This window comes from Heloderma suspectum, chromosome 8, assembly GCF_057233095.1.
Source record: "Heloderma suspectum isolate Gila_16-S chromosome 8, 16-S_ref, whole genome shotgun sequence".
In the NCBI taxonomy this organism is placed as follows: domain Eukaryota; kingdom Metazoa; phylum Chordata; class Lepidosauria; order Squamata; family Helodermatidae; genus Heloderma; species Heloderma suspectum.
In genome coordinates this window covers 20262697-20406581 of record NC_139465.1, presented here as the reverse complement: position 1 = coordinate 20406581, position 143885 = coordinate 20262697, and the positions used below count along the sequence as shown (strand labels likewise).

At 44.1% G+C, this 143885-nt stretch overlaps 4 protein-coding genes across 11 annotated transcripts; 3 read left to right on the top strand and 1 right to left on the bottom strand.

Moving 5' to 3' along the window:
- Nucleotides 1-22553: 22553 nt before the first annotated feature.
- On the bottom strand, nucleotides 22554-40968 carry CCNE1 (cyclin E1). Its single transcript, XM_084813058.1, has 12 exons — nucleotides 40682-40968; nucleotides 39831-39882; nucleotides 39457-39547; nucleotides 37902-37970; nucleotides 28809-28954; nucleotides 28576-28711; nucleotides 27136-27282; nucleotides 25619-25714; nucleotides 24515-24649; nucleotides 24321-24432; nucleotides 24077-24234; nucleotides 22554-23169 (listed from the first exon to the last, which is right to left on the bottom strand). The coding sequence occupies exons 2-12, from the start codon at nucleotides 39842-39844 to the stop codon at nucleotides 23047-23049; spliced, it is 1227 nt and encodes a 408-aa protein (XP_084669184.1). The 5' UTR covers nucleotides 39845-39882; nucleotides 40682-40968; the 3' UTR covers nucleotides 22554-23046.
- LOC146338905 (uncharacterized protein F13E9.13, mitochondrial-like) lies at nucleotides 40755-81386 on the top strand. Of its 2 annotated transcripts, none has more exons than XM_084813059.1 (7): nucleotides 40755-41014; nucleotides 43271-43438; nucleotides 43909-43991; nucleotides 55570-55750; nucleotides 67445-67595; nucleotides 68185-68312; nucleotides 80236-81386. In XM_084813059.1, the coding sequence occupies exons 2-7, from the start codon at nucleotides 43366-43368 to the stop codon at nucleotides 80424-80426; spliced, it is 807 nt and encodes a 268-aa protein (XP_084669185.1). In that variant the 5' UTR covers nucleotides 40755-41014; nucleotides 43271-43365; the 3' UTR covers nucleotides 80427-81386. The 2 variants fall into 2 exon arrangements, with proteins under 2 accessions (XP_084669185.1, XP_084669186.1); XM_084813060.1 differs by lacking the exon at nucleotides 40755-41014 and adding an exon at nucleotides 41093-41389.
- LOC146338904 (protein C19orf12 homolog) lies at nucleotides 68239-132525 on the top strand. 2 transcript variants are annotated; one of them, XM_084813069.1, is made up of 3 exons: nucleotides 68239-68312; nucleotides 126228-126403; nucleotides 126799-128721. In XM_084813069.1, exons 2-3 carry the CDS (start codon nucleotides 126244-126246, stop codon nucleotides 127062-127064), a joined length of 426 nt encoding a protein of 141 aa, XP_084669195.1. In that variant the 5' UTR covers nucleotides 68239-68312; nucleotides 126228-126243; the 3' UTR covers nucleotides 127065-128721. The 2 variants fall into 2 exon arrangements, with proteins under 2 accessions (XP_084669195.1, XP_084669194.1); XM_084813068.1 differs by lacking the exon at nucleotides 68239-68312 and adding an exon at nucleotides 118354-118542 and having other exon boundaries at nucleotides 126799-132525.
- Nucleotides 132526-132574: 49 nt separating this feature from the next.
- LOC146338903 (protein C19orf12 homolog) lies at nucleotides 132575-140514 on the top strand. 6 transcript variants are annotated; one of them, XM_084813065.1, is made up of 4 exons: nucleotides 132575-133064; nucleotides 135427-135508; nucleotides 137597-137786; nucleotides 139970-140514. In XM_084813065.1, the coding sequence occupies exons 3-4, from the start codon at nucleotides 137621-137623 to the stop codon at nucleotides 140242-140244; spliced, it is 441 nt and encodes a 146-aa protein (XP_084669191.1). In that variant the 5' UTR covers nucleotides 132575-133064; nucleotides 135427-135508; nucleotides 137597-137620; the 3' UTR covers nucleotides 140245-140514. The 6 variants fall into 6 exon arrangements, with proteins under 6 accessions (XP_084669191.1, XP_084669190.1, XP_084669189.1 ...); XM_084813064.1 differs by lacking the exon at nucleotides 132575-133064 and adding an exon at nucleotides 135126-135222; XM_084813063.1 differs by lacking the exons at nucleotides 132575-133064; nucleotides 135427-135508 and adding an exon at nucleotides 135236-135370.
- The last annotated feature ends 3371 nt before the right edge of the window (nucleotides 140515-143885 follow it).

Sequence of the window (143885 nt, the reverse complement as noted above, 5' to 3'; positions counted from 1 at the left end):
AAAAAGGCTTTCTTTTATATCCCTATGTGCAGTATGGGGCAGGGACAGGAAAGGTTGGTGGTGCAGAATTTCAGGAAACAAATGTGCATGGGGAGGCTTAATCCTCCCCTCCTGGTGTGTGCTGGTCTCAGTCCAAACCAGGGCCATGCACACTTACTCCTGAGGTTAAAAAAAAGGCTCAACTACACACTGCTAACTAATGTAACGTGTGGCTTGACCCTGAGTGCAGTGCCAGCTCTAGAGTTCTGAGGGCCCTTGGGCAGGACCCCCTCCCTCAGTGATCTGCCTTCTCACCACCATTCTCACCAGCTGCTATTACCCCTCATCCTCTTTCTCATCATAGCTACCACTTGCTTGCATGGCAGGCAGAGAGCCAATGGGCCAACCTACTAAAACCTGGCACACACACCCCAGATGTATTGGACTGCAATTCCCATAATCCCCCTATGCTGGCTAGTCCAGCACATCTGGAGGGCACAAGATGTGGGGAAGGCTGCAATCAGCAAATAGATAGCGGCACCCACGGCTGCTCCTTCTCACCAACACCATCGTCTAGGCCAGAGTGACAGGCAGGCGAACAAGCAGGGTGCAACGCTGAAGAGGAGGGTCAGCTCCCAGGGGCAATTGTCAGTGGGCCCCTGCAGGGTGTGGGCCCTAGGCAGGCGCCCATGCTTACCTTTGACACCAGCCCAGCCTGAGTGTTCAAACCCCTCGGTGGAATGGAGCACAAGGGATGGCTTGTACTAGCAAATGAGCACCATTGTGAATATGACATCAGGGAGGAAGCTTTCATTTTGTCCTCCTGGTCCAGAAACACCATGGTTTTCCTTAGAGGCCATTCCCACATTCAGCGGCTAGTCATCAAGGCTTGATTAGATGAGAAAAAAATAGTCACAGACATGCCTGTGCGAACCTGTCCTCTCTTCCTGACATGTCCAATCCACACCTTCTGATGCCCTAAGAGTCCTGTCTCTCCGCTCTTCCACTGTCTAGCCCCAAGCCCTGCAAACAAACCAAAGCCTGCCCATTTATACACAGGTCCTAATTTGTTCATAACGCATCATGTGCAGTGTGGGGGGTGGGTTGCCTTCTTCACGGAATTTACCTCATTGCACAATTATTTGAGCTGCCCACCTGGAACAACAACAACAACAACAACAAAATGAACACGCTGTTAAGGAAGGAGAAGGGGAGGGCAGGGCACCCCCTCCTTTCCTCCTCCACCCCACATTTCCTCCCTCTCTCTCTCTCTTTGCATTATGCAGAGTGGAAGTGTCAGGATGGCTTTGATGGCATTTAATTAAATATTTGGCAGTGTTTAATTAATTAAATATTTAAACATTAAATACTAAATAGGATGTGATATCTGCTGCGAGGACATTATGTCTCAATAGCCATTAGTCATTTAATAGAAGTCAAATTGGTGCTCGAAGGCTCCCCCCAGCTAAGTGAAGTCTAAAGTGTAGGCACTTTGCGGCTTCATTAATAAGTAACCAAAGCTGGATTCAGACTCCACAGCGGCATAGCTGGTCCTATTAACTGAAATGTTAATGTATCTCTGGCCGAGGCGAGTTTCTCTCTTACCCAGACAGCAGATAGGATATTGTACGCAAGATGAATTGATGTAGCCTGTCACTGGAAGTTATGTGGAAAACTTTTATCCCCTGTTCGGGTGGCCATGTGGCCTGCTTTACAGAGGTCACTCCTCATTTGAAGAGGTCCAAGTCCGGTTTAAAGATCAAGGATCCTAAGAGGGGAGAGCAAGGGCCAGGGAGTTCCCCATCAGCAGTGAGAACCCGGACAGCAGACTGAGCAGGGGGAACAGAGGTGACCTGGTCAGAGTCATCTAAGGCCATATTATCCAAAACATGCCTGATATCTGGGAAGCTAAGCAGGGTCAGGCCTGGTTAGTGTTTGGATGGGAGACCATTTGGGAATACCAGGTGCTGTACACTTTTTCAGAAAGAAAGGGTTGTAGTTCAGTGGTGGAGCACATGCTTGGCATGCAGAAGATCTCAGGTTCAATCCCTGGCATCTCCAGCTAAGGCTGGAAAAAAATCTGTTTGAAAGGCAAGCCTGGAGAGCCACAGCAGATCAGTGCATTGCTAGATGTATTAATGGTCTGACTCTGACCTGGTTTGCATGCAATGACAATCCAGAGTAGGGGCTGAGTATAGTTTGTTGTTGAATCATGGGTTGTTGTTGAATCATGGGTTGTTATGTGAAAACCCTGCACTATAGTTTAACTATGGGTTGATAACCATGAAGAACCCAGGAATAGAACCCATGGTTTGTTATTGGGTTGTGAACTCTGGGTTGTTTGTGGTTGCCAAGCCATAGTTAAACAATAGTGTCAATAATACTGGGCTAGGTGGCCAGCGCTCTAAGTCGGTATAAAGTCTAAGTCACTAGGGTGAGTTGGAACTTATTTCTATTTAAAGTATAATCATTATTTATAAATGTGCATAGATCCATATCAATCCATATCAAATGTGCATATGCACATTTTATGCAAAGACATGTCCTCTTTTTTTGGCAATGTATAAGTGGTCACTCTGTAGTGTTACATAACAATATTTTAAAACAAAAATAGCATTTCCAAACTGCATGCCACAAGAAATAAATCATTAAAAGCTTTAGCTAAAAAACACTTGACTCACCAAGTATGCCCAGCCTGACCATGTCCCTTACCACCAGGGGTGGGCAGAAGGTAGATCGCCAGATGTTTGGGACTTCAGCTCCCAGAAGTCCCTGCCAACATGGCTAATGGTCAGGAATGCCGGGAGCTGAAGTCCAAAACATGTGGACATCTATCTTCTGCCCCGCCTTACACAGCAGAAGTGGGCAGACTTTAGGCTTGTGGGATCTGCTTTGTTTTTCACTGGGACTCTGAGGTTCACCAACTGGAGTCAGGTGAAAAATAGTGGCTCAGGAAGGTGGACACAGAGGAAGGTGGCTCTGAGCATATGCGAAGTCCAGGAATTCATTTCAGAACCAGATCTGGAGTGCAGACACAAATCCTTTCACACACAATCTACTCCCATTTTCCCTCCAAACTTCTTTGATGTCGGCAGCTGAATTTAGGAAGCCTATTTAACAACTGTGAGTCAAAAACACATGCTGAAAAAATTGGAAAAAGCACAAATGCCTTAGCCTTGAAAATATGGTATGAAAACTTGATGAAAAAGTTTAGCTGAAAAAGTGACCCACCAAATACATCTAACCAAGAGACAATGAAAAATAGAAGCCTTTTTCAAAGAGTTTGGCATCTCAAAGAATCATAGGGTTGGAAGGGGCCTACAAGACCATCAAGTCCAACCCCCTGCTCAGTGCAGGAAGCCTGATTCCCAGGCAGTCTCCCATCCAAGTACTAACCAGGGGTGACCCTGCTTAGCTTACGAGATCATTGAACAGGTGCATCCAGCCCTTTGCTTGTCTATTCATTGTACTTTCTATACAAAGAGGACTCAGAAAGACTACCACCAACATCCAATGCTTTTTTTTATGATAACTAGACCAATAAATCTCATATGATGCATTTTTTGCAAGACAAATTTAAGAGGAGCAACAATTGATGAGCATAATGCAATCTCACTACGGATCTTGTGCAAAAGGAATTGCACATTGGTTATAAGATTCTAAAAGTTCATTGTTAATGTTTACGAAATGAAAATAAAAATATATTTGAAATGTTATATTTCTCATGAACTGTTAATTAAATATTTGATAGTTTGGTGCTGAGGTTATTTACATATTTATTGTACTGTGCATTGCCTTGATTATTGAATTGCTTATTGTTCTCTTTCGGCTTGTTGTGTGAGCTGCCTTGGGCACAGTCCTGTGGAAAGGCAGCGTACAAATAGCTTGATTGATTGAGTCAGTCACCGTCACATTTCTGGGCATACCTCTATCCAGTCAGGGTCTTTTGGCAATGAATAATCCTGTGTATCTTTGCATTTAGAATGACTGAATAAGCCAATCACATGCAGTGATAAATTTTGAAGTGCAAACACCGATCATGACAGTCTCCACAGAGAGCCCCCAAATCGCAGGGAGCTGTGTTGATCCATATCAACAAACTAGTTCTAGCAGTTTGCACCTTCGCAAGAAGCGAGTCATGTACAAAAAGGCCTGTTCGGACATCACACTAAGCCCCCATGGTTCATGTTTTTGAGTGAACCATGGTGGCTTAGCATGTCATGTGTGGGGTCAAAATCCCGAGTACGCTGGCTAGGAAACCATGCTGGCTAACCACCCCTCTGCAATGGGATTAAGGGAGCCCGGGATGGCTTCCTGTGTCATGTGGCCGGGTCTCTGCTGTTAAAAATAGCCACTCTGCGCAAAAATGTGGTGACCACAGAGATGGCGGCCTAGAGCATCCACCACTTCCAGTGACACTCTACACTGCGTGGCTCTATGGTCACTGTTGCATAGCAATGAATGCAGCGGCCGGTGCACACCACTTCCCAGCATGACGACTGTTGGGACAACTGGCAGCGGCGAGAGGACGATGCAGTAATCACAGAGTGAAGATGGGTAAGTATGTAAACCATGGTGCGCCACGTGGTTCCCAATCGTGAGATGGGTGTGTGTACTCTGGTTGGCCTAACCCTCCCACTTCCATAGCTACCCTAACCACCCTTCCCCCTTTCACATGTAAATAGGGCCAATGGGTCTTCATTGCCATTCAAGACCAACCCACCCCAAAATACTTTGCATTACAACAGGAAACAATCTATGGTTGCTGGGAACATTCCTGCCCCCCATCCCTCAGTTGCTATGAGCATCACAGCTAAGCTCAGAGGCAACAAAGAAGCCCGAGGGTGGGGTGGGGTGTGGGGTGGCAGATGCTGTCAGCATCCCTGCTAATCAAAAAGTGCTGGAGCTGGATCCCTGCAAACCCCGGCTCCACCACACCACTGATCACACAGATGTGATCACTGCAGAGGAAACACACAGCTTGGTAGGCAGAGAGCCAAAGCAAAGAGAAACATAACAAATTCTTATATTAGCAAAGCTGGAGATTCATTTTGGGTAGTGCAGTAGGTTAAAAAAAGGAAATAAAAAGCCAAATTAGGTAGTATTATCTAGGGGCTGGAGAGAAAAGTAATCTTCCTCCTGTTGTAGGACCTGAATGTGAATTTAGGTGTTTTAAGGAAGATTCCAGGGCATAGTCTGAAGGCGCATGAAGCAGCCACCGTGCTGAAGCGAAGCAGGTTTGGGTCTGGAGAGTGCTTGGAGGGGAGACCACCTGTGAACCACATGTAGCCACCTTGAGTTCCACAATAGAAGAAAGGTGGGATATAAGTGTAATAAACAAACAAACAAACAAACAAACGGGTGGGTGGATGGATGGATGGATGGATGGATAGATAGATAGATAGATAGATAGACAGACAGACAGACAGACAGACAGACAGACATATAGGTGGTGTTAGAGGGAAAGTTTATTGTTTGAATTTGAGCATCACTTTGCTGGGGTATTTTAAGTTGACAAACCCGAGCATATGGTCTCTCAAGAACAGAGTACTGTGCATATGTATTCCTTCACAGAGAGAGCATCGAAGGAAGAGTGTAAGTATTTTACTGAGCCTGCATAATTGTGCATATGTGTGTATGTGTGGGAGAAATAAGCGGAAATTAACTTCACACATAGGGGAGGGGAAGGGAGAACTAAAATGACACAGATTTATTTTCATCTCTCAGGCATTCTGCCTCATAGCAACCGTGAATGCTCGGGAGATGTAAACTTGAGAAAACAAGAAATATTTTCATGAAATGTATGGCAAGAAGCTAAAGTTCATGGTAGCTTTTGGATTCAGGGGGAGGAAGAAGAGGAACCTCAGGCCAGTGGCCAGGGACTGCATCAAAGGTAGGCCTGGTTGGGCATTTGCCAAGGGCCCACATCCCAGCAGGAGCCCAGACAAAAGTCTCCCTAGAGCTGCTCCTCCTTTCCCCCTTTGCAACCTGCTTGTTCGCCTGCCTCTCATTCTGGCCCAGACAATGGTAGTGGTGAGAAGGAGGAGCAATAGATGCCACGGTCTCCTTGCTCACTGCCCCCTGCCTATCACGCACGCCAACAGTATGGGAGAGAGGCAAGGAAGACCCAGCCATGGGGATGTAAGCCAAGGTTAGCTTTCCTTGCGGCTTAGCCCAGCACAGGTCCCCAAAGCAGGGACAAAGGCTATCTGATGGATAAGGAGTGGGATTTTAGAACGTCCATGTTCAAGTTCAAGTTCTTACCTTTACAAGGAGGACCCTTAGTGTGGCCTTACAGATTTTTCTGTCATCCTCAGCTCCTCATTTACCAAATGGGAGCAATTGTTTCCTTATACTACAGGGATGCTTCAAGAGTTGCCATGGCACTGTTATCCCCTAACTAAGAACTGCTATCCAACTTGGTTTTTTTCCTCCTTCCTCCAAATCCCTTTTCCTTTTGTGTCGTGTCTTTTAGATTGTACCCCTGAGGGAAGAGGCTGTTTCATTGTTGATCTTGGTAAGCTGCTCTGGGAGCCTTTGTCTGGCAGAAGAATGAGGTAAAAATCCTTTAAATTAACAAATAAAAAAGCAAGAGGCTGGAGTGCAAAATGCTACACAAGTTAGAAGGGCTTCATGAATAAGTAATAATTACGGGAGGGCAGGCCAAAATATGTGGCCACATTGATCAAAGGCTGGGAAACAGAAGTCCTATTTTAAATAATATTTCACTAAGAGTGCAATCCTATGTAAGTTTAGACAGGAAAAAGGCCTACAGCACCCAGCATGCCCCAGCCAGCTATTCTGGGGCATGCTGGGAGTTGCAGGATTTTTTCCCTGTCTAAACTTGCATAGGATTGCACCCTAAGGGTATCAAGAAACCAAAAGCCACTCCACCCCATCTATTTATTTAATGTATGTATTTATTATATTTTTATACCACCCAATAGCCGAAGCTCTCTGGCCGGTTCACAATAATTAAAACCTTAAAATATAAGATGATAAAATACAACACAAAAATGAAAAAGTTTAAAACCACAGTATAAAAATAGAAATAATAACCAAATAGAACCTAGTTGCAGTGCAAAGTTGTAAAATGCAATAGCAGATTTAAAACAGAAACTGGGAAAACGGAAAACGAAAATGCCTGGGAAAATAAAAAGGTCTTCACCTGGCTCCAAAAAGAGCACAGATGGGGACAGAAAATTATATGATCCTGGCCACAAAATCAAGAGATATTCTCACCACAATCTGAAGTAAGCAAGGATATGTGCTATCCTTTTCTCCCATCCAGCCACTTTGCCACTGCTATCGTTCAGGAACTACATATTTTATTATATTAAACTTTGCTTGTATCAGGAATTTATTCCTGAGTTATGTAAAAACATAGAATGGGCTACACAGGGGCTGATCTGTGTTGAATTTACATGCGGCGACTTTTATTTGGGGTTAAGAATGGTTTACCTGGGATTAGATTAGCTCAGAAACAGGGTTAGGGTGAACTAATCCATATTAACTAACTCTGTTTAATTAACCCCGACCATCACCTGTGTGCAGAAATATGCCAAGGTGAGGGCACGTCTGCATCACATGACCCACCTGGTGCGAGCGAGATTTATTTATTCATGTTAGAATCATCCTAAAGACAACCAAGCATTGTCCACAAATGATGAAGCACCTGGTCCACACCCAAGATGAACAACTCAGCATTACCAAAACGAGGGCAAGATACCCCCAAGGTCCCCCTTCTCACTGCCATGGTCACCAGCTGCTCTTGCTCTTCATCCTCTTTCTCCTCATTGCTACCACTTGCTTGCCTGATGGACAGAAAGCCATAGAGCAAGGAGGCCACAGCATCTGGTCCTCCTTCTCACTGCTTGTTATCTGGGCCAGAGCGAGAAGCAAAAGAACAAGTAGGGTGCAGGGGCGAAGAAGAGGAGTAGCTCCAGGGGAGTCTTGTCAACATTAATAATGCAGTCCACAAATATATAGTGCTATTTGCTCTGCAGGAAACATCTGTGTATGACGTTTGCATCCCCTTCTTTCTCCAAATTGCTCAGGGGGGGTATACATCAGGCTAAGTCAGCCTTTCCCTACCTAATGCCCTCCAGACTCCGACTCCTCCTATCATCCCTGACCATTGGCCATGCTGGCTGGGGCTGATGGGAGTTGTAGTCCAGAACATCTGGCAGACACCAGGTTGAGGAAGGCTGTGTTAGCAGCCTAATTCTTCTCTCAGTCTTCTTTTGTAGACAAAAAGAGATGAGACACAGAAACCAGGTCAGGTTGCCTCATGGCTGATCAGGGATTCCAACCCAGATCTTTTGGATCCCCTGAGATCTTTTGGATTCACAATATCCACTGAAATACACACCACAACTTACAGGGGGATGAAACTTGCTATATTGTCTATGCCCAGGTCTACTTTTCAGCAGCACAAGAACAGGAGTTAGAGAGGGGAGAGGAGTCTCAGTATGGTGGCAATGGCGCCATCAGGGTGGGTCTTTGGGTCAGAAGCCAGGGGCCCCGGTCAGCGGAACAAGCAGCAGGGCCTCCAAATGCAGCAGGGCTCATTTATCATTTCTTAAAGTGAAAGTGAAGTAATACACATTGCCATCTAAGGCAGGGTTGGGGAGCCTGTAGCCATCCTGAGGTTGATAAACTATTACTCCCACCACCTCTCACCATTGGCCATGCTGGCTTGGACCGAGTCCAGCAATATCTAGAGGTCCACAGGATCTCAAGCTCTGATCTAAGGTAAGTGAAGAAATGCACATATACCAACTAAAAAGGGGCTCCCTCACCCCTGAAGACCAGAGTCTAAAAATGACTGGACTGTGATACTGTACGGTGGTAGTTAACATTGTGACTATGCATCAAATGAAGGGAATCATACTGTTCCCAAGATTAAGGCAACCTCTACCTACCCTGTATCTGGCTGGATGCTCCCTGTACTTAGGATCCCAAAATGGTGCAGGTTAAAAATAAGCATTCTAATGCTACTTTAATAATAAAAGATTGCTATGAAAGAGGTTGTTTCTACTCAGGCCTTGGCAGATGGCCAAGTACTAATCCTCCGAGATGCAGCAAGAAGGGATGTTGGAGACATCCTCAATGGATTCAAATGAATTTGGATTTCTATCAGTCTGACCTGTGGATTCTGCAACGGACTAGCTTTTTCCATGTCACATGGATTCCACAGAGTCACAGACCCATTTTTCACCTTGGGGAGGGATTTGCGCTTATACGCTTGTGTGCTGATGTGCATTTGTGCATTGTGCTCCTTTGCATTAACTAATGTGCATTTGTGCAAAGTGTGCATAACACTAATGCAAATTAGTGCAAGCTTGAAATACTGGTAAAAATATTCCAATTCCATCAATGAGTGGATGGAACGAAAGGCGCTGAACAATCTGCAAAACACAGATGGAACAGATTTAACAAAATCCATTCATTCCTAGTGCACTATGCGGGGCTGCGGTGGCTTAGTGGTTAAGACGCTGAACTGCAGACTGGAAGGTCAGCAGGACAGCAGTTCGAGACCCGAGTGCTGCGTGATGGAGTGAGCTCCCGTCTTCAGTCCCAGCTTCTGCCAACCTAGCAGTTCGAAAGCAAGAAATTGCAAGTAGATAAATAGGTACCGCTTCAGAGGGAAAGGTAACAGTATTCCGTGCACCTCGGTGTTCAGTCATGCCGGCCACATGACCACGGAAGCCTCTTCGGACAGCGCTGGCTCTTCGCCTTAGAAACGGGGATGAGCACCGCACCCTAGAGTCGGGTGCTCCTTTGTGCTCCTTTGCATTAACTACTGTGCATTTGTGCAAAGTGTGCATAGCACTAATGCAAATTAGTGCAAGCTTGAAATACTGGTAAAAATATTCCAATTCTATCAATGAGTGGATGGAACGAAAGGCGCTGGACAATCTGCAAAACACAGATGGAACGGATCTAACAAAATCCATTCATTCCTAGTGCAGTATGCACTCTGCCTCTTATTGGCCTGCCAAGTTCATATAAAACAATAAAAGGAAACTGTAATAGTTAAGTCTGAGACCCCATCTTTCACAGTACTACAGATTGTTGTTCAGTCATTAAGTCGTGTCCGACTCTTCGTGACCCCATGGACCATAGCACGCCAGGCCTTCCTGTCCTCCACTCTCTCCCGGAGCGTGCTCAAGTCCATATTCATTGCATCACTGATGCTATCTAGCCATCTCATCCTCTGCCGTCCCCTTCTCCTTTTGCCTTCAGTCTTTCCCAGCATCAGGGTCTTTTCCAGTGAGTTTTCTCTTCACATTAGGGGGCCAGAATATTTGAGCTTCAGCTTCAGTATCTGTCCTTCCAATGAGCACTCAGGGTTGATTTCCTTTAGGATTAAGTAGTACAGATAGGTAATTTTAAATTCTGGACTTAATGGTCTTACGGCAGACCCCCTCTTTAGATTGTAAATTGTATTGCTTTGCCTACTTCAAAATGTGGTAAGTTGGCACTGCTGCTTATTTACTTATTTGATTGATTTATTTAAAATATTTCTTGGCTGCCTTTCAGGGCAGAAGCTCTCCCAAAGTGGCTTGCAGCAATAAAATACATAAAAACAGTTAAAATATTAAAACCGATAAAAACATAAAATAGCAATAAAAACAACAATAAAAGCCAACAATAAAACCAGCAACAACCACAATGGTGATATCAGCAACAGTGGCCATCCTGCTCATGCTGCTGAATCGGGGGGCCTGGACATCTGCCCTGGACATCTGCCCATGATGACTCTACTGGCCATTCAATCAAACGATTCTCAAGGTGGTTTACAGCAGGTTGTAATAATACAACCCCTTCCCAAACTCACACACATACATATATATAAACACACACCTTAGCAGCCCCCTGTCTGACAGAAGAAGCCAGACTGTGCTTCCCCTCAATTTTGTGGTCTGAGGGCAACCAGCAAGTTGAGCCAGGTGTTCTTTCTGGGAAGGAAGGAAGCTCCTTGCAAGCTGCCCCTTCTCTGGCCGATGGATGGGGCCATGTTGATCTTCCCCTTGCCAAGATTTTCTTCCTGGGAGAACATCATGGCATTCTGCTCATTCAGTGGAGTGGGGCCCTGGACATTTGTTCCAAAGACCTGTCCTGATGGCACCGCTGGCCTTTCAATCCAATGATTCTCAAGGCGGCCTCCCAGCATAGCCTCCCATTGGCCCTAAGTCCTTTGGCCCATGGCAGAGGCCAGAATGTGCTTCCCTTTAGCATTTCCATTCCTCCAGAGCAGTTTGCAACAATGAAGAACAAAACAATCCCATAAAAGAAATACAACAACAACAACAGCAACATGGAAGCAGGCTCAGCAGATAAAAAGAATTCTGAAATAAGCGTCTAAAGTGAGGATTTCCAGAGGGGTAGCCGTTGCTGCAGAAACAACAAAGAAGCTTTGGCACCTTCAAGACTAACCAATTTATTCTATTCTGGCACAAGCATTCACAGACACAGATGCATTAAGTGTTAACCACAAATTGGCAGATCTAAATACCAAGAGAGCCAGTGTGGTGTAGTGATTAAAGTGTTGGACTGGGGAGTCCCGGGTTCTAGTCCCCCCTCGGCCATGAAGCTCACTGGGTGACTTTGGGCCAGTCACTGACTCTCAGCCTAGCCCACCTCACAGGGCTGTTGTGAGAATAAAATGGAAAGGAGGACCATGCATGCCGCCTTGGGCTCCTTGGAGGAAAGGTGGGATATAAATGCAATAAATGAATAATTAATTGATTAAATATGCCGGAATAAATTTGTCCATCTTCAAGGTGCCACAAGACTCTTTGTTAAAATGAGGATTTATACAACACCAGCTGCTTGGAGTGGGATAAGTTGATGACTGATTTTGGTGGAATAAACATGAAGTTGACTGCTGCCTGCTCTCTTATCATAAATGCTGTATTGACTGAATGTTTACCATCATGAGATGGAATGGAAGGCCAGGGCAACCCAGAGCCAGTTTAGAGATATAGGGGATGTTCTCACAACATGGTAACCCACACTCAGTGATTGAGTGTGGGTTGTTTTGAACAGTGAGGTGCTTGTGAACTGTGGGTTATCATGTTGTCTGAACACAGCCAAGGTGGCTTGCTAACCATACAGTGTGGTTTATTTTTCTCGAACAAACCACTTTGAGAGCCCATGGTTGGGTTGTTCAAGGTGGTTAAGAAGCCACACTGAGTGGTTAACAAGTCACCCTGGCTGCATTCAGACAACACAATAACCCACCCTGCAGAAAACTTGCTGTGTTCAGACAACACACTAACCCACTGTTCAACAAACAACCCACAGTTCAAAACAACCCCCACATAACTACTGAGTGTGGGTTAATGTGTTGTGTGAATAGCTCCATAGGGAGCTATTCCTATCCCTTCAGTTTTTGCATTTTTGACCAGATATTGAACATCTAATGTTTCTAATAGGGTAGCTGGGTTTCAGCCATTATATAACAAAAGATTCTACAAATGGGAACTTGTGTGGATTATTTTGCATGTTTTGCCCCAATTGGGATCCTTTGGGATCCCTGCCCAACACAAATCAATTGTTAAAGAATAGGGGTCAAAGGTTGGTCATTGAAGAACATTCAGGGACGTCAGGTAGGGGCACTGGAAAAAGCTGGGGCACAAGGGAAACAATAGGGCACATTCTTCATTTCCTTAAAATGTTTTACTTCATCTGAAAAACCATTGAATGCCCAGGAAAACACCATAGTCCTTGTCTGAAATCTAATAGTTATATTTGTTGCCAGGGAAAATCATTCCATAGATAAGGAAAAACTCTCAAGAAAATCTTATTTCTGGTAGCCACCCAACTTATCTCAGAAGGTGGAGACAGCCAGAGACAGAACTTCCTAGAAGATTTCAACAATTGGGTCCCCATAGGAATACTCCATTCCTACAGTTCCCTTTTCAACCTTTACAGTGATTAAGACCCATTCCTCAACTAAGGACTGATGCACCAGTGCCTCACTGTGTGAACCGCCTTCCTGGAAAAGAACAGAATATTTGCAATGTCACTAACTGGTATGAAAGCTTTGTTTGATTGGTGGGCTGGTTCTTTCACACGTGCAACTGATCTCTTGGTGCTGCAGTCATCGAATGGCAAATGCTTGAGAACTGGTTCAGCATTTCAAGAATGAGCCTAACATCCTCCCCGCCCCCTAGGTTCACACCATCTCCTCCTCCTGATGAGGAGCTTCTGCTTCCATTGTAGATTAACCACAGTTTAGTGTGTCATCCAAACCCTGAACTGTGGTTAGTGAAAACGAGCCAGCTTCACAAACTATGGTTTGAAGTTGGCTTGTTTCTACTAACCAGAGTTAAGATTAACCACAGTTTGTTTGGGTTTGGTTGACACAGGAAGCTGCTGTTAATGAAAAACAGAAGTAAAAGCCACAGCACAGAAGGGAGAGGCTAGGCTCATTCTCATCACACTCAACTGTGGTTTAGCGCTATATCCAAACACAATCAGAGTTGTCAGAGTGCTTTTACCACTAGATGACTGCAGCAGCACATGATCTTGCAAATGGTCGGCCCACAAATCAAACAAAGCTTTTGAACCAGCCTACTGTAAGAGTTCTTGTAGTTATCTAAATGTTAAGGACATAAGGCATGCATCTCCACAAGTAGGCGCACAACAAAGCAGGTGTCAGCATAGTCTTCCTAAGAATGCCCTATCTAGATAATTACCCCTTTTCCTCCCAGTACTAATTATGCCAATGTTGCATTTGTGTGGTATATTCCTGTTCGGACAACTCTAGCCTAGCAACGTCTTGATTTAGCACTAACCGCAGTTTAGCGTGTCATCCAAACCTTGAACCAAGGTTAGTGAAAATGAGCCAGCTTCACAAACTACGGTTTCAAGTTGGCTTGTAGCTGCTAACCACAGTTAAGATTAACCAGTTTGTCAACTGTGCCAACTTCGGATTTCATTCTTGCAGTATCTGGAAATCACTGATAAGGAAAATAAAATGCCTATAGAATTCCCTCCCCTCCCCTCCCCTCCCCTCCCCCTGGTCCCAAATTGCTACAAAGTTTACTCATTCAGTGGTATTATATAAAGAGGATTAAAACACCTACTGTTGTTGTTCAGTCGTTCAGTCGTGTCCGACTCTTCGTGACCCCATGGACCATAGCACGCCAGGCCTTCCTGTCCTGCGCTCTCTCCCGGAGTGTGCTCAAGTCCATATTCATTGCATCGGTGATGCTATTTAGCCATCTCATCCTCTGCCGTCCCCTTCTCCTTTTGCCTTCAGTCTTTCCCAGCATCAGGGTCTTTTCCAGGGAGTTTTCTCTTCGCATTAGGTGGCCAAAATATTTGAGCTTCAGCTTCAGTATCTGTCCTTCCAATGAGCACTCAGGGTTGATTTCCTTTAGGACTGACTGATTTGACCTCCTTGCAGTCCAGGGCACTCGTAAGAGTCTTCTCCAGCACCACAGTTTGAAAGCATCGATTCTTCGGCGCTCAGCCTTCCTTATAGTCCAGCTCTCACAGCCATACGTTGCTACTGGGAAAACCATAGCTTTGATTAGACGGACCTTTGTTGGCAAGGTGACGTCCCTAGGGATGTACGAAAGTCACTTACCTGAACCTGAAAGTTGATTTGCGGTGGGGGGGAGGCGCTCTGTCCCTCCCCCCAAAATTCTGGCCGGGGGGGAGGCACCCCGTCCCTCCCCCCCGAAATTCTGGCCAGGGGGGAGGTGCCCCGTCCCTCCGGCCACAAATCCTGTCCTGCCGAGACGCAAATGGCGGTGGCTGTAGCCGCCGCCGTTTGCGTCCCTGCAGTCAGCCGTGATAGGCTACGTAAATGTTTACGTAGCCTATCACAGCTGAGTGAAAAAAAACAAAAAACCCGCGCGTACGCAAATGGGCGCCGCCATTTGCGTTCCTTATTTTGGCACGTGTAGTCTACGTAAACATTTACGTAGACTACGGCGAAAATAAGGGGAACGCTACTTGCGTTCCCCTAATTTTCGCCATAGTCTACATAAATGTTTACGTAGACTACACGTGCCAAAATAAGGAATGCAAATGGTGGTGCCCATGGTTTTTTTTTACCTTGGAAATGGCAGCGGTGGCAGCCGGTCAGAAGACCGGCCGCCACAGCCGCTGCCACCGAACCGCCGCCGAACCGCCGCTGAACTGCCGCCACCGCCAGGGACATTCGCACAAATTAAGTCCTGTCCCGGGGGGGCGGGAGGGGAGGCCATTTCTCCACCAATTTCGGGGGGCCGAATGCGCTGGCATTCGGCCTCCCCGAGATTCGTGGAGAAATTCTCTGAGATCCCTAGATGTCTCTGCTTCTTACTGTGCTGTCTAGGTTTGCCATAGCTTTCCTCCCAAGGAGCAAGCGTCTTTTAATTTCATGGCTACAGTCACCATCTGTGGTGATCTTGGAGACCAAGAAAATAAAATCTGTCACTGCTTCCAGTTCTTCCCCTTCTATACGCTAGGAAGTGATGGGGCCAGATGCCATGATCTTCGTTTTTTTAATGTTGAGTTTCAAACCAGCTTTTGCACTCTCCACTTTCACCCTCAACAAGAGGCTCTTTAGATCCTCTTCGCTTTCTGCCATTAGGGTGGTATCGTCTGCGTATCTGAGGTTGTTGATAATTCTTCTGGCAATCTTAATTCCGACCTGTGATTCATCCAACCTGGCGTTTCTCATGATGTACTCTGCATATAAATTAAATAAGCAGGGCGACAATATACAGCCTTGTCGTACTCCTTTCCCAATTTTGAACCAATCGGTTGTTCCATGTCTGGTTCTTACTGTTGCTTCTTGTCCCTTGTACAGGTTTCTCAGGAGACAGGTAAGGTGGTCTGGTACCCCCATCTCTTTAAGAATTTGCCACAGTTTGTTGTGATCCACACAATCAAAGGCTTTAGCGTAGTCAATGAAGCAGAAATAGACATTTTTCCAGTGAATGTTGGCGATTTGATATCTAGTTCCTCTGCCTCTTCAAAACCCAGCTTGTACTTCCGGTAAGTTCTCGGTTCACATACTGCTGAAGCCTAGCTTGTAGGATTTTGAGCATCACCTTGCTGGCATGTGAATTGAGCGCAATTGTACGGTAGTTTGAACACTCTTTGGCATTGCCCTTCTTTGGAATTGGAATGTAAACTGACCTTTTCCAGTCTTGTGGCCATTGTTGAGTGTTCCAAATTTGTTGGCATATTGAGTGCAGCACTTTAACAGCAACATCTTTTAGGATTTTAAATAGCTCAGCTGGAAGACTGTCATCTCCGCTAGCTTTGTAGTTACTAATGCTTCCTAAGGTCCACTTGACTTCACTCTCTAGGATGTCCAGCTCAAGTTCAGTGACCGCACTATCATGGCTATCAGGGACATTCAGATCTTTCCTGTATAGTTCTTCTGCATATTCTTCCACCTTAATCTCATCTGCTTCTGTTAGGTCCCTGCCTTCTTTGTCCTATATCATGCCCATCTTTTGCACAAAACGTTCCCTTGAGATCTCCGATTTTCTTGACGAGATATCTAGTCTTTCCCATTCTATCGTTTTCTTCGATTTCTTTGCATAGTTCATTTAAGAAGGCCTTCTTGTCTCTCCTTGCTATTCTCTGGAACTCTGCATTCAATTGGGTATATCTTCCCCTTTCTCCCTTGCTTTTCGCTTCCCTTCTTTCCTCAGCTACTTCTAAAGCCTCATCAGACAGCCACTTTGCTTCCTTGCATTTCTTTTTCTTTGGGATGGATTTAGTTGCTGCCTCCTGAACAATGTTACAGACCTCCGTCCATAGTTCCTCAGGCACTCCGTCTATCAGGTCTAATCCCTTAAATCTATTCCTCACCTCCACTGTATATTCATCAGGGATATGATTTAGGTCATACCTGAATGGTTTAGTAGTTTTCCCTATGTTCTTCAATTTAAGCCGAAATTTTGCGATAAGAAGCTCATGATCTGAGCCACAGTCAGCTCCAGGTCTTGTTTTTACTGACTGTATGGAGCTTCTCCATCTTTGGCTGCAAAGGACATAATCAATCTGATTTCAGTATTGACCATCTAGTGATGTCCATGTGTAGAGTCGCCTCTTGTGCTGTTAGAAAAGAGTGTTTGCTATGATCAGTGTGTTCTCTTGGCAAAACTCTATTAGCCTTTGTCCTGCTTCATTTTGTACACCAAGGCCATGCTTGCCTCTTATCCCGGTGATTTCTTGACTTCTACTTTAGCATTCCAATCCCCTATGATGAAGAGGACATATTTTTTTGGAGTTCATTCTAGAAGGTGTTGTAGGTCTTCATAGAACCGATCAACCTCAGCTTCTTCGGCCTCAGTGGTTGGGGCATAGACTTGAATTACTGTGATGTTGAATGGTGTGCCTTGGATTCGTACTGAGATCATTCTATCGTTTTTGAGATTGTACCCCAGTACTGCTTTTCCCACCCTTTTGTTGACTATGAGTGCTACTCCATTTCTTCTAAGGGATTCTTGCCCACAGTAGTAGATATAATGGTCACCTAAATTATTCGCCCATGCTTGTCCATTTTAGTTCGCTGATTCCCAAGATGTCGATGTTCAATCTTGCCATCTCATGTTTGACCACCTCCAGCTTACCTTGATTCATTGATCTGACATTCCAGGTTCCTAAACAATATTGTTCTTTACAGCATCGGACTTTCTTTTCACCACCAGACACATCCACAGCTGAGTGTCCTTTCGGCTTTGGCCCAGCTGCTTCACTCTTTCTGGCGCTACTTGGAAATTCCCTCTGCTCTTCCCCAGTAGTATATTGGACACCTTCCAACCTGAGGGGCTCATCTTTCGGAGTCATCTCTTTTAGTGTTATGATACATTCCATGGGGTTTTTTTGGCAAGAATACTGGAGTGGGTTGCCATTTCCTTCTCCAGTGGACCACATTTTGTCAGAACTCTCCACCATGACCTGTCCATCTTGGGTGGCCCTGCACGGCATAGCTTATGGCTTCACTGAGTTATGCAAGCCCCTTCGCCACAACAAGGCAGTGATCTATGAAGGGGTAAAACAGTTATGCTTTCTACTAAACCCATAAGATACATGAAATGTCCGTATTACCTACACTTGTTCAACTGGGGGGAAATCATTCTGCAGACCTTGCAGGCAGCAGCTGTAACTGCCTCTCAATTTCTGAAGACATGAGAACACTTTGGCTTCCTGGCATCGTGGCGGCAAGTGAATATTTAAATTCCCAGCCAAGGCTATACTTAGTTCTGCGCCAGTCTTCTTCTTCACATTTCAGAGGCTCCAGCTGCTTTGCTTCAGAAAAAGCAACAAATCCCAAGCCTATAAACCTCACAGCTTGCCATATGGAAGAAGAGAAATGTAGGGACAGGAGGGTACCACCACGAAGATACCTCTTAGAGGCAGCAAAAGAGCCCGGGCAAAATGCACATTAAGGATGCAATCCTATGCATATTTAGACAGAAAAAAGTCCTATAACTCCCATGGCTGGGGAATGCTGGCTGGGGAATGCTGGCAGTTGTAGGACTTCTTTCTGTCTAAATATGTATAAAACTGCTCCCTAAGCATATGCAGCCTTAAAATGGTTTGTCTAGGAACCATACAGCAAAAAGCCCTTCAGAGGAAAGCTGGGAAGGGATACACCTGTAATAAAGAAAGATGCAACATATGAATGGGGCAGATACGTTTCCAGAGTTTTTAAAGGTACAATCGCAAGAGAGCTGGGTTAGGACGTGCTTTCTTCATACATGGCAGAGCTGATGGCAGGCATATATTGGTTGCCATGTAATACATAGATCCACTACACTTGCTTTGTACATTTCTCCTGAAGGTAAAAGACATATCCAGAAAAGACTCCTAGAAGTTATCTTTTCCACAGCCTCCTGTCAGAGTCAATTTACATTACATTAAGGCAAGACGTTATTCCTGGACTGCAAGCAGACCATTATCAAGCCAAGGGTGCTTCTAGGACAGGCATTTATTGTGCAATCACCCTGCCTCATTCAAGGAATTTTGCAGGGATCCAGACTAGGGGTGTCGGAGAAATCCACAACGGAACCAAATGAGTTCGGATTTTCATGAATCTGACCCATGGATTCCTCAGCAGCCCAGCTTTTCCCCCTGTTGGGCGGATTCTGCAGACTTGTAACTGGTTTTCTAACTTTGCCAAATTTTGCCCAAATTTTGTCATAGAAAAATATACAAAATAAAAAAAAACCCAGCCCAAATTGCACATTTCCCCCATGGGCTAAAGTGTGAAAATGTGCATTTTGGGGAAATGTGCACATTTTTGCATACATGAATTTGCGCAAATGCACATGTGCAAATTCAGAAACAAAAAAAATCGATTCCATCAATCAGAAGACAATGGAGTGAAAGGTGGAACACGAAACACAAAAGGATTTTACACAATCTATACATCCCTAGTCCAGACGTAGTCTTCCACTTGTAATTCTCCCATATTTTTCCACCGCCTATTTCATCTTCTTTCTTTCTACAAAAAAATATTAAGGAGAAAAAGATGGAATAGCTACACAATGTCTTTTGACTGCTAGCGCTAAGAGCTGTCAGTCTGGAAGCACCCCAAAGCTAAACAAAAACACCCTTGTCATCACCCTTTCCCCACCAATGCTGATACAGATTGCTCTTTCCTCCCTGCTAGCAATCTGTATGAGGAAACTGGCAGGAAGGAGCAGGGCAGGGGAGGAGGCAGACGGAGAAATTTGGCGGCGAAGTCAAGGACCACAGCTATGCAGGCCATGGGTTAATGTACCCCTGACTTAGATGAAGGGGTAGAGGGTATCCTTATCAAATTTGCTGATGACACAAAATTGGGAGGGATAGATAACACTTCAGAACTCGAACAAAATTCAAAATGACCTTGTTAGACTGGAAAACTAGGCCGAAACTAACAAAATGAAATCTAATGAAGATGAATGTGAAAGTTCTGGATTTAAGGAAAAACAAAACAAAAAATTGAACACATACGCAGGTGGAGAAAGGAAGGGGGAGATTCTGGCTTGGCAGCAGTACATGTGAAGAGGGTCTTGGCTGGTAGTTAATCAGAAACTGAACATGAGGCAGCAGCTTGGTGCAGCTGCAAAAAAGGCTAGTGCAAATTTAGGCTGCATTAATACACCCATTGTTTCTAGGTCACAGGAGGCAATAGTGCCACCTTATTCTGCCCTAGCCAAACCTCATCTGGAACATTGTGTCCAGTTCTGGCTATTGCACTTTTAAGACAGACATAACAGAAAGGGTTCAGAGGAAGGCAACTCAAACGGTCAATGCTATGGAAAACAAGTCTTATGAGGAAAGATTGAAGAAACTAGGTACGTTTAGCCTGGCAAACTTTAAATACCTGAAGGCTTCTGCTCAGCTGCCCCAGATAGCTTGTTACAGGAGGGTAAGATTCCAAATGAACATTAGATGAAACTTGACAGCAAGAGTTCAAAAATGGAACTAATTTCCTAGAGGGGTGGTGGGCTCTCCCTAGTTGGAGATCTTCAAGCAGAGATGGGTTGGGGATGCTTTAGCTCTGAATTTCCTGCACAGAGCAGGAAGTTGGACTAAATGCCTTACAAGGCCTTTTCCAGCTCTGTGATTCTATCCTTGACAGAAACTGATTGGAAGCCATCAGGGCATGAGCAGTGAATTGGGCAGCAGGCAGCCACTTTGGGGTTCACAGACTTTATTGAATTCATCTAATTCTCATGGCGCACTGTGTGTCTCAGACTGCATTTGGGAACTGCTGCAATAAGAGGTTAAAAAGCCATCCACTCAAAATGCATACTGCATGGTAGACTATCTACCATAGGAATCTCCCTTCAAACATTACCAAATCAAAACAGCCTATCTATGTGCATGGAGAAAATATAGAGATGCTTCTCTCACATCTATCCAGTGGGAGTTTTATTCTTGAATAGTGTTATGGAATAGTAGTTATTTCGTCTAGACAAGGTTGCTGGTTAGGGCAGGGATGCTACCCTCTGAGCAGGAGATACCAAATCAACTCTATTACCCCCATAAAGTCTAAGAGGCAATTCAAAGAAGTGGGGAGTACCCCTTGCTCAAGCACTGACTGTTAATTTAATGCAGAGGACATTCAAGAAAAAAAAATCACATTTAAACCTCCCCACCCCCCACCCCAAAAAACGAAGTCCAAAAAGAGGCCACCAGCTATTATGGCAACAATCGTTTGCATTATAACCCAATAGGGTTTTATGAGAATTTGAAGATAGAGCATGCACTATCTCCTGCATTCATAGCTGCTACTAATCAGATTGTCAGCTTTGCACTGACAGTTGACATTTACACTCATTCCATTCCTGTCCAACGTCACAGCTTCCTTTTGGAAATCTGTTATTTGCAAGACATTTCACTGTTTAAGAGAACTGCTTGTACTGGAAAAACATATGCAATTCTTACTTCATGCTGGGAGAAAACAGCCTATCCAGAACATTGCTTGCCATGTACCATCCATCTTGCATGGAAAACCATATTCCCCATTACTGTTGATCTGTTCAGGTCAGGCAGACCTTGCTTCAGTTATCTAGTGACGTTACAGTTGGATTACCATGATGTGCTCTATGTGGAGCTGCCATTAAAGATGGTTTGGAAACTTCCACTGATATGAAATGTGGTTGCTTTAATACCACTAGGTGCTAGGCAGTTGGATCATGCAACACCTCTGTTGTACCAGTTGCACTGGTTGCAGGTGTGTTTCAGGCCATTTAAAGTGCTGATATTGGCCTTTAATTAAGTTGGCATACATGAGGGACAGGGCCTTCTAGGGCATAGCCCCCTCCCTTGCGGAACTGTCACAATTGATGTCCAGTCAGATTCTGAAAGCCCTAGCTAAGCCAGGCTGCTCATGGCCCAATCGGAGCATGCGTAGCATGAGAAGGGACTTGGCTGGTGCTTCCACAAACCAACTTCTGTAAGCCCCAACCGAGCCAGGCTCCTGCTTCCTGTGATACTCACATCCCCATCAGGGCACCAGCAGCACAGGAAGAGATTCAGATGATGCTTGCAGATGCTGGCTCCTACAGGCGCCAGCCCGAGTGGTATGGGGGAAATTCCCCTTTGTGCTGCTCAGCCTCTGATGGGGATTCCTCTCCCCCAAGGGAATGAGGGTTCATAGAATTATAGGGTTGGCCTACAAGGGTTGGCGAGGGGGCAAGGCCTGCAGAGGGTTCTCAATCGTCCGCAGACTGGATTGGGCCCTAGTTTGGGCCAGATTAGGCCTTCAGGATTGAGGTTGCCCTCCCTGGCCTATGTATTACAGTCACTGAGTGGATGTTCATACAAAATTTTCTAAAAGCAGCTGTGTGGGCTGATACTCAATATGGGTCTGAACAACAACAAATGGGTGTAGTCTAATCCAAATCATCTCCTTCCCCAAGAGCCACTCTTAGTTGTGAATGGGGGAAACATGCAGTCCTCTTGTTTGTACCCTGTGCAGCACCATGCACGCTGATGACACTGCATAAATTAATAAAAACAAGTAGCATTTCTCTTCACTGTTCTTGGAGGTCAAAAATAACTGCCACTCTGTCCTCCACCATCCAGTTATTACATATGAACACAAGAATGCAAAACACACAGCTGACAGCATTTTATTTAAAAATTAGACACATAAGAGCATTTATACAAAGTGTTGGATGTTTTTTTTTAAAAAAGAATCAAGTTGTAAACTAAAAGGTCTGAGAAGAGGCTTGCCTTCCACAGCTAGCTCCAACTAGAGCGTGCTTAGTGCCCCAGAAAAGCAGAGGGCACAGCCCCTTCTCTCTCTGCACCCTCCCCGAGTCAGCATATCAAGTATCACCCTCCTTAGCAGCAATCCAAGCAAATGCCTGTTGTTTAGGGTGGCTGGTGTACTCGATCAGTTCATTTAAAAACAAGTGTACAATAAAAATAGTTTTCATAATGCAAGTTTCTTCCATTACAAAAGTGTAAAGACTTTCTGTTGTAGAATTCCTAAGACTTTCAGTCAGTCACTGGCAGCATCACACCAAGAAGGAGAATCACAAATCATAAAAAGGCACTTGAAGCCAAGAGGTCTTCAGAGTTGGGCAGCCGGCAGAATTATAGGTGTTTGGATGTCTGAGACAATTTCTTATCACTCTGGGGTGGAGTAAGGACACCTGTGGGTAAAGGAGAACTTCTGTTCTTCTCAGCCAACATGGCCTGTTTTGCTTGAGCTTTGTCCTACAATAGATGAACAAACAGTTGATCGTTCCCTTTTGGCATTCAAGCATACAGAAAGCTCGTGTTGCTTTTAGATTTCAGAAGCAACCCCATCTCACATACCTGAATGCAAAAAAAATATACAAGAGCCACTGCAGAGGTGAAGTGCACACATTTTGGTGCTGTTTGGGATTTGCCCTTCTAATATGTGGGCAAGCAAGAAAGAATCACTCTCCCCTTATTTATTTTAAAGGGACAAGTGCCAAGAACATACATGTATGTTTCATATTACAAGCACAAAACAAAGTGAGAATCAGTTCTGTGAAATCAGTATGTATGTAAAGAGGCAGAGGGTGCAATCCTACGTGGAGAGGCAGCCACCTCCGAACTTGAAGGCAACTGCCTATCCAATGCAGGGCAGGAGAAGCACGGACAGGATCGTCTCCTCTGTGCTCCAGCCACCCTGCATTCATGGCTAGATGGCCGATTCTGGCTATCTAACAATGGGAAGTCAGAGCAGAGGGTAGGTAGGCCAAACAATGCATAGGAAGTATCATACCAGCACTTACGCACTCCCTGCTCCTCCCTGCTCCTGGGAACATCCGCCTTTGCCCCAGTCCATGCTGCTCTTCTGAGCACAGAGCCTGGGGACGATCTGCGCCACTATGAGGCAGAGAGTGTGGGGGGGGGGGGGCAGTTCTCCAGGAACTGACCTCAAAGCACGGGCTCCGAGGTTGGTTCCCAGAAACGAACCAATCCTATAGCCCTCTAGTGGCTGACTAGAGACCGTAGGATTGCACCCTTAAGGATTAAAACATTACAACTGGGATCACATTCTTTTAAGAAATCAGTAACATTTTTCGCATCAGAAATATGATTTATTCAATGCCACATTTTCCATTGAGATACCACTCAGGGTGATGCTTACCAGCAAATCAAAAGTGTTTATGTGCGTTTGTATATTGTGCAAATCTTCTGAAGGAATTCCCCTGAAGTGTTTGAGCGCTGAGCTCCCTACCTCCCTGATAGACATAGCAAAGGGAACCATCCATTTCACACAGTCCTCTATGTCACATAATTCATAACCTAGAAGAGTAAGAAATTTTTTTTTTTGGTAAATCATGTTTTTACTTAGCAGTTCTAGGTTAAGTTTCTTTTTTAAAGCAGCTTACCTGAAACCCTCTGCATCAGCTCGCAAGAGGAGAAGTGATATAAAGCAGAAGCAGCTAGAACGCCGTATGTATATTCCAAACAGCCAACATCCAGCACACAGAGATCCAAAAGCTACAGAGAGAAGACAGAAAGCTTAACAGGAGACAACTCCTAAGGTAACAAGGGAAACATTTAAAGGCAGAAGCCATCTTACCTCAGCTATCTGCACAAATATCTGTTGGGGATACTGGGGCAGTAGCATCTCATAGATCTCATTTAGATATGCAACTTGCATGTATATATTTAGCCAGGACACAACTGTGAGGGGACTCAAATTCCAGTTGAGTGCCTAGAAAAGAAAATGCATGTCAGGGGACAAAGTGGGTTTCTTTAGCACCCAAGTTAGCACACTGCACTTGCCTGCCCTAACTGTAGCATAGTTAAGAATTTACAACAAACCTGTCGACTAGTTGCACTGCACATTCATATGCTCGCATATGAACGTTTAAGTATGAACAGAAAGTCACAGCAGTGTAGTGAAACTGGGGAGACTCAAGATTGAAAGCCCCACTCAGTCACGAAGGGTAAGATAATAATTTCCCTAGATTCTAGGTTCTGGAATACACAAATGTCATTTATACTTCTGCTTTACCAAGTACTAACGAGAACACACCGTAATTGATGGAATTAGTATATGAGAAGAATGTGCGACTTTTCACCATGAACTTATGAAATATACTACGGTATGTCTCAAGATGCATCAAACCCCAGTGTCTTGGGTGCTGAACTAAGCTGTTCAAGAGATCTCAGGACAGACAGAAGACACAGGATGGACATGGCTATTATAAAGATAAAAGATAGGCATGGATTCACATGGCACAGGCTAACTCACATGCTTCTGGCAACAAAAAGTGCTGACTTCTCACCATACCTTGACTGGATTGAGAAGCTTGGGAAAGGCTTTGCCTATGGTCTTAAGAGCAGCGATGGGGACCTGCAGGCCAGTGGCCTCTCTTCTCCTTGGCCCTGCTGTTTCTGTGCTGACCGGGGAGGAAGAGCAGCTAGCACAGAGACCAAGCAAGTGGCTGGGGGAGGAACAAACCGATCCCTCTTTTCAAGCTGGAGAGAGAAGAGTGTGGCTCTGCCCACCACCAGCCTGGGGTCCCTGAGAGTTACTCCCAAGGGAATGCAGCCTTTGGCAGAAAAAACATTCTCCATCTTTATCTTAGGGAATCAAGCTTTTAAAAAGCAAAATGCTGCTGTCCATGCAGCTGCTTCCTTTTTGGTTCTTGCAAAACACATATGGAGCCATACCTACCTTCATAATGATGAGCTCCATACTAAGAATTTCTTCTTCTGTACAGGCTCCATCTGTAACATATGCAAACTGTTGCAACTTTGGAGGATAGATTTCCTGAAACACGGAAGACAGACATCAATACGCTTGTCAACTATGGCGCGTACAATCATAGTAAATGGCAAAGCCAGATGGTTTCAGACACTGACAGTTATCAATGTCTACATTTTGGGTAACAGAACAACTCTGATATAGACAGATTTTCAGAGCTCTGATCAATTAGGGCAAGCAGTAACTGCAAATATAACGTGATAGCAACTTCCCGTATTGCAGCTATTTTCAGTAACACAAGATCTGTCAAGGATCATAGCCTCTAATGTCAAAATTTCCAAGGCAGGCAAACAACAGGGCCTTTCACTTACAATTTGTGAAAACACACACAGTCTTGCTCTTTTCCTGCACAGTTTTCCAACCCGTTATCTGTTCATTTCAGACTATTAGCAGCGAGTGGGTAAGGCAAGAGAAAGGAGGAAATTATGACTACCAGGCCTTGTACATACTCTTATCAAACTTTTTATTAAAAAAGGATCCAATATCCATACAAGATTATACAAAGATGAATTTTACCAAAACATTTATCACACATCTGCCAATGTGCCAGCTGTGTCGCTGTGTGTCTTTCTCTTCGATTCAGCTAAAAATGTCTGATTGCTGGGATAAAGCAAGGAGGATAGCAACTTATGTTAGGTTTTATTGAATTTTAATGATTCTCTCTCTCTCTCTCTCTCTCACACACACACACACACACACACACACACCCACACACACCATTTTAGATGTTAATGCTGTGCACTGCCTCAGGTCCTTTCAGAGAGGGGCAACTTCTAAATACCCTAAAATATAAACAATTCCTGGAAGAGTAAGAATATTTAGCTATTCAAATGTGGCATATCTAAAGCATTTTCACTGTTCGTTTTAAGCAAGAGATTTGGAGTGTAAATATTACTGCCTCCTTTAACCTACTGGAAGGAGGCAGAATGCATTTTTGATACCATGGACTGTTACTAAAAGTTGCGTGCATAGTTCAGTTGCATCCATTTAACCCCTGCAGGGGCTATAATCTAAAGATGTTTCCTTAATGCAGCTCTATTGAAAGTGAGGGCTGCCTTGCCACGCAACTGTGAGCGCTTTGCTAGTTTTGAACAACCAACCTCTGCTACTGGTGTTTCCACCAAGGTTCTCTTTCATATACAAGGGTTACTGTAGCAACTGATTAGGGAAGTAATTTTGTGTCACATTACCATGAAAATATCTGCAAGAGCAGTCCAAAGAAGAGATTTTCTTAGATTCCAAATTGCATTTCACCATGTTTAAAGAAAGGTGACCCACATGAAAATAGCCACTAAGCGTTTTTCAGCTTCTTTTATTCTGAAGTGTGCAATCCAATGCATATTTACTTGGAAGTTAAGTTCCTCTGTGTTCAGAGAGTTTACTCCCTAGAAAGTGGGGGTAGCATTGTGGGGTAATGCTCATTTTACCTCAAGCTTTGCAGCTATGAATAAAGATGAAATCCCAATAAGTTGCAGAAGTGTCTTTACAATGTTCTGTTGTGTTGCCATGAACCGATCAAAGAAATCTTGTGCCAAATAAAACGTCTCTCTGTGAAGCTTGTAGACTTCACAAACCTGCAACAGACAGAAGAAGGTAACTCTGCTTCTTAGCATTGTTCCGTGAGCATTGGAATTTCACAGGAATGCATTTTTAGGAAACAGACTAGATCTGGATTCATCTGGTGTGAGACACAACTACGTTTTTCTCTAGAGTGCAATTCTATAGCTTCCTAACAGCTCCAGGACTGAGGCTTGATTGACAGAATCAGCTTCCACCTAAATGCCCATGCTAAGCCAATCTTCCCCCACACCCAAATGCAATCAGGCTAATACCATGCCACACATTTATTGACAACACCGAGAGCCCCGTGCCCCTTTGTGACCATCCAGGCTACCATCTGCTCCCCCTTTATCTATGACCACCTTTTCTAGAGTTAGCCCTAGCACCTCCACCCCTTTTGTTTCCCATGAAACTTCTTTTGCAGTAGACATCTAGTATTTTTGTTTTCTAAAAATGTAATTGCCCTTGGTTTCCTATGCCTAGTGTCATTTTGAGAGCAGTCTTGCTGGCAGCCACTATGCCCGAGTCTGTCTTGAAGCTCTTTGTGCCCAAACACCTGCCCAGCGGAAGCCCTACCAGGAATACCCGATCTAACCCACTGTTGAAGATTACTCCTCCATCTAAACTCTCAGCAGATTAATGGTAGGTTACAACCTCTGCCTTTTTATCTCCCTCTCCTTTTTTGGAGATAGCCTTCACATTTGTACAGTCTTCTTTTGCCTCCCTCTTAATCAGCTCTCTCTGTTGGTTAAGTCCTGTGAGCTCAGCTTTGCTTCCTTCTAGAAAACCTCGCAGTAAGGCTTTACGATCTAGACCGAGGCCCCTAAATTACACGCACTACCTCTTGTTAATATGGCTAATGTGCTATTCTAAGCCAACTCTACTGAACACATAGCTCCGATCGCGCCAGAGTACAGACTGAGTGGTGCTGAGAGGAGTGGGTCCTCTAGTACCAGCCTAATTCCCCAATCATCCATTGCTCCTAAGCAAAGAAATCTCAGGACATGGGCACAAGTCACATATACATGTGTCCATATATGGTAACTATATACAAGGAGTCACAGAAGAACACTGGGTACCCCTACAGGATTTTGCCAAACTAGGTTTCCCCCATCCTTCCAGCAAAGCACGGATGTACTTCTGCATGCTTTGAGAGTAAATGAAAGGTATCTAGAGCCACGGATTTAATTTTTTAAAATCTAGGAATTTGCCATAAACCATGGAATGCTCCAAGACGGTTAACTGGATCAAAATCCTACCCTCATGCATAACTTGCTTGAAATGTCAGCTAAACAAGAAAATCTTACCTCCATTAGCCAGTCTAGGAGGATTACCCGCATTTTAGGTTGCAAGAGTGGGTGCCTTTGCATATATAGTTTATCCCTCAAATATGTCTGTTCTTTGTTGAGCATGTTTTTCCATACTTCATCCCTATTTGCCCAGCTACAGAAAAAAAAAAAAAGGCTACGTTAAAGCCAAGTCAAACAGACAAGAACAAAACAGTATAATGTGAAACAGGAGCGGGGTGGGTGGGAATTACCCCAAAACAGGCAGTGGTGAATCTCTAGCTGAAGTAAGGCTTTGGTGTATGGAAGGAGAGATGCTTGGACTCCCCAGCTCATCCTCTTTGTCTGGTGTGGGGATCAGCATATGCGGATGTATGCACGCATCATAATTTGAAGATGGCTGTTGAAGGAAAACCAAAAAAAGAAAGAAAGGACATGAGGGTTCACAGTTATAAAGACGTTTATTCAACAGCTGATAAATCCTCCACAACACAGATTTAAAGAGTTAGAATAATTATTTTCTTATACAAGGCAACTGCTTTAGTCATTGCGAAAGGTAAACTGCCATACAGCTGAGCACATGTTTCTTTCTTAAAAGCCATTGCTGCTTCAAGGGAAGAGACAAATGGTCACCAACGCAGCAAGCAGTCTTCTTGAAAGAGCGCTTGCAACACCGCATTTGCTCTGCCACACAAAAAGGCATTCTGCATGAGGGAAGACAGGCCTTCAGTTTCAGAATTCCATCTGTTTATTTTCCACCTGAAGATGATATCCTTGACAGTGAAAATCAAGAAACAGAGAGATAAGGATTTCAGGTGGGGAAGAAGCAGATGCAAGTCCCAAACAGTTATCCTGTTTTCTCAGATTTCCTGTGGTAATGAACACAAAAAGGGAAAAAATGCTGGCTGCCTTTTTTTTTAGGTTTGTTACCACTCAAAGCATACACAAGACATACATAAAATGTATGAATTTGGCAGTCTCAGGATTACAGTACAGCTAGTCTACACAAAAAAACTAGACATGCCAAATTTAAATTGGCACCCATGCTATTCCTTACATTGTGGAATGATATGGTCTGGAAAATTATACTCATGTGAAGCTAGCATGTTAAAAAGAAACCAAAGTACTTTAGCTTAGCTACTATTTGCAAGGAAAGGACTAAAAGCCACTAACACAATCAACCTCAAGCTGATAACTGAAGCTGCGTATATTTTGCAGCAGGATATAAAATACAGTGTAAGCACCAACGCACTTCAGCAATACACACGTACCCCCTCCAAAGCTTCAGAGTTGCTTTAAAAAAATAAATAAATTGTACACACATAAATATACTGTAGCCAGACAGAACTTTTTCCAGAACAGTGGCCTCTTCCAGAATTAAGTTCCGAGCTTCTAGTAACTAAATCTCAGTGCTTAATCATAGTGAAAACTGCATCTGCTATTTGTTCCACCAGACTGAAAAAACATGTTAACAAGGATTTATGTGGGAAACAGTTCGAAAACGTGCATGCCCGTTACAACTACACCACTGAAAGTTGCCGGGGCGGGGGAGGGATGAGTGAATGATGACTCAATGTGAAACCAAAACCTTTTCCAGACCATCTTTCTGGAGGGGCAGAGAGAGAGAGAGAGAGAGAGAGAGAGAGAGAGAGGAAGGGAGAGAGAAAGAAGGATCAGTTTGTTTTCTAGCAAAGCTTGGAAGATGTTGCATTAGTTAGAAAGGTACTTAAAAGTAACATCCAGGAAAGGACCTGTTAGTATTTTGTCTTGGGTCAACAAGCTTTGCTCCTGAAAAGCTGTGCTCCCTTCCCTTTTGCTTCCTTGTCCTCTGCTTGTCTGTTCTATGCCCCTGAATTATCCATTTTGATGTCATACTGGACCTGTGCCTGCAGGAAGCTACAATCTCTTTAGCTGGCCGGAAGGCATTTAGCCTTCTTCCAAGCAGCGGGGGGCTTAGGAAGAATGAGCACCTTAGAAACTGCAAGCATCCAAAACCACCTCTGCTATAGAAGTACGCTGCAAGCTTTCCAGTGACACCTTATGGGTACAGATCAGCTAAGTTGTCTCAGAGCCTTTTGACAGAAAGGGACAGATAATATGTGCCACTTGTAAGGCAGGGTAGTTTTATTGGCAGCATATTAAATTAGCAGGGATTTCCGTTCAGGCTAGCCCACTTTCCTCAGCGACATCCAATAGTGTCCATTTCCTTGAAAAACATCTGAATTATTCATCATCATAGTTGGCCTGGACAACATAATCCTTAGTTCCCCCCTGTGACAGTACAAGGCCTCATACTACAACCAACACCAAACAAATGTTAGCGCAGCACTGAACTAACCCCCAGTGCTGCTCTTTGGTCTTCCAAACTTTGGCAAGCTGGAAAAAGCACAAGAAGAGTTTCTTGATTAAAGTGCAGCTCAATCCCCTGCCTTTCTGGTATCAACTAAATTGCTACTAAGGCAAAGATAACATCTGCTATAGGCACCATTAACAAAGAAGTGGATGGGGGCAAAACCACAATGTGCCAATTCCAAATAGACAAGTTATTTTCAATACATTATAGCAGCACTGAAAAGTGCTTCTTCTACAGACAACTACCTGCCTCAGATTTTCAGCAAAGGTTAAGTCTAAACTTAAGCCCTACTCCATATGAATAAGCAATGTTACAGATAAGAGGCAAGTTGACATGAATTTCATGTCAGAGCATTGGGTTAGATGCTGGTCAGGCAACACCTAGATCGCAGGCTCATGCATTCTTATTCAGACTCCTGTGTAATTTCAGGCACATAAGAAAACCTTGGCACTCACTGAACAGCTTCTAGGCCACATGGTTTTTAAAATATGATAGGATTATATGCAAAAATGCTACAGAACTAGAGTCATGAAGAAATAACCAATATGATAAATATCTCATGAATCTTAACCCACAAGTCAACTTGCGAGTTCCACGTTTGGGGTTGAGAATCTGCCTGAAGTATACTCTGTGTGACTGAAATTTATATATAAATCAGATACACACACAAAATGTGTGTGCGTGCGCGCGTGCACACAGGCATATGTATAACATACAGGTACCAACTGCCTGTTGGTACCTGTATGTACCAACTGCAGCCTTCCATGTTAAAGGTTTACGGTGCTGGAGGAGTTATCCACCCCAAACGAAACATCGTTGAACTCGCTCATTTTGTGAACATTTATCATTTGAATAACACGGGCTTGACTTTTATGCTTAGTTTAAGATCTCCTAGGCAGGGAAGGAGAGACACAGATTTTTACAAGCAAGTGTAAAACAGGACTGAAGGAAACACAATTATTGATCATTTTCTGGCTCAGCTTATCTACATAGTTTTTATGAGAGGATATGCTGATTTCCCCCTTCATGGATCACTGCCTTGTTGTGGCGAAGGGGCTTGCATAACTCAGTGAAGCCATAAGTTATGCCATGCAGGGCCACCCAAGACGGACAGGTCATGGTGGAGAGTTCTGACAAAATGTGGTCCACTGGAAAAGGAAATGGCAACCCACTCCAGTATTCTTGCCAAGAAAACCCCATGGAACGTATCACAAGGCTAAAAGATATGACGCTGGAAGATAAGCCCCTCAGGTTGGAAAGTGTCCTATATACTACTGGGGAAGAGCAAAGGGAATTTCCAAGTAGCGCCAGAAAGAGTGAAGCGGCTGGGCCAAAGCCGACAGGACACTCAGCTGTGGATGTGTCTGGTGGTGAAAAGAAAGTCCGATGCTGTAAAGAACAATATTGTTTAGGAACCTGGAATGTAAGATCAATGAATCAAGGTAAGCCGGAGGTGGTCAAATAGGAGATGGCAAGATTGAATATCAACATCTTGGGAATCAGCGAACTAAAATGGACAGGCATAGGCGAATTTAATTCAGATGACCATCATATCTACTACTGTGGGCAAGAATACCTTAGAAGAAATGGAGTAGCACTCATAGTCAACAAAAGGGTGGGAAAAGCAGTACTGGGGTACAATCTCAAAAACGATAGAATGATCTCAGTATGAATCCAAGGCAAACCATTCAACATCACAGTAATTCAAGTCTATGCCCCAACCACTGAGGCTGAAGAAGCTGAGGTTGATCGGTTCTATGAAGACCTACAACACCTTCTAGAATGAACACCAAAAAAAGATGTCCTCTTCATCATAGGGGATTGGAATGCTAAAGTAGGAAGTCAAGAAATCACCGGGATAACAGGCAGGCATGGCCTTGGTGTACAAAATGAAGCAGGACAAAGGCTAATAGAGTTTTGCCAAGAGAACACACTGATCATAGCAAACACTCTTTTCTAACAGCACAAGAGGCGACTCTACACATGGACATCACCAGATGGTCAATATCGAAATCAGACTGATTATGTCCTTTGCAGCCAAAGATGGAGAAGCTCTATTCAGTCAGTCAAAACAAGACCTGGAGCTGACTGTGGCTCAGATCATGAGCTTCTTATCGCAAAATTTCGGCTTAAATTGAAGAATGTAGGGAAAACCACTAAAGCATTCAGGTATGACCTAAATCATATCCCTTATGAATATACAGTGGAGGTGAGGAATAGATTTAAGCCATTAGTCCTGATAGACAGAGTGCCTGAGGAACTATGGATGGAGGTCCATAACATTGTTCAGGAGGCAGCAACGAAATCCATCCCAAAGAAAAAGATATGCAAGAAAGCAAAGTGGCTGTCTGATGAGGCTTTCCAAGTAGCTGAAGAAAGAAGGGAAGCAAAAAGCACGGGAGAAAGGGGAAGATATATCCAACTGAATGCAGAGTTCCAGAGAATAGCAAGGAGAGACAAGAAGGCCTTCTTAAATGAACAATGCAAAGAAATTGAGGAAAACAACAGAATGGGAAAGACTAGAGATCTCGTCAAGAAAATCGGAGATCTCAAGGGAACGTTTTGTGCAAAGACGGGCATGATAAAGGACAAAGGCAGGGACCTAATAGAAGCAGAGGAGATTAAGAAGAGGTGGAAGAATATGCAGAAGAACTATACAGGAAAGATCGGAATGTCCCCGATAGCGATGACAGCGTGGTCACTGAACTTGAGCCGGCATCCTAGAGAGTGAAGTCAAGTGGGCCTTAGGAAGCATTAGTAACAACAAAGCTAGCGGAGATGACAGTCTTCCAGCTGAGCTATTTAAAATCCTAAAAGATGATGCTGTTAAAGTGCTGCACTCAATATGCCAACAAATTTGGAATACTCCACAGTGGCCACAAGACTGGAAAAGGTCAGTTTACATTCCAATTCCAAAGAAGGGCAATGCCAAAGAGTGTTCAAACTACCGTACAATTGCGCTCATTTCACATGCCAGGAAGGTGATGCTCAAAATCCTACAATCTACACTTCAGCAGTATGTGAACCGAGAACTACCAGAAGTACAAGCTGGGTTTTGAAGAGGCAGAGGAACTAGAGATCAAATCGCCAACATTCGCTGGATCATGGAGAAAGCAAGAGAATTCCAGAAAAACATCTATTTCTGCTTCACTGACTACGCTAAAGCCTTTGATTGTGTGGATCACAACAAACTGTGGCAAATTCTGAAAGAGATGGGAGTACCAGACCACCTTACCTGTCTCCTGAGAAACCTGTACGAGGGACAAGAAGCAACAGTAAGAACCAGACATGGAACAACCGATTGGTTCAAAATTGGGAAAGGAGTTCAACAAGGCTGTATATTGTCCCCCTGCTTATTTAATTTATATGCAGAGTACATCATGAGAAACGCTGGGTTGGATGAATCACAGGTCGGAATTAAGATTGCCAGGAGAATTATCAACAACCTCAGATACGCAGACGATACCACCCTAATGGCAGAAAGCGAAGAGGATCTCAAGAGCCTCTTGTTGAGGGTGAAAGAGGAGAGTGCAAAAGCTGGTTTGAAACTCAACATTAAAAAAATGAAGATCATGGCATCTGGCCTCATCACTTCCTGGCATATGGAAGGGGAAGAAATGGAAGCAGGGACAGATTTTATTTTCTTGGTCTCCAAGATCACCGCAGACGGTGACTGTAGCCATGAAATTAAAAGATGCTTGCTCCTTGGGATGAAAGCTATGGCAAACTTAGACAGCATAGTAAGAAGCAGAGACATCACTTTGCCGACAAAGATTCATCTAATCAAAGCTATGGTTTTCCCAGTAGTAACGTATGGCTGTGAGAGCTGAACTATAAGTAAGGCTGAGAGCCAAAGAATTGATGCCTTTGAACTGTGGTGCTGGAGAAGACTCTTACGAGTCCCCTGGACTGCAAGGAGGTCAAATCGGTCAATCCTAAAGGAAATCAACCCTCAGTGCTCATTGGAAGGACAGATCCTGAAGCTGAAGCTCAAATATTTTGGCCACCTAATGCAAAGAGAAAACTCCCTGGAAAAGACCCTGATGCTGGGAAAGACTGAAGGCAAAAGGAGAAGGGGACGGCAGAGGATGAGATGGCTAGATAGCATCACCGATGCAATGAATATGAATTTGAGCACACTCCGGGAGAGAACGGAGGTCAGGAAGGCCCGGCGTGCTATGGTCCATGGGGTCACGAAGAGTCGGACACAACTTAATGACTGAACAACAACAACAATGTTGATTTCAAGTAATCTACTCCAATTTAGTAACAGCTGTATTCTATCATGTTAAGAATCAACAGAGCTACTTTCTGAAATTTTTAAGAGTTTTTAGCTCTCACACAATTGCCGAGAGCCAGATAAGACAGTTACTGAAACACTTTTGCCAGCTCGGTCATATGACCACCCTTTTATTGTATAAAAGGGTAACTACACTGCACTTAAAAGTTCTGGCCTGATGTTAGACTGACGGTACCAATGAACAGCAGCTCTTCTCAACACCTGGAGTAGACAGTGAAAAATATGGTAGTCCATTCAATGGGAGCATTGTGTGCATTTTAGTTTAGAATATATCTGTGCTATTCTAATACCGCTCTTGCTTTTCAAATAGCTGGGTACACTCTTTTTAGTGGCTGAAGGCAATTCATAGAGAAATTCTAAAATCTGTAATAGCGTTAATACCAAAAGGGTCTCTTCATCAGGCAAAATATTACAAAAAGCAGGTACGGCAGGTGGGGTGGGGGAAGAATGGAGAGGAAAAACCTGACTTGATGGTGAAGTCACAGTGTCTGCATGTTCAGAGTCCCAAGTGAAGTGGGGGAGGAGGCGTCTATCCCCCTCCTCCCCCACATTTTGGGACTCTGAACATGAAAATACTATGACTTCACCATCAAGTCAGGGTTTTACCCTCTCCATTCTCCCCTCACTCCATCTGCCAAACTTGCTTTTTGTAACATTTTGCCTGATGAACATGGCACATTTTTCATGATCTTTTGGTTGACCTAATAGAGGTATTATACTAATATGGGTTTTGGTTTTTTTAATGGTTAACATGGCTACCTTCGTTGTTGTTTTTTCATACCAGAGAGTAGCTTATGCGATGCTACACCTTAGACTACAGAGCTGCTGATGAGCTATCAAAATGCTGGATTCATAAGCATCCAAAATAACCAGCACAATACACGGTTACAGCAAGGTTCTTTCTATATATGGCAACAGACACTGTCATATCAGCTTTATTTGAGAAATGCAAAGCTAATACATTTTATGCAAACTTCTGCTTCGTACAACTTGTACTTTGGAAATCTATACTGTAACCATGTAGCTATTTGAGCTTATGTCCATACTGTATGGAAAAAGAATAGGGCGGGTGTAACAGCTATGCAAATCATTCTTATAATCCCCTCACTATCTAAGATACTCTGCAAGGGTAGACAGAAAATTGTAATTCTACCCGATAACATCAATACGCATCTGAAACTAATTGCACACACTACATGGGCAAATATGGGTTTGCCATTACGAGTGTACACTCACGAGAGTGCTGCAAACTAGCTCTGAGTAGCAGATCCGTCCGACAGACATGTTTGTAAAAGACACATTCCCTCACTCATACTTTTACATACTTCTAGAAGTACGCAGAGATGTTTTATGTATACACCTTGACATGTAATATTTAAGGACCCCTAAGAAACAAGCAAGTCATTCATTTCGATTGAAACTTAGTGAGGTGGGTTGATGGATGACTCACAACTTGCAAAATGGGTCAGATGGAGGAAAAGAACAGATATTGTGATGAACGCTAACTAGCCCTCCCTTGTCAGACCTGAATCATTAATTCTGTATCTCGCCTATGAGGCCAGAAGGGAAGGAAATTCCTTCCCCATGGGGAAGGGTCCAGAAAGTGAACATTTAAACAGGTTGACTGACAACTGGAATAGGCAATTGTAGCAAACAGAGTCCACAGCAAACAAAGGCCATCTGCTATGGTAGCATTAGCCCCCAGCCCTCCAGCTGCCATAATTGGTGAGATGTACCACATTTTGGATTAGCCCCTACACTAACCCCCCGCTGCAAAAGCTACGTTTCCTGATCACTATTTCTGCAGTTTTAACTACCACCCTGAACGTTGCCACAGTAGACAAAGAAAGCCAACACATTATTTTCAGCTTATGCCAAATTTTGTCTTTGAATTCAGATATCGTTTTTAAAAAATAAAAATGGCATTCTACACAGTCCTACATATTTGTGCATAGCAAAAATATGAAAATGCAAAGACGGCATTTCTTAAAGCTAAACCAAAATATTTTTTATGTTTCTTCAGAGGAGCATTAGTATCGTCAAATACAGGTTTAAGAAAACAAGGTTGCCTAGCAGAGCTGCGGAACCTCTTTAAGCCTGAGGGCTGCATTCCATTTTAGAGATGCTTTTCGGGGAGCACAAAATACCAGTACATTGTAGCTTAAAGCTCTGCTAGTAACCAAGTCTTAGGAGAGGCACTTCGGCCTTTTAGAAATGGAGCAAAAATACACAAAAGCCAAGAAACCACCCAACAATCAGTGGCCAGGGAAAAGGGACCCCAGGAGGACTGCATTTGGCCCTTGAGCCTGAGTCGCTATACCCGTTAGCTAGGATGTTGCAAAAGGGCACATGATCTGACTTGAGCCTCCTGATTTAGCAAAGAGATAGCTTTACTGAGATCATCTAGTACAGCCTTCCCTATCCTGCTGCCCTCCAGATGTGTTGGATTGCAACTTCCATCATTCCCAGCCAGCGTGTTTTAGGAATCTATAAAACTATATAGATGGTTAAAAAATTACTCTTTATAATCCCCACGCCACCCCTGGCAATAACTGTGTGTAAAACACTGTAACTCAGGATAATCCTTCATGCATCTAATGAAGCAGACTCTACTCCACAAAAGCTTATGCCATAATAGATGTGTTTGTATTTAAGGTGCCCAAGACTGTTGTTGGAGAAGACTGTCCAAATTACCTGACTTTCATTCTGCTTCTTCTTAGTCATTTCTATTTTGGCAATGTCTTCATCTGGATCCTGTAAAAACTACATGGAAAAGAATGAATCCAGGATTGAAATTTGCAGTCAAGTAAGCATAGAAAAACAACGGCTCTGGAATTATACCCCTCCCTCAATTGATTCTAAGCACCCAAGGCAGTCAATGAACATTTGTTAATATAATAGGGCAGTTAAAATGTGACATTTACACAGACAGGCTTACTGAGGGTTCACTACTCTGTATTAGCAGCTTCATTTCGGGTGTGGTCACTTAAGTACAGATTAATTACCACCCATTCTGGGAAGGAGACCTGTCCAGTTAACTATGACTAAAATCCACAATCACATTTAGCTCATTGACTTTACCAAGATTAAACTGCAAATGTAACAGCTGAAAGAGTTTATAATTTCCATGGTGATCACTGGGGTTTCTTTTTAATGTGGAGTGCAAGATGGGGAAGAATCTAATTCCTGAATTTACTGGAATAATCTCAATTGTCTACTGCAAATTAGAATTGTTATAACAACTGAATACCTATAGGTAGGAATGGGCATTTAACCAGTCAAAAAAATAGTTGGTCAATTGATCGGTCAAATAATTTCCCTTTTAACAGAGAGAGATACCTCTATCACCAACAGGTCTTATACTTACACTAGCTACAAAAACAAATTAATCACTATTGTGAAACAATGAAGTCAACTTTAGAGGAGTTAATAAGTTTCTAGACCCAAGTCCAATCCTTCACAAAGCAGACAACCAGCACAAGGAAGGAGTACTCCCTGGTTCCTGCAGCAAGCAAGATGGGTGATCTTGGACAGGACTGCTTGTGTTCCTCTTTGGAGATCCCTGCAGGTATAGCAGGTGACCACTATGAGCTTTGTTCAGCTGAGGAAGAAGGACCATCAGGGATTTGCTGAAAGGAGTTCTAGTGGTAGAGCACATGCTTTGCATACAAGAGTTCCCAGGTACAATCCCTGGCATCTCCAGGTAGAATTCAGTGTAGAGCTAAATGAGTTAATGGTCTGACTCTGTATAAAGCAGCTTCCAGTGTTCCTAGATTTGCCCCTAACTGGTTGAGGGACAGGCAGCTGTCACTACTGCCCTTTTTAATAAACAGCACCATAATGAAATAAAACAAAGGTAAGCTGCTACCTACACAGAGGCATTCTTGACTTCATGGAATATTTGACCGCTGTGAAATAACCAACAATAAACTGATCAAAAAATGAGTACTCCTGTCTTTAGGAGTAGTTAATTTCATTGAACAGCCTTTCAGGGTGGGGCTGTTCCTTCAAATGGAGGCCACTCCTTCAAAAAGAGATGGTTTACATTTACTCCAACATGACTTGATTTTGGTAGTGCCCTTTAGGGCACAATCCTATGCATGTTTATAGAGAAAAAAGTTCTACACCTCCCAGCATTCCCCAGTCAGCAATGCTGGCTGGGGAATGCTGGGAGATGGAGGATTTTTTTCTTTCTAAACACACATAGGATTTAATGAATCCTGTCCCATCCGTACAACTGTGCACTTACTCTTATGACATCAGCTTTTCTCTTGCGGGTTCGAACAGCAAAGTCAGCAGCACCCTCTTCCTGAATGGGCACTTTCTTGTCCTTGCAATCACTGCAAAGAGACCAAGACCAGGGCCTATCATCTCATGCCAAGCATATACATTCATGTTTGCAATTAAGGAAACATTTATAAAGCTGGGAGAAGAGGAAGAAATCTACCTTTTTGTCACCCCAGTTGTCAATGTGATGAAGTGGCTAAATTTGTTTAATCAATGTTATGTGCTCTTGAATGCTCAACATGAGATTTCTTACGGATTTGCTGAAGGGAGTTCCAGGCCTACAAACTCTCTCTGCAAAAGGCTTTGCAAAGGAGTGGAGAGAGATATGCAACTCACCTCTCACTGGGCATAGTGGCCTGGAGAGGTCAAGACAAGGCTGACTTGGAACCTGAAAGAAAAGAATGGCAGTAATGAATCATTACATGCTTCCTGTTCAAGCAAGTATCTAAGTTGTGAGGGTGCCTGATTAAAAAAAAAGGCAGAGTAAGAATAGTCATGCATAAGAAGAGAGGGTGCAAATTTATGATAAGGACTTTTAAAAAGAAAGAAATATTGAGATGCATCTCAACAAGCAAGAGGATGAGAACATCTCACAGAAAAGCCTGCATAAAGGCTGCAGGCCCAAATGAACCTTGTGCAGCAACAGCAATAGACGGGAGATACATGGGTTGTGCAGTTGGGGGTGGGAAACAGGCAGGAAGTACTGACAAAACAGTATGCAAACCCACATTGAGATTGTAATTTTTTGCACACTCATGAAGAGGCACCATATTAGGAGACAGAATATCATCCTCCTTCCCATTATTTGCATCCATCCAAAATATTCCATGTGAAAACCATCATAAGAAACCTTTACTTACCCTCTCCTCTGGACCAGGAAACCCCCCCCCCCAGACAAAACACTACCCCAACAGGGGCCCCTATAACCCCTCAGTATGGGGTTGACCTACAACAACCCCCTCCAAAACGAGAGGAAAATGCAAAATGCATGCCCGGGGTGGGGGGAGAAGACCACCGACCTCTTTTGCTAACTGCAAAGCCCCCCCACCAAACACCCAGGAGTGGGGGAGGCCGTGTCACCACAACTCCCCCCCCCCTTGGAATACCCCTGGAAAACTCCCTGGGAAGCCCCTCGCAATCCCCTTCCCAAACAAGAGGCGAGGCGAGGCGAGCGGGATTCTTCTTACCCGAGTCGGCGGCAGCGGAGGGCGACCGGCGCTCGCGTGTGTGTGTGTGTGTGTGCGCGCGTGTGGCGTCGGCGGGCGGGCGGGACGCAGGAAGGCGGGCTCGTCTCGCCTGGCTCGGGCGCCTCCTCGCCGCGCGGCGGATCCCGAGTCGGGCCAGCGCGGCCTTCCCGCGCACAGGGCAGGGCCAGCGCCCGCGCGGGGGCATTTAAGCCTCGGGGCGTGGGGGGGCGGCGGCGGCGGCGCCCGCCTCGTGGCTGCCCCGCCGCCCCGCGGCCGCCGCCCCGCCCTCAGGCCGGCCCCCGGGCAGGCGCAGGCCGCGGGGCCCCCGTCCAGGTGAGCGCGGGGACCCGGCCCGGGCGAGGTCCGGGGGGGGGGGGCGGTGATGGGGGCGTGGCCTGCGCAGGGCGTGGCGAATGAGGGGACGCCGTTGCCGCTGAGCGGGAAGAAGCGGCCGCTTCCCTCCTCGCTGAGGGGGAAAGGCGGGGTGGGGGAGGGGCGGAAGGGGGGAAACCCGGCGGGGGGGGGAAACCGGGGGGGGCGCCCGCCGTAGGGAACTGCGGTGGGGTGGTGGCTAGAGCGCTGGGCGCGAGTCCCCGCTCGGCCGAGAAGCTCCCCGGGTGACTTGCGTCCAGGCACTGACTCTCGGCCTGCCCTACCTCACAGGGTTGTTGTGAGGATGAAAACGGAGACGCGGAGTTGGAGGACAGTGTGAGCCGCCTTGGGCTCCTTACAAGGGGGGGGAGGGAGGGAGGGAGGGGGAGGGGAGGCGGGATATAAATGTCATCATAAATATTTATGTTTACCAATACAAATGTTCTAATATTATTGCCTTTATATTTATTTATGGTATTACTGCCTTCGTATCCTGCCGTTACATGGAAGCCAAGGCGGCTTACATGGTCCTCCCCTCTCCGTTTTATCCTCGCAACAACCCTGTGAGGGAGGTTAGGCGGAGCGTTAGTGACTGGCCGCAAGGCACCCAGTGAGCTTCATGGCTGAGTGTGGACTAGATCCCGGATCTCCCCAGTCCCACTCTTTAGCCGCTTTGCCACAACAGTCAAATAATTTTTGTAGGGTTGCTAGTTTGGCGATTTTTGGTTATTTTCCCCAAATTAGAAAAAAAATCTGTCTCTTTCAGGCTCTCGGTGCCTTTGAGTATGTGCAGAGTGTGACTGATATGGAATGGGAATTGGGAGAGGGCTCTTGTAGGATTGATGGTTTTCATCCTCCCCCCCCCCCAATGTTTGTTGGTGCCTCTGCAGGTGGAGAAGGCTTTCCCCTCACAGACACACATGCATCCACATGCTTGCGCAGAACAAGGTGTGTCTCTGAACTTATCCTTGCAAACACAGAAAGCAACGACCATTCTGCTCAGGTGGAAGACACTCTGCTGAAAGACACATTCTGTCCTTAGACTTTCTTTTAAAAGTTGCTATTAGAAAGGAAATGTGTGTTTTACAATCTCAAAAGCACTTGAGAACAGCCCTTGCCCAGCAAACTTTTTTTTAGAGCACAGTCCTATTGATTGTGTCCTCAGTGACCAGAAGCCCCCAGACTTGGAAGCTTCCACTCATTCAGTGCAAGGCAGAGAAGCGATGGAGGTGATCTTTGCCCGTCTAGCAACAGTGCTTCAGACAGGTGGGAAGGAGACTGGAAGAGGCTCAGGATAGCTTGTATCTTGGCCTCTCCTGTCTTCTCCCCTCCCACCCTTTCCTCCCTCTCTGAGGTCACTTTTCAGGGCAGCTAGTGTGGTTCTCTGACTCCCTCTTCTTAGGTCAGAGCACTGTCTCTGACTTCAGAGGGGAGAATCCCCACTGTCCTGTGGCCCGTTAGATGCTGAGTAGGGGCCATAGGATTGCTCCCTCCAAAGCTTTAAAAAGGTTTATATAAGGATAGAGCTTTACTGTGCATATTTACTTACTTAAAGCAATGTTTTTCAATATGGCATTGGGCGTATCTAGAGTGCCATCTCCACCTTTGAAAGCATGGCATCTTTAAAAAAAAAATTAGTAGGGAATAGCCAAGTCTGAATACAATCTTTCTGTTGTTTCTTTAAACGTACTTTCCTAAGTAACTGAACTTCTCAGGCCAGTAACTCCAGTCTTTTTGATTGATGGGCATAGGATGAGGCAGACAGGATTAAGATGGTCACCACTGTGGGTGGTGAAGATACCCGTAAATGGGACTTAATTTATAGTAAAGCTCAGTCCTGGACCTTCCTCTAAAGGACAAGAATAGGTACTGAAGCATCTAGAACTTTTTTTTTAAGGCTTCTGAGCATGTGCACAGTGCCTTCTGCTGCCAGCCATGATTAAAACAAAACATATCTCTAGGATTAAGGAATGAGATTTTTCAGAGGATTCAATTGAGTACTGGTGCGTGTGTGTGAGTGTGGGGGCTTACTTATGTGTGAAGTAGTTCAAATGTATTCGAGTTTAATATTTGATGCTGAACCTGGGTGAGGAAACCGGCCAAGTGACAAAAACTAGCCAGGCAGGAATTCTATGTAAAATGATTGCCCCCAGAGGACTGTGAGATTTTCTTGAAAGAAAACAAACCCAAATAAACCCTGACCATTCTCTTTTGTAGATGTTCATATTTGGCCCCTTACCTGGTTAAAGAAATCTTAGTTGATTCATCAGCTGCTTATTAGAGAGAGTTCATCTGAAATCTTCTGCCCAATTATGAAGTTTTTGCGGCTTTTTGGGCAACTGAAATCTGTCGTGATTGGGATGGTCCATGTGAAAGCACTGCCAGGTAAATGTCCCATTCGTTACTGTTGCATATGAATGAGATCTATATCGTATTCTAAGTCTAGACACTTGCATGTATGTCTAGTCCGTATGAAGAAATGTCATATGCCCAGATATGTGCCTTAGGGAGCAATCCTATCTAGATAGGTGGCCGCCTCCGAACTTGGAGGCAACTGCTTATCTAAAGCAGGGCAGGTGAACGATAGAGGGGATTGTTCCTGCTGCGCTTCTCCTGCCCTACTTTTTTGGCTAGACAGCCAATTGTGGCTGTCTAGCCACAGGAGCACAGAGCAGGGAAGGAGGTCGCTGTACGACACATAGGATGAGTTGTACAGGCAATTATGCTCTCACGGCCCCAGAATGCCCCCAGCCACGCCCCTTTCCAACCTCTCCAATATCCATAACCCTGATAGGTTCCAAAAGTTGATGTGTGTTTGTGTGTCCTGACCTAGAGTGGCATCCTTGTGTTTGCAGGAACACCAGGGAGTATGTTGCCATTGACTCAGATCACTGAAGAAGCCTGCCGGGAAGCTGAAATGTATAGGGCTGCAGGAATTGTAAGTTTTGTCTTTCTCACGTTTTCAAAACTTCACAGTTGTTAATACTGTATGTGGCTGAACTTTCTGCAAAACACCAGTTTTAAATAAAACATGGTGATGGAACATTAGACATTAAAACTTTTAAGTTTATGTTTTGTAAATAATAGTGTGAAATAGCCTCGGTCAACTTCGTTCTGAACAGAAGGACATATTGGAAATTTGACATGCTTGGTGACTTAGTTGTCCGCCTGTCTTCTGATACAACTTCAATCATTTGCATGGATAATATAGTATGTAATGTAGTAAGTGCGAAGTCATGGCCTGTGGGGTTATTGCATGAATTCTCTAATGGCCTTCATCTGGAATTGTCACCTCACTGTGAAATATCTTAGATTGGCCTCTATGAAACTCATGAAGCAAGTTTATAAGTTCTGTTATTAGTAATTGGAGTGCATATGGGGTTCTTTTTACTTGGCTTTCATTTTCTGAGTTTGTTGACCATCATAGCTATATTTTCAAGATGATTTAGCATATCACAGTTGTACTCAGAACTAAAATACCTATTTCTGATTCCTAGAAGATTGTCTCAGATTCCTAGAAGTCCAGGCAAACAGGTACTGGGGTATTCTCAGCATTATTTTGATACAGCGCGATTTTAAAAACAAATGTATTATGCTTCGTGTTATCCTCATGAAGAGTGTTTCCTCATGGGAGTGTTCTGTATGGGAGCTTTCATAATCCTAAAACTCGTAGGAACATATAATCTGGAAGCTGGAAAATATGTGAAGATACCTGTTCGTGCTTCCTACCATGTATTAAAGCAGTCTTCCCTAACTTGTTGCCCTCTAGGTGTGCTGAGCTGCAACTCCCATAATCCCGAGCCAGCATAGGCAATAGCTGATCATGGGAGTTGTAGTCCAACACATGTGGAGGGCGCTAGGTTGGGGAAGGCTCCACCCAGATAAAAAGAAAATACTTAGTAACCCATTCGATTATAGTATGCCTAATGCAGAATGAGTGAACGTGGCTCTCTCTATCAAAGGTATCTATGCAATTTAAAGAATAATGTAATAAAACAGTTTATATGTCTCAATGTGATCCAAGGTGTGTCTTATGGGGAAAGGCAGTTTCACTCCTCTCCCCCCCCCCCCATAGCTTTTTCTCATAGGGTCAATAAAGTTGAGTACTATGTTTTTAAAGATGGGTTCACCAAAGTGTGGACCAAACACAACAAGAGGGCTCATAACTCAGTGTTAGAGCTCATCTTTTGCATGTGTAATGCTTCAGATTCATCTCTACTTAAAGGATCTCAGGTAATGGGTGGGAGAGACCTCTGCCTGAGACCTTGGAGATCTGCTGCCAGTCAGTCAACAAACTGAGCTAGGTGGGCAATGGTCTGACTCTCCCTATTAAGCATTTCATGCAGCTATTTAAGCTCATACAATGTTTGTTTTAGCCATCTTCCTGTTATACTGGTGCTCATGCCTTGGCTGTTTGCAGGGCAGTGTAGCATATCGTATTAAAAGTCAGTGCACCCGAGTGCAACTTGCAGTTGTCTGTACTGTTGCCGAACCACAACTTTCCTGTGGTAGATCTTTCGATGGCAAGCAGTCTTCTGCTGTATGTATTTAGAAGGCAAGACCTCAAAGGCCACTTTGAGCCAGAGGCAACAACAGTCAGGTACTAGTGACTTGAATTTCCATTGGTCCTCAGGTGTCGCAGTAATTTCCATAGGTTGGCAGATTTTTAACGGGGTGCATGTCCTTTTAAAAGGTCAGGATATGCTTTACACATTCCATTGCACCCTGTATCCCTGCATTGCTACACGCTACCTCAACCTGCCTGTAGTGTAAAAATAAATTGCTAGCATAGCAGTGGTGTGATGCCCTAGTAACTAGCTTTCATGTAGGACTGAAACAGACCAATAGTTTCTGCTTCTGGTGTTCTTTCCTGGCTGTTTTTTTTTTTTGCAGCGGATTATTTTTGTCAGTAGGCACTCTGTATAGGTTCATGAATTCACACCACTTTACAACTGGAGTCAGGCAAGGGGTCTAAATTTAAGTTGGCAAAAGATGGCACCAAATTCACCTAAAGGAATGTATGAAAAGAACTGAAGAGCTGAAGTAGGAAAGATGTTTGGAGGGATGGGTGAGAAAAGGCATGTGGTGAAGTGTGAGGAAAGTAAAGGATAAGCCCCCAAATAGAAATGCTATAGATTTACATGTGGTCTTGAAGTACAGCTGAAGAAAGAGTTATATGTTGAGGTATTTAGTTCTGCAAATATATGTGGTTACTTAGTATTATTTGTTTATAATTATGTCCCACTCTGTCTCCAAGGAGCTTAGAGCAGCTTACATATGCTTCCCATCCAAGCACTGCTTGGGGCTACATCCCTTTAACTTGTGCAGCTGAATCATATCAGACTATACTCCTGTATCTTCTATAAGGATTTTATAGAACTGTCATCTTGTGGTTTAAACTTGTTTTGGTCTTTTCTTCTTCTTTGTGCATGTGTATATTTAACGAAGATTAGCTCAGATTACTGTGAATTTCAAACTGTTATCAAAATTAAGGGGCCAATGGTCTCAGAGCTGCAGTTCCAAATAGTGCCAAAAACAACACAACCTTTCAGAGAAAAGTCTTTTAGTGCGCATTCTTATGCACATCTAGACAGAATGTTTCTGTCTAAACATCCATAGGATTGTGCCTTTAATGGACTAATGGCCGGTTACAAAGAGCACATGACTCCCTTGTTAAAAAAGCTTCACTGGGTACTGGTGTGTTTCTAGGCAGAATTCAAAGTGCTGGTTATGACCCATAAAGTCCTATACAGCTTGGGACCAGGCTGTATAAAAGATTGCCTTCTCCCATATGGGTCTGCCCAAGTCTAAGGATCTTTGGGAAAGGCTCTTCTTTTAAGGCCACTACCTTCAGAGTGACGTGCGATGGCAACATGAAACAGGGCCTTCTTGGTGGCTGCTCCCAAGCTGTGGAACTCACTGCCAAGGGAGGCTAGGGTCACTCCCTCTCCGCTGTCCTTCTGCCAGCAGGCAAATACTTTTTTATTCAAGCAGGCCTTTGGTGCGTAAGCAGGTCTGTTGGCGTGAATGTTGTTTTTATTCTGTTGTTCTGTGTTTTTAATTGTATTTTAATGCATTTCTTTTATTATTTTAATCAAGTTTTATTTATGATTGTAAGCTGCCTTGCCATTTTTCTTGGTAGAAAGGTGGGTACAAATCAAATAAATAAATGAATGATTAACATAAGTGCCTGATCCTAAAATATAGGCTGTGGCATATCTGCCTGCAACACCAAAATAATGTTTGGATAACACTGCAATAATGTCATGGTTTGTGATGTTGTGATGCTACAGTTAGAAAGTACAGCCCTTCAAGTTTTGTTGGTGGGAAACAGGCTGCAAAGCAGTGAATGGAACAAGCTAATAAAATCTGAAACATTTTCATGATTTGCTTACGCCTCTAAATATTGTTTGTGTGCAATTTAAAACTAGTTGTTGGATGATCGAGGGACACAGTTAGATTTAGGGGTGCAGGATTTGTGTAAAGAAAAGAGACCAAAGACCAAACTTGATATATCATGGGAGATCTGTGATAAGGATTCCCTGTGGGGTGTTTTGTTTTTTGTTTTTGGGTTTTTTTTAGTATTTAGCATCCTTGCATGATTGCTTTGGAAGTCGGGGTGCTTTCCCCAGACCCCAAACCCAAAGTTGCTATTAGCTCCGTGGAGGAAAACTCCACTATTGGCAGCTTCAGGGGTTGTAGATCAGTGAAATAATCCCCTCCTACCACTAGATACATGGTATTCCAAGTTGGCTTTATTTATTTTACCTACCAATTAATTTCCAGCTCTGTTAATATAAAGACTTGCTCTTTATTTTTGTTCACTGCCTCCCAGGAGCACTGAGCAACTACTAGATTTTATAGGCCCTGACAGGAAAACACCTGTTCTTCCTTTTTTCTCCCAGTAGCCCAAGATGCATGTTAAAATCTGTCTTGCACCTTGAGATGCTAATCCAACTAGGTCTGCAAAACATCTCCTGCATCTTGTTTAAGGGTGCAGTCCTATGCATGTTGAGACAGAAAAAGGCCTACAATTCCCAGCATTCCCCAGCCAGCATTTTAGTTTTGTCATATTTTAGTTGGTTCCATTAAAAATATAGCCCTACAGTAGATTTTCAATTTCATCTAATTTTGTCACGAACATTCTTTCAGACAACTGACATACCATTTAACACTGGTGTGTTTCTACTGATTTGAGGGAGTCTAAATTAATGTGATTGGTCTATCAGTCGCTGCTTTTTTGTAGCTATAACTTTTCCCTAGCCCCTTTAAATTTTTAGCTGAAACTGTGAAGTGGAGAAAGGATTACAAGTACATCTTGCTGTTTCAAAGTGGTATGCACACATGACTGATGAAAGCAAATCCTCAGTTATTGGTTTTTTTTTTTTTTTTAAGAAGGTGGCTTGTTTGATGCATTAGTGATTCTTTTTTAAAAGAACATAATAAATATGGAAGATTTATAACGTTGGAGCATATTAATGAAAACAAGTGAATGCTCAGACATGATGCCATCTGTGCTGAAAAATTGTAGCTGCTATATGCTTGTTTTGCCAAACACAGTCAAAATTGCCATGACAAGATTATATGCAGTGACTGATTCAGAGGAGTTTAGAACCCCCTCAATTTTTCTGGGTTCTGCTTTTTTATAAAGGGGGGAAATATACCAACATTATTGCTTTTATGGAATCACTAAACAACATTTTGGCATAAGATATCTGTAGCTAAACATCAATGTCACCGGAGGAGCTGCACCCCCAGATTGTGGTGCTGCCTTATCCCATAAACATCTTCATTGTTTTCTAAAATTTTCATTCAGAAATTATGAATGGTGTGGACAGAAGGAGTCTTTTCCTCTTGCCTCCAAATACTAAAACTCTGGGTCATGACCAGTGAAACTAACAGGCACTTCAGGAGCGAAAAAAGGTAGCCCTGGTACACACAACACATAATTAACTTGTTAGAATTAATTACACAAGATGGGATGGCTACCGACATCAGAAACTAGAGGCAACTTGCTGGCTTTTATGGCTAGAATGCTGGACAAGGTAGACCTGGTCTGGCCCAGCAGAGCTATTCTTAAGTATTCCCATAGAAATATAGAGAACAAATCTTATTGTTAGTACTTGCACTAGCCCTAATCCAGTTCCAGTAGTGTGATACCCCATACATATGTAATGGAAGGGGGATAGCCATGCCGCTATTCTCAGGTTTTTCTTTTTTGGTAATTGGATTAAAGAAATGTTCCAGTGCTGGCTTTGCACAGTGGAAAAATGCATAGCTATTCAGGAAATTAAAATTTTAAAACAAAACTAGTAAAGCTTTCTAAAATGGCATGACAGTATTGGAGGATCATGGTGACTGCAGTTCCTTGCTGATTTTTGAACTTAATCCATTTTAAAAGTAGCATTTAGCAATTAATGAACCCTGCAGTAGCACATTGGGGGGGCGCGGGGAATCAACTATCAAGGACATAATTTTTAAAAGTCCTTTTCTAAACTTGCCCCCATATCTTAAGTTGAACTATTCGATCAAATAGTTCAACTCAGAGAAGATGACTCGTGATTTTATTACTAAAGTACTAGTTTTGGTAAAAGCTCACTTTTGAGCATTTAAAATTCATACATCAATTAACAGTATAGGATTGTGGCATAAGTATTTGGGCTATAGTTTTATCCTATTAATAATAATAAAGGGGATATTTAGTTTAATTTTATGAAAGCAACAACTAGGAATTTCTAACAGTCCACTTGAAAAGTTAAGGGTGCTTCCATGCATATGAGTAACAGTAGCCAGCAAACAGGATTTCCTTAAAGACATGTTTGTTCTTGTGTGGAGTTGTGATCAGTGATTTGGCACAGGCCAAATTTGGCACAGTGATCTTGGTTCTATCTCCTAATGCAGCTAGTTCATGTGTGGTTTGTGTCTGATTGGTCCTCGGATTCAGAGTTCTGATTGTTGTAAGACTATTTATGTGGAAAAAGAAAAATGTTCCTTTTGCCTCTCACACTTCTCTGATGTAGTTCTTTTCAGTTTCTTGTCATATTTAATAAATATGATTATAATAGTAAAGTGCTTTGAACATTGAAAAGTGATATAGTCTATTTTTAACAATGGCTATGTAGGGAGCTTCTGAGCACCTGTTGGGGCTTGTAAGACCCCCTTTCCCTACCATAGGCTGGAAAGTTCTCAGCTGTGGTAGGTTGCTGATTTGAATCTTTTGGGCAGAACAAGTTTCTTGCCACATTGAAAGAGGGTGCAAATGCAAGCATTCAACTTAAAAGTGTTATTGTTTTTGCTCTGTTTTGCACTAATACAGCATAAACAAACACATTAATGAAAACAGAAATATAGCCACTCCAGAGAAGTAAGTATAAATTTTCTGCACAAAGTGAAATATAAATCACGTTCAGATTCAGTAAAAGATTTCAAGAACTCTGTCTGCTATTAACTGACTAAATTATGCCATGAAGTGTGCTGTGTTGTGTTATGGGTTTCAGCTCAAACTTCCAAATCTTCTGTTTTCTTTCTGCTCCTTTCATCGACTACCTGATATAGATATATATTGTGGCATAACATAGGATATCCATGCACATTGAGTAAACATAAAAATGTGTAGAAAGCATTGTATCTTTGGTATAAAAATATAAAGTCAAAGTCTTGAGATATTTGTCTGTATGCCAGCTAGCATACGTTATTCATTGATCTGGTTCGTACAACGTGACAGCCCACCTGGTTTACATGAGATGACAGCCCACCATGGGTTAATATACCCGTCCGTGTCGTATGAACCATGCCTTGTTTTAGGGTTATTTGAGGATTGTCTAACCTTCAAACAACCCTTGCTGCCTGGGTTTGCATGACGTGACAACCTACAGCAAGCTGGGCACTATGCAAAAATGACGCCCCAAGGGTACCTGGCATGGCACAACAGTCCCCACAGGTAAATTAACCCATGGTGGGCTATCATGACGTGTGAACCAGCTCAGTCTCTAATTTAAAATATCCTACAAATCAAATGAGTATGAACTTATTTGATAGAACCAAAATATCTTTTAAAAAAATTGGTGTAATACCCAGAGTTGTATTGAGAGCTGCTGTGGTGTAGTGGTTAGAGTACTGGACTGGGGACTCGGGTGATCTGGGTTCTAGTCCCCACTCTGCCATGGAAGCTCACTGGGTGACTTTGGGCCAGTCACAGACTCTCAGCCCAACCCACCTCACAGGGTTGTTGTTGTGAGGATAAAATGGAGAGGAGGAGGATAATGTAAGCCGCCTTGGGTTCCTTGCAAGAGGAAAAAAGGCGGGGTATAAATGCAATAAATAAAATAATAAATAATAAATAATTGTTAAAGGTTGGTGTGGAGTGGCATCATGTACTGTAATACTGAAAACATACAATTAAATATCTGGGAAAAGGGGGTTGATTCTTGCGGGCAGATTTGCATTCATCTTTTAATTAGACCTGTGTGGTTTAGGTTCTTTCCATTGATGGAAGATGCTGCTATAGCACTAAAATGTAAAATTGTATTGATTTTCTAATGGCTCTATAAATAGTATACACAATTGGCTGTACTCAAAGGAATAATGTTTGAGGCTTTCGTTTTAAATTTTTTAATAAGAGGCATTCTTATATTTTCGCCTAAGTGCTGTCAGAAGAATTTAAAGACATTTTGAAAATAATGATGGTCTAGAGTTTTATCTGTAAAAGGTGTAGCTGTGTCCTCTAAATCATGAAGGATGCAGTGTTGATTTATAGGAGTCAATAAAGAAGAAAATTATCCATTAAGCAATTCTGAATACAGATATGAATGATTCTGGTTCCTTGTGTTACTTGCTAATGTGTGGAAGTGGAGAGCCCAGTTGACAGTATTGAACTTCTACCTAGGAGATGTGTGATGACATAGCCACTCAGCCACGGACTGGAGATGATCAGGGAAAAAAGTGAATGTGATCAGGAAAAAAGGGGCACCACCCAAAATATAAAAGGGAGGCAAAGCCACAAAACGATGCTTTATCATTCAACTATAGCTTGCCCAAGTGAACAGCTGCAATGATAAATGTAAGATCTTTTTGACCCTGAAGAAGATTAGCAGTTGAAAGGTATTGGGTATACTACGTACCTTAATTTAAATTATGTACTCTAATTTGGGTTAAATTATCTGAGTGCCTTTGCTTCTGTAGCCATGCACAAGAGGAAGGTAAAAATAGACTTGGGGTAACTTGGGGGGAACCCTGAGGTTTTCAGAAGTACAAATAACCTTGAGGGGGGGGAATCCTTAGGGGGGAACCCTCCCCCCCCCCGAAAAAACAGCCCAAGGTGGACTGAGCATGCCCAGTGCCCACATAATGCTGACTGTTGAGAGAATAAAAACTGAAAACTGGGTGGGAGGCAGAATGGAGTGGATGGAATAGCTGGAAAAGGAGGATGGAGAAAGAGAGACATAGATATAAAGGTGCTGCCTGTTCACTTGTTCTCTTGCCAGCCCATTCCCACCCATTCACTTGCTCTATGCAGCTTCCTTAGCTGCTGGAGTTTTGAAGGCACCCTGACAGCCACACAGCATTTTGGTGTGAGCAGCATTCTACTTTCTACTTCTGAGCAGCATTTTAAGGCTTTGTCTCCCCTCTTAGTTTTACATCATCTTGAGCAAGTTACATTCTCTTTGCCACATTTCTCAGTCTTTAAAACAGAGTGGCAGGACTGCTGTAAAGACAATTGACCATTGATTGTAAAGCACCTTGCATGTTAAATAACTATTAATAAAGTGCTATAGATGGAAGCTAGTTATTACATTTCTATTCTATGCTTCCACAGAGCTAAAGGAAGAATACCTGGACTTGGTTCACATGATCACTGCAGCCCACCATGGCTTATTTGGATGGGTTGTAATGCAACATGACAAACCATAGCACCCCTGCCGGGGGTTGAATATTAAAAATGGCCACCAGCACGCACCGCAGTGATGGGCTGCAGTGATCATGTGAACAGGCCCAATGTGTCTTGATCCTCCCTTTTACAAGTCCCTTATTTCTTTTGATTTCTCAATCCTTGCAAACTGTTTATTGAGAGAAGTGGATCAAAAACGGAACCGCAAGCTATTTTGAATAAGCATCTTCTCTCCTGACTTGCATTACTTTCTTTGCTTAGCAGATCCCTCAGTCATCACAACTGATTCAATCCCCCTATTCTGTTGGGAGTATTAAGATTTGACTTGGTGGCACATAATTGAAAATGAAAGTTATAATTTAGTGTGCTTTGCACTTTACACTTATTCAAAAGGAGTATAATTGAGCTCAACATTAATTCTTTATATGATTGCTTTACAAAACGCATTCTGTTAGTCAGGGCATTTTTGCAGGTGAATGTTTCTACCAACAGTCACTTTTGCCAGTAATCTCTTTGGAAGGAAAAATAATATATTTTTTGTTTTTGCTTAAAAACTCCAGTATTACACCTTAGCTTTAAGCTTGTTTTCTGGTATTATCTTCAATGTCAGAGTAATGCTAGAGTTACTAACAGCTGTTAATTAACTTGGTACATACACTGGGGCTTTTAATTGGCTTTACTTAACCACAGTATTTCCTTCCTACCAATGCTAGAATTGCAGGGTGATGGGGTAGGAGAGGTCCCAGCCCCCTTATCTCTTGTGCTGGCGCCCTTCTCTTAGGGTGCAATCCTACGCCTATTTAGATGGGAAAAAAATCCTACAATTCCCAGCATACCCCAGCCAGAATGGCTGGTTGGGGCATGCTGGGAGTTGTCGGACTTTTTTTCTGTCTAAAGAGGAATAGGATTGCACCCTTAGCTACTGTGTTTGGAATATAATGGCAGAGTCATAATTTTGCTAAAATTGGTGAGGATCAGGGTTTAGGGCTTGCAGATTCTATTAAAGCCCTTCCCTCTTTTATAATTTGAGCACTGCTTCCCACATTGCGTTATAAGCCCCTTCTGAAATGTTGGGGCGTTCTCTCCCTTATTGCCAGCGGATTTTATAAGTGGGAGGAACTGCATCTCAAGGTAGCTAAAAGTCCATTTCATAGCAAATCTAAAAAAGAGTAATGCTTATATGCCCCAGTACCCCCAAAATGAGCTTTTTCCTACCCTATCTTAATGCATCTGTATTACTGGGAGACTATCTACGATCCACAATAATTCTCTCCAAAACTGTTTTTATGCAATGCTTTTTAATGTATGATGACCCTGATGATTACAAATAAGGAACATATCCCAATTACAAAACGTTAGCTTCTTTAATTCTGATCTGTGAGTGGCCAGTTTGGACAGTCTTATCTTGGCTTAATAAGCTGAGAGATACATGTGCTGTTTCCCCTCCTGCTCTGTTTCTCTGCTGCCTCATCTCACATCCCTATAAGCCAGAGAATCTTCACTTAGCCATAGTTTTCCCATATGCTTGAACTGGGAAACTATAGTTATCAGTGTTGGTTTAAACCAAGACCCCAAGCTGGTTCTGAACTTGGATAACATACTCTCCCAATTCAAATATAACAGGAAAACTATGGTTAAGTGAAGATTTCTGGGGTTAATTGCAGTGTGCTGAAAAGGAAGGAGGGAAGGGGCTGCTTATGCAGGCAAAAGGTTTGTTCATCTCTCACCTTACTAAACCAAGATACAATTGTCTAAATCCAGTCACGCAGTTTGCAGGTCATCAACAACTCATGATTAACAAACCATGGGTTGTTGGAAATGTAGCAGGAGTGAGTATGCATACTGGTTCCAGCATTTCTACCAGTTTCTGCTGTGATAAACAACCCAGAATGCCCTGTTTCTGGTTTGTTTATATGAACTCTGAATCCGGAACTTTGGGTTGTTGGTTCAAACTCTGGGTTATTCATCTTCCAACAACCCAGAGTTCTGGGTTTGGACATCACATAAACAACCCAGGGATGGGACATCCCTGGGTTGTTTATCGCAGTGGAAGTGGGTGCATGGGAACCAGCATGCATGCTAGCTGCATTTTCAGCAACCCACAGTTTGTTAACCATGACTTCTTGGTGACGTGTGAGTCAGTGTGTAGGGATATCTGAAGTGTTAGAGGCAAGTTTGGATTTAGAGTTAGGTTAAGTAAAAGTGGAGTGCCTGTTTTGTTTTTTTCAATAAAACTTTGGTAGGCGGAGGGAGCAGAGGAGGAAGAGAATCTTTCCCATTCTCTTGCCCTGTCTTCCTGTTAAATGTCTTGCAAAGAAACCTATTGGTTTTTAATCATGCAGACTAGAAATGTGGGCAAATTAAGCAATCCAGTGCTTAATTAAGCACATACATCCAAGTGAACTTCTTTCATTGCTATTAGTGAAAGCTGAGAAATCTCAGGATACAGTATAAGGCTTCAGGTTCTCTACTAGGTGGATGGATACTGTGCTGTGCTGCCTGCTATGTGATTACAATGCAAATTTATTGAACATTATCTACAAATATATCCACTATATGCAAAGTTCTCTGTTTATTTTTGAGCAGCTCTTCTGAATTTAATAAGCTTCCTCTGTATGTATTCCCACAGGATGGCTTGATTGTAGAAAATATGCATGATCGGCCATACACAGTTGATGTTAGCGCAGAAATTACTGCAGCCATGGCAGTCATTTGTGCCACAGTGAAAAAGACATGTCCTCTTCTCCCCATGGGTGTTCAGATTCTGAGTGCTGCAAATCAACAGGCTGTAGCAGTTGCTCTTGCTGCAGGTAAGTGAAATGAGTTGGGGTTGTTTGTCATTTGATGAGCTAGACCCTAGACTGAATATGAGCAGGGTGACTAGATTTGGGCCCTCTCCAGCTCACAGAACTTTCTTGTAAAACCAGTGTGAATGTTATGTTCCTGTGTAATGTATATTTCCACAGCCAGCCTTCTTCAGAAGGAAAAAAAGTTGAGTTAGCATACAGGAAGAGTGAAGGAAGGGGTGGGCTTCAGGCTGATGCTGAGAAGTAGCGATTTTGCAGTAAAGAGTGCCTATCAAGTTTTGACTGTAGACCTTCCTTGGGGCAAAGAGACTTTATGGGTCTTATTCTAGTATAGCAAAAGCAGCTAATTTAAAGACCCAGTTCACATGTAACAACCAACTATGAGTTAAACAACCCATACTTAGTCGGGCCCATCCTAGACCAAGTGGGTGGGCTGCTTCCCACCCGCTTGCTACTTCCCCTTTGCATCTGGTTTTGTAAACAACCCAGGATTGCTCTGTTCCTGTTTATTGTTCCATGCAAACTCAGAACTGGGTTGTTGAGAGAAACAACCCAGAGTTTTAACCTCTGGTTTGTTGTTAGGTTAAACTCTGGGTTGTTTCTCCCTCAACAACGCAAGAGTTCTGGGTTCGCACATCATGACAAGCAACCGAGGAATGAGGCATTCCTGGGTTGTTAGCAAAGCAGATGCAAAGTGGAAGCAGCGAATGTGCAGGAGGCAGCATGCTCAGTCACTCTGGGTGGCCCCAACTAACTTTTTTTTTTTTTTAACCTGGTCAAAATGATACTTACCTTTTACCCCTTTGGAAGATAGTCTTCAAAAAATAAATTGCATTCTAACATCAACTTGAGGCATGCCTTTTCCTTTGCTTTTAGTGGTGCACCTACCCCTGCTCCAGTTCTCTCATAATGTTGGCATACCTGCTTATTTTTCAAAATCCAAGAGGGAAATTTAGGCTCCGTACCCCTATATATGAGTGTCCAGCTCACAGGCACAGAGCAGGCATAATGTTCCTGATCTCACGATTATCCCTCCCTATTGCACCCGAACCCTACTGTTCCCAGTCCTTTTCAGAGCTAACCTTGATGCAGCATTTCATTGGCACCGGTGTTAATGCTAAGCATGGTTAGCTTTGACCAGGGTCTACAAACCAGCTACTACCATTCTTGTAAACTCTGCTGCTAGCCATGGATGGTATTAACATCGGTGCAGATGTAATGTTGCACCATGGTTAGTTCTGCAAAGGGAGAAATGGTTAGGAGAAATAATGAAACAGTTTTGTCTAGGATATAGTACTTGATTACTTCTATGGATGTTTTCTATGCTGTAGAGCAGTGGGTTCTAAACTTGGGTCCCCAGATGTCGTTGGACTATAATTCGCATCATCCCCAGTTGGTATGGCCAGTGGTCAGGGATGATGGGAGTTTTGGGCCAACAACATCTGGGGACCCAGGGTGGGGCTATAGAGGAAAGAACATTAGAAGTTCTTGTTCTGTCTTAGGATAAGTTCTCTTCCCATAACCATATTAACAATTGCTTTACCCCTGTTCATAATAAATATCCTTTGATGGCTTTCTTTCATTTAGTTCAATAAAATGGTACAAGGGATTAATTTTAAATTATTATGATCACTCATCTAATTCCAGTTATACCTCAGGATATCACAGTAATCTACTGTAATGAACTATTACACCTCTGTGGAATTAATGAAATTCACTTAAGAACAAATTAAACTAACCTGAACTTAACAAGAACGACTGTAGGGCAGTAGATAGTGTCCATCTTAGATTTGGGTTCAAATTTGAGTTCATCTATAGGTGATGTTGGGTATGGTTATAGTTTTCAGTCTTCATTCCCTCAGTAGTGGTCTACCTCATTCACAGGGCCGTTGTGGAGAAATGTTAAGCACTTTGCAAAGTGTTGTGGATCTGATTTAACTGTACCAATAAGAACTCTGGATCTGATTTTTTTTTTAAATTTGCTTTATTATGTATTTTGAGCAAAAGCAAAAATGTGTATTTAAACAAAAAGCCAACTTTCTTTATAGCATGAGCATTAATAATACAAATTGCACCAACACAGCCTTTTCTTTAGTCTGCTGGAATGCTGGTTTAAAGGTTTTAGCATTGCATTTATACTGTGTCTTATTCAAGAGGGATAGGTGATTAATACTGAAAACATACATTACTTTTATACAATCCCTTTAATGTTTCTTGATGCAAACTGTGACAGATGAATCGTCTATTATTCCTAACATCTGCTTCCTAGATTGGCGCTACTTTTCATATTATCTTTTATTTTCAAAAAACGATAATGCCATTTTTTCCTCCTTCACTGTTGCAGATGAATGCTTTGGTTTACTTAAACAACTAGGATCTTCAGTCAATAAGCAGAATTGATTAGACAGCAGATATGTCTTCATATTAAGGTGCACTCTGTAATTTTAACTATATTTCCTCCTTTCTCCTTAACATTCTTCCTATGGTTGTAAAAAAGACTTCTTGAATGAAATTGGCCTTTTTCTGCCTTGGGATAGCACTTTATATTCTTCACTTATTTTGAATAAAATGATCTCTGAATTTCTTTTCAATATCAGTGCAATTTCCAATAACTTGCAATTATATACAGATCCGTAGTAATTCACATCACCCCTGGAGCCTGATCCTGTGCATATTTCATCAGAAGTAAAACCAGTTGAACCAAGGGACTTACTTCTGAGTAAACATGTAGAGCCTCAGGCAGTTGTAACACTCCTAGGCATGCATAAACTAACAAACACAATTATCCAGTCTCTTCTGACAGCTAACCACAGGCTCCATTTGGCACAATCACTGAAGCCCTTCTCTTCTCACAGCCGACCACGCACTCCATTTAGAACAACCAGTTAGGACCGGTGTAAACGTAATGCAAACTTGCTGAAAACCATGGTTTGCAACTTGGGGGCCTGCTTTGGGACTGTGTGCTTCCCTTCCAGCAGGTATTTTTCTGTTCTTTCCTTGTCAGCGTTAATTATGATTTAGCATTACGTCTTCATTGATGATCACCATGGTTAATGCTACACAAAGGTGCCATCTTTCAGGCAGGTTTGCAAACCCTAGTTAAGAGGGAACCTGGCTAGTGTTTACCATGATTAGCACTAGTGCAGATTTAATGCTAAACCATGGTTAAGCTGACAAGGGAAGAAAAAGAGGAATTTGAACTGGCGATGAGGATGTGCATTCTGAAGGCTTGGCCCTTGTTTGTAGGAGCCCAGCATTTTGTCTGCAGTAGACCTTAACACTGGCTGGGTGTGTAAACAAATATATATAAATCAAAGCCATTTGTGGAATGGTACAGGAAAGTAAGAGCTCACTGATATTTGCAAGCAGTAGGAAAAAGCAGGAAAGGCAGGAGTGGGGTCCATTAGGAAGAAATGGGCAGACTGAAGTTCTTGTCCTTAGCTAGGAAAGCGGTTAGCAGAGATCACTATTGTCTTTTTTTTGAAGCTGCTTTTCTCTGCAACCCTAAGAGATAGAAAAGCTCTGTTAATAAATAATAATGAATTCTCAGAGTACTGGGAGTCTGGATGCCATGATTCTGTTGCACAGGGCTGGCCCTACGATTAGGTAGAGTGAGACCGCAGATGCTGGAGGCTGGCGGAGGGGAAGCAGTGAGGTATTGGAGGACACAGCTGTGGATATTCTGCAGCCTGTCCTACACCCCTAAGCTGGCTTGCTGTTCCTAGATGTGGTGGAGGACACTGCCCCATTAGCAATGTTGAACCAAGATTCAGCTGTCTCTCAAGCTGGCTTCTGCATGTGGAATGGGAGGCCATTTTATTATTTGTCTCAAGCAGCAAAATATCTTGGGCTGGCCCTGCTGTTGCACAAGCCAAACAGCAAAGCAGTATCTATGACCCCCATACTTATACAAATAAAAATTGTGCATTTTGCTTGGACAGATTTGTAGATACAAGACCTCTCAATTTGTGATCACAAATAAGCCTTCCTGTGTGTTTCCTCTAATGTTTTGGGGCAGAGAGGCAATTTGTATGCACTGTGAATAAGTGTGTACGGAGACCTGACTGGATGTTTCCACTGGATCCAAAAGCAAGGCATGTCCCATCTTCTACAAGAAGGGTGATCTCCCTTAGTTTGGGGTGATGAGAGCCAGACCCCACCCACCCCCATCCCACTACACAGTGTTAATAGATAAGAACACTCCTAAAAACAAGTAAAGATTTCCAGAAATAATAACGGACAGACAACCAACAATTGAGGCCTTACACTATCTGATGGTGTAATTAGATGCACCCTTAGTTTTATTCATAGCTCCGAAAGCAACATCAACAAATACAGATTTTTAAAAAGGAACCTGTATAAACCTGGCTCATGAGAGAATTACTCTTACTTCTCAGAATGCCAGGTCAAATTGGATCTTAAAATCTTGACTGAGGGTTTTTTATTTTTAAAGAGGACAATTTTTTATAGATCTTAACTGAACTGTGATTTGTTTTTTGAAGGTTCTAAAATGTGAAACTGCCAGTTTAAAGGCTGTCCTGCCATCTGGTTAACTGGCAACTGAAGCCCATTTTCATTGCTGTACTAAAGGCTTGATGTAAAACTATTACTGCAGTAAAAATCCACTCTGAAAAAAAATTCTGCTTCCTTCTAGGGATCTAAGTTCAATAAAGTGCTACTTGAATTGCTTTGGTGTTTGCAGCATATCAGTCTTAATTTGTGCTGTTTATTCTTAAGAGCCTAAATTACACCACACTGTTACTGCAGGTTAATCTGCCCCATTCTGTTTGGTGTAAAACAGACTCCCAATGGCTGTGTCTGGTCTTCTGCTGTCTCAGATATTCCTATATTGCACACACATCCTATTTCGCTAATATTGGATTCTTCTTAGGTTTCTGAGGCATGCCAAGTACATTACCACCACCAACACTCCCTTAAAAAAAACACTAGCAAGAATTGTTATGAAAGACTGGTAGAAGATAGTAATGGAAGAAAATAAGGGAGAAGGCTGAAATGAAGAAACGGGGGGCCCATCTACATGGCACCTCTTTCAATCTTCACTCTGTCGTAACTGCGCAGCATCGCAGGTGCAAATTAGCTTCTGCTGCGGTACACACGTGATCTACTGTGGACTTCTGCAACGGGAAAATCCACTGTGCCCTGACACATAGCCGTTGAAGCGAAGTAAACTGTGGCAGTCGCGCTGCCCTTTTTTTTAACCTTTATATTTAAATGTGCAGCTGCACAGGCACATGAGGGTGGGGGTGTGACACTTCGGGTTTTAGTGGCTGTTTTGTATTTTAGGGGTTCTTTTGTGTCCATTCCTCATTAGGTAAAATGTGGGTGGTCTGCACCTTCTTTACCATGCCAACTGTTTGGCAGTTCTCCAGCCCAAGATTCTCATGATGGTTCACATGTGCCCATGAGAGGAACATGCCTACCCATCATTCCAAAGTGGTGGCTGGAGCAAAGTTGATCTTGGACCTTCTGCTCCCCTGAGACCTCCCGGGCCTTGGCCACTGACTCCAAAGCAGCCATTGCGAAGATATGAAGCTGCAAAGGTGTGTGAAAGTGTGGTTGAGGAAATGAGCACGCTTACCCGTACCTCTAACTGCGCAGCTGCGAAGGAACAGGGAGGAGTGAAGGGGCATCATAGAGTGACCAAGCACTGGGCATACCTACAACATGTCCAACACAAAATGCAATGTCAGTTCGGGGAAGAGACAGACAGCTCGCAACCACGGGAAACCCACAGCAAAGCACAAACATTGTAGCAAAACACGTCTTGGGAAATCCGCATTTTCCAGGTGAAAACCACGGTTGGGCTGCAAAGTGGTGACTGCATCATATGTCCCAAAGGAGTAAATGGCTCATGTAGATGGGGCCAGGGATGACAAAATAAGGATGTTAATGATAGTAAAAATAACATCTATGAGACAAGCAAGCACTTTGAGGGATCACTCTTGCAGAGTTCAGCATTATTTTCTATTTCTTGATTTGATGGATTGCCATATAGCAGAACATCTTTTTGCTTTTTAATGGCAAAAAATTATTTAAGTCATTGTCTTGGTTAGAATTGAATTCCGTCTTTATTCTTCCTTGTTTTTGAGTGGGAACAGCAGAGTTCTCCCATGTCTGAAATGGTTTGCCAAGCTTTGTTCACAACTGCTTCATTATTAACAGGTGTACCATGTGTTCTTCAGTAGTGCATAATTTCCTGTGCGTAGATCCTGACTTAATTAACTACATCTGTTTGAGGCCGCACAGAATGATGCCTCTTACTGAGCCTCAAAAACATTTATGGAGGTGATAAAGTTACAAATATAGATGCTTTCTACACTGCAGCTATCATTTTGCTATCTTCTTGATAATATTTGGGAATACTGCAGTCATGTCTGGAGTAGATTAACCCCTTCCCCCCAGTACTTAATAGTTCTTTAGGGCGGAATCCTATGCATGTTTACATAGAAAAAGTCCTACAACTCCCAGCATTCCCTAGCCAGCCATGTAGGACTTTTTTTTCTGTCTAAACATGCATAGGATTGCGCCTTTGGTATCTGATTACTTGATATAACCATTAGCATGCACTACATGAAAGTTAAATGCTATGCTTTTGCAAGCAAAAGCCTGGATGTGCCTGATCTCAGAAGCTAAGCAGGGTCAGTCCTGGTTAGTACTTGGATGGGAGACCACCTGGGGATCAGGCTTCCTGCATTGAGCAGGGGGTTGGACTCAATGGTCTTGTAAGCCCCTTCCAACCCTATGATTCTGTGTCCCCATAGCTTTCCTGTGGCAGTGCTGTGCAGCTCATTAGAGCATAGTGCTGATAACACCAACATAGGTTTGATCCCATATGGAGCAGGAGTTCTGTTTCAGGGAGGAGCTGTAGCTTAGTGGTACAGCATATTCTTTGTGTATAGAAGGCTGCAAGTTCCATCCATGAAAGGTCTGATTAATGATCTCGGGTAAGAGGCCTGGGAAATCTCTCTGCCTGAAACCTTAGAGGGATTTTCCTACTCAGAAAAGATCATACTGGGCTAGATGGAGCAATGACCTGGCTTGTATAAAGTATTTTCCTGACAGAGGTGCCTTACCATGCACATATTATGCCTGTCCTAAAGGATCTACACTGGCTGCAAACAGAGTTAGGTTTAAGGTGATGGTATTAGCATATGAACTCTAATACAACTCAGGACCAGGTTACCTATGCCACCCTCCCAGGCCATTTTGATCTTCAGTTTGTGGTGTGGCCTACAGATTTCTGTTTGGTGATGACATGGAGATGGGCCTTCTCTGTGGTAGCATCTACCCTGTGGCATGATCTCCCCTCAGTGCTGGCGTGTTTTAGGCATTTGTTGAAAACTTATCTGTTTGCTTTGGGTTTTCCCCAGCCATGAGCTATCTTTGTACCAACCTCATAATAGTCTGCTTCCTGTCTCTGAGCTGAGCAGAGGAAGCTGCTCCAGCTGGTCTAGGGGCTATACAAGCAAGCAAGCAAGCTCCCAGAGAGCAAGTGATCAGAGTGAGCAAACACGGAGACTGAGCAGGAGTTCAGCAGGGGAGGCCCCTAACATTTTTTTAAAAAAATCTTTTTCTTTTAACACACACTTGCACACCAGTGGGACTTTGCTGTTAATCTCCAGTGAATAGAGGACAAAGCACAGGCAATCCCAGTATAATCAAAAAGCTAGAAATATAAACGAAATAGAGACTGTGGAAGGAAAAGACTCCAATGGTGGTGACCTGTAAGGTCTGTGCAATATTTGTTTTCTTGCCTGAGATAAACATGGCCTACATGTGCAACAAGTGCAAGTTGATTACACTGTTGGAAGAAAAAGTAAGAGGACTGGAGTGGTGAGTGGCGACCCTCCAGGGAATAAGAGTAGACAAGGAGTTCTTAGAACAGTGGAACTACAGCAGCAAAGTGAAGTACAGAAGCCACAAGAGCAACTGTAAGCTGAGGCAGAAGTGGAAAATGCTGAGGCAAGGAAAAATGAAGTAGAGGATACTCCTTGGGAAAGGGTGACAGGAGCAGAAGAACTAGAAGCCACTCTGCATCAGTGGAAGCAGTGGAACTATGGAGCTGTTTTCAGGTACTTGAGGGTGACACTGGAGGACAGCCTGCAAAGGAAGAATTACAGGGGACCCCACATAAGAGTGAGGAAGAGGCTGAAGGTCAGTCAAGCAGAGGCAATGATACCAAGGCCTACAACAGCAAGAAGAGTAGCAGTTGTAGGAGACCTCTTGCTGCATGGGATTGAAACCCAAGTATGTCATGAAGACCCGTAGACTCTCCAGGGATGCTGTCTCCCAGGAGGACAGATTAGAGACATGACTGAAGGGTTGCCTACACTCATAAAACTCATTGACAGGTATCCCTCTCTTCTCATCCATATGGGAACAAATGATACCGCCAAGCGGAGCTACGAAGAAATCACATCAGACTTTGAAGCTTTGGGAAGGAAACTCAAGAACTTTGGGGCCCAGATATTTTTCTCATCCATCCTTCCAATAGTTAGAAGAAGGGTAGCAAGGAAAAGAATAACACTCCGGGTGAATGACTGGCTATGAAGATCATGCCATTGCGAGAGATTTGGATTCTGGGACCATGGGTTATGCTTCCTGGAAGATGGACTGTTGGCAAGGGATGGGTTGCACCTCACAAGGGCTGGGAAGAATGTGTTTGGCCCCAAAATGAAGAACTTCATCAGGAGGGCTTTAAACTGAATCCTACCGGGGGACGGGGGGAGACGTAAAGTTGGGGGTGATAATGGACGAAGGCTCATGCACCACAACAGAGAGAACAGCTCTAATAGCGCCCAATAATAGTCTTCAAAACGATTATTTTTTAAACGTGTAGGAAGAAAGCCAGACTATAAAGCACATGGTTTTCGATGTCTATATACTAATGCCCAGACAATGGCAAACAAACAGAACAAAATTCTAAAGGCACAATTATGAACAATTCCAACAAGAAAAAAAGGCAGAAGACAACAGAAGAAGCCAAACTGGCTTCACAAAAAGCTTAGAGGTGACCTGAAAACAAAAAAAAGGACACACGTAGGAAGTGGAAGGAAGGCCAAGATACAAAGGAAAGTGTACAGGTAGCACAGATTTACAGGGATGGCATCAGGAAGGCTAAAGCTGAGAATGAGCTGAGGTTAGCGAGGGATGCTAAAAGCAACAGAAAGGCTTTCTTCAGATACATGCATAGTAAAAGACAGAGGAAAGAAATGGTGGTTCAACTATTAAATAAGAATGGCAAAATGATAACAGATGACAAAGAAAAGGGAGAAGTGCTCAGTTCCTACGTCAGCTCAGCCCATATCTTCAGGGCCAGATGAACTGCATCCTAGAGTAATAAAGGAACTGGCAGAAGAATTCTCAGAACCACTGTCTATTATCTTTGAGAAATCATGGAGGACGGGTGAAATGCCAGATGACTGGAGGAGAGCTAATGTTGTCCCTATCTTCAAAAAGGGGGGAAAAGAGGAACCTGGGAACTACAGACCAGTCAGTCTGACATCAATCCCTGGGAAAATTCTGTAGCAGATGATAAAGCAATCCATCTGTAAGCACCTTGAAAACCATGCAATGATTACTTGAAGCCAACATGGATTTGTCAAGAACAAATCCTGCCAGACTAGTGCAATCTCATTTTTTGATCAGGTAACCTTCCTTGTGAACTGTGGGAATGCTGTGGACATAAAATACCTTGACTCCAGCAAAGCTTTTGACAAAGTGCCCCATGATATTCTGATTAGTAAACTAGCGCAAAGTGGGCTAGTTGAAACAACTATCCGGTGGATCCGCAGTTGGCTACAGAATTGGACTCAAAAGAGTGCTTATCAATGGGGTCTTCTCAAACTGGGGAGAGGTAATGGGCAGGGTACTGCAGGGCTCAGTCCTGGACCCAGTTCTCTTCAACATTTATATTAATGACTTGTATGAGGAGGTGCAGGGAATGCTTCTCAGTTTTGCAGATGACACAAAATTGGGTGGGATAGCTAATACTTCGGAAGACAGAAACAAAATTCAATGTGATCTTGATAGACTGGAGTGCTGGGCAGAAAACAACAGAATTAAATTGAATAGGGATAAATGCCAAGTTCTGCACCTAGGAAAAAGAAACCAAATGTACAGTTACGAGATGGGGGATACGTGGCTCAACAACACTACAAGTGAGAAGGATCTTGGAATTGTTGTCGATCACAAGCTGAATATGAGCGAACAATGTGATGTGGCTGCAAAAAAGGCCAATGCTCTTTTGGGCTGCATTAATGGAAGCGTGGCTTCCAAATCCTGGGAAGTATTAGTTGCCCTCTACTCAGCACTGGTTACGCCTCATCCTGAGTACTGTGTCCAGTTCTGGACACCACATTTTAAGAAGGATCCAGACAAAGTGGAAAAGGTTCTGAGGTGGGCAACGAAGATGATCAGGGGACTGGAAACAAAGCCCTATGAAGAGAGACTGAAGGAACTGGGCATGTTTCACCTTGAGAAGAAAAGACAGAGGGAAGATAGAATAGCGCTTTTCAAGTACTTGAAAGGTTGTCACAGAGAGGAAGGCCAGGATCTGTTCTCGATCATCCCAGAGTGCAGGACACGGAATAATGGGCTCAAGTTACAGGAAACCAGATTCCAACTAAACATCAGGAAAAACTTCCTGACTGTAAGAGCAATACGACAATGGAACCAGTTACCTAGGGAGGTGGTGGGCTCTCCCACACTGGAGGCATTCAAGATGAAGCTAGACAGCCATCTGTTAGGGATGCTCTGACTTGGATTCCTGCACTGAGAAGGGCGTTGGACTCAATGGTCTTATAGGCCCCTTCCAACCCTACTATTTTATGATTCCAATACGTGTGCATGTGTGTGGTCTTTTTTGTTGGTTTTGTTTGTTTTTATTCTTTTGTAATCTGCTTTGGGATTTATTTCAAATGAGAAGCAGTATATAAATATTGTAAATAAATAAATCCTTTCAGTGTGAAATCTGTTACATCGACAAAGAATCTTTTAAAAGAATAAAAACAATGAGATATAGCTCTCATGGGTGATAGAAATGGTCTGCAAATGGAAGAAAAGAGAATGCTAAATCTGGAGAACTCAGACAGGTTTCCTGTATTGAAGGTTCTGTTTGCTTTACACCTCCTTGTTTTTCTCATTGTCCTCTAGTTTTTATCCCAGAAGCACAATTTTTCGCTTACTTAGGGTGATTGGTGATTGTCCCCAGGTAAACATGAAGAATAGCTTCCTTCTTATTGATGCTGCAGTGGTGTTTTCTAGAGTCAGAAATAGAGCTGTGGGACTAGCACTTGAACTATCCTTAAAACAACCCTGCAAAATAGGTTAGAATAAAACAGCAAGCAAGCTAAATTTGACCCTTTGGGCGCTCCGTACCAGCTATGAACTTCATTTTTTCTCCTTTAATTTTTTAATTGTCTTTTCTGGGTTGCCCCAAATTCAGGCTGTGCTGCCCACCCCTGGCATAAGAGATGGTTACTTGCCTTAGGTAATGCAGGAGACATCATGACTGATCAGTTACATAATTTTGTCTCACCTTTGTACATGCTCAACATACTAATGCAACCCTATATCCTACTTTGCGTTTGTGATCATCTGATAACTAACCATGACTGACTGTTTCTGCCTGCCTCTCATTCAGCTCTATCACAGTAATGTTTTTACCATTTGCAGGTCTTGACTTTATTCGAGCTGAAGGGTTTGTTTTTTCTCACGTGGCAGATGAAGGGATCCTAAATGCCTGCGCTGGCAGCTTACTGAGATACCAGAAGCAAATTGGTGCAGAACACATTCAGATTTTTGCCGACATTAAAAAGAAACACAGGTAGATAAGATCCACATTAAAAGCATGCTCGAAACCTTTGTTTGATAGACTGTTCTGTTTGGCAAAATTAGCCACGCTGGAAACTAATGTCAGTAATAACGATCCAGTTTTTGCTTGCAATTAATTTATGTAGATACCGCTTGCAAGTGACAAAGGTTCTATGCTCACCCAGTGAGACTTCCACCAAGGCGTGGTGACCAAGGGCTTCTTTATTGCTAGCTACAATATTCTATCATAACTTGGCTTTTTAAAGTAATGACAACTTGGGAAATTTTATCAAAACAAAGGAATGCACAGTGCATTCTAGGATATAATGTGGGAATGTATGAAAAAGATGACCTTGCTGTCAAACCACCACATGGTTACAACTGGACAAACTGAATGTCTGGACATTAATGGGGTGGGGGTGGGGTCACAGTGAGAACCTTGCTCTTGGCTAAATAGGTAATCCTAACACACCCTTCTCTGATTTATTAAATTCTGATGGGACCGAAAACCTTGCTGAAGTTATTTTGAAAAGAGGATTGTAGGAAAATAAGTATAATGACTACAGGCAGAAGTAAATAGGATATGCTTCTGCTGTTGACAGTGCTCATGCTCTGACATCTGACATCAGTGCAGCAGAGACTGCTAAGGCTGCTGAATTCTTTCTGGCTGATGGTGTTGTATTGACTGGAACTGCAACTGGACTAGAAGCGGATCCCAAGGAAGTGGAAGGTGAGAACTCTAATGGCTTAAAAGGTATATGGACTCAGTCGTACTGTAGAAAAGAATCCCTTTGCTAGGTTACGAACTCTGGTTTGTGTTAGGTTTTCCAGATTGATCAAAGTTCTATTTGGGTACTGTTTACATCCTCTGTGTGTACTGTATTATAAGAGGAGGTAAAGGGTTGAAATCGGATTGATTATGTACTTTCCAGCCAAAGATGGAGAAGCTCTATACAGTCAGTAAAAAACAAGACCTGGAGCTGACTGTGGCTCAGATCATGAGCTTGTTGCAAAATTTCGACTTAAATTGAAGAACGTAGGGAAAACCACTAAACCATTCAGGTATGACCTAAATCATATCCCTTATGAATATACAGTGGAGGTGAGGAATAGATTTAAGGGATTAGACCTGATAGACGGAGTGCCTGAGGAACTATGGACGGAGGTCCGTAACATTGTTCAGGAGGCAGCAACTCAATCCGTCTCAAAGAAAAAGAAATGCAAGAAAGCAAAGTGGCTGTCTGATGAGGCTTTACAAGTAGCTGAAGAAAGAAGGGAAGCAAAAAGCAAGGGAGAAAGGGGAAAGATATATCCAACTGAATGCAGAGTTCCAGAGAATAGCAAGGAGAGACAAGAAGGCCTTCTTAAATGAACAATGCAAAGAAATCGAGGAAAACAATAGAATGGGAAACACTAGAGATCTTTTTAAGAAAATTGGAGTTCTCAAGGGGACGTTTTGTGCAAAGACAGGCATGATAAAGGACAAAGAAGGCAGGGACCTAACAGAAGCAGATGAGATTAAGAAGAAGTGGAAAGAATATACAGAAGAACTATACAGGAAAGATCTGAATGTCCCTGATAGCCATGATAGTGCGGTCACTGAACTTGAGCCGGACATCCTCGAGAGTGAAGTCAAGTGGGCCTTAGGAAGCATTGCTAACAACAAAGCTAGTGGAGATGACAGTGTTCCAGCTGAGCTATTTAAAATCCTAAAAGATGATGCTCTTAAAGCGTTGCACTCAATATGCCAACAAATTTGGAACACTCAGCAATGGCCACAAGACTGGAAAAGGTCAGTTTACATTCCAATTCCAAAGAAGGGCAATGCCAAAGGGTGTTCGAACTACTGTACAATTGCGCTCATTTCACATGGCAGCAAGGTTATGCTCAAAATCCTACAAGCTAGGCTTCTGCAGTATGTGAACCGAGAACTACCGGAAGTACAAGCTGGGTTTTGAAGAGGCAGAGGAACTAGAGATCAAATCGCCAACATTCGCTGGATCATGGAGAAAGAAATTCCAGAAAAACATCTATTTCTGCTTCATTGACTATGCTAAAGCCTTTGATTGTGTGGATCACAACAAACTGTGGCAAATTCTTAAAGAGATGGGAGTACCAGACCACCTTACCTGTCTCCTGAGAAATCTGTACAAGGGACAAGAAGCAACAGTAAGAACCGGACATGGAACAACCGATTGGTTCAAAATTGGAAACCCCCTGGAAAAGACCCTGATGCTGGGAAAGATTGAAGGCAAAAGGAGAAGGGGACGGCAGAGGATGAGATGGCTAGATAGCATCACCGATGCAATGAATATGAACTTGAGCACGCTCTGGGAGAGAGCGGAGAACAGGAAGGCCTGGCGTGCTATGGTCCATGGGGTCACGAAGAGTCGGACACGACTTAACGACTGAACAACAACAAAGGGTTGAAAATGTTTCTGTATTAAACATGACAGGTGACACAATTATAGTTTCAGCTCTTCTATTGTATGATTTAATTTGAGCCCATTTTATCCAGTATAAAAGGTGGATGCTATCAGTAGTATCGTTGCTATAGCTAGCTGTGGAAAACATTGCCGTTTTTGTCTGGTATAAGTAGGTATCATAGTAAGCAGATAACTATATACGTGGATGTATGTATTTCTCATTTCTCTTAATTAAAAAAAAAAAGATGGAAGGGCTTAATTCCTGATAGCTATAGCACATGAATGATGATATTCTTCATAACCTTTTTTTAAAAGGTTATTTCTAATGAAGGTGAATTAAAAACGTAACTCTTAACATGAGAAGAAATAGGAGATTTAGCTTGGGAACTGACATTCCAGTAGGAAGAACAACATCTGCAGGAATGGAGTGCAAATGTCAATTATTGGACACCAATGGGAGTTTGGTTTTGCTGGTTGATTACAAATTCATTAAGTCATTTTAGTGTATGTTCTAGGACAGTGTAGCTGGATTAATAAATGCCTAAGATGTCACAGAGTAAGATGCTTTCCCTGATGTGCTTTGTTGGTATAGACATAAATAGCCTAATTTGATCTCTTTGATCCAGTTCATGGATTCATAGATCATCATGTCCAGCCCCTTGAAATAAACAGGAATTGTAGGGCTGTGTGTCTTGGTCTTCTGTGATGGGCGCTGTTCCCTTAAGAGGCCATTTAGTTAATTCTGTCTTTGAGGATTGAATCCATCTAAAGAAGGGATAGGAATGTGTGGCCCTACCAATGTTGGTAGGCTGCAACTCCTAACAGCCCTCACCATTGGCTATGCTAGCTAGGGTTGATGGGAAGTGCAGTCTAGTAACATGTGGAGGGCCACAGATTTCCCATCCCTGATCTAACCAAATGCAATATGCTCTTCAAGACCTCCACTGCTAAAGAATCTACCATTACTTGAGTCTAGGCAATGTGTTCCAGTGCTCCACTGCTCTGACATTTATAGAATTCTTCCTAATGTGCAGCCTAATTTTGCAATTTGAACCATTTTTCGTTGTAATAAGTTATCGTCTAAATCAAGTGTGGGGAACCTGTGGCCCTCCAGATGTTATTCAAACTCCTATCAGCCCCAGCCAGCATGGCCAATGGTCAGGAATTATGGGAGTTGTAGGCCCAACAACATCTGGAGGGGCACAAGTCCCCCACGTCTGATCTAAATAGCTTAAAGGAAAGGAAAGAGAAGTTTCTGCTTCTCCAGGCTGCAGAAGAGGGAACCTACATAGGTGCATCCTAGTGCTGCAGTTCTGAATGGTGAAAGTGGAGCAAACAAGGGTGGGGTTTTTTTTGTCTTATTACAGAGTTCTATGACAGCAAATTGAGCCTGTCTGTGCCATTGGAACCCCTGCTGCTGCTTAAGTGTAGACACAATTGGATTCCTTTCATCATATTACAAAATAACCCCATTGAACTGCTTATGCCAATTTGTGTTTTCATCTGATCGCTTGTCTCTTTGAAAGCTAAACTGAAACGGGAGGAGAGTGAGATCATATTATATCAGTTTCCAACATCGTTATGCTTTTTTGGCATTGGTCATAGGAAGTGGGCCCTTCTTGCCATGTTTGCTGGCTGTTTCTAATTATTCAAACAACTTTAAAAATATAGTGGGCCAATTTGCACATCACAGCAGCAAATAGTGGGTTAATTAACCCATGATTTGTGGGCGAGCTGCTTCCAATTTCTGTAAACCTCTGATCGGATGTTGTGAGCATGATGTGCGAACCTGGACCAATGGGTTGTTTACGGGCTAAACAACCCAGTGGTTAACAACAAACCATGGTCATTGTGCTACACTGCAGCTTAAAGATGGCATTGTGTATAATGTAGTGGTTACTAGATATGTGTTACAAAGAGGAATGCTGCTGCCTAAGAAGTCAGCTCAGGAATATGCAGGAGTCATTCCTTGGACAGAAGAGGAAGAGGCAGAGTGCAGAGGGGCTCTTAATTCTGTTAAAAGGGGTAATAGTCTCCTAGTCGAGCTGGCAGGTTGGAACCAGCACCAGGGAGTTCTTCTTTGCTGACCAGCAAGGGCAAAAGCCCCAGCTCCTGGTATTTATACCAAGCCTAGACAATCCAAAGGCATTGTATTGCCTGCTATCAAAGAAACAGATTCCTGATTCCCTGCTGGGTCTGAACAAAGCTCTCTGCATATTGGATGGTGGGTGGACGTTGTTTATACAAAAGCTTCCCTTAGTGCTTTACCTTTTTCAACTGGTCCCACCACCCTTTTCCTTCCCTACTCTCTTGTGCACTCATTTAATTTTTTCTGTTCTGCATTTTGGGGGGTAAATGTGTGGGTAAAAAAATGCACAACCCTTTTACACACAGTAAGTGGGGTGGGTGGAAATGCACAATGCTGCTCCCCACTCCCAGTTCCTTATTCTTTGCTAGTAATTGAACTAGCATTATGCCTGCATTGATACTTTTGAAACTTCTTTGACTTCTGCAGAAAAAGTTTAACCAGATGTCCACCACCTCCTTAATTGCTGTATTGGTTTGGTGTTGAGTGATCATGGTATCAGCCATAGATGTATCTCTGTTGGGACTACTTTTAAATTGGGACTACCTTTGTAATAGTTTAGCTGCAAGTGGGATGCGGAGAGGTTTATATTAACTCTCCACCATCAATGTGCTGAGGTGTGGTGTTGTCCCTCTAATCTAGACTTGATGTGCAAAGAAACGCATAGGGCATAGTCTGAAGGGACATGAGGCAGCCCCCGTGCTGAAGCTAAGCAGGTCTAGGTCTGGTCAGAGCTTGGAGGGGAGACCACCTGGAAACCACATGTAGCCACCTTGAGTTCCACAATGGAAGAAAGGTGAGATATAAGTGAAATAAATAAACACCCCAGAAGGAGCTTTCTGCCTGTGGCTCCTGATCAGTGGCACAAAACACACCATGAGGCTGATCCAGTTGGAACTACTCCTTACATACCCTGTTAGGGGTTGCTGTTGTCCCTAAAGGATAGTTCTCAACTTGTGGGAGAGCTGCCAACAGGAAGAGTAGGTTGGTATAGGAAATACCTGCAGACAGAGTAACACGTGTAGGACAGGGTGGGAAACTGGATCAGGTCCATGTGCTTGGTAGTCATTTTGATGTTTCTACCCTTTCTTCTTCGTGGTCTCTGTGCATCACACATATGGGCTCTGTGCCTGCACAAAGTCTCTATTTGGGAAACTTCTGTAGCTGAGGAAGGTTTTTGGCAGGAACCCTCCTCCACCGTCCCACTGCGCATGACTGAGCGGGTTCCTACCTATCTCCTCAGTTCCTTTTCGACTGCTGCCTCTTTAGGAACATTGTCCACATTTTTTCCGTGTGAGTTAGTGCTCAGGTTTTTTGTTTTCTTCTTGTTATCTAAAAAAAAAAAAGTGGGTAGTATAGTTTTTTCATCACCATCTTCAGATTTGGAGAGACATCTGTGCAATCTCGATGTCTGAAGGGCTTTGGCTTTTTACAAAGCAAGGACTGAATCGTTTCATAAATCAGAAAAGTTATTTGTGTGCTATGCTGGACCTAACAAGGGATTGCCAGTGTCATCCCAGAGGTTGGCTGCTTGGATTGTTCAGACCATCAAACGGGCATACCAACTCCATGGTCAAGAGCCTTTGCATAGAATCCAAGCACATTCGAGAAGAGCTATAGCAACATCTACAGCCTTTGGGAGAGGGTGTCTTTAAAGGACGTATGCAAGGATGCAACATGGTCTACCCCGTAGACGAAAAACAAAGGCAGGTTGCTGATCTGTAACTGTAGTTCTTCAAGTGGTCATCTGTGCAGTCACACAATCCACCCACCGCCCCCTCTTAAAAAAAAAAAAAAAAAATCGGTTAGATGCTGATACCTAGGGATCCTCGGATCCGAGACTATTCTTTGCAGTCTCAAGGAAGTGAGGAGACGGGGGGAACCCGCTCGGCCATGCGCAGTGGGACGGTGGGGGAGGGTTCCTGCCAAAAACGTTCTTCAGCTATAGAAGTTTCCCGAATTGAGGCTTTGCACAGGTGCAGAGCCCATATGTGTGACTGTACAGATGCCCACTCGAAGAACTACAGTTACAGGTTAGCAACCTGCCTTTTCTCTTGTTTTTAAGGTTCTGAGCTCTTCATAGAAAAGATGTTTGCTTCTTCATAACACTGCTCATGTATGACCTCATTTGGACATACATATCTCAGTTTAATAAACTGATGTACACAAAAGCCTTGTGCCTACATGCGCTGCCCTTGTGCTTCTGTCCTTTCCTGGTTTGGATGTAATGGGAAACTGGTTAGCTGAAGCCTTCTGGGTTAATCACAGCATCCTGTGAGAAGGGAGGAAGGAACTATCTGTGCATCACACATATGGGCTCTGTGCCTTCTATAGCTGAGGAATGTTTCGGCGGGAACCCCCCCTCCCATCCACTGTGCATATCCCAGCCGGGTTCCCGCCCGTTCCCTCAGTTGTCTTTCGATCACTTAGTGGATAGTCTTGTTCAGAGCTTCCTCTGTGCTAGAAAGAGAATTGCTAGCATCTTTTTTCTGCCACTGAGGACTTGTTTGTTCTTGTCCCCTGTCTTTGTTGTCTTTCCACCAAAAAAAAATAAAAATCCCTTTGTCGTTTTTGTCGTCTTCCATGGCTGTGGTGTCTCTTATGGCCACAAAAGCACCATTTCGTAAGTGTTTCAAGTGTGAGAGTAAGTTGCCCCCCACTGACCCTCATTCCCTCTGCCTTTTTTGCTTGGGCGAAGTGCATTTACCTGATGCCTGCTCTCTGTGCCAATCATTTACTAAACAGGCACGAAAGAACAAATCGGACAGACCCAAGGCAGAGCTGTGGAGGAGAGTGTTGTTGGCTACGAATCCAAAAAACACTGCAGGGTCATCTGTGAAGGACAAGACAGGGGTGACTATGTCTTTGTCCAAGCCAATGTCCCCTCGCCTGGCAACTTCCCCCAAACAGGCTGATCTCTGACTCTGGGGTGCTCTTTAGCACTCTTGGTTCTGAGAAAGATCACTGACAAGGCAAAGATTCCAAAGTCGGGATCAAATGGCCTTAAAAAGAAAAAGGTGGCTGAAAAAACTTCCAAGCTGAAGATTCTGGCACCTCCTCCTTGGTTGGATTCACCAGTTTGTGTATTGTTGCTGATACTGACTGCTCCCATCGTCGAGCCAGTGTCTACAGCATCAGAGGGTGAAATCTTGGATTTTTCCCCTCCTCTGCCAGTCTCTTGGTCCCAAGAGATTGCTCCAGTAGGAGATCGTCAGTCGCCAATGAGGCAGGATGCCTCACACTGCTGTCTCTCGTCTCCTCGGGACTGAGAGCATCAGTGTTGTCATTCTCCCTACGGGGATCATCACTACGAGTCCCATTATAGGGAGAGGTCAAGGTCTCCTCATGGGGACAGGGACAGGAGTTCAGAATGGTCTTGCCCTCTACAGAGGCCTTACCATTTCAAGTATTGGCATAGATTTCAGGACTGAGAATATTTCTTTGATCATCCCAGATATGTGAGGGCAGCCCTGCCTTTATATCAACTGCAAGCGCTGGCAACTGTCTGTAATCCTCTGGCGGGAAATGAGTTCCTTGCACCTCCACCCATGCCACCTTGTTCCTCTTCGCTGCTGCGGAGCCAGCTGAGGGCCCCTAAACCAGTTCACTCAACTCCACCATCAGTATCGCACCCGATTCCACCTGCAGCTCCCATGCCACGAGCATCCCCACAGCACGACTCAGCTGATGACTACCAGTCAGACTCTTCCTCGTACTCTTCTGTCCCACCTTCCATCCCATCTCCAGATGACATAGTGGGGTCATAGTAGGGAGCATCTCCTTTAGAGGAAACATTCATCTTCGCTGAGCAGGTCAATAGGATGGCCCATTCATTCGGCATTGAAGTACAGCAGCTGGAGGAGCATGTGCAGGATCCTGTCTTCGACACAGTCCATATGGAGTTGTCAAAACCGGTGGTGGTTCCCTTCCTCCCAACTCTCCTTCAAACCATTCAGCAGTCCTGGAAGGCTCCATCAGCTATGGCACCAAAGTCAAAGCGCCTTGAGCCCCTTTATCACATACAGGGAAAGGACGCAGCATTCCTGTATTTGCACCATGACCCAGTTCCATCACTGTGGAGTTGGCACAAGGACAGTCAAAGAAACTTCATGTGTTGCCTGTAGATAAAGAAGGAAGGAGGTTGGATCTTCTGGATTGGAGAATGTATTCCCCTGCAGCCCTCAGACTCTGTGTGGCGAATTATCAGGCTATGATGGCCAGGTATCAGTTATTCTTGTGGGAGAAGATAGATTCTCTCTGTTCCTGTCTCCCGGAGGACCGGAAGGATCTCGCCAGGGCTTTCCATATGGAGGCCGTCGAGCTATCGAGACAACAAATCAGTAGTTCTCAGCATGAGGCTGACTGTAGCGCCAAGTAAGTGGTTGGCACCATCGCTCTCAGGAGGCATGTCTGGCTAAGTTCTACAAGCTTGACTCCTGAACCTCAGTCCCAAATAGAGGACCTGCCCTTTGATGGTGAAGGGCTTTTAAATTCCAAGACAGATGAGCAAATGGACTCTGCCCAGAAAGCAAAGGCAACCGTCCATAAGATGGGCCTGGGCCCTCAACCCGCGCAGCACCAGTAAAAGAGCTGAAAGTGGTTTCGGCCTCAACTGTGTGTAGCCAAACAACAGTTTGACCAATGCTGCCAGCCTATCCCAACCCAGAAAAAACAGCCTGCTCCATCTTCAATGTTCTGTCAAGGTCATAGCAGGCTTGAGTCATCCTCAAAACGTCGACTTTGACTTCCCGGCATTTGTCACCCCCAACCTCTTCAGTCAACCTGTCTTCAGGTCTGTCCTGGCATGTTTCCTGCAGACCTGCCTGGAAGGCAGTAACTTTGGACACCTCGGTCAGTCAGGGTTACATGATAGAATTTCACACCCACCCCCAGGGACTTTCCGCATTACTCCATCTTCACAAGCCCTCCTTCTGGGGATGTTCACCTTGCTTCAGAAGGAGCTGTCCAGAGAATCCTTCCATTCCAGCTGGAAGACTGCTTCTTTTCTCAGTATTTCACAGAACTGAAACAGGACGGAAGCTTCTGCCCCATCATGGACTTAAGGGACATGAACAAGTTTATCAACCCCAGAAGGTTCAGAATGATCACGTTGGCTATGATTCTTCTTCGGAGGAATGTTTGGTTTGCCACCATAGACCTGAAGGATGTATATTTTCTTATAGCAGTTGTGGACACCCACCACCGGTACCTACATGTCACCATCGGTACCAACATGTTCCAGTTTCGGGTCCTGCCCTTCAGTCTGGTGACTGCCCTGAGGGTTTTTACAAGGTGCACAGCGGTCGTGTGCGCGTATCTGAGCCTCCAGGGAATCGAGGTCTGTCGACTGGCTGCTCATCTTGGACTCCAAAGAGGATCTTTACCATGCCATCAGGATTGTTCTGAACCTTCTTGGTATGCTAGGCCTGTATGTCAACAAGGAAAAATCAAATCTGAAGCCTACTGAATGTCTCCAGTTTATAGGAGTGCTGCTAGACTTGACAGTTGCACGCACTTGCCTTCCTCAAAACCAGCAGGATCAGCTGGTTACTCTTGCGGAGACCATCTTCCTTCATCGATGGGTCACCACCTGCACCATTCTGGCTTTGCTGGGACACATGGCAGCTACGGTCGCAGTTGTTCAATGGGTGAGACCTTGGATGCGACCACTGCAGAACTTGTTGCTCCGAAATTTTGATTCCACCTCAGATGCTCGGTGTTGTTGACTCATGATCCCAAACGAAGTGTTCACGTCCCTTCTCTGATGGATGCAGCCGTCCAACTTGGACCGAGGAGTCCCCTTCATCCAGCCTTCTCATACATGAATCCTGATGACAGACACGTCTCTCTTGGGATGGGGAGCCCACTGTGCCCCGTTGCAGACCCAGGGCATCTGGTCTGCAAAGGAAAAGAAATGCCACATGAACTTCATAGTTTCTTGTGGCTTGAAAGGTGATGTGAGCTTTCAAGCCTTACCTTCAAGGATGACATGTGCAAATTCTGACTGACAGTACGACAGTTTTGTGGCACATCCAGAAGCAAGGTGGTCAGTCGTCTTCAGGTGATGCATTTCAGATACAGTGACAAGGGGAACTTTTTTATCTGTTCCCATCTTATCCAAGGTGCTGCAGAAGATAGCACATGACTGCATTCTAATTGCTCCTTGGTGGCTGAGGCAGCCATAGTTTCCAACCCTACTTCATCTGTCAATGAGGCAGTTCTTGCATCTTCCGCAAGTTCCAGACTTGATCTCAGGACCGAGACAGGATTCAACACCCGGATCTCGACACTCTGGAGCTATTGGCTTGGAGGATTTGGAAATGAATACCATTCCTCGAGTTCCGCTCGGAGTTCAGGCAGTTCTGGTTGCAGGTCAGAAGCCGGCTATACGGTAGGCCTATGCTGCGAAGTGGTCATCTTTTCTGACACTTGCTAATCTTCATGCTTTCAATCCTCTTTAGGCATTGGTTGAGAATATTCTTTTCTTCTTGCATAGTTTGTTTCAAAAAGGTTTAAAACTTTTGTCCATAAGAGTTTATTTGGTGGCTTTTTCTTGCTACAGAGGGTCAGTTCAAGGTTTTTCCCTCTTTATTCATCCTACTACTCGCCAGTTTCTGCGGGGTCTAAAGAACTTGGCACCTCCAGTATGAACTCTACTTCCTCAGTGGAGTCTCTCTGTTGTCTTGCATGCCATCTTCTCAAACCCTTCAGACCTCTGGCCATGACAGACCTTCTCCTGCTATTGTGGAAAGTTGCGTTCTTAGCCGCCATCACATCCTCCAGGTGTGTTAGTGAAATGGGTGCCTTACAAGTGGATCATCTCTACATGATTTTCCACAAGGACAAGGTTGACCTGAGACCAGACATTGACTTTCTACCAAAGGTGGTCTCTGATTTTCACATCAACCAAACCATATCATTACCAGCTTTCTTCCAGGACCCTTCTTCTGACCTGGAGAGAAAGTTGTATGCTCTCAATGTCAAGACGGCATTGGCTTTTTACAAATCCAGGATGGAGACATTCTGTACCACACAGCGCCTTTTTGTTAGTTATGGTGGTCCCAAGAAGGGCTCCCCCTGTCTCCTCCCAAAGTCCGGCTTCTTGGATCATGCAAACCATTGGTCTCGCCTATGATTTGTCTGGCTTGGAATGCTCTCCTCAAATCAGAGCACATTCCACCCATGGAGTAGCAATGTCTATAGCTTTTACCAAAGGCTTACCACTGTCGGATTTATGCAGGGCAGCAACATGGTCAAAACTGTCGACGTTTGTAAAGCACTACAAACTCGATGTCAGCACACATTCAGACTGTACTTCTGGGCGAGCCGTGTTGTCATCAGTCTTGGCGTAAGACCAGTACCCACCACTGGTAAGTGAGCTTGTTAATCGCCCATATGTGTGATGCACAGAGACCACGAAGAAGAAATGCAGGTTGCTTACCTGTAACTGTAGTTCTTCGAGTGGTCATCTGTGCATTCACAACCCACCCACCATCCCCGCTTCAGTGTCAATGTCGGACTCGATGTTCATACCGAGGCATGATTATTTTTCCTTTGGACCCGAGGCCACGCTAGGCAGTTTCAAGGAACTGAGGGAATGGGCGGGAACCCGCTGGGATATGCACAGTGGGCGGTGGTGGGAGGGTTCCCGCCAAAATGTTCCTCAGCTATAGAAGCTTCCCGAATGAGGCTCAGCGCAGGTTCAGAGCCCGTAAGCAACTGGCATTTACCAGGATTGGAACAAACCAGGATATTAAACCACTGTTTGAAGTTAGTTTAAGAACCCGGATTGTTCCAATTCTGGTAACCACAGTTTCTTGGCTTGGAAGTAATGACTGGCTGTGGTTAATTAATGAAGAAAGTCATCAGTCATAATGGGCCAAGCAGGAAGGAGAGGAGTGGCATGTGGATGGAGCTTGCAGGCACAAGGCTCATGCATTTCTCTTGCTTATTAAGCTGTGACATGTACATAGGAACAGAGCCTATATCTCTTAAACCTTCAAGAAGGATGGAACTATCAGTTGAAATCCATATTTAAAATGAACTGCAGTGTATGGTGCTGTTGTGTGTTGAACAACTGTGGCCTCAACTTTCCTGCTTTACAGGGTTTATTATGTGTATTCCTATTCCACTTTCTCTAGAAGTTGGACATGCTGTGAAGATTCCAGTGCTGGTTGGATCTGGAGTGACTCTGGAGAACGTGAAGAACTACCTGGGTGCAAATGCCTTGATCATTGGTTCATATTTCAAGAAAGAAGGCTATTGGGCAAATAGCATTGATCCAGATCGTGTGAAGAGGTTCATGGATCATATTGGTAAACTCAGAGAGTGAAATAATTAGCATCTGCTGCAAGCATACAGAATCCTTATGCTGCTTAAGTTGTGTCATATAGTACAACCTTACCAAATGCCTTACATTGTTATTATCCAAATGTTTGATACCTGGGGCAGGTTTTTTTTCCCGGGTTAAACATTGGAGGCACACTTCACTCTACATGGAAATCTTTCCTCATTTGCCTCTAGATAATATCTTACAGTGTCTCGCCCTGCACTTCACCCAGTCGGGTAAAAGGCTGTTCTTTCTGGGCAGTGATGATGCTTCTTGTGTCAGGAAATCTTGTTATGACCTTGCTGCCTCTCTCAGGATGGTGTTGCTGCTCTTATATGCTGATGGCAGGAGGGACTCAGTGCTGCTGGGTCTTCCCCACCCCAAGAGGTGTATAGTGGTGGTCCATCTTAGCAGCACATGACTGAGCTCTGTCATGCACTTTTGGAATCACTGTCTTAGCAGACGATCAGAAGTTCAGGCAAATGGGAATGATACTTACAGGGTTGCTGTGGTGGAGGAGGTAAGAGGAGAGAACTCAGTCAGAAAATCTGGCAAGCAGATATGGGAAATAGGGATTTTGCAATGAACCATGTACCAAGTAACTTTACTGTCATGGGCAGAGCAATCCTAAGTGCAGAGATTCACTAAGAGGCAGATCTGCTGGAATTACCCAGTGCAAATTCTGCTGCACCAAACTGAGGATGTGCAAATCAGCAGAGCTCAGCAAAGTTCTCCGAATTCCATCTGAAAGTCCGTATCAGATTGCGAGTCGTGTGTTTTTCTTTCTGCATGAAAATCTGTGCAGTTTTTCATGTGTATTTTCCCAAATGTACGCATTAGTTGTGCTCATCATTTAAAGGTAGGCATTCTTCTTCCAGTGATTAAAGCCTATTTGTGTGCATTTTTCAAAAGTACATAATTTTTCATGCACATTTTTCAAATATACACATGCTGTCAAATGAAGTTTTTTTTTGGTCCGCTAATCACATTGCAAGTTCAGAAATGTATGAGGTTTGATTGCAGATTGAGTCTTGAGTCTGTGTTTGGTTTGGAAGGTGTGAACTGGGTAAATCCTGATAAAATATGAACTGAAACAAATTTCTCATGCATCCCTAATTGAAACACTCTCTGGCCATGGAGTGGAGGGGCATTCACTGAGAGAAAAAAAAACTGCTTGGGAGGTGGGGTGGGGGAGAGAAATCCATAGAAATTATGCTGCCAGCAATCAATCACACCCACAGCCCACCCCAACAAATGCAGCCAATGAAGCCCCATCATCCACTGCACACACCCTCCCATCAACCTTACCAAGCATGCACACAGATTGCCTAATAAGTAGACAAATGGGGCCAAGGCACTGGGAGCAAGCTAGATCCCACTGTGGTGCAACCTGATAATGCAGCCACACGCACGCATCCAGCATGTCACTGGTTTGATCTCTGTGGAGCCTGTTTTTTAAAATTCCTAATTCAACCACACCCACAAGATCACCGGGCCCCCAGACAGTGCAAACGCTGCTGCTTCCCCCAAACTTGTGCATGCGCACGCACGCACACCACACTACAACGCCACACAGCACGATATTGGGCATTGCAAAAGACCAAGTGCTTATTGTGAAGTGAGCAAGAGACCACCACCACCCACCTGAAACCTGGGAATACAAAACTAGTCCAGGGAAGACAAACCACCAGATCCACCATTTGCCTGGTCTTCTCACAATACCCAAATTGTGTTTCCTTGGCCATCTATTGAACAAATTCTAATTTAGGCCCTGTGTTCCTGGATAATTACTTCCCTGTTCCATTCTTGAGCAAGGTTCTGGGGAAGGTGGTGGTATCTGAACCCCAGGTGAATTGAACTCAGTGATTTAGATCCACTCCGATCTGGCTTTGCATCTGTTCATCATGGTAAACAACAAGACTTGGTCATCCTGATAGATGCCTTGCACTAAGAAATGAATGTAGGTGGGGGGCAGCATGAGAGTGCTATCCTGTTCATTCTCCTGGACCTTCCAGTGGCCTTTGGTACCATCAACCATGACATCCTTCTAGGTCATTTGGCTGGGGCTGGTCTGAGCAGCTTGATATTAAGCAATTTCTGGTCTTTCCTGGCTGGGCGTACTCGATGGTGCTGGGGTATGTCTGTTCTAGCCCATGGCCCTTGGGGAGGAAAATACAAGGGGAAGGTGATACTTAAAAGTTTTGTACAAGCACATTATACAGAAAGTTTACACGGTGCAATTCTTTAAATGGCTGAATAGAAGGTAGATTCAGATCTCCTCACAGATCACTGAATGATTTCCATCTAATAGGTCAACAATTTCGGACGCTCAATTTTGTTAACAACAGCAAAAATTTAAGTATTATTTATTTCCCCTGCTCAAGTGAGGTGTTAAAATCCCTGATTTGTGGTAACAGAGGTAGATTTGTACTTGTATTATTGCAGTGTGTGATTTATGGCTTCAATGGGTAATTGGTTCTTCTCAGTAAGCCAACATTTTGCAGCTGGCTCTGCCTTTCAGTCACCATGTTGCACTGGTTGGGGTTATAGCAGAGAACAAAGTAGATCCGGGCAGTCCAAAGTCTTCCCACCCCTGCTTTAAAACACCAATTCTTGCATTCTAAGGTTAGGAAGAAGTTTTTGACTCTTCTGTGTCTGGAGTCTTCCCCCTCCCCACCCCCAGCCCACCCCAGAAGTTTTGTTGTCATGCTGTATTTTTGTCTGATGAAATTATCACCAGCTTGAAACTGCATTTTGAGAAAACCCTGTTATTGGAGCCCTAGACATCATCTAATAAACAGCCTAATGTTTTTCAAGTGTTACAAACACGATTCTAGGAAGGCATTTAGAAACTGCATTAACGCAGCTGATAATGACTGTTCAGGGGTGATGATAGTTGTGATTTTACAGATGCTGACTTGCTAGAAGTCACATTCATTCATTATTGGGAAGGTGAAGCTATAATGTGTTACTACAGTGATGCAAGTTAACAAGGAAAAAATAAGATTACTTGATTCTCTCCTTTATACTCAGTTAACTCAAAGTGTAATCGCTGCTGGTGCCACTGGAGTTGTGTCAAGATAAAATAGTTTGAGTGGAGCCCAGCGTCTTAATCAATGTTGTTGTATATGCAGTAATTACTACCAATTGTGTGTGGGTGCCAGCATTGTGTACATGCTACAACTGTAACGTCTGAAGTAGACCTCAGTGTTCATTGCTTGATGACTTTCAGCTGAATGTGTGAACTGCCTTCAGTGAAAAGTCACGTAAAATGAAGTGATGTCTCATAATGCAAAAGTTCTGTCTGTGATGGCTGTTTCACATGTGCAACTCATCACTTGATATGGCAGCCACTGAGTGATGAATATGCATGTGTAAACTGTGCCAAATGTGCTCGGACTATTTTGAATATGGGCCATTCTGCAATAAGGGATGTCTAGTACATTCCAAGGGGCTGTCATATTGTAGGATAACAGGCAGTGCCTCAAAATGAGGGATATCTAGCCCCCTGATATGGATCTCTTTAACTTATGCTTTGTTTAGTTTGTTGTTTGTTTATTTGTTGTCTTTAAATCTTTCCTTTCTTCCATGGAGCTCAGGGCAGCATATGTGCGTTCTTCAGCAGCTTCCCATCCAGGCTGATATGAGGCCCAAACTTGCTTAGCTTCAGCAAGATGGCTGCTGCCTCATGTGCCTTCAGACCATGTCCTGTGACACACAAAAAAATCTCAGTAGGAATTCTACATTTGTTTTGCATCGACTCAACAAAAGAACAAGAATGTGAGCTCATCCATTGTTTATAATGTGGCCCTAATTATGGAAATCATTCTGCTCCACCTAGTGCTGTCATGCAGTAACTAAATTTAAAGTCCTCTGCAGCTGCAGGCATTTAAGTGTAGTCTTGTTCTCTCCTATTCTTTGCATATGGCACATTATGTGGGACTTTAAATTTATCTGAGATGGGGATTTCAAGACATTTTGATACTTGAGTCACAAAGTTATCAGAATCCTAAAGCATGGTCTGAAGGCATATGGCACACTAACCTTGCCGAAGCTAAGCAGGTTTGGGTCTGGTCAGTACCTGGGTGGGAGCCCACCTACGAACCCTGTGCATACTACTTTGCATTCCATCAAACAAAGGCAGGATATAAATTAAACTGTGCCCCCACCCCCTGCATTAACAACATCATCCTCTTAAATAACTGATCATTTGTCACACTTTAATGGTGCCCCAAATCTGTCTACCAGAGGCAGCTGCTTTAATCTGCCTTGTGGAGTCCAAGATAGATTGTTGTGAGATGATTTAACCTTGGAGTGTAAGGCTGGGATTGGTTTTGAGTTCTTCCAGCCTTATGATTCTACACTTAGGAAATAACTATATCACAACCTCTATTGGTTTTATACACGTTTAACTGTTGTAGTTAAAGAAGCCCCAAAGAATCTTGGGATTTGTAGTTAGATGAGAATTCTAAGAATTGTCAGAGTTCCCTTCCATCTCCCCCCCCCCCGCCCCGAGTCCAGTCAGAACTTCAATTCCCAGAGTTCCCTGGGGAGAGGGAATGTCTATTAAACCAGTTTAAGACTGCAGTTTAGATAGGCCTTCAGAGAAACAAAGCATTTGCATGCTGCAGCAATGTCTAAATGAACTGCAAAGGAGCAAGAAGGTAACATACCTGGAAAATCATCCATCTCCTGAACGTGTGATGTTTAGAACATTCATCAAATACTTCATGGCATCTCTGTTCAATTACAGCAGCTCCACGCACCAAGTCCAAGCACTTTAAAAACTGCAGAAAGGCCCATCATTTGGCCTTAAATTATGAGACACAAAACAGTAACTGTGGGATTTAGTGGGCTAGCATCAAAGTAAATCTGATTTAAAATCCACAGGGGAAGATTGATTGCCTCCCCTTTATCATGTTCACTGCTGCAAGTATTTGTTTAGTAGCGTTAAGCATCTGCTTGTGTGTTGCAAGCAGATGCTGTAAGTAGAATTTGACCTTTCTGTTTTGGAAATTGCTTGAATGTTTAATGTTAAAATATTAAGTTATCAGAAAGGCTCATCTCTTTGGGAGAAAAGAATGCTCAGTTTTACACCATGCAAGTTCTTAAAGTGCTGTAAGAAGCATGAATAACTTTGGAGAAGAACAAAGCAAGCAGTGTTAATGTGGAGAAACTCTGGAAGTAAATAACAGCTGTTCAAGGAGACATCTTTTAAATATGTATTAATTAATTTGAAGTGCATCGCTTAAATATGCAAAGAGATTATCTTGTGTTAATTTACATTAAAACACTACAGCACTTGCCAGGTTCATTATAGTATCCTAAGATATCACCCCAGCCTACGCAGCAGCATTTTCTTGGGTGTTGATTGCTTTAGATTTGGCCTTTAAAAAATGTCAGTTAGCTGCCTCTTGTCTGGTAGGATCTGTCCTTATTCCCGCATTTCAGTCTTATGTAGTTAGTGCAATTTCTATCAAGTGAAACATGGGTTCAGACGGTTAGAAGAAACTCCAGGTAAAGGAGATATTAGTCAGACTTAAATCGCGGAGGGGTACTCTTTGCAGAGAAAAGTAATGACAATGGGGTTTGTTGTCTGAGAGATCAATGGCCTTGAGTGAGGGGATTCACCTGTGGTTAAAGAGATCCCATTTTGGGTCTCAATGTTTGAGAAAATAATGGTATTGCAATCTCTTACCCTGAATGGATGGCATCTATAGCTCAAAATGTATTGATTCTTTTAGTCAGGTTGTGGTTTCTGTGACCAGAGGTAGGATTGCTGTTGTCTGTGTTGGGGCTACATTCCAATGCCCATTCCATGAACAAGTGTTAGCATGATGGTGTCTAGTGTGGCTCAATGATAGAGATGTAAAATTTCCAGAAATTTTGAAGCCATGGAAAAAAACCAGACATTTTGGGAAAAATGGAAAAATAAGCAATATTTATTTTTTAGTTATCTTTACAGATCTAAAGTCACTTTGTTGCTTTAGGACAGCCTTCCCCAACCTGGTGCCCCCCAGATGTTTTGGACTTCAGCTCCAGACAGCATGGCCAATGGTCAGAAAAGCTGGGCATTGTCGTCCAAAACATCTGGATGGTACCAGGTTGGGGAAAGCTGCATTAGGAACATATATTATGTAAAACATGGTTTGCTCATAAAATTACCATTCAAATTAAAAACTTTTGAAAGTAAACCCAGTTAGTAAATTTGTAATTACTGTTTAAATAAACTATACTTTTACATTTAATATACCAAACATGAGCAAACCAAGCTATACATGACGCACTTTAGGTTCCTATTTTCTGTTGGACCAGAGGGAACTTCAGCAAGTAGTCCATGAAACATCTGAATCATCCTAGAAACCAGAAGAAGCAGAACTATCTCTAACGATAGTTCACAGGAGGCTGTTGCAACTGGTATTTTAAGATCTCCGTCTGCTTTGCAATGCCGACGTTGGGCTTATTTGCATGTGAAGCAAAAAACAAAACAAAAAAACCTTCGTCTCCATCAGTAATGTCCAAAATGGGACATTTTCTGAATGATTTATCTGAAAGACTGCATTCTTTCATATGTGCCCACCCAGGTTTTAAGATCTTCCAGGGAGATCTTTCTCTTGGACCTGCAGCCATCGAAGATGTGTTTGGTGGAGACATGAAAGAGGGCCTTCTCGGTGGCTGATCCCAGGCTCTGGACCTCCCTGGTGAAGGAGGCTAGGTTGGCCCTCTCTCTCTTGTCCTTCTGCCAGTAGGCAAACATGTTTTTATCTAGGCAGGACTTTGACATATAAGCTGGTCTGTTGCTGAAGGGAGTTCTATTGGGTTGGTTGCAGTTTTTCTTTTGGTGTTGTGCTTTTAATTTGTTTTTAAAATGGTTTTAACTATGTTTCTGTTTTAATATCCATTTATTGTTGTTAGCTGTCCTGAATGCCATTTTTGGTGGAAAGGCAAGATATGAAATACATACATACATACATACTCCATGTGTCAGAATTTCTTATCCTGCTAAAATAATTGCATCATTCTATTTTTTATTTGTACCCTGCCTTTCTACCAAAAAATGGCACTCAAGGCAACTAATGGCACTCACGGCAGCTATTTTATTCTTTCGGTTCTGAAATGTTTTGTGTATTGAGCTGTGTGGGATCTGTAACAGTATAGCGTCCCTGTTCCTGCAAGTATGGAGGTGGCACTTCATCCTTAGGATGAAGAAGAGGCTAGATGAAGAAGAGGCTTCCCCAGCATGGTGCCCTCCAGATGTGTTGGACTACAACTCTGGGAGTTGCAGTTCAACACATCTGGATGGCTCCCAACTGGAGAAGGGTAGGCTAGATCCTTGTCCTTAATGATGACATCTTCAGTATGAAGATTGAAGATTTTTCATTTACTGCTTTCCTAGCCTAAAACAATAGCTTTGAAGTGTGGGATTCTTACTATTTGCGTTCTGGTTTACCTGGCCTTTTTAAGCATACTGCCCTCACATTTTCAACCTTATTGCCACTTTAGCCATGCGGACTAGAGAATTAAGGGGCAAAAATGCTGGGATTGCATACTTCTGAAGCACAATAAGTGCCATGTAGGAGGAGCCTTCATGTGTCGTGCAGGTTGCATATTGTCGCTTAAAAGGATTTCGAGCTGCAGAATGCTGTGATTTGCCAGTATATTCCTTTCATCTGAAGCAACAAATGCCATTTCTAGTAAGGCCTAATTTTACAGATCTTTAGTCTGTAGAATCTGCAAATGTTGCTGGAATAAAGGACTGTTGGAAGGAGAAACTGCAGGTCTGGTAGCAGTTTGCATTTTCAACAGTTTATCAAGGGTAACAGAATACAGATTTCCTTTGGGGAATATTAGTTCTTAAGTTTACAAAGTGCTTCAGCTGTAAATACCCATAAAAATGACAATTTGGTAGGTCATATTTATTTTTAAGCAGGTCAAAGGACATTAGCATGTTCAACTACATAAATCTGTCAGGTACAGTACAGAAATTTTCATGTCTCAAAATTACAAGAGGTTTTGCTTCTAGGCTAATAGAAGGTGCGAAAACATCGCCAAGGACAAATAGAAGGTCTGTAGTTTTCTGCGGTTTTTTCCCTGAGGATTGATTCATTCACATGTTACTTTTTGTCACATTAGAGTCACCACCAGGTAACTTTTGGCACATAAGAGTTTTGTGCAGTTGATGTTTTGAATCCATGAGCCTCCTTGTTGGTGGCTAATATTTATTTTGACGATTTGAGTTTGTCAAATTGTTTTGACGATTTATTTTGTCAAGAAATTGTACATCAGCCGGGGTTGTGCTGAATGCACTTGTGGACTTTGGGATTAGTCTTTACTCCTATTCCTGGACAGTCATAATACTCCCTGTCTTCTTTTGTGTGACTGGGATAACGTTATCTATCTATATTAAGTTCGTATCCTACCTGAGCTCAAAGTGGCATCCATAGGTTTATCATATTTTATTTGCACAACCACCTTATGATTTATTCAGTCGTGGGCCAGTTGAAATGCTTAGAAAATGCATGTGGTACAGTCCTTTTTATCATGACATTTTATTTTATTTTGAAATAAAGTTAACAAAACAAAGGCAACAAAAAGAACACACATACTAAATCAAGATCACAAAAGAAACAAAAGCATTCACTAATTATTCTGAGTCTACAACTGCTATGCTTATGGAACATCTACAGTTAAACAGTCTAAGTAGGAGCTCAATAACTAATGAAAGAATAAAAATACAAGTTATACAGCATATAAAAGGAGCATGTGCGAGTGGGTGTTACTTTGTATATATGCACGTATTAGTCAGAAAAAAATATAGGCAACTGTACTTGGTTGGAATTTGATCAAAAGTTAGAAGGGCTTCAGCACAAGAAATAAATGGAAACCATGGTGCCAGAATATCTTTATTAAAGATAGGATTCCTTGCTTGCTGCACTTGCTGAGTAAGTTTATATGTAGTCATGGTCTCCCAAATTTTATCAGTCCATTGCTGTTTAGTTGGTTGCTTTGGAGATTTCCAATTACATGTTACACATGGCTTTGCAGGTACAGTCCTTCTGAAACTGCCACTTGACAAAGTAGGTGGTAGGATTCCCTAGCTTGAATGCTTACCTAGACTATAGATCCCTGCATGAAGAAAGCTAGCTTGTCAGGGAAACATTTAGGAGTAATGTCATGCTACCTGTCCCATGTGCAAGGATTTTTTTAAAAAGAAGGTGCATTCAAACATGAGACTTCTCTGTCCCCCTCCTTCCTCTCATTCTGACATAGTATTTCCTCATAGAAACTTCCTGGGCTTCTGGGTGCCTAAGGTGTAGCTGAAATTGTGGGAAATTGTCCCTGGAAAAGAATGTACAATACGTTGTAGGATTTTTCATAGAAATATCCCATTTTCACATGAGTGGACTCAAGCACAGCCTGGGATTTTCCATCTTTGCTGCACATGCAGATACATTGAGTTGGAGAGGCCAGTGGGCTGCTCACAGGATCTAAGGTGCCTGCAGAGTTTGGGTGCACTGGATGGGTGTGCACCGAGCCCCTCCATGGAAGTGCCTCTAGAAGCAGACTCAGACAAGGTTCTGGTTAGAAGAGGAGAGACAAGATGGGCTCCCCACACTGGAAGCATTCAAGATGAGGCTGGACAGCCATCTGTCGGGGATGCTCTGACTTGGATTCCTGCACTGAGCAGGGGGTTGGACTCGATGGTCTTGTAGGCCCATTCCAACTTTACTATTCTATGATTCTATGAAGGATGACATGTACTGCATTTACATGACTTTTTCTAACTCCAGCAGTACAGAAAATCCATTTGCTAGATTCGCCAATGAGGTATGATTGACTCCCTCCCATTGGCACAATAGGATTTCCTCCCTTTCCTCCTTCCCCACCTTTAATTTAACTTGCAATGTTAACAGGCAAGCAGTAGCAATCCCCCACCCTACATGCATGCACACGCAAAAATAATATCCATTTTGCTTTGCTATCTATCTCCTTTGATCTAAGATACAGAACCTGATGGATGCTCTAGGTAAATCAAACTTTTTCTGTCTGCCAAAAGGGTTTTGCAAAAGCTTATTTTGTGCCATTACCATTTTTCTGTTTCTAGCGGTAAATCAAAAAAGTATCAACCCATTCATCCACTTTAAAAGAACGCCTTGCCTTTGCGTAATTACCCAGGTCCAGTGGAGATCTCCATACACAGTAAATCTGTTCATTTAAAAGGTTTCACTTTAAGTACAGTGGTGACATAAATTGGTGGAGAGCAAATTTATTTATTTAATAGGTTTATTCTTTTAACTGTCCTGATAACTGTTAAGACTTCTGCTGTGTCATTTGGCGGGGCTCTTGCTAATGTCTCTGATTTATTTCTGCAGTGGATATTTATGTACGAAGGTTTAACTCCATGTAAGACTGGTGGAAATTGGTATATGGTTATGATTTATTCTCATTACAGGCCTATACTTAACTGGCCTTCAGTGGGACCTTCATTGTCTATAGCAGATCCCTGAGAAATCTTGTTAAGTAGCTTAACAAGTGCAACAAGGAAAGCTTGAGATAAAATAAGCATGAGGCTGTGTCCACTTAGGACCAATTCATACTTGAAGTCTTGCCCTCTAATCAAAGATGTGTGGAGATATGCAGAGGGGGTGAAGATTGAAACTGATTAGCACGGCTTTACTGCTACTGCTGGTTTCCCTTGAGGACTGACTTTGAGAAATGGGTGAGACTTGATGGGTCAGCACCTCAATCTTCTTCACCTAAAGTGGCTTGCTAGTGAGTTCTGTTGCCATACATAGCATTTTCTTCTCACCTCAAGTGTCTCCAGTTAGGCAAAGGGGCCAGGGAGTACATCCCAGTAGCCTGGATTTAGGCAGGGGTCTCCAGCTGCCAATCTGTACTGCAGAACACCTCCTGTAGCACTGCCATGGCACCAATCCTGAACTGGCAGTGGTATTATTTATTATTTATCCCATTTATATCCTGCCTCCCCACCCCAAAAATGGCACTTATAACTACTGGTAGCTTACCTACTACTGTTTGGTAAACTGCAGACCTAATAAAGAAGAAGAGAAGGAGAGAGCCTGTCTGAGAGGGGGATACCTTTGTTCAGTTTTCTCCTTTCCTAATTGCAGCAGGGGCTTGTTTTACCCTACAAGACAGTCAATGCAGTAGAGAAATTGACTAGATCAGATTGCAAGCCATTTCTGGCCAAGTCAGTTTTACTCCTAAGGACAATAATTATAAATGTTCTTGAAGGTGATGGAGAGAGGACGCTACACATTGCTCAGGATATATTAATATATCTTACCCCACTCTTAAAATGTTTCTGAATGACAGGATGTTACTGTCTCTGTGTGTGGAGTGCATAGTGCAAGGCTATTTGTTTTCCTTTCACAAGTCTTTGTGAGTAGATATGCACTAGAGCTAATAGAAATCTTAGTCAATTAATAATATGAATGTTAATACATTAATTTATGAATTAAAGATTGAATCTGCACAGATTTGCTCTGCATATAAAAAAACAATCTACAGGAAAAAGTTTGCTTCTTTTGTTTTAGGATGATGAAAATGTGTCGCGGTAGGCATTGTCTTAGAATAAGTATTCCCTCTTCTCCCTAACACAGGAGGAAATGCTTCTTTTAAGATGGCTAATACCATATGCAGGTTTTATAAATACTTGCATTAAAAATAATGTTTAAAAGAATGTGCTACTCAATTAATCAAGAGCACATTTAATCAACGAAATGTACCAGCATACACCCATACTTTATTGTTCTGTTGTATTCAGGAAAAAAATAACAACTTAGCTTGGCAGGGAGATTGTCCTACTCATCATCATCATCATGATGTCACAGGCACTATCCAAGAGGTGCCTACAAGAGCCATACATACATCTGTTGCAGTTGTCACGCTTGTACTAATAGGAGTTGAGGCTGATTCACTCATGCATGCACATAACTAGTTTTCTTTACACTTGATGGGCAGCTGTATGTCTGTATTGTGTTTTAGGTGATATCAACATTCTGTCTGGTGCTGTATGTGTGATGGTCCATTCACATATGTAACTCATCACTTAATGTTGCACTTATCAAGTGATGAACATGTACGTGTGAACCAGCTTCTGAGTTATGGCTTTTTCCAGGTACTGCTTGTAGTTCTTAAACAGCACAGCTCTAGTTTCAGTCAACTTAATTGGTTAAATTAATAGATTAAAAGCAGTTGATTGTCAAAAAAGGTGTCCCTCCATTAATCAATAAGCCGATTTTAAATTTTAAGAATTGTTTTAATGCAAGTACTTATGAAAACTGCAAATGTCAAATCCTATCTCAGAAGAGGCATTCCCTTCCTTTGCAAGAGAGGAGGAATGTGTTTTTTTCCTAAGATGATGTCTGCTGTGACACATGGGTGCATCATTTATGCTATGGGATCCCACAAGGTTCTATCGTGAAAAAAAAATGGGCGGAAGTGTGCTCCTTGTGACTTTGTAAAACCACTTATGCTTGCAAAGTTATATCAGATTTCTTAAGATGGTGGAGGAAATTCAGTCTGAATGTGGTAGATGCATTATTTTTCTTTATTGCTACTTCACAAATTACAAGTCCTTGTATTTAAAAACAGGCTCTGGGGCTAATCCTACAGAGTAAATAGAAGGGCTGGAGCTCACTGGTAGAGCACATATATCTGGAGCACACTGGTAGAGCACATATATCAGTGTTAGAGCACATATATCTTGCATTCATATGGTTCCTGGTACAATCCCTGGCACCTCCACGTGGTCTGGAAAACCCTGGAGAGCCGTTGCCAGTCACTATTGGGCAACACGTGGCCCCCGTGGCCATTTTGCAAGGTATATCCATGCATGGAATTTGCTGTAGTGGTGGCAAAAGTCACAGTGATTTTGCAAGAAAACAAGGCACCTGCCTGATGCAGACAATACTGAGCCAAATAAACAAATGGTCTGAATCTGTATAATGCAGCCTATGCCTACAGGACTAGGCCTGAGCTCAAAGTAAGCCCTGTTTCTTCATATAACAGAGCAAGGAAAGACCTTGCTGAGAAACTGAATATAAAGCCTAATATAGTTGGCCTGAAATCAACCATAAGTGTATATCATGCCTCTCCCCAATCACACAGTTAAAGAAGATATTAGGGAAATAAATCAATAACAAAAAAATTAAACTAAAGGTATTTCACAAAGAAAGAGGACTCTGAACAATATTTTGGTAAAATGAGCATTAAAAATAGAAGCCGTTTGTCATCCTCCCATAAACCATTTTCCCTTCTTAAATCCTATTTGTAACTCTCAAGGGTGTCAGTTCTAAAGCAGACAGGCCCAGCTGGTGGAAACTTACAAGTGAAAGGCTGCATTTTTTAGCGGCTCCAAAGTTATTTTTAGTAAACATCTTTAGCTTTCCAATAAATGAAGATCAAAAGGCGGTGTCTTAATAAAAATGGGAAAGGATGAACAAATACCAGAGCAATGAAGCAGATAATGATGATGATGATGATGATGATGATGATGATGATGATGATAATAATAATAATAATAATAATAATAATAATAATAATAATATGCTTGGTAACTCTGGGGAGCCTTTGTCACTGATAGCTGCATCTGTTCCCTGACCCATGTTGCATTTACCCTCAGTTTCAAACTGTTTAGCCTCTACTGTCCACAAGTTTCCAAGCTTTCTTCCACAAATATAAAATCCAGGAAGTTCTTAAAAAAAAAAAAAGTGTGTGTGTTGTCACCCAATTAAAGAACCAAATATTGGGCTGCAACTCCCATCAGCCTTAGCTGGCAACCACTTGTTCCCCATGCCCAGTTTAAAACAACAGGGTTTTTTTTTGGGGGGGGGGGAACCATCATCCTCTTACACGAGAGGGAATGCCTCCTCAAAGATGGTGCGTAGTATCTGCAGTTTTTCTAAGTGCTTGTGTGTTTCAAAAATAAATTTAAATCTGGTCCCTGACGACTGGGCGATGCCTTTTTAGTTGCCTATTTAGTCAGGCAGCAGACTAATGACATTGCTAGTACATATAAATCCTAGTTCTGCTCTAGCTATCAGGATTCTCCTCTGTACTATTTGTTGATTTAATGTAATAAATGTATATACCACCTTTCAATCATTATTTCCAGGGAGGTTTGTATAGAAAATGGTATAAAACAAATACATAATACAATGAATAATAAAACATGGCAGCATACAGCATTTCACCATGCTAAAAGGCGTGGAAAAAACAACGTGTTTTAAAAGGCCTGATGCTGAAAAGTCAGTAAAGTAGGCACCAGGCACGCTTGCTTAAAGAGCAAATTCTATAAGTAGAGTGCCTTAACCAAGAAGGCTCTCTCCCTAGTTGCTACCTGCCAGACCTCTAATGTTGGAGGGACTTGGAGGATTTCTGAAGATGTCAGTACATGGGCAGATTGACATGGGAGGAGACAGTGTTTCAAGAGTTCAGGCTCTCTTATGCCTATGTGTATTTCTAAACCCCATATTTCTGCTGCTGTCTACTCAGTACTAGATTCCTACACTGATGGGACCTATGCCACACTGATTTTGGGGACGTCCCCTTTCTGGTATCATCCATGTTCCACATTCCCTTTTGACTGCACTCAGGGCTGGTTCACACAGCCCAACTTGTGTGCTGTGAAATATGGATTAAATGAATCTCCAGAGTTCAGCAAGTTGGCAAGGTAATTCATCTGACTGCTATAACACATCCAGCTTGCAGTTCAACTTGCGTTGATTCTGCCGCCACAGCACTGCCAAATGTCATTTGGCTTGCAAGCGAGATGAATGATGAGGAAACAGCCCTGTGATCACTTCAGCACAGGTTGTGCTCTTCATACATTTGCTCCATCAGGCCAAGGACATGGAAGAACAATTGCCCCTGTGTTTCAGACTGCAGGGGATTATTCATCAGGAGGATTATGGGAAGGCTTATATACACCTTTGCATGCAGGAAGTCCCAGGTTTAATCTCTTGTATCTCCAATTAAAAGGATCAGGTGTTAGGAAAGACCTCTGCCTCAGACCCTAGAGAGCTGCTGTCAGAGTAAATACTGCACTGGATGTGCAGAGTTCATATACGGAGCAGCTCATAAGTCCCCCACCTATAGTCTGAAGCTGTGCAGCCCAGACATAAACTTAGGCCATGTTTCCACGACAATGGAAGGAGAAGCTAATGGAGGAGTACCGGATTTTTTAAAAGGAATTGGCTTTGCTGCGAGCAAGGCTCCGCAAGCAGGTTCTCCGGAGCAGTAAAAATTGCTTCACATACTTCCTGGTGGGGGTGGGGATTGGAGTGAATGTCATCAGACTGGCAAGGCTGCTCACGCAATGAGAGAGGCTCCCCCTCTTCTCCTTTCCTCTGAAAGTGCAGATGCACCTGCATTTCAGGGGCAAGCCTCATTGACCACAATGGGAGTTACTTCTGAGTAGGCACACATATGCTTGTGCGGGGAAAGAGAACAGTAAACACAAAAACAGACCAGCCCTCATTTTAACCTGCAGGATCTCTATAACAAAGGGTGGAAGTAGTTTCTTCCTAATGCAATAAACCAAACAAAGGAGAATTGGAGCCTTACCATTGCGCTTTACCACGCTTGGGGAATCGGGCTTTAAACTGTGCCATCTCAATTGACGGGGATCTCTGTAAGTGATGTGGGCATTCAGAGGGCACAATTGACCACAATGGGAGTTACTTTTGAGGAGACACTAATGGGTTTGTTGTGGGGAAAGACAGCAGTAAACACAGAAACCAGACCCCATTTTAACCCTCAGGATCTCTATAACGAAGGGTCGAAGTAGTTTCTTCCTCTATACTTTTGCTGCGCTTGATCACTGTAATGGGGGAAAGAATTAATTACTTCTGATGTGTGCAGCTGAGAGAGAAGCCTCATTGAGCACACTGTTACTTCTGAGTAGACACTAATTGGTTTGTGCTGGGAATCACAGGGCTGGGAGACGGGAAACACGCCTTGACAGGGGTCACGGTGAAAGGCACACCCCTGGGCAGGGCTAGCATACCTGAGGTCAATGTGGGGGTTGGGGCACACAGCAACTATACTGGGGAGAACCCAACATGAGGAAAAGAATTGGACTTCAAGCAGTCTCAGGAAATCTGGTTTTTCCCTTTAAAGCTCTGGGATGGCTGCTGGATAGCCACAACATCATGTCTCCCTAACGACCTCAGCATGCAGCTGGCTCAGAGTAAATCGCTGGTGGAAACGCCCCCTTACTCCTCAATGAAAACTAGGCTTTGCCAAGTCACTATTCTTTCAAAGTCTAGGACCCACCTGCAGTGTGGGAATAATAATACTGGCCCACCTTAATCTGAGGATTACTTTGACAATGACTGTGAGATTCTGTACAAATACTATCATTTTATTTTGCAAGGATTATTGAGATAATATATGTAAAGTGCTTTGAACGCTTAAACATGCGTGCGCGCGCTCTCTCTCTCTCTCTCTCTCTCTATATATATATATATATATAAAAATTAGAAAAAGACCCCAAACAATGCAGAGAGCTGATAAATACAGTTTTATCCTGTTCATCCTTTCTAGATAACATACATTGTTCTAAATGAAGACGTGTTGTTCAATTGAAGTTGTTTTCAGTGAATTTAAAATGCCGAGTAATGACTTATAATGCTGCCTCTCTGAGATTTCATGAGCTATAGCACACCCTAGTGATATTGAGAAATTACAAAATAGGTGTTTCAGGTGTCTCTCCCAAACTGACATGTTCAAAGAGTCACAATGAGCTGGCAGAATTTCTTTTAAGTATTTGGAAGAAATGCAGTTGATTTTCTTTTTAAAAAAAAGTTAGATGCAACAACAGCTGTAAAACTGCAGACAACACAGCTGTGTTTAACCTACCTGAAACTGCATGAAAAGAAAATCCAGAATGTCAGACTGTGGGCCAAGATGGGCACCTGCCCCAGTACAAAATTGAACTGGATTGTTAAACAGATCTAAACGTCACATATTTGCAGTTATTAAAACAATGTTAAACTCTGTAATATGTTCATTATATTGTGGAATATTTAGGCATGTTTTTGAAGGTAGTAGATGAAAAAGCCAAATATCTTGGAGGCTGAGGAAGGGCAGCAGATGAGGCAAAGCAGCACTCTTATGACTTTGTTAGCTCTGTGCCTGCAGCCTAACACAGCAATGCGCATTTGGGCACTGAATGCTGCTAGTGGAGGAGCAGGGAATTGGAGTTATGTAACGGTGGTTAGCTATCATGAACGGGACAGTGACAGCAGTCACTGCACACGTGTATTTTGAACCATGCCTTCTGAGGATCAGATTACATGTTACATCAGAGTTCCATGCCTGGAACTTTCAGTGTTCCAGGAACTTCAGAAAGTTCCAGGAACTTTCTTCTTTAAACAGCTGTTGGGCATGCCTGATTGGAGAGGGGCTGCCGGGGTTTGACCCTTTGTCCTCGCACCAATTCCTGACTGATCCCCTCCCCCCAAAATCTGTTATTAGCCATGGAGGGGGAAAGATATGAGGGCAGTTTTGTTTTCTTCTCCACAACTAACAGTGTTGTGCAGGGATGTGTATTAGGACTGTGGCACAAGGGGAAACAATTGGACCCCCTTCTCCCCACACTATGGCCCTGGTTCCCTCTCACAGCTGCCTTTTGAAGAAGAAAAATGTATTGGGAGTTCCATTCACAGAACTCCAGTGTGACACATAGTTCAACTCTGAGCTGACTAGCAATAGAGCAGCAAGCAGGCAAAGCATTCTGTCTGAACAGTGGGACTTTGGAATAGCATTAGTTGGAATGTCCTTTTAAGGTATGCAGTCATTCTTAGTGTGCCCCATATATATTACCCATCATTCCCGCACACATGTTCATCCGGGAGTAAGTCCTGCATTGTACTTTTTAAAGTTCTTCATCTAATTATATGCTCTCACAGCAGATAGGATTGTCCTGTTGAATATGGTTGGTGCTGGAGTCCAGGATGAAAAATTGGTAGCAGCATGCCCTGAGCTATGAAATGAAAAGTTACAGCACTGCAAAATGTTATCACATTTCTGGATAAACAAGAGTCTGGTTTATGTTGAGTTGCAGAGGCGCTGGTCTACATGTGGGAAACAGGTTTACTTTGGCGTTACATGACTGAACTTTGGGTTTGCATCCTTACAGATTCACATAACCATATCAAACTGTGACTTCCTATTCCTAATTACAAGAAGGCAGAAAGAAGCGTGTGAGGAGGTAGAGGGCAGGAGCCTATGGCTCATTCATGTAATGCCAAGTCACTGTGGTGATGTGTGAGACATCCCATACGGTATGCTTTTCCAATTCTGTCATTTTGAGACGTGTGACTCAGTGGCCCAGTTCACACAATCATGCCCTGTTGGCTTATTTGAGGGTTGTTTCCCCCTCAGACAAGCCATACCGCCAGGGCTGGATGACATGACAAGTGGCGCCCAGGCAGATAATTAGGCAAATGGTGCCCAGTATATGCTGACCGGTGCTGTGGCTTATACAAGCTACTGTCATTATTGTGCAAACTGGGTCATTGATGGAAGGTTTGTTTGTTTGTTTTGTACCCCACTGTTCTACCAAGCAAATGGTAGCTAACAATCATAGATAAATAAATCTTGATTAAAACAATATATTAAAAGCACACTTAAAAAGAAAGCACCCAGCCCAACAGACCCACTTACATGCCAAAGCCCTGCTTGAATAAAAATGTCTTTGCCTGCTAGCGGAAGGACAGCAGAGAGGGAGTGAGCTTAGCCTCCCTCAGCAGGGAGTTCCACAGTCTGGGAATGGCCACCAAGAAGGCCCTCTGTCATGTTTCCACCAAATGAATCTCTGAAGGTGGTGGTACCAGAAGAAGGACCTCTCCTGAAGATCTTAAAACCTGGATAAACTCATATGGGAGAAAGTGGTCTTTTATAGAGCCTGGTCCCAAGCCATATATGGTGTTGTAGGTCATAACCAGCAGTATGAATTATGCCCAGAAACAAACAAGTAGCCAGTGAAGCTGTTGTAACAAGGGGGTCACACGCTTCCTGTAACTCACTCCAGGTAACATTCGGGCTCCAGCATTCTGGACCAGATGAGGCTTCCAAACACTTTTCAAAGGCAGTCCCATGTAGAGCACATTAGAGTAGTCCAGACAGGATGTAAATAAGGCATGCGTGACTGTGGTCATATCAGACATCTCTTGGAATGGGTACAGTTGGAGCACTAACCTCAGCTGCACTACCACGCTCCTGGCCACTGCTGAAACCTGGGCATTCAGGTTCAGGGCCAAGTCCAGGAGTACACTCAGATTGTGACCCTGAGTCTTCAGGAAGAGTATATCCCCATCCATTACAGGTTGAGTCCCTATAAGTGCTGAGTATGCACCATACTGTAAGACAGAGGCCTTGGAAAAATGTATGGAGGCCCCTGTCTTCCCTGCAAGAATATCGCTTCCTGTTGTTCAAATGGAAATATGTTTTGTCAAGGCAGGGAATATGCCTAGCCTGTTACCTGCCAAGCCAAATGCAGCATACCAGTCATGGTAGGTTGACACACACCTGGCAGGCCACAATGTCTACCTGTGGGATGCATTTGCCTTCGTGGGTCACACATTTTTCAGGCTTAGTTTGGAGAGATGGGTGATATTGAAGAGATGAGCCTTTTTCAAGTCATGATGATGGAGAAGAACTGAAATGAGCATATCTTCAGTTGTTGTTCAGTCGTTCAGTCATGTCCGACTCTTCGTGACCTCATGGACCATAGCACGCCAGGCCTTCCTGTCCTGCGCTCTCTCCCGGAGTGTGCTCAAGTTCATATTCATTGCATTGGTGATGCTATCTAGCCATCTCATCCTCTGTTTTCCCCTTCTCCTTTTGCCTTCAGTCTTTCCCAGCATCAGGGTCTTTTCCAGAGAGTTTTCTCTTCGCATTAGGTGGCCAAAATATTGGAGCTCCAGCTTCAGTATCTGTCCTTCCAATGAGCGCTCAGGGTTGATTTCCTTTAGGATGGACTGATTTGACCTCCTTGCAGTCCAGGGGACTTGTAAGAGTCTTCTCCAGCACCACAGTTCGAAAGCATCAATTCTTCGGCGCTCAGCCTTCCTTATAGTCCAGCTCTCACAGCCATATGTTACTACTGGGAAAACCATAGCTTTGATTAGACAGACCTTTGTCGGCAAGGTGATGTCTCTGCTTCTTACTATGCTGTCTAGGTTTGCCATAGCGTTCCTCCCAAGGAGCAAGCGTCTTTTCATTTCATGGCTACAGTCACCGTCTGCGATGATCTTGGAGACCAAGAAAGTAAAATCTGTCACTGCTTCCATTTCTTCCCCTTCTATATGCCAGGAAGTGATGGGGCCAGATGCCATGATCTTCGTTTTTTTAATGTTGAGTTTCAAACTAGCTTTTGCACTCCTCTTTCACCCTCAACAAGAGACTCTTGAGATCCTCTTCGCTTTCTGCCATTAGGGTGGTATCGTCTGCATATCGGAGGTTGTTGATAATTTTCCCAGCAATCTTAATTCCGACCTGTGATTCATCCAACCCAGCGTTTCTCATGATGTACTCTGCATATAAATAAGCAGGGCGACAATATACAGCCTTGTTGTACTCCTTTCCCAATTTTGAACCAATTGGTTGTTCCATGTCTGGTTCTTACTGTTGCTTCTTGTCCCTCGTACAGGTTTCTCAGGAGACAGGTAAGGTGGTCTGGTACTCCCATCAATTTAAGAATTTGCCACAGTTTGTTGTGATCCACACAATCAAAGGCTTTAGCGTAGTCAATGAAGCAGAAATAGACGTTTTTCTGGAATTCTCTTGCTTTCTCCATGATCCAGCGAACGTTGGCGATTTGATCTCTAGTTCCTCTGCCTCTTCGAAACCCAGCTTGTAATTCCGGTAGTTCTCGGTTCGCATACTGCTGAAGCCTAGCTTGTAGGATTTTGAGCATCACCTTGCTGCCATGTGAAATGAGTGCAATTGTGCGGTAGTTTGAACACTCTTTGGCATTGCCCTTCTTTGGAATTGGAATGTAAACTGACCTTTTCCATTCTTGCGGCCATTATTGAGTGTTCCAAATTCGTTGGCATATTGAATGCAGCACTTTAACAGCATCGTCTTTTAGGATTTTAAATAGCTCAGCTGGAAGACTGTCATCTCCTCTAGCTTTGTTGTTACTAATGCTTCCTAAGGCCCACTTGACTTCACTCCCGAGGATGTCCGGCTCCAGTTCAGTGGCTGCACTATCATGGCTATCAGGGACATTAAGATCTTTCCTGTATAGTTCTTCTGTGTATTCTTGCCACCTCTTCTTAATCTCATCTGCTTCTGTTACGTCCCTGCCTTCTTTGTCCTTTATCATGCCCGTCTTTGCACAAAACGTTCCCTTGAGATCTCCAATTTTCTTGAAGAGTTCTATAGTCTTTCCCATTCTGTTGTTTTCCTCGATTTCTTTGCATTGTTCATTTAAGAAGGCCTTCTTGTCTCTCCTTGCTATTCTCTGGAACTCTGCATTCAGTTGGATATATCTTCCCCTTTCTCCCTTGCTTTTCGCTTCCCTTCTTTCTTCAGCTACTTGTAAAGCCTCATCAGACAGCCACTTGGCTTTTTTGCATTTCTTTTTCTTTGGGATGGATTTCGTTGCTGCCTCCTGAACAATGTTACGGACCTCCGTCCATAGTTCCTCAGGCACTCTGTCTATCAGGTCTAATCCCTTAAATCTATTCCTCACCTCCACTGTATATTCATCAGGGATATGATTTAGGTCATACCTAGATGGTTTAGTGGTTTTCCCTACGTTCTTCAATTTAAGCCGAAATTTTGCAACAAGAAGCTCATGATCTGAGCCACAGTCAGCTCCAGGTCTTGTTTTTACTGACTGTATAGAGCTTCTCCATCTTTGGCTGCAAAGGACATAATCTGATTTCGATATTGACCATCTGGTGATGTCCATGTGCAGAGTCGTCTCTTGTGCTGTTGGAAAAGAGTGTTTGCTATGATCAGCGTGTTCTCCTGGCAAAACTCTATTGGCTTTTGTCCTGCTTCATTTTGTGCACCAAGGCCATGCCTGCCTGTTATCCCAGTGATTTCTTGACTCCCTACTTTAGCATTCCAATCCCCTATGATGAAGAGGACATCTTTTTTTGGTGTTAGTTCTAGAAGGTGTTGCAGGTCTTCATACAACCGATCAAGCTCAGCTTCTTCGGCATCAGTGGTTGGGGCATAGACTTGAATTACTGTGATGTTGAATGGTTTGCCTTGGATTCGTACTGAGATCATTCTGTCGTTTTTAAGATTGTACCCCAGTACTGCTTTTCCCACCCTTTAGTTGACTATGAGTGCTACCCCATTTCTTTGAAGGGATTCTTGCCACAGTAGTAGATATGATGGTCACCTGAATTAAATTCGCCCATGCTTGTCCATTTTAGTTCACTGATTCCCAAGATGTCAATGTTCAATCTTGCCATCTCATGTTTGACCACCTCTAGCTTACCTTGATTCATTGATCTTACATTCCAGGTTCCTAAACAATATTGTTCTTTACAGCATCGGATTTTCTTTTCACCACCAGACACATCCACATCTGAGTGTCCTTTCGGCTTTGGCCCAGCCGCTTTTTCTTGGTTTTCTTGGCAAGGATACTGGAGTGGGTTGCCATTTCCTTCTCCAGTGGACCACATTTTGTCAGAACTCTCTGCCATGACCTGTTTGTCTTGGGTGGCCCTGCCCGGCATAGCTTATGGCTTCACTGAGTTACGCAAGCCCCTTCGCCACAACAAGGCAGTGATCCATGAAGGGGATATCTTCAGTACAGACCTGTAATGGGTTAATGGTCATTCCTTCTTCCCAGAGATTCTTGGGAATTGGAGCTTTCAGGGTTGAAGGGCACTAGAGATCTCCAGCAGAGTATTCTCAGTACTTTATTGAACTGCAATTCTCCAGATTATCAGAGGCCATGATAGTTTTGTTGGTTTAAGTTGGTACAGTGTCTAGTGTATGAATGCATGTAGAGAGATACATGCCCAAATAATGTTCAGTTTGATTGGCTTGCAGCGATCCTGGCTAGGACTGTGTTCCTTGGCAGCTTCAGGTAAATGGTCTTGGGTCAAGGGCTAGGAAAAACTAGTGCCTGACGCTTTAGGACAATAGTGGGTTACTTGGGCCCATGATAGGACCATCATATCTTCATTGAAAAATAGTGACAATTTATGCAAATCCTCATATCAATTTAGCCTGGAAAGATGGCTTGTTAGGCCAGCTGAAGGCGTATTGGTGTGAGATCCTTTGGTAATGCACTAGTGTACGGGTGCAGAACTTCAAACCTGGGGTCCCAATCCAGATCTTCAGGGTTTTCCAAAAGGCTCCTTTTCCCCTAGTCACCAAATCTTTGGTTTCCTGGATTATGTGCACTCCCACCACCCCATTCTAAATTGAAATGCCTCTCCCAAGGCTTAGTTACTGGCAGTAAGAGCTTTAAAATATGCTGGTACTTCTTTGTTTTTTGACCCCGCCCTCTATGCCTTCAGCCTTCAGCCCCGCCCACCACTGGGTTGTTGCCCCTGGGAGTTTCTCCAAAATGGAATTTGGCGCTCGCACTGAAAAGAGGTTCTGCACTGCAGCACTAGCAGAAGTGTGTAATGGACCAAAAAGAAAAATTTTCCTTACTAGGCCCTGTAGCATAGGATATTCTTAATTTATTCCTTGTCTCTTTTTTTATTGATGCCAGGTTATATCAATAATAATGGAAACAGCTTTGTGTGTTTATGCAAATAAAGCAAAGTTTGCCATCATGTAGAACATTTATTTAAATGCCATGCAAATTTTTAAACAAACACACATGCACACACACACAACCCTGTGGAGGATGGTAAACTTTAGCCCAAACGCAACAAACAGAATTGTTCCTAAGAACGTTTTCACATTCATTTCCAATCCACAGAACAATATTTCATTCATCCTTAATTATCTCCCCAATGGTAAGAGAAGCATCGCAGCATCCTTTTGTTCTCCTGATTTTGCATGCAGTGTGATTAGGTAGGAGAATTTCTCCTTTTTTTGCCAATACACTACCAGCTCTTACACATGTGGGGTTTAGCCTCATTGTTCGAGGGGTAGAGCAACAAGAGAGAGAAACACAAGTCCTGCCAAATTTCACAACACGCGAGAGCCCTCTGAGGTGTGCAAATACCACGCTTCCCTTTCATTGCAATCCCCTCCTGTACTTTGTTTTGCTACCGGAACGGTAACCCCATTGTCATGGCTATATTATTTTGAAGCAGCTTTTCTTTCCTACTATTTGTGCCCTATAATCCGTTCGGTTGCTGTCATCGTCGTGAGAATCTTCGGTTGAAAGGAATCACTTAGTGCTTGCAGATGATTCTCTTGAACCTGCTGGCAAAGACGCAGGCTTTGACTAAAGTACCAGGCCTGTGATCCTACTGACAGGGAAAAAAAATCTCTCTCTCTCTCTTCAGTAGAGTTTATAATTTGTTGCTTTCATGGTGCTCTGTTCTCAGTGCTTGTACTCAACGTTATCTTCTCTCCCCTGTGGATTTTCTACAAAGCATGATGGGAATGTTAGCTTGGGAAAGAAAAATTAATACTGGCTGTCTATGTTTGCCTAGAGCACATGAGAGGCGCATCACACAAGCAAAGGGAGACATCTACTGTTTGATGGATATAGTAAAAGGTTATTTAGTTATTTGTATCATTACAGCACTGCAGCCTTTAAGCCAGCTTGTTTGGTAATATATCTAACACCAAGGACTTCACTGGAAATTTTATCCAAAGTATGTGTTGGTCTACAAGTGTGAAAGTTTATGAAGATGATAAAGGATCCTGAAAGCAAATTCTATGAGAAAATGGTGAAGGAATTTGTTGTTGTCTTGGTGGTGGGTAGTTGTAGAGAAGGATTTGAGTCTGGTTTTGTCTCCAAAATGCTAACTTTCTGCGTGCAAGGCATTTTTCATTGGGAAGCCTTGAAACATGTGATATCCCACTTACAGTCTGAATACAGTCCTTTACTAGGATTGTATCACATCATTCTGTTGCACATGCAGTTCAGCGCCTTCTCCCCTGTGATGTACCTCTAATAGACCAATGATAAAACATCCCAGGGCCTTCCACTGGCACTATGCAGTTAATCCTAGTAGTTGTACATGATTCAGCATCCTGTTTTCCACTGTGGCCAGTCAAGTGCACCAGCACTCTAGCTGGAGCTGGATCCCAGCAGCAGCATGAAAAATTAAGCTGCCCTCTTGCACCTGTGGTAGAGCTCAAGCTCCCTGATCCTGCGTGTTGATGCCTTTGCACAGGGATGGTGATTTCAGGAGTCTGGTTAAGTCAGCAACATCCAACATTTGTTTAAACCAGATAATGGTATAAAGAGGAATTGTTGTGGTTTCACCTGCAAAGTTAAGCAGAACTCATTGGAAGCAGAAAGCAAAGCTAACAGCTTTTAGGTTCCATGATATTTCCATGGTAGCTGGGTGACTGACAACCTGATTCTGCATGTTTACTCAGAAACAAGCCCTGTTGAGTTCAGTTATAGTTACTCTAAAGCAGGGGTGGGCAGCATGCAACCTCTGAGTGACATGTTGTCCCCACATCTTTTATGTGGCTGCCCTACTTGCACCCCCCCCCCCACACACACACACTTTTCCTTTAAAGCAAGGCATTCTGGGAGCACATGCCTTGTTTGAAAGCAAAATCTCATTCCCAGAAGTCCTGGGGGGGCGGGGAGTGGGGTTGCTTTCAAACAAGGCACGCTCTCCCTGCTTGCCTTTTTTGAAAGGGCAAATTTGGCTTTTTTGCTGCTGCACTACTGAATTTCGTTGGCAAATGCAGCACCAATTGTGGGGGGGGGGCAGCCCCCAGTGGGTTCCAGTGGGAGGACTAACCCCTGGAAACTGCTTACCCCTGCTCTAAAGTAAGGCCTACACTGTATAAGCTGGGAGACCGATTTCTTCAAATGACCTAGACTTGTCTAAGGGGGTGGGGTGGGGTGGGGTGGGGTGTAATTTAAAGCACCAAAGGGATAGATAGGTAGAGGGGGTGAGGAAAAAGAGAGGGGGCACTCTCCTCAACTACCATCTTTCCAACCACAAGCCTTTTCCCCAGGCACTTTTCTCTCAAAGACACTCAAGTGAACCTCACTCAGCAAAGATGACAAGTTACAGCAATGGTTACAGTACATGGACAATGGAATAAAGAGCACAGAGAGAAGGAAGGGCTCATGTACCCTGCCTATCTGCCCCTTTGGTACTTTAAGTCACACCCTACCATCTGTTTTATATGTTATTGGTTTACACCTGTGTTTGAAGAAGTGGCTTTGTCACTGTCATGTGTAGTTTGAGCTTAAGTACGCATAGAGATTGTGCACCCAGTGCTGCTTTTCTACTCAAAGCCGTGTCAGGTGTAATAAAGGGCTAAATGTTAATGCAGCCACCAGATGGGGCTATAATAAAAGCAACTTCAAAGACATTCTCACTTCCTTTTCTGCATCCTTTGTTATTCCAATAAAGTCAATAATTTGGCTTTCAAAAATTCCTCTTCTTTCCTTGGTTCTTGAGATACTGCCCTTCTGTTTTCAGGTGGAAGCACAATTAAATGGTGGTCCAAAAGGGCACTTAATATAGCATTTATTCCCTAGAATACAAAAAAAAAGCCCATCCCCACAGGCAAAATAATAATTTGTTTAGAAATAAGTCCCTAAAGGGGACTTATTTCACTAAAGGTTTCACCTCTCCCAGCTCTTTAATCATTAATTTCCTCCTAGCCCCCTTTGTTTTAAATAAGGTTATGATTATAAGTTCCTGTCCTTTTAATTAGTTGCTTCCTGTTCAGCCCAAACCTTCCTAAATTTCCCCTTTGATTTCTATTTGATAGTCGATTTCTATTCCCTGGTTTCCTCTTTTAAGCCAGAGAAATTGTGATTAAATTAAAAACATGAATAAGCAATTCTGCTAGCTAAAAAGAAGAAACAAGTAATTAAAGGGCCTGCTGGCATTGAACAGGAACTAATTAAAAGGTTATGACCTGCCTGTGAGGTATGACCTGGCTGTGAGTGAACAGTAAATTACTAATTAAAGCACCAGTAGCCAAGTAGCAGAAGTATTTTAAAAGTTCAGCAAGGAAGAAATGATTAACTAAAGGGCCAGGAGCTGTGAGACAGCTCAATAATGTTTTGCCCATCGGCACTGGACAGACCAATATGGAAATTGTATTATACATTTTTAAAAGTCACCATAATACAGATGTTTAAAAAAGATGGGAGGATAAAACAGAAACCATTGGAATGCAGCCATATGGCAATGATGTCTGGATCCTCCTTAAAACTGAGTGAACACATTACATCCATTCTAGACAAAACAGCTAATGTAAATGTAAACCTTTATTTCTAAAATAATCATACGTAACAACAGGCATCCTGAATCTTACCAAAAAAATTTTTTACTTTACAACTGTAAGGAAAAATAGGGGATTTAGTGTCAGATAGTGGCTAAGAGCATGAACTGTAGAAGTCCCCAGTTCAAATCTATTCTTAAGTCTTTGACCACATTAAGGGAGCAATCCTATGGCCGCTAGTTAGCGGTGAGACGGCTCTGAGGTTGGTTCCCTGAGAACTGACCTCCCCCACCCCGAGCTGCCTCGCAGGCAGCTCGGAATGGCTCCGCACTTGGAAGAGGAGCGTGGAGCAGCAAAAACGGGGCATTCCTGGGGGTGTTCCAGGGCAGGGAAGGCAGAAATGCCGGTATGACACATCCAGCGTGTCGTCCAGCAGCTGTTTCCCCCGCTCTGCCTTCCTGTGGCTAGACAGCCAAATTTGGCTGTCTAGCTGCAAATGCAGGGCAGCTGAAGCACGGAGGGGACGATCCCCTGCGTGCTTCTCCTGCCCTGCATTGGATAGGCGGTTGCCTCCTGATTCGGAGGCGGCCACCTATCCTGGTAGGATTGCTCCCTCCATAGCCTTAGGGTGCAATCCTATGCATGTTTAGACAGAAAAAAGTCCTACAACTCCCATACCCCCCCACCCAGCATGGCTTGCTGGGGAATGCTGGGAGTTGTAGGACTTCTTTCTGTCTAAACATGCATAGGACTGCACCCTTAGTTGTCATTATTCTTTAACCCTTGGTACATCTTTCCCACTGCACTATAGAGGTGATAACTGCCTTATGGGTTTTTTCTAAACAGTGAGTTAGGATGCAATCCAAAAAGCATTCACTATGGAGTAATCTCTATTGGACCAGTGGAAAAGACTTCTGAGTAAACATGCATAGGATTGTGCTGTAAATTACAGCATATTCCAATGCATGTAATTCAGAAGTAAGTCCAAATGAATTCAGTGGGATTTACTGCAAGGTAAGTGTGTATGCTGCTCAGCTCCCATCCCTTTCCTGTTGTGTCTTAGCCAAATTAGCAAATACCAAATTTCGTATTCCCAAATTGTCTCTTTAATTAGTCAATTCCTGTTCCCTAGGTAATTAAGTTCCATTGAATACAATGAAATTTACTTCAGAGTAAACATGCTTAGGAATGTAGTGTTAGACTCTACTATCATATTATAATGGCTAAGACACTGCAAATCAGAAAACCCTCTAGTCCAGGGGTGGGCAGAAAGTTGACCTCCAGATGTTTTGGACTTCAACCCCCAGCATTCCTGACCATTGGCCATACTGATGGGCTTCTGGGAGTTGAAGTCCAAAACATCTGGAGACCTACCTTCTGCCCACCCCTGCCCTAGTCTATATCTTCCTTGTGCCAGGGAAGTGCTAGGTAGCTTTAGCAAACCATTTTCTCTCAGCCTCAGACCCCTTCCTCCCACCTGCAATATGGTGGTAAGCATACACATCACTTACAGGACTGTTGTAAGTATTACTATCTGAATGTTCAAAATTATTTTATATATATATATATATATATATATATATGCATGCATGCATGCATAAGGCAAGAGTTGGGACTGAAATACAAGCAGGCAAGCGCTTGTAAAGGCAGAAGGAAAGACAGCTTTAAAAGGAAGAAAACAAATGTGGCCTTCTGGAAGCGTGCCTCAATTTCTGATCAACTTATTCAAAATATTTGATACTGTTTCATGCTCCCTGCTTTCCTGAGTGGTGGAAAGCTCCAGGGGGAGCTTTTTCCAGGGTCAGTTCCCTGCTGAGGACACAGTACTGTCTTTTATGGTATTTTTTGCAATATCTGCTCATTTACAAATAACACACGCTGAACATGGGCAAAACTTAAAGCATCAGTTCTCCCAAAGCAACCAGCATGTCCTGCAAGCCTTGCCACACCCTCCAGCTGCAAAAAAATGTCATTTCTTTCATTGGCTACATTCCAAGTCCAACTAACAAAACGTTTTTCTCCAGCCTCTACTCAAACAGGTGAGCTATGTGTAATGCCCATTAGCCACCAGCCATCAAAAGCCATTGAGCAAACAACCGCTAACCATTAGTGCCTACTATCTGTATTATCTGACACAACACAATCTCATTCCTCTTACAATCTTATTTTGTCCTCTTAGACCAGAGAGTTTACCACATGATCTGAAGCAATTATTTTTGCTTTGAATGATAGCAAACTAGATATGGAAGAACAATGGGGAAGATTCAGTACCTAATCAGTTCCCCTTTACAGACACTGAGTTGGAAGAATCCAGCCAACACCGTTCAGCACTGGAACATGTGGAATTGTAGAACAGCTAAGAGCGTCTCTGAGCATAGACAAAGCACCTTTTACTGCTGAGAAAATGCAGCAAATGCTTTTAGAATTAGAAGGTCAGGGTTTCCGATTAGAGGACACTGCTTTCATGCTGTCTGGAGCATGCATCCACCTTTTAACTGCAGAAATTAATCAGTGTCAACATTTGATTATTTATTTAGCTGCTTTATAGGCCTTCCTCCAGTACAAGGTCCCCAGGGTAGCAGTTCATGTTGTACCCAACACTTCGATCGAATTGCAAAAATCCAGCTTGCTGAAACAGTGGTAGGTAAGAACAGATACCCCCTGCCCCCGGCCCTTCAGACAACTCCGTTTCCCTGGATTCCCAGCACTCAACAACTGCAGAAGTCACCACTTTTTGCGGGAGAAGGATGGCTGCATGGTTACCAGGTTGGTTTTGAAGGAGGTGTCTGATTCAACAGAGTGTTTTTGGGTGTGGTTATGTCACACCAAGGTCAATAACTTCACATTCAGTATTGCTTGGATGTGCCGCCATGTGGTGGGAGCTGGTGTTCATCATGCCAATGTGAACCATTAGGTGGCAAATCATCTCGGGCCTGTTTCAACCCACAAAGCCTGCCCTTCTGGTGCATGGCTTCCTCTCCTGGCCCCCAGAGCAATTTGTTGTTGTTCAGTCGTTCAGTCGTGTCCGACTCTTCGTGACCCCATGGACCACAGCACGCCAGGCCTTCCTGTCCTCCGCTCTCTCCTGCAGTGTGCTCAAGTTCATATTCATTGCATCGGTGATGCTATCTAGCCATCTCATCCTCTGCCGTCCCCTTCTCCTTTTGCCTTCAATCTTTCCCAGCATCAGGGTCTTTTCCAGGGAGTTTTCGCATTAGGGGGCCAAAATATTTGAGCTTCAACTAGTATCTGTCCTTCCAATGAGCATTCGGGGTTGATTTCCTTTAGGACTGAGCAATTAGACTTGGAAAAAAACTTCATTGGCACCGATGGGGGGGGCACTTTTTTCCCAAACATAAATTGCCCCGTATGAGTAGTGATTGGGTGTGTATGTGACAGTTGGGAAGGGAAAAATTGACCCTCCCTCCTCTGCATGCCGCAAACTCCCCTCCCGGCCCCCAAATCACCCTGCCACACTGCAGTTAAGCTTGCAAAAAGCCTTCCGTTGAAGCCAATGGGAGGCTTTTTCCAAGTCTAAAATTACAGCTTGGAGGGCAGCTTCATTTGTATGTGTTGTGTGTGTGAATGGGTGCATGTTACATGTAGATATGTATGAACGATTTAAGAGTTCCACTGGCATGTCTGGTTGCAGTGATATTACAACAGGACACAACTAATGATGCACCAAGCCAAATGCAGCCTGAATGGGAACGTTATTCCATCTTTTGTGAGCACCAAAATGGCTGATGGGTTTCACTCAGCTTGTTGGGTCAGAAGTCAAGCAGGGCTTCATTAGGGCTGACATGTCAACATGGATACACATCCCTCCCAAACTAAGTAGCACTTTGCTAGTGGGAAACAATTTTTTTATGTTGCTTTTTATCATTTGAGCTGGACTATAAGGAAGGCTGAGCTCCGAAGAATTGATGCTTTCGAACTGTGGTGCTTGAGAAGACTCTTACAAGTCCCCTGGACTGCAAGGAGGTCAAATCAGTCCATACTAAAGGAAATCAACCCTGAGTGCTCATTGGAAGGACAGATACTGAAGCTGAAGCTCCAATATTTTGGCCACCTAATGTGAAGAGAAAACTCTGGAAAAGACCCTGATGCTGGGAAAGACTGAAGGCAAAAGGAGAAGGGGACGGCAGAGGATGAGATGGCTAGATAGCATCACCAATGCAATGAATATGAACTTGAGCACACTCCGGGAGAGAGCACAGGACAGGAAGGCCTGGCGTGCTATGGTCCATGGGGTCACAAAGAGTCGGACACGACTGAACGACTGAACAACAACAACTGATATGCTCTATCTGGAGCCATGTGCAGCACAGCTGTGCCACATCCCACAGGGTTGGAATATGTTTTCTCTGTTGCAACCAAATTGCAGTGACATAAGATGGCAAGTACCCTGAGACTTTTGTAGCTAGTGCCTGGAACCAGGGCTTAAAACGGAACAGAAGAGTTGTTCTTAATTATATAGTGCCATCATTGTGTATGGTGCTTTACAGAGTACAAGAGAAAATCTTCCCTGCCCCAAAGAGCTTACAGTATAAATTCTTCAGACACATGTAGAAAAAAAGCCAGACTATGAAGCACATGGTCTTCGATGTCTATATACTAACGCCCAGAGTATGGGAAACAAACAGAATGAACTTGAACTCTTAATGCAAGAGGGAAATTATGACTCGATAGGTATAACTGAGACTTGGTGGGATGACTCTCATGAGTGGAATGCAATTGAAGGATATAACTTGTTCAAAAAGAACAGGAGGAACAGAAAGGGAGGTGGGGTTGCACTGTATGTGAAAAATACATATATCTGCACAGAAATAAAGGAGGATGAGCTTGGTAGCCCCATCGAGAGCATCTGGAGCAAAATAAATGGAGCAAAGAATAAAAGGAACATGGTGGTTGGAGTCTACTACTGGCCACCCAATCAAGGAGAAGATGAGGATGACACTTTCGAAAAGCAAATAGCCAATGTGTCAAGGAAGCATGATGTAGTAGTAATGGGGGACTTCAATTTCCCCGATATTTGTTGGGAGACAAATTCTGCAAAACATGGCCCCTCCAGGAAATTCCTGACTTGGGTGGTGGATAACTTCCTTCTACAGAAAGTAGAGGAAGGAACTAGAGGATTGGCTATCCTTGACTTCATCCTAACCAACAGAGATGACTTAGTGGATAAAGTAGCAGTTACAGGAACTCTGGGGGAAAGTGACCATGTTATACTTAAGTTCTTGGTTCTAAGGGAAGCAAAAGCCGAGTGTAGTCAAATGCGTACCCTGGATTTTAGGAAAGCTGATTTTAATAAACTCAGAACAATGATCAGTAAGGTCCCATAGCAAGAAAAGGAGTCCAAGATGGGTGGGAGCTTTTAAAAAAAGGAAATTCTCAAGGCACAATTACTAACAATTCCAACAAGAAGAAAAGGTGGAAGACAACAGAAGAAGCCAATGTGGCTTCACAAAAACCTTAGAGATGACATGAAAACAAAAAAGGACACATATAGGAAGTGGAAAGAAGGCCAAGCAACAAAGGAAGAGTACAGGTAGGTAGCACAGAATTGCAGGGATGGCATCAGGAAGGCTAAAGCTGAGAACGAGCTGAGGTTAGCGAGGGATGCTAAAAGCAACAAAAAGGCTTTCTTCAGCTATGTGCGTAGTAAAATACAGAGGAAAAAAATGGTAGTTCAGCTATTAAATAAGGATGGCAAAATGATAACATGACAAAGAAAAGGCAGAGGTGCTCAATTCCTACTTTGGCTCAGTCTTCTCCCAAAAGAGGGTCTATGACCCCCTGGCAAAGGCGAAGTACAGGCTGAGGGGGCAGGATTGCAGCTTGAGATCAATATGCATATGGTGAAGGAACACCTAATTACTTTGAATGAGTTCATATCTCCAGGGCAAGATGAACTGCATCCCAGAGTAATAAAGGAACTGGCAGAAGAACTCTCAGAACCACTGTCTATTTTCTTTGAGAAATCGTGGAGGACGGGAAGTGCCAGATGGCTGGAGGAGAGCTGACGTTGTCCCTGTCTTCAAAAAGGGTAAAAAGGAGGAACCTGGGAACTACAGACCAGTCAGTCTGACATCAATACCTGGGAAAATTCTGGAGCAGATTATAAAGCAATCCATCTGTAAGCACCTTGAAAACCATGCAATGATTACTCGAAGCCAACATGGATTTGCCAAGAACAAATGTGCCAGATGAATCTGATCTCATTTTTTGATCAAGTAACCTCCCCTGTGGACCGTGGGAATGCTGTAGACATAATATACCTTGACTTCAGCAAAGCTTTCAACAAAGTGGCCCATGATATCCTGATGAGCAAACTAGCTCAAAGTGGGCTAGATGAAACAATCCGGTGGATCCACAGTTGGCTACAGAATCGGACTCAAAGAGTGCTTATCAATGGGATCTTCTCAAACTGGGGAGAAGTAACAAGTGGGGTACCACAGGGCTCAGTCCTGGGTCCAGTGCTCTTCAACGTTTTTATTAATGACTTGGAGGAGGAGGTGCAGGGAATGCTGATCAGATTTGCAGATGACACAAAATTGGGTGGGATAGCTAATACTTTGGAAGACAGAAACAAAATTCAACGTGATCTTGATAGACTGGAGTGCTAGGCAGAAAACAACAGAATGACATTTAATAGGGATAAATACCAAGTTCTGCACCTAGGAAAAAGATACCAAATGCACAGTTACAAGATAAGGGATACGTGGGTCAACAATACTACAAGCGAGAAGGATCTTGGAATTGTTGTCAATCACAAGCTGAATATGAGCGAACAATGTGATGTGGCTGCAAAAAAGGCAAATACTCTTTTGGGCTGCATTAATAGAGGCATAGCTTCCAAATCCTGGGAAGTACTAGTTCCCCTCTACTCAGCACTGGTTCGGTCTTATCTGGAGTACTGTGTCCAGTTCTGGGCACCATATTTTAAGAAGGATGCAGACAAAATGGAGAGGGTTCAGAGGAGGGCAACAAAGTTGATCAGGGGACTGGAAACAAAGTCCTATGAAGAAAGACTGAAAGAACTGGGCATGTTTAGCCTTGAGAAGAGAAGACCGAGGGGAGATACGATGGTGCTCTTCAAATACTTGAAAGGTTGTCACAGAGAGGAAGGCCAGGATCTGTTCTCTATCATCCCAGAGTGCAGGACATGGAATAATGGGCTCAAATTACAGGAAGCCAGATTCTGGCTGAACATCAGGAAAAACTTCCTGACAGAGCAATATGACAATGGAACGAATTACCTAGGGAGGTAATGGGCTCTCCCACACTGGAGGCATTCAGGATGAGGCTGGCTGGACAGCCATCTGTCAAGGATGCTCTGACTTGGATTCCTGCATTGAGCAGGGGGTTGGACTCGATGGCCTTGTAGGCCCCTTCCAACCCTACTATTCTATGATTCTATGATTCAACATGAGAGGAAAAGAGAGGAAAGCAGGGAGATGAAGTCAGGACTAAGTAGGGATAGAATGTACATTTATTTCAGTTGTACATACTTAAAGTGGAATATGCCCACAGATAAAGTGTGTTTTTGAAGAGGGATCTGAAGGAAGTAGGAGGTGGCCTCGTGGAGGCATTCTTGGGGCCATTTCAGACATAAAGGGTAGTAAAGAAGAAAGGGCCAAGTTTTTCAGGGAAGAGGAATCTCTGGAGAGCTGAGGGTAGAAGAGGTAGATGAACAAAGGCAGGGGATGTGCTAAGATCAGGGTGCAGTAGTGGGGAGGTCATGGAAGTTTTTGAAAGTAAAGATACGTTTATGCAGGATCCAGGAATGGAGAGGAAGCCAGCACAGAGATTTAAGCAGGGGTGTCATGTACTCAGATCTATGAGAGAGGAATGATTTTGGCAGCAATGTTCCAAACAGGTGGAGTTGAGAAGGCTGCAGTAGTAGAAATAAAGTGGCCACTTATGCGTCGCCCCAAAAGAGGAATTGCATCACCAAGAAAGAGAACATCAGTTTCCATATAGATGCAAATAATTATATAGACTATAATTTAAATAGTAATGCAATATACCTCACCATGTGGGGAAGACTATGAGCTGTGTGTTCGCTGTCCAGGTGCTAACTTGACAGGCAGCTTCAGGGCCCCTGCACTCTTCTTACGGTTCTGTATCTTTAAACAGAACTTGAAAGGAGCACAGTCCTCCTTCAAATAGAGGACTGTCCTCTGTTAAACTGGACGCGTGGCAACCCTAAGTCAAAGCCAGAGATGAGCATTACTATAGGAAGTGCCATGGGGTAGGGTTGCCCACTTTTCTTTTTTAACTAGCTCTTTCTCTAATAGTTTAATGATCTGCAGATGTTGGTGGGGGATGATCTTTATCTCCTGTGTTCTGAAAAACCTCACTAGCTGACTTCTGAGCTAGCTGTCGAAGGCATAAGAGATGGCCAGGCCATTTGTTGGCAATCTTAGAGCCTGGGCACTAGCTTCCTGGGCCACAAGTGGCCAACCTAGCTGTTAGAAGGGCAGAGGGAACTGTGTGCAGCAGTGTAACTTCCTGGCAGCTTACAGGAGGGTGGTAGGCTCAGCCTTCTTCACCCCTTTCCCCATCCCTAAAGTAGGAAAGCAAACCCAAGTGCTGACCAGGGGTTTAGAACTCGAGAGGCCTTGGGTAGCCCAGTCCATGATCCAATGAATTCAAAATGCTTTTATTGAAGGGCCAGTTAAGAACTGGTTGGGGTGGCTGCTATTTCCACCACCACCCCCTTTGGTAGTGGTGCCTAGGTCAAAAGCAGTGTGCACCCCCCACCCCAGGCTAGCTTACATGGAGGTAGTTTGCTCCTGCATGGGGCCGCAGGGGTAAGATGACGATGCAGCTGTTGAACTTCTCCCTGCTTTGCATCACTTAAAACGGGTGGGGAACCTCTGGACTGTTGGCCAAATCCAGCCCTCTTGGGGGTCCAATCTGACTCTCGGAGGTTCCCCAGTTGACCATGCCCCTTCCAGCCCCCAACCCCCTTCACAACACCATGGATAGTTTAGTGGCTTCTCTGGAAACTGAACTTGGGACCTTTTGTGCCGCTTTTTTCCCATTCTGAAAGGCTGGGATTACTGTTTTTATTATTGTCCTTCTGTGTCTTTCTTACTGGCAATAAGAGCTTTAAACTAAAATATGTGGGTATTTTTGCCGCCACCCCCCGCTGGAAGGTAGCCCCCAAGAGCATCTTTCCCCAGTCTGGTACCCTCCAGCTGTATTGGACTAAAACTCTCGGTATGCCCTAGCCTTGTAGTCCAAAATATTTAGAGGGCACCAGGTTGGGGAAGGCTGCCCGGGAGTCTCCAAAATGGAATTCTGCCCTAGGACTGAAAGCAATTCCTTAAAAACACAGGACTGTGTGTGTGTGTGTGTGTATGCATGCATGTATATGAGAAGCAAGACACTATTCTTCAGGTAGCCTTGTATCTCAAAACACATCTGCCAGGAGAAGACTCACTTTATTATGCCAGGCCTTTCACATAGTTTATTTTCGAATAATACTTCTTACTTTCATTCTTGTAAACTGCTCTGGAGACACTACTGAAGGGCGGTATAAACGTTCAGTGAGTACATAACTCAACATTTAAAACTGGGCCATAGGGTGCAGGCGATTGTGGAGGGAGCTGCAGCTGTGTCCAGCTGTCAGACGAAGGTAAGATTGCCATGTCTCTTCCACCACCCTTGTTGCCCAACCCTGCTCCTTGCAGGATTGGCCTGAAGTTTCCAGAAATCAGTGTTTATCTCCAGGACATCATTGAAAGCAATCCTGGAGATTATAACAGTTTGGTATTGTGTAAGATAGCGGGGGAGGGGGAATCTCCAGGATTAATTTAGCTCCGGCACCTTTTTGGAGATGCCCAAACAGGAGAAATCTTGGCTGGAAAGAGGGTGCTGAACTAGGCAGACCTTTGGCCTGATCCAGCAGGGGGGCTCTCCATATGATCTTAGTAAAGCGAAGGTTTTCTCACTGCTGCATAAATTGGGAATATCTCCCTTGAGGATTTTCTGCCGGGTGTTAAGGGCACGGGAACCTTCCTAGACAAAAAACAAAACGTGGCAACCCCAAGCATTTCAAAGCCCCCTAAAAAGAGGTGTGGGGGGAAGAGTAATGTTTCTCCGTAGATGTCCCCAACGTCTCCAGGAAGAGCCTGCCCGCTCCTTTTAACAACACAGCAGACATGCTGGGTGCAGCCAGAAAACTTCACCTGCAGAACTTCTGCCTGTGACGCAGCTGTTAACGGCGCAGGTGGCCTGTCCGGAAACATATCCCCGGGAGACGCCTTTTTCAGCTCGGGCTAGTGGCCCAGCAGCTCGCCTGACGCTGCAAAGCGCGAGCGTTGTCGGACCAAACGCCAGGAGCTGTGCGCTCCCGCTCCGTCCCCTCCAGCCCGGATTTCGGCCGCTGCCGGGCAGGGAAGCGACCGAGACCCGCCCCTCTCGGCTCCCCACTGACGCGTCTCCTCTCAGCCCACCGAGCGCACCTGGCTGCTGCGGCGGCGCCGGCGCGATCGGAGCCTCCGGGCGTGACCGCGGCAGCGGCCTATCCGGCTGGGCGAGCTGAGACTTGTGCGCGCAAGCCCCGCCCCGAGGCAGAAAGGCAGGCAGCGGGAGCTGCGACGGCCGGCTCCTGGGAGGGATGCGCAGCCCCGAGGCAGACCTCGGACCTCGCGAGGCTGAGGCCGGCCTCCGAAGGCCTTCCCCGCCGCGCCGGGGAGAGGGCTGCTGTTGGGGACAGAGACGCTCCACTCCCGGAGGGGGCGGCCAGTGCTGCAGCTAGGTAATTTTAGATTTAGGGTGTAATCGACGTTCGGGGGAGGGGCGGGGGGGGGTTGGGGCTTCAGGTGGCCACAAATCTGCTTGCCAGCCCTGATTAGAAAAGAGAAGAAAAACTAATGCTCTCTGCATGTGCAATTTCGCACCGGGAACTTGCTCAAATTGTAGCACCAACTACAGAAATGAAACGGATTTTACTTCTGCTGCCCTGATGCCAAACAGCCGCATCTGTCTCATCATGAGGCAACAGCCTCCCTCTGCCTAATGGCAGGGCCAGCCCTGTGAGGGCTGGAACTCGAGGCTGCAACCCTGTGCATGCTCACCTAGAAGCAGGGGCCCGTTAAACTGAGTGCTTCCAGATAAACCTGCTTAGGAGTATTCAGATACAGGAACCTGCCTCCCACAGAGTCAGGCCCAGACTGTAGGTCCATCCAGCTCAGGCCTGTTCACTCTGTAAGGCACAGGCGTTGCCAAGGTCTTGGGTAGGAGATTCTTTTTGACTGGAGATGCTGGAAACTGAACTTGGGACCGGCTGCGTGTCAGTCATGTGACCGGCCACTGAGCCTCCCGTGCCTTCCCCCAGCGAGCTTCTACCAGGCAGAGAAGCTAACAAAGCATTGCATTACCTTCTTTTCTTAAGGACATACTTGTGGTTTATGGTGCCATCAAAGGCCCGGAGGTGAAATGGAGTGAGGTGGATAAAAGCAGTTTATAACACAGATAAGGAGCTCAGGGACTGGCCCTCAAATAATTGTTTGCAATGCTGAGTTAGTAGGGGTGCTGCCCATTTCAATCGGGCTTCAGGCCTGGGCATGGGACAGAAATGGCCTTGGTGGATGATATGAGGAGGGCTTTGGATAGGGCAAATGCCCCTTCCTTGTTCTCCTCAATCTCTCAGTGGCTTTTGATACTGTCAGCCGCGGTATCCCCCTGGACTGCCTGGGGGGGTTGGGCATAGGGGCCACCGTATTACGTTGGTTCCGTTCCTTCCTCTCTGGCAGGTACCAGATGGTAGCTCTGGGGGAGGAGACTTCAGACCCTTGGCTGCTCACTTGCGGGGTGCCACAAGGTTTTATTCTGTCCCTGATGTTATTTAACATCTATGTGAAGCCGCTGGGGGCCATCATCAGGAGGTCTGGGATGCAGTGTTACCAATATGCGGATGACATGCAACTCTACCTCTCATTTAAATCCTCACCAAGGGTGGCTGTAGAAACCCTGTCCAAGTGTCTGGAGTCGGTGAGTGGCTGGATGGGAAGGACTAAGCTGAAACTGAACCCTGACAAAACCGAAGTACTTTTGGTGGGAGACAAGGGGGGTTGGGGGAGGTTGACCTGGTGTTCAGTGGGGTGCGGTTGCCCCTGAAGTACCAGATCTGCAGCCTGGGGGTCATTTGAGATTCCCAGCTGTCCATGGAAGCTCAGGTGTCGGCCATGAGCCAGGCGGCGCTGTACCAACCTCATCTGATATGGCGGCTGCGCCCCTACCTCCGTAACCATCTGTGCCCATCAGTATTTCATGCCCTGGTCTCGTCTCGCCTAGGCTACTGTAATGTGTTCTATGTGGGGTCACCCTTGAAGACAGTTTGGAAGCTGAAGCTGGTGCAGAATGCAGCGGCCCGCCTGATTAAAGGCAGCTGTTGGCACGATCACATCACTCCAGAGCTGAAGGAGTTACGGTGGTTACTAGTTGTTTTCCAGGCACAATTCAAGGTGTTGGAATTGACCTTTAAAACCCTATACGGTTCTGGCCCAGTCTATCTTAAAGAGCGCCTCCAGAAACACCGGACAGGCCGCTTAACAAAATCAGCCTTGGATGGCCTTCTGTCTGTCCCATCAGCCAGGACAGCTAGGCTGGTGAGGACTAGGGAGAGGGCCTTTTCTGTGATGGCCCCCACTTTGTGGAATTCCCTCCCTAGTGACCTCTGCCATGCCCCCTCTTTGATGAGCTTCCACCGGGCTTTGAAAATCTGGCTGTTTAGGTGGGCATTTGGGGTGGGTTTAGGGTTTTTTTTTAGAGCAATGTTTTGTTTAGTTGATTATATTGTATTTTGTGTTGTTTGTATTTTAAGCTGCCTAGAGTGGCTAGGGTAGCTGGCCAGATGGGCGGCTAATCCAATTAATTAAATAAATAAATAAAATATGTATGTTTAGACAGAAAAAAAATCCCACAACTCCCAGCACTGCTGGCTGGGGAATGCTGGGAGTTGTAGGACTTCTTTCTGTTTAAATGTGCATAAGATTGTGCCCTCAGTCTTCTAACATGCCAGTCATCAACACGAAGCCTCAGAAGGATGTGGGAGTAGATAATAATAATAAGAGTAGTAATAGCAGCATCCTATTACACTAGTTAAACTATGGAAATTGCTAGCACAAGATGTAGTGATGGCCACCAATTTGGATGTCTTTAAGAGGGCATTAGAGAAATTCATGGAGGAGAAGGCTATCAATGGCTACTAGTCCTGACGGCAGTATGCTACCTCCAGTATCAGGGGCAGTATGCCTATGTGCACCAGTTGCTGGGGAACATGGGTGGGAGGGTGCTGTTGCACTCATCTCCTGCTTGTGGGTTTCCCGTGGGCAGCTGGTTGGCCACTATGTGAACAGAATGCTGGACTAGATAGTCCCTTGGTCTGATCCAGTGTGGCTCTTCTTGGGTTCAGTAGCCTTCCCCAACCAGGGGCCCTTCAGATACTGGCCTTCCAGCCAGCATGGCCGATGGTCAGGAATGCTGGGAGAGGCAGTTCAAAACATCTGGAGTCCAGCGAGTTGAGAAGGCTACTTTAAAAAACAAAAACTAGCCACAAATGTATAAGGCAAAAAGTGAAATTATTTTACCCTAAATCAGGTTTTGTGACATGTGGCTCACCAGATGTTGGATTCCAACTCCCATGAGCCCCAGCCAGTATGGCCAGTTGGTATCTAACAACATCTGGAAGGCCACAGGTTTCCTACCCCTGCTGAAAATACTGGTTTGAGCGGCAGTTACATGGACTGCTGATGTGAGATCATCTCGCCGATAGCATGGCATTACTTCTGAGATCGAATCAGGGCTAAAGTTGAGTCAGAAACCACCTGGTATTAGAATCTGTCTTCGATCCAAGGAAGAAATGCCTAGAGAACAGGAAGTAGTAATCATCAAGCATGTCTGAGCATGTGAAGAGTGTCTTTCCCTCACCACTGAGTAACCACAACTGTTTCCCACATGTCTGGGAATAGGGGAAATTGATTCTAAGCATGTTTGGAAAAGCATCTAAAGGATGAGCAGCAGTGTGTGTGTGTGTGTGTGTGTGTGTGTATGTAACAGAAAGTGACATATGATACATGGCCCGGACAGCTTGACTTTCAGCTTTTATGTGTGTCCTGTACTGGCACAGTGATCTCCGGGCTAAGGCATGAACTGAAGGCACGTGATGCAGCAGTTTCGCTGGAGCTGGGCAAGGCCAGGCTGTCTGAGTGTCTGGACAGAAGATTGCTCGGGCAGCCAACATACGCTGCCGTGAGTTCTGAAGAAAAAAGATGGAATATAAATGTAATGGTTGTTTGTTGCTTTTTGAGGTTTTGCATCTGAAGGGGCAGCTACAGGGCATGAAACGCTATGTAGGTGGTATCTTAGGGCAGGGGTAGGAAAAATGTGGCCTTCCGGAAGTGGTTGGACTTCAGCTCTCATCCATTCTAGCCAGCATAGCTGATGGCAAAGGATGATGGGAATTGCAGTCCAACAGCTTGTGGAGGGCCACGTGTTTCCTGACTTAGGGCTGAATTGCATAAATCAGGGGTGGAGACCCTCAGGCCCAAATTTGGCACTCCTAAGGTCCAGGCCTCTGGGATTCTCCACAATTACTCCGGTAGATTGGGTCCCAAAGGTGTACCTTCTGATTCATCCAAATTAATGATCTCACCAGACAGGAGACCAGTTTCTTGAGAAGTGTGATTTACAGTGTAATCCTATATGCCAGGGGTGCAGAATCTCAGGCCCTGGAGCCAAATCTGCCCCTCCGGGGTTCATTCCCCAGATGGCCAGACCCTTCCCCCTCAACTTCTGATCATTTGGTAGTTTCCCACCTTTTGCTTGTTCCGCCCCCCCCCCCCACCAAAGGTTGAAATGCTTTTGCTTGTTTCTTTCCTTTTGCTTGTTTCTTTCCCCATTCTAAAAGGTTGAAATGCCTGTCCCGAGGCTTCGTTTGTTGTAAGAGCTTTAAGCTGGAATATACTGGTATTTTAGCCCTGCCTGTTTTGCCTTTGGCCCCACCCACCACTGGAATGTGGCCTCCAAAAGCTCATCTGAAATGGAATTTGGCCCTCAGGTTGAAAGAGGTTCTGCACCTCTGGCATAAGTGCCATTAATGCTGCCATTTGTGAATAGCAGCCAGGAGACCATGCAGTGGGGAGGTGAAATGTTGTTTTCTTGGTGACAGTGGGAGCCTCCCTTGAAATGCATCCAGCTTTGTAGAAGTAGGGATGTCGGAGAATTTCTCCACGAATCTCCGGGAGGCCGAATGCCAACGCATTCGGCCCCCCGAAATTGGTGGAGAAACGGTCCGCCACACCCCCCCCGGGATGGGAGTTACCTTTGTCGAATGTCCCTGGCAGCGGTGGTTTCCGGCGGCGGTTCAGCGGCAGCGGCAGCCGGTCTTCCGACCGGCTGCCGCCACCGCCATTTCCAAGTAAAACAACAACAACAACAACAAACGTGATAGGCTACGTAAAGATTTACGTAGCCTATCACGGCTAGATTTTAAAAAAAACACCGTGATAGGCTATGTAAATGTTTACGTAGCCTATCATGGCTGACTTGGGGGGGGGGAAGCGTGTACGCAAATGGCGGCGCCCATGGGCGCTGCCATTTGTGTACGCGCTTCTTTCCCCCCCCCCAGCTGTGATAGGCTATGTAAACATTTACGTAGCCTATCACGGCTGACTGCAGGGACGCAAACGGCAGCGGCTATGGCCGCTGCCATTTGCATCCCGGCAGGAGACAAGATTCGCGGCCGGAGGGACGGGGTGCCTCCCCTCGGCCAGAATTTTGGTGGGGAAGGATGGGGCTCCTCCCACCCCGCCCAGAATTTGGGGGGGAGGGACGGAGCGCCTCCCCCCCACCGCGAAGCAAGCTGCGGGACCAGGTAAGGGACTTTTGTCCATCCCTATGTAGAAGCGATTTTTGTCATTTCCCCTCTCCGCCATCTACAGACCCAAGTCTACTCAGGCTTCCTTCCCTACAGCTTCTACCTACATAACGGAAACATGATTGATTGCATTCACACCACTGCAAAAAAGCAAAGTACATAATATATTGTGTTTACTTTTTATATACACAAGATCATCACATGGCACAGTTGCGCCCCCTTAAAAAAAAATAAGGAAAGAGTTTTGTGTCCTTCACCTGCCTAGTTCATAGGCCATTAAACTCTTTTAGGGCACAATCCTATGCATGTTTAGACAGAAAAAAAGTTCTTCAGCTCCCCAACAAAAAGTTGCAGGACTTCTTCCTGTCTAAACATGAATAGGATTGCACCCTTAGAACAATAGTTATGGCAGTAGACCTATGCCAAGGCTGTACTAGTTCAGATTGTAGGTGGGAGCCGAGCAGATTGAATGCTTTTCCATTTAAACTAACAAATTCTGGCAAACAGAAGTCTAGCAGAATTGTTCTAGGATGGCTGAAAATGGATGATTTTTTAAAAAAATCTTTAAATTGTTTCATTTTTTTTAAAGTACATCATAAATAAAGTACTCCCTCTAACTTTAAAAATACCATACCTACAATTAAATCTCATCATAAACATGCTAAACCTACGCTTACAGTCTTATAAAAATGAAGATACCTGCCAATCAAGCATGGGCATTAATTTCAGTTTTTCATCTCATGAAAATGGCTCTGTCCAGCCTAACTAACAGCTCTTGCTTCTTGAACGTTCTGGGCTTTCAGTTTCTCTGACTAAAGTCACATGTGCAAAGACACAGGCTAGATAAAATTGTTGTTCTGTGCTTATGTGGTCATGGAGTTGGGCTAAGCAAGGCAGAAATGTTAGTTAAGACAGAAAGACAAGATAGCAGGTGGATAAAAATTGATGCTTTATTAAAAAAAAATTAAAGGATTTCTAAAAAAATTTCATTGGAATTTTTTTTTCTGCACAGTAACTATCAAACCTTGCTTTGACCTGTTTGCTACTTTGTTTTTTGTGAGGGCAAGGCAGGGTGAAACATAAAGGAGCAACACTGGAAAGAAAAAGAGAAGGCAACATTACTAAGGCTACAATCCTATACCCACTTAATTATGGGAATAAGTCTCAACTGAACTCAGTGAAACTTGCTTCTGGGGAGCTATGTATAGGATTGTGCTGTGAACTTCAAATTGTCATGGTTCTGGTCATAAGAAAGGCCCTATATGGGAATATTTTCAAGACATTCCCTCTATAGGTAACAAAGAAAGGCACGCAAAATATATACAGTGACGCAAGAGATGCAAAGTCTGCTTGCAAGAACAAAACAGTGTAACTAATACTCTATTTAGTTCTAAATTAACATGACAGTGGTTAGATTTGTAACATTGTTCAGGAAACAAATGAAAATGTTTCAGTGAGAAACTTGATTTAAACCAGTGATTTTATTCTTGCTAATTTAAATCAGTAATTTAAATAAATCCACCCTGTTTCTTCCTGACATGCTAGTTTTCTATAGGGCAGGAACTGTTTTGCATTAAATCATGTAAGCCCCTATCTGCTGTCTGAAGTTCAACCCAGACACCTTGGTGAGCAGAACTAGTGAGCTGACTTCCACCTCAGGAGTCTAAAACATATGGTTTGTGGGGAGACTGACTGCTTGCCTGGCCCTTCCTAAATAGCACTACAGCTAACATGTATATACAAGTAATAATAGATACAGGCATGATTAGGAGTGTGAGTGTGTGCGCACATGAGCACCTGAAAACTGTAAGATAGGAAGCAGCTGCATGCACTCTGTGTGTGTGTGTGTGAGAGAGAGATTGAGAGAGAGAGAGAGAGAGAGAGATCTGTTAAGGCAGGAGTGCAGAACCTGAGGCCCATGGGCCAAGTCCAGTGTACCTGTCTGAATCCAGCCTTTTGCATTCCCCAGATGGCCACGCCTCCTTCCCCTTTCCCTTGAATGCCAATCATTTGATGGCTTCCTGGCTTCCCCCTTTTGCTTCCTGGCTTCCCCTTTGCCTTGAATGCCAATCATTTGATAGCTTCCTGGCTTTTGCATGTTGTTTTCCCCATTCTAAGAGGTTGACATGTCCCTTCTAAAGCTTAGTTGCTGACAATTTTGGTCTTTTGGCCCCGCTTCTTTGGCCCCATCCCATTTAGCCTTTAGCATCCGTTCCGCACCGGAGTACCTGCGGCTCCCCCAGAGCTTCTCCAAAACTGGATTCGCCCCTCGGGTTGAAAGAGATTCAGTAGCCCTGTATTCAGCAGTGGCGGCTAGTGCCCATCGGGGCTGGTGAGGCAGAGATCAGGGCTGATGCTTAATGTTCTACTGAGACTGCAGGATGAGGATGAGAGAAGACCATGTGTAGCACTTGGAAGCAGACAGTGGAGCAAATGTACCTGGTCGTATGATGATCTCTCTGCTGCAACTGGGTGAGGGACAGGCAGGGGGTCACTTCCCCGGTTGCCCCAAATATAGAGCCTCCTCTGGTGTTCAGGGATTCTCTCTTTTCAAACTCCTCCAGGTGTGCGCAAGGCAAGATGCCCATCAGCATGAATGACGTGATGCGGCTCCTGTGCCATGTGTCTGAAGAGCGGAAGATGAAGGCCGCCTTCAAGCATTCTGGACGAGGGGCGCTTGTGGTGGGTGCCACTGCCTTTGTCGGAGGCTTGATGGGTGGCCCACCTGGCATAGCCGTAGGTAAGTGAGTCTTGCTCATAGCGGGGGTGTTGCATCTCAGCCTGGCGGGTCCCAGTCTGGTCCTCTAGTGCTCGCTTGGTGGTCACACACAGGAAAAGCAGCACAGAAGCCAGAAAACCACCAAACAGTCAGCGGTCTTGGAAAAGGGGGCAGAGCTTGGGGAACGGGGCGGGGCCATCCAGGGAACCCCAGAGGGCTGGATTGGCACCTCAAATGGGCCAGATCTGCCCCACAGGCCGGAGGCTCCCCACCCCTGTTGCAAGTCCTCTGCTCTTCCTCCACTTCAGAAGGTGCGCAGAGCAGAATCCCTCCATCTGTAAATAATGGCCAGCTTCTGCTGGGCGGCTTTTGTGCGCCAGCTGGGCTAACATGCATCCCTCTGTTGCTTTCTTTAGGGGGCGCTGTTGGTGGCTTGCTTGGCGCCTGGATGACCGCTGGACAGTTCAAGCCCGTCCCGCAGATAATTCTGGAATTGCCTCCCGTGGAGCAGCGGCGGCTTTATGAGAACGCCTGTGCCATCATTAGCCACTTAGACTGGACCGACACGGCGCAGCTCATAGCTCTGGTCATGGGAAATGCAGCCATTCAAGAGAGGTTGCTAGGCATGCTGACGAACTACGTCGCCAATGAGCTCAAAGCGGAAATTCAGTATGGAAACTAGATTCCAGTGTGGATTTGGGTGTGTTTGTTTGAGTGGAACCCGCACACACACTTTTTTTCTTTTCTTTTGGTAATATGTTTACAGTGAATACTATTTTAACTCTGTCAGGATAATTGATTTTACAGTAGTTACAAGAATGTGGCCATGTATAATTTCACTTCCATGCCCCTGTTTCTCAATTAGAGGCCCATATCATTCATTTTCATTCATTCATTCATTACATTTCTATACCACCCCATAGCTGAAGCTCTCTGGGTGAAAAACCATTAAAATACAGTATACAAAGCACCAAAAAATTATGTAAGAACATAGAAACAAATAGTGCACAGACAACAGATATCTAAAAACAATTTTTAAATGATAAGCCAAAGACAACCCAAGACCTGATTAAAAACTCCTTATATGCTGCCAAATGCCTGAGAGAGCTCAGAAGATCATCTCCAACTTTTTTGATGAGCCTCTGCCCTCAGTTTCCCCATTTTGTCCTATTATCAGTGCCTCAGTATCTTTCTTTGCTGCTCCAGTAGCTGCCGGCATCTCAGGACCAGCCCTTGCCTTTACTGATGACAGTGAAGATAGGCTCATGTAAAGAATTGCGTTGGCTGAGACCCAAATGCTAGTGCAGCCTTCCCTAACCTGGCACCCTCCAGATGTGTTGGACTGCAATTGGCCATCCTAGCCATAAATTATGGGAGTTGTAGTTCAACGCATCTGGAGGACAACAGGTTAGGAAATGCTGCATTAGTGGCTCCTGGGACCAGCAAGTACATGGTACAGAATGGTCCTGTGTTAGCTGGTGAGTGGATGGGTCTGGTCCATCTGACTTTCTAACTGGATAACGCTGGGCTGCTGCCACTGGTTGACGTTGCATTAGGTGTAGATAATTGCACTACGTATGAAATATTTTGTTGTGTCCTGCAGAACCATCTGTAATATTTAAAAAGAGTCAGAACAAAAACTACAAACGTTGCTGAAGAAATGGAAAAGTTTATACACAGACGAATAAGGCAATAGAATATATAAACATTCATAAGAAAATACAGCAAAGAGCAAACATTGCGCTAACACAATTTGGAATTGTCACAATCATAACCTATGAATGGTGAAGGACATCTCTTGCACAATACTTGAAATATTTCTCTGTGTAATCATTGGTACATTAGAAACCACTTGGAATTAAGCTGGTCAAATTACCTAAACTTGCCTACCTCTTGTATTGTGAAATATTATTTTTAAACATCTTTGTGAGCAGGTAAGATGACAGCAGGGTTCTGGCTTAACCTAATGCAACAGCTAGGTTGATGAGCTGCCCATGTCTTAGCTTTGGATTTGCTTGTTTTATTTACTTATATTTATACTCCACTCTTCCACTCTAAAAGGGTTCCCAGAGTGGCTAACAATCATCAGTTTCAAACAACAAACCAACACATGAAAACAATACAATGTCAACAGCACTTTGGATGCCACGTTATAAGCAGATGGATGGCACAGTGGCAAGGGTGGCTGTTTCATGGTGTTTCAGAGTTGGAGCTCCTCTCAAAGACCTTGTAGTGAAGGAAAAAGACTATATATGCCTTCAATGTTTATAGAATCTCCGCTGCAGAATTAAAGATCTCCTCTCTGGGTGTTTCCAGACGAGACTTTTAGTTTGCAACAGCCTTGCCTCATTCGTGGAATTTTACTTGGGGTGGGGGGCAGGCAGAGGATGTAGTGCTCTATATAGTGTTTTCCCACCATTTCTTCCATTTTTTTTTTCTTTTCTTAGCGCAGAAAGTCCATTAAGGAGGGAAGAATGGAATAGCTGCACAAGGCATTTTAATTGGTAGTACTAGGAAGCACCCTTTGTTGCCACATTAACACATTTTAGTGTGTGATGCTTACCTCCACCCTCTTACTGTCCCTCCCCTATTCATAGCTCAATGGTTCTCATTCAGATTAGCTTGTGTTGCTGATAATGATTTTCTGTAATATTTCTGCTGTTACTATGTGACTGTGCAGGCTATAGAATGGAACTTTCTAGAACTCAGGGCAAGGCATAGAGAGGTACAAAAAGCGTGGCCCGCAGGTTGCAGGAAACCCCACAAGCTCTGTCTGGCCAACCCCAGCATCAGTCATTGCCCCCCAAAATGGGAGGGGTTGTGTTTCTAGAGCATTTTACCTCTTTTGGGGGGATCATGTTGGGGAATTTGGGGCAAAAAAATGGGGGAGGAGGAAACATCGGGTTCTTAGAGCTTTCCCCCCCTCTTTTTTGGGTAATCATGTTGGGATAGTGGGGGTAACTGGGGCACAGCAGGGGCTTCAGTACCTTAACATTGCTGCAAGAACAGCTTGATCGTTTTTTCCAGAAAGATGGTATAGAAATGTAAGAAAGATCTGTGCCGCTGGAGTGAGTGTGAGAGAAGTGTGTGTGTGTGTGTGTGTGAGTGAGTGAGAGAGAGAGAGAGAGAGAGAGAGAGAGAGAGAGGTATGTGCATGTATATGTATGTTAGGCCTCCGCCACCCTAGCAGTCAGCTGATAAAGCCCTTGGGACCAAAAAGGTTGTGCACCCCTGGCATAGAGATTGTTCCTTCCCCTCATTTTTTTGCCAGCTGCACTGGAGGCAAGAGGCAATGCTGCACATTTCCCCACTCAGTTCTCGTCAAATGGCTGCAGGAGCAGAGGAGAACTTTCCTCTCCCCGTTAGTCATGAATTCTTCTCAAGTCTTATTTCTTCTCAGGATGCTCCTTTTTCCCAGCGTTAGTGGGTAATAACGTGTAGATTTGGTCACATGAGTGATTTTTGCCCTTTCAAAAATTGTGTTGTTTCGGGGGGGGGGGGGTCTTTTAAAGCCACAGGTTGCCTTCTTTAATGTGCAGAGCCAAGACGGTTGCGGATGTGTGTTTTAAGTATTTTCCCTAATACCTGAATTCAGATAAATTAATTCCTGAGTTTCAGTGTGATGGTTATATCTGTAGAGCGGCCTTCACCAACCTGGTGCCCTCGAGATGTGTTGGAGATCCACTCCCATAATTCCCAGCTGGCATGGCCAGTGGCTGTGCTGGGTGGGACTTCTGGGAGGTGTAGTCCAATGTATCTGGAGGGTGTCAGGTTGAGGAATGCTGATGCATCGTGTATGTTTATAGAACAGTAATTGTGGTTTTGTCTGTAAAGTGAAGAGCAATTGGGAGAACCTAAGAAGAGCCCATCAGACCAAGGGTCTGTCTAGTCCAGCATTCTGTTCACACAGTGGCCAACCAGCTGTCAACTGAGAATCCACAAGCAGGACATGAGTGCAACAGCACCCTCCCACCCATGTTCCCCAGCAACTGGTGTACATAGGCATCCTGCCTCTAATACTGGAGGTAGCATATAGCCATCAGGACTAGTATCCATCGATAGCCTTCTCCTCCAGGAATTTGTGTAACACCCTTTTAAAGCCATCCAAATTGGTAGCCATCACTACATTCAGTGGTAATTCATTCCATAGTTTAATTCTGCACTGTGTGACATCCTTCCTTTTATCTGTCCTGAATCTCCCATCAATCAGCTTCATGGGATGACCCCATTGGGTTCTAGTATTATGAGAGAAGAGGGAGAAAAATGTCTCCCTATCCACTTTCTCCACAACATGCATAATTTTGTACACCTCTATCATGTCTCTCCTTACTCGCCTTTTTCATTTCTAAGCTAAACAATTCCAGCTGCTCTACCCTTCCCTCACAGGGAAGTTGCTCCAGCCCCTTGATCATTTTAGTTGCCCTTTTCTGCACTTTTGCCAACTCTATAAAGTCCTTTTTTAAGTGCGGTGAGCAGAACTGTACACAGTATTCCAAGTGTGGTCACACCATAGATTCATGTAAGGGCAGTATGATATTGGCAGTTTTATTCTCAGTTCCTTTCCTAATTGTGCCTGACATGGAGTTTGCCTTTTTTACAGCAGCCACAGTCTGGGTTGACATTTTATCGAGCTGTCCACCCAAGTGGAAGTCATACGTGAGAGAGATCTGTTGAGTATGCCCTGGCTCTAGATCTGGGAGCGGGTGTAATATGCAGAAGGCCTAAGGTGCAGTCTGTAGATAACTGGGCTGGGAGAGACTCTTGTCTCAGTCCTTGGGGACCTGTTGGCAGCCAGACACTAGCATGAAATTAATGCATGTGTGTGAAGCAGACCTCACTCTCCTTTGCTGCAACCGACTTAATTACAGGGCTGCTATTGTACACTCAGTAGCCTAGACTCGTGGGTTAGGGGAAAACATTCAGGTTGTTGGCATCAGCATCAAGGTGATGAACCCTGATGGGGAGGGTGTGGGAGGTGGGGCTGACTTGCTACCTGAGTCCAGCCACCGCTACCTGGGAGCAGCCTCTGTGTGCAACTTAACCAGGTCCATGGGTAGCAGTGACCACAGCAGTTCTTCAGATTGCTCAGTGTGTATTAGTGACCACAACCCAACGGAGAAGCCTTCTTCATTGTCCAGTGTCGATGGCAGCATCTTTTGAAGCACCATGTCTTATGCTCCTGATTAAGGGTGCAATCCTATGCATGTTTAGACAAAATAAAAGTCCTACAACTCCCAGCATTTTGGGAATGCTGGGAGTTGTATGATTTTCCTGCCTAAACATGCACAGGTTTGCGCCTTTAGTTTATTATGAAATAGGCTAGCTGACCAGTTGACCTATTGAGTGATGTGATGTAGAAAGTAGATCTCCAGATGTTTTGGACTTGAACTTCTAGAACTGCCCGCTAGTAGGGCCAATGATCAGGAATGCTAGGAGTTGAAGTCAGAAACATCTACTTTCTGCCCACCCCTGATGTAATGTATAGTATTGTGCAGGAGCACACAAAGGCTTTTTAGAAAACAAACCCCTTCCATTTCCTTAGCCACATCAGCAGACAGGATTCTGGATAAGTTCCCAGCCATCACAGCAAACCACCTGGAGTATGTTAGAGCCATCAAGAGAACCCAACTCTTCTACTGAAACACACAGCATGGGAATACATCACTCTGCCCATGTCTAACAGCAAACAAAAGGGAACTGAACCTCCCATTGGCAGCAATTGAGAATTAGGTCTTTGGGGAATAGACTCAGGACTGTGGGCCCAGGCCTACCAATGCCCCTACTAACAACAATGGGAACTTTGGTGAGCTGAGGAGAACCACACAAGGAAGGGCTCATCTTCCAATGAGATCGATACTATCATTTGCCAGCAATGCCTCACTGCATTCCTCATAGGACTAACAGGCCAGTATCTGCACAAAAGAAGAAATGGATGCAAAACTGATAACAGGAATGGCAATGTTCAGAAACTGGTGGGGAAACATTTCATCAAGACTGAATTCTATTTCCTCTGGTTTAAATAAGGATAAAGGGGGTGTGTGTGTGTGTGTTTTTAAAAAATCACACAACATATATTAATTGGCTCACCATTGCATGGATGTATGTGAAACCAGCAATGTTCTGTAAATGGAAACTCTTAAGTTAATCATCACTGTCTGTATTTTTATTTTTTTGTATTTCAATTCCACACAGTTTACATCTTCCCCACCCACCAGGAACCACAGCTCTGTGGCTACATCTGGGGATACAAGGTCAAGCTACCTAACTCGTGAGAAGGGCTCACCCTGTGACTTTTGCACATTCTCTGTTGATCTCTCCTGAGCATCCCAAGAAAGGAGAAGGGTGTGCAGAGCATTTGTTCCTCATCCTCCCATGCTGACCTGCAAGGGACTAAACAGCATCTCCTTAGTCAGCCAGTTGGAGCAATGGCTCCCACACAGGATAAGTCTGCAGTAAGCCCAGTCCCAAGAAAGTTCCAACCAACTGTGCAGTGCTGAAGTCAGTGGGAAGCCCAGCCACCTTTGTTCATGCGCATCAAGCTCTCTCCTCTAATTTCATTGTTACTGCTGGCCAAACACTCCTGACTCATTCTTCCCTGCATGATCAGAGCCAGCACACGTGGGTAGAATAAGCAGGAAGTGGAGAGAAAGAGAGTTCAAATACAGCCCTTTGCACTGATTGCGTGAGTATTGTAAACAGAAGTGGTACTGAAAGAAGGGCCTCCCCCAAAGCCCCAGGCAGGCTCATGAAAGACCACCTCCTCCCATACGAGCCTGCCTGGGTTTTAAGGATTTCCCAAGGAGGCCCGCCTCTTGGTAGTGGCATCAGAGGCACGTTGGCTGGGCATGCAAGAGAGGGCTTTCTCAGTAACTGCTCCCAGGCTCTGGAGCTCCCTGCTGAGGGAGGCTAAGTTGGCCTTTTTTCTCTTGTCCTTCAACAGGCAGGCAGAGATGTTTTTATTCAGGCAGACCTTTGGCATATAAGCTGACCTGGATTTTGTTAGCCACCCTGAGTACCATTTTTGGGCAAAGAGGAGGGATATAAATGAAATAATTACGTTCCCCAGCTGTCATACCCCAAAACATAAACCTTGTGTGGCCTACCAGTGGGAGAGTAGGGGGGTTGGCTGGGGTATATGAAATGGAAAAACATGCAGGTGCCAGCACTTTTTTTCCATCACTCAGTCAACAAGCACCCAGAGGCCAGGATGTTCCCCACCCCTGTGCCATGTCGAGCACAAGCGAGGCCTAAGGCAGCAGTGACAAATGGGAACCTACATATTCCTCTGTGGGATTGCCAACTCTTGTCCTCTCAGGGCTCTTCTGTTTTTCTAGAATGCACGACACAAAACAGCATAGCAGATGTGACAGTGCAACCCAGAATAGCAATCTGGTACTCCCTTGTTCGGCCTAGATAAGCCTACTTCATACTTTGCTTTCATTCATAACCCCCCTCCTAACCTGTTCTGTAACCATTCTTGGAGGTATTGATATAGCAAAAGCCTGGTTTGACATTTATTTACCATCTCATCATATGGGTAGACTCCTGTTAATTCTCTATTAAATCTTCTGAGCTGGTCAAATAAGTTTCTTCCCGGGTGCCACCAATGGTGAACCCATGTTGGTTCTACATAAACAAAGTCCCACAGAAATGACTCTGAAGCTTTCATTGAACTGGTTCTGGACATTCAAGAGGGATTTTGCTATCAGGTTGATAAAATCTTATAGTTTCCTACTGCATGTGAGATATCTAAATGCGTATAAAATACGTAACACCCCATACTAATAACATCAACATCATGTTCACATTAAGCAATCCACTCAGCAGTTCCAACATTAAGGCTACAAGCTTAAAGATGCTTTTTAGTGAAGGGGTGTTGAACTGCTTTCAGCCTGTTGGTTGAACCAGAGACGCTCGTGGGGAGCGGGGCATTCCAGTTGTGATCAGGACCAAAAGCAAAATGGGCAGGGCCAAAAATACAAAAACAGCAAATATATTTTAACTTAAAAGCTCTTAGCACCAGTAACTTAGCCCTAGGAGAAGCATTTCAACCTATTATAAAGGTGGTGAGGTGAAGGGAAGGGGCCATCACCACCTGGGAATCCTGGAGGGCCACACTGGAACCCCAGGTGGGCTGGATCTGGCCCATGGGCCTAAGGTTTGTCACCCCTGTAAGCCTCATTGGCCAGAGTGGGACTTACTTCTTAGTAAACACAGATAGGATTGCTGTTGAAGAGACATCACAATAACATTCCTAGCCTAAATCAACATAGCAGCAAAAGAAGAAAAGATAAAGCTAACAAAATTACCTTTAGCGGCCATCTCCAAACAAGTCTTGACACCCCTCTTGAAAGAGATTAGCACCAATATTCAAACCAAAACAAACACACCTCCTAGCAGTCTTATATTTATGTATACAATGTTTATGTACTTCAGTATGAAAGATCATACAGCGCCATCCATGTGCCATGGCAATTTGCAGAGAACCAAACAAGAAGACAGCTGAGCTCCCTTCCCTGGGGTGCCTACAGTAAAAAAGGCAACAGAGAGAGGGAAGGGAGGAAGATGGCAATGAGGCTTGAACTATGTTACACAATGTTGATGTTTTTAAAAAAGCACCGCAAAAATCAGGGTAAAACTAGACACTGGGGTGGTTGGGGATGGAGAGGTTAAGCTTGGCAGAATAGGAGGGAGAGCTTGACAAAAACAAACAAGCGTTATAAGGCTTCTGAGAGAGAGTTCCAGACATAAGAGGGCTGTTGAAGGGGAGGAGAGGAGGAGCCCATTGGTCTGATGAGGGTGACAGAGATAAAGGGGCAAGGGTCACACACAGAGGAGAGGTATGTTGATATTAGGGCAAAGAGATAACGGAATGACTATGGAGGGCCATGAATGTAAAGCTGACAACTTTGCCTTGGATGGAGGTGCAGATAGGAAGCCAGGGTGGGAGTGTCTGGAGGAGGAATGAACTACGAACAGCGACCCTTGGTAAGACCGAAAGTGAGGTTTTCCACGATGTCATTTCTTTGCTTGCATGCCTCCAGTGCCAAAGCGACAATCTCCCTGAAGTGTTCCATTTAGAGGCCTTGCATCTGGAAAGAGCAGCTGAAACACAGGAACTGTTGGGTAAGTGGGGGGTTGGACTTGGTCTTATAGGCCCCTTCCAACCCTACTATTCTATGATTCTAAGTGCTCTGGTAAACCTCTTAGATATCATTCCTTAAAAGCACGATCCTACGCATGTTTAGACTAAAGAAAGCCCTACAACTTCCCGCATTCCCTAGCCAGCATAGCTAAATATGCATAGGATTGCGCCTTAAACCATAGTTCACTGAGTTTGCCGAGTTTCCTTGGTCTACTCTTACCATGCGATACTAAATATGTCAATGGGCCTTACTCCTGGGTAAATGTGTGGACCTAGTTATTATCTGCCCAGCAGCCCAATTCTATACATGTCTACTTAGAAGACTTGAGTTCAGTGGGGCTTACTCGCAGGAAGTAGACATAGGATTTTGTTGGGCTGTCTGTTAAAGGAGGCAGGGTGAGATTTCTTATTTCTTAAAGACAACAGTGTTACTGTAGAAGAGGGATATAAAATAGGGTGGTGGATGCGTGGTTCGTTGAGTTGTGTTACTTTTCTGATTATTGTTCTTTTTAAAATTTCAAATGTTTATTATCATAACAAAGAGAAAAAGCAGGCAACTAATTTTGTTAGTACAACCTAACAACCTGGTACCCTACAGATGTGTTGGACTACAACCCCCTGTTTGCTGGGGATTATGGGATTTGTAGTCTGACACATCTGGAGAATACCAGGTTGGAAAAGGCGGCATTAATGAATCATTAAAGTTGCAATCCCATTCACCCTTAAGCTCCAGTGAACTCAGCTGGACTTATTTCTGAGTAACCCTGCACAGGATCATGTTGTAAGACACCACAATACACGAAATGGAGTTCCTCAGGGATAAGAAAGCCTAAAGCAAATAAATAAGGATATAGATGGGGTGGGGAAATAAGACAAGACACAACTTCCTCTCTCTCTCTCTCTCTCTCTCTCTCTTTGCATCAGTGGAAAAAGATAATCACAAAAGATTGTGTGTTTTGCCTTCCAAAACTACTTTTTCAAATTATGAGGGGGAGAAAAAAGATCTCAGCTTCCAATCAAAACAAACAATAGAATTGGCTATTTTGTTCTGATGTAAGGATACTTAGGAAACCCCAGGTGTGCACATTCTGATCTGGCACACACAATTGTGACAACAGGTGGTAGTTCTTGCAACTCAAGAACACACATGAACATAAGCAGAACTTTGTCATAATTTACTCATAGAGGCTAGGTACACGTGCATCCGAGTAAATCTCAATTACTACAGTGGGACTTACTTCTGAGTAAAACATGTAGGATTTGACTGCGCAGATTACAGATTAGCCTCTTCAGTCAACACAGGAAATTTCACCTGATTTTAATTATACGTAAATACAATTTTAGTCATCAGTGCAGTGGTTTTCAAACTGTTCTGGAGAACTTGGCAGTGGAGGCTGGTGGCTCTGATGTCAGTGGGGCAGTGAATCTGCTCCGGGTTTCAGTCAGAACCAGTCAGAATTCTAAAGGAGCTATCCAAGGCACAGACTGACTGAAATCCAAAGTGAGTTCACTGCCTCACTGACATCGGAGCCTCCACTGGAACTTGGAAGTTTCTTGGGAACCCTTTTCTAAAATTGTTGTCATTATTTAAAACATGTATACCCTACTCTTCAGCTGGAAAGGCTCAGAGTGGCTTTCAGATCCATGTAAACATGGCAAGACTGTCCCTGCCGCTTTACAATCTAAAAAGACGCAACAAAAAAGAAAAAAAAAGGGGGATTGGGAGGGGAAAAAGGAAAACAAGAAGACTCAAGCACTAATTCTTAATGTTATGTGGTTCTTACAACGACCAGCTTCAATGCAGATGTAATGCTGTAAAACTGTTGGCCTTATTCCTGGAATAGAAACAGTTCAAAAAGAGGAGGAGCCAGAAAAATGCTGGTCTCTCAGCTGAACTGAAGGGATGGTCCTGCTTCCTATCTCTTCCTATAAATAATTTGCTGCCCTTTAATGACCCAGAAATCTGCAGCCTGAGGCAGCTCCCTCGCTGTGCCCAATGGTAGGGACTGGCCCTGACCCTCAGAGTGTGTTTTGCGGCTTTTTACATATGGTGTCTTCTCTTTCACAAGCTTTAAAGGTGTAGTCTAGGCAAGATGCCCATCAGTGTGAGAGATGTGATGCAGCTTCTGGGCCGTGTGTGTGAAGTGCGGGGCATGAAGGTGGCCCGGCCCCTGAGGCATTCGGGACAAGGTGTACTTATGGCTGGTATGGGTGCTTTTCTTGGAGGCATGATGGGAGGCCCCTTAGGCATCGCCATAGGTAAGTCATATGGCTTCTGCCCTTGATGCTCATAACCCTCTGAACTCCGCCACTCCTCCTACTCTCCATTTTCACTAGATGGGCTCTTTTGCCAGTCTAGCGGGGGCATTCTGGAGGTGGAGTTCCTAGCCTTGGAGAGGCAGCTGGCGTGGTTCTCTCCACGCTGGAGGGGAGGGGGCGGGGAGCTCAAACTCCTGGGTCCAAGGTTGGAGCAATGTCTCTGACCTCGGATCCACAAATCTAAAATATCCTATGGGCCCCCAGATGCTGTCTAGGGGCCATAGGATTGCTCTCCAAGTGTTTCTTTGTAAAAAGGAAGGCTCTTTTCAAAAATATCTCACTTTCCAAATGAAAGCTTTAGCGAACTGATGTGCCCTAAGACTGCATTAACAGCACTCTGTAGGTGCAGGTATCTGAATTCAACAGGCTAAGAACAACTGAGGGTGTTTAGGTGAGGAACGATGAAAACAAATTCACAGTAAACTGAAGCCTGGAGTGATTGTGCTAAGAACGTGTCATCTTCTCGAGGTGTGTGATGGCCACCAATTTGGATAGCTTTCGAAGGGGATTAGGGCCAAATTCATGGAGGATAAGGCTATCAATGGCTACAGGTCATGATGACTATATACTGGCCTTCTCGGTAGTGGCAGCCACCTTCTGGAATGTTCTCCCACATGTGGCCTGAGAAACTGTGGAAAGCTTTAGACACCTCTCAAAGACATATCTATCTTCTCAGGCATTTCTTGCCTTGCAATTTCACTGCTCTGTTTTACTGTTCATGTGATGTTTTAATGTATTTATTGTTTTATGCTGTTATATTGGCTTTTATGTTGTATTTTATATATTTTTAATGTAAACTGCTTAACGATCTTAGGATATCAAGTGGTATACAAGTAGTATAAATAAAATACTACCTCCAGTATCAAGGTGGTAAGGATTTTGCTAAATCCATGCCTTCTGTGTTTCACAGATTGTGAGGCATCTTTCATTCTATTGTTCATTCATTGATGGAATCGGATTTTTTTTAGCCAGAATTTTGTTCCCCTTGTTCAAATTTGCATTAGTCCTAATGCACACTTGCACAAATGTGCACTAGTGGAAATTCCTCCCCTCACCAAAAGTAAAAAAAAACAGTCTGCAAGTCTGCAGAATTGTGTGACTTGGAAAAAGCTGGTCTGCTGAACAATCTGCAGATTGGAGTAATAGAAATCCAAACTCATTTGAATCTGTTGCAGATTTCTCTGACATCCCTGCACGGCAGTACACAAGTTGCTGGGGAACACAAGCAGAAGGGTGCTATTGCTTTCATGCCCTGTTGTGGGTTTCCCAGAGGTAGCTGCTTAGCCAGTCTGTGAACAGAATGCTGGACAAGATAGACCCTTGGTCTGGTCCAGCATGGCTCTTCTCCTGTTCTTATGTTCTTAACCCTTGTTTGTTTTTCTGTCGAGGGCTACGTTCCCTCAGGAGTTCTCTGTCAGGAACTGTGTACCAGTAGTGGATTGAACCAGAGTAAAAAATGGGTGGGGTCACTCCTTTTCTCTCCCGCACCCCAGTACCCTCTTCTCTCTCCTCCTCACTTTTCTTGCCTGACCAGCAGATTGCCCAGGGAGGGACAGATCTCTCTCACCTAGAGTTCTGAACTGATCACTTCCAGAGAGCTTTTGAAATGAGCCTAAAGGTGCATAATAATCAGCAGAAGGCTGCCAGCTGCCCACCCTCTTCTAAACCCTCCACTCCTCTCTCCCCCCACCTTTCCTTGTCATTCTATCAACCAAGTGATTCCTCCTACCTCAACACAAACCCCAAACATGGTTCATTACATATAAAACTTTGAGAGCAGGGTGGCTTAAAATTAACTGAAGAACCAGTTCATTTTCATTTTCGCTGAAAATCCAGTTGATTTTCATTTCCACTGGAAATCCAGTTCATTTTCATTTCCACTGCAAATTCAGTTTGAGAGGCCATGGCTCAGTGGTAGAGCTGCTGCTTTGCAGGCAGAAGGTCCCAGCTTCAATCCCCAGCATCTCCTAGTAGAGCTAGGAAAGAATCCTGCTGGAAACCCTGGAATAAGCCTTTGCCAGCCAGTGTCAACAATACTGGGCTAGATGGACCCAGGGTCTGACTCCGTATAACTTGGCATCATCCTGTGCTTCCTAAAAGGCATCTTTGTGTTCCTTCTCTAGGGGTGGCAGTTGGTGGCTTGGTCGGCACCAGGATGTCCACTGGACAGTTTAAACCCGTCCCTCAGATTCTCCTGGAATTATCTCCCAGGGAGCAGCAGCGGCTATACAATGACGCCTATGCTATTCTTCAGGATTTTGACTGGATTGGCGTGGCGCAGGTCACAGCCCTGGTCATGGGGAGTCCAACCCTTCAGATGAAGTTGCTAGGTGTGGTCACGAACTACCTCACCAAGGAGCTCAAAGCTGAAATCCAGTATGGGAGGAATAAACCATAAATGCAGCACTATGTACACCACCAACCACACTGTGCATTTGGGGAGGGGTGTGTGCAAGCCCTAGATTTTTTGCCTCCCTTTCCATTCCTGATCCTCCTTGTTAGTCTCGTTCCTTCTTGCTACTACCCTTGATTAAAAAGGAGAAGAAAAAAAGGAAGTTTAGAATCACAAGTTGCCTTTTAAATGCAAAAAACAGTGCTAATCTGTACTTTTATAGCATGTACACCTCTATAGACCTTGAATTCAAATAAAGCAGCTTTTCCTTAGCTTCAGTGTTCTCAGGTTCTTAAAAATATGTTTGTATGACAGTTGAGTGGTTGGCTAGAAAAACACATTGGTCAGCCTCATATGACATGGATGTATTTATTTTCTTTATTTCCTGCATTTTTATCCTGCTTTTCAGACAATTCTCAATGAGGCTGTTAATCTGCTGTGTCTACTTTCAGTTTCGTTACAGAATTGAGCTCTGAGCACTACACAAGGAGTGTTTCCTTTCCTGCTTTTCCACTACGTAACCTCTAGGTGGCACTGTGCTATAGTGGAATAGCACAAATACACAAGAGGAAATTGGATCTTTTTTTACTTTCACAATTAAATGCTACATTTTCCCTGCTCTAAAAAAAAACAAAACTCCCCAAAAGTGCTGGTTAGACACAGAAGCGAAAAACTGGGGAGACATGGCATCATCTAAAGAACCCATAAACAACTGTGATTAGGGAATGATGAGCGCACGATAAATGCCTTGTGTCAGGCTTACAAGGGAGCCTTAAAATACAAGATGTACAAGGGAAGGGAAGTGGAGGGAAAAGGAAGGGAGATCAGTTCCTCAAGGCTAGAACAAGGTGCACTTTGGTCCAAGTTGATCTTCCCTTGCTGGTGTACTTGCTTGAACAGCAATTGTTCCTTTGTCCAACGGATCATGCCAGAGCGTTATTTCCCCTTACTTCTGTAGTCCCAGGACAACCATCAGTTGGAGTCAAGTGTTCTTTCTGGCAGGGATGGGGAAGTGAGCATCTCGTAGCTGCTCCTTCTCTGGCTAATGGGACAGGTTAGTCTCCCCCTTGGCTCAAGGTCATTCCTAGGAACCAGCGGATGCAGCTTCCCAGTGACCATTGGCCCCCTGGTTAATGGCAGAAGCCCGGGTGTGTTTCCCTCCTGCTCTCCAGTCCCAAGGCAACTCTGTTGAGTCGTAGTATAGTCCTGGCTCTGAATTTGAGGAGTGGCCATAGGTCTAAGGTTCACCACTCTAATCTCCAGTTAAAGGATTTTGGGTTCATTAGACTGGGAAAGATCCTTACCTGAATAGACAATCCTGGGGAAGATGGGCCAATGATTGGACTCAAACTAGACATGACAATAAATGTGTCTTTGCATTTAAAGTGCAGATTCTTAAAAAAGAAGAAGAAGCAAATAACCCCAGAGCAGTGAGAGGGCGGATTGCAGCAGTTGGGGAGAAAGCAGTGGCGGCTGGGGCCCATTGGGGCTGGTGGGGTGGGAGGCAGGGCAGATACTCAATATTCTGCTGAAATCGCTGGAGGAGTAAAGGAGAAGACCACATGTGGCGCTTGGACCATATGTACCTTGTTGTAGAGGGATCTCTCTGCTCCAAGTGGGTGGGGGACTGGCAGGGGGTCTCAGCCACATTTTCCCCAATTATAGAGTTGCCTGGTGTGTGTGTGTGTTTCAACCATTTCCTCCCTGCTGCAATCCTAATAAAATCAAAGCACTGGGAGGAAAGCTCCGATTGGACATAACACTGATGATGATACATATATTGCTCAACCACTCAATCACAAATGCGATGACTTTGCGGCTGAATGTGTGCACTGCCTCCACTGAAAAGTATTGGTGATATGAAACTTCTGTCTTGTGTATTATTATTTTAACTGTAGTGGCCCTTCCACCCTTGCCGGTTATCACTTTTACATTGTAGCTATGAAGACAGTGGGAATATGTGACCCTGGCAAGGGACTAATCCAGGGCAAATCGTCTGAAATCAGATGTCCTAGAGCAGGTGTGGGTAGAAGGTAGATCAAGATTTACTGGTTAATCTCTGAGTGATTGTCTAACAACTGCAACAACTTAAATCTTCTCCCCTCCCCAAATTAGATGTGCTGGAAAAGAATGCTGGGGGAAAATCAGGAATGGATTTTTGTGTGAAAGGACTTGTGAGCTGGGTTCTGGGATCACAAATCCTTGGGCTGAGCATGTGTTCAAAGGCACCCTGCTGCATAATTCTTAGTATAGGCTCACTGAACTCAGCCATTATTTTGTAGCTGGCACCAGTTGCAGAAAAGGGCAGCTAAAATGATCAAGGGGCTGGAGCAACTCCCCTACGAGGGAAGGTTAAAACAGCTGGGATTGTTTTGCTTGGAAAAAAGGTAAGGGGAGACATGATAGAAGTGAACAAAATTATGCATGGTGTGGAGAATGTGGATAGGGAGACATTGCCCCCCCTTCATAATCCTAGAATCCGGGGTCACCCCACAAAGCTGATGGGTGGGAGATTCAGGACAGATAAAAGGAAGGACTTCTTCACACAGCACATAGTTAAACTATGGAATTCATTAGCACAAGACATAGTGATGGCCACCAATTTGGGTGGCTTTAAAAGGGGGTTAGACAAATTCCTGGAGAAGAAGGCTATCTATGGCTACAAGTCCTGATGACTATATGCTACCTCCTATGCCTATGTACACCAGTTCCTGGGAAACATGGGCAGGAGGGTGCTGTGGCACTCATGTCTTGCTTGTGGGTCTCCCATCGAGAGCCAGTTGGCTACTGTGTCAACAAAATGCTGGACTAGATGGACCCTTGGTCTGATCCAACATGGGCCTTCTTATGTTCTTATCTCGGGGGTTCTAGTTGGAAACAAAGTAGATCCTGCAAACTCCACGTTTGCCCAGCACTGGCCTAGAAGGGTAGAGAAAAACATTCTGTAGCAACCTGATGAACCCAGTTGTCTGGGTCCAGCCACTGCTGGGAGCAATCTGTGTGTGCTTCCACCCACTCCCAGGTGTGAAAATGTCAAAGGGTGATAACAGCAATACTTCAGATTGCTCAATGTGCATTATGTATCTCTTTATCTGTAATCACCCTGTTTGCCACGAAGTAAAAATATATTTCTCCCCCCACCCGTGCCCTTTCAATGCACGCAGATGGACCATGTGAGGGCACTAATGTGTCTGGAACCAAGATTCCAGTGTGCCAAATTGTGGAATGATGCATATGTAACCAATTCGTTGCGCAGTACAAGGCTGAGACAGATTAAAAATAACAGCATAAGCAATGTGAATGGATACTGCACCAGCTGGAGGGAAGATTAGCATGAGGAACTTATCCCTTACGTTTTTCCAAAAATGCTGCCATTTAAATGGTTCTGTGACAGCTCCAGCTGGTAGTGTAATGGCTAAATAATACATATTGTTATTTTTTTTTAAAACCCCATTTCCATAATCATGCCAGCAATATTTGTTGGGCTTGGAGGTGTATGTGTGTGTGAGAGAGCGCATTCTGCCTTTGCGCTGTTGAGACGGCGACTCCCATAACTCCTGTCAGCTGCACAGTCTCAACGCCAAGCGCCGGGCAGGCCCACAGGTGTTGCCTTGGAAACCGAGAAGCCCTGTGCCAGCAGTTTGAGC

Excerpts from the sequence above, each read along its gene's own strand:
- CCNE1 (XM_084813058.1), bottom strand. Across the intron at positions 24,235-24,320 it reads GCTGATGCAGAGGGTTTCAG|GTTATGAATTATGTGACATA; the intron begins GTAAGCTGCTTT and ends TTACTCTTCTAG. Across the intron at positions 23,170-24,076 it reads TAAACACTTTTGATTTGCTG|GACAAAGCTCAAGCAAAACA; the intron begins GTAAGCATCACC and ends CATCTATTGTAG.
- LOC146338905 (XM_084813059.1), top strand. The coding sequence starts at position 43,366 with ATGAAGTTTTTGCGGCTTTTTGGGCAACTGAAATCTGTCGTGATTGGG. Across the intron at positions 43,439-43,908 it reads CCATGTGAAAGCACTGCCAG|GAACACCAGGGAGTATGTTG; the intron begins GTAAATGTCCCA and ends TTGTGTTTGCAG. Across the intron at positions 67,596-68,184 it reads GACATTAAAAAGAAACACAG|TGCTCATGCTCTGACATCTG; the intron begins GTAGATAAGATC and ends TGCTGTTGACAG.
- LOC146338904 (XM_084813068.1), top strand. The coding sequence starts at position 126,244 with ATGCCCATCAGCATGAATGACGTGATGCGGCTCCTGTGCCATGTGTCT. Across the intron at positions 126,404-126,798 it reads CCCACCTGGCATAGCCGTAG|GGGGCGCTGTTGGTGGCTTG; the intron begins GTAAGTGAGTCT and ends TGCTTTCTTTAG.
- LOC146338903 (XM_084813061.1), top strand. The coding sequence starts at position 135,271 with ATGAATGTAAAGCTGACAACTTTGCCTTGGATGGAGGTGCAGATAGGA. Across the intron at positions 135,509-139,969 it reads TGAAACACAGGAACTGTTGG|GGGTGGCAGTTGGTGGCTTG; the intron begins GTAAGTGGGGGG and ends TTCCTTCTCTAG.